The sequence below is a fragment of the Antedon mediterranea genome, chromosome 2 (genome assembly GCF_964355755.1).
Source record: "Antedon mediterranea chromosome 2, ecAntMedi1.1, whole genome shotgun sequence".
Lineage (NCBI taxonomy): Eukaryota > Metazoa > Echinodermata > Crinoidea > Comatulida > Antedonidae > Antedon > Antedon mediterranea.
In genome coordinates this window covers 8208072-8336259 of record NC_092671.1, presented here as the reverse complement: position 1 = coordinate 8336259, position 128188 = coordinate 8208072, and the positions used below count along the sequence as shown (strand labels likewise).

Genomic DNA, 128188 nt, shown 5'->3' with positions numbered 1-128188 from the left:
TGTTGTTGTGTTTACTCATTCGTCATTGATTCTAAACTATCCATCCCTCTAAAGTATAAAGCTCTGTCTACACTATCAAACTAGTTTGACAAAAAAAAGTGATATGACATCATCATGTCCATTATTATGAGCACAGCACATTTTTTTTTCACATAACATTTGATAGTGTAGACAGAGCTTTATGATACTAAAATATTTTCAAAAGCTCCTTCCCCATTCTTTTTAAAAACTGTACGCCGAACAAAGATAAGCATAATATTGCTTATAGGCTAATATAATTCGTTACTATTTCACCCGTTTAAACATTATAAAAAATAGTATAATCGGTTTATTTCATACGCGCTAACAATACGGTAACATTCATCATAGGAAATCCAAGAAATTGTAGAGAGGTCCGGGCACCTTTGAATTTTTAAAATTACTTCTTTAGAGAATTCTCCAATCGTAATATTCATCCACATTCATATTTACAAAATCACGCACTCACACATAAATGAACGAATCATTCATCGCATTCAATATTAACCTTGAAACATCAATTTGAATTTTCTTTTCAGCATCACTAATTTTTAAAGAAACATAAATTTTGTTTTCAAGAATTTCATTACTGTGAATGTATTGCACTTTTTTTAAAGGCATTTTTCCAAATTTGGTGAGCTGTTTCCAATTGAGCCCGAGGCCTCTGTCCATTACGTGTTACGAATCATCCATTTGCCATTTGATGGTGTGGTATTAGTGTTTAGCCTAGCATAGCTCTCTGTTGAGGCCTACCAATAAGATGACATAACAGCAATTTATTTTATACGGTATTTAGTTTACATGAAGATCAATAATTTAAATTACCAATGAATTGAAAAAGAGGCATTTACCCGTATACATTCTATACTTATATTTAACATTCTATATAGTTTCTTTCCTTTAAATGATGAATCTTGCAAAGGTAAATGAATGTACTATTTAATCAATGTAAACATGTTTGTTAAATGCATATCATGCATTGTTATTAGTAAATAGCACTGGCTAGAAAAGGTCGAGATGTGTTACTAGCCATGTACGAAAACCAAAAAGGTCCATAGTGGAATTAAATTTAAATATGTTATTTGATTTTATTCTTTGAATGAATATCAGAGATATTATCCTTATAAATGAACAAAGGAGCGCAACGAATTAATCCTAATAAAATATATAAATATAAAAATGAAGCTACCGGATAAAAAGGACACATGTTACAGAGCTCATAAATTACCGATTAAATGAATAATATTCTTGATATCAAATATACAATTGAATTTCAATTTCCAATATGGTTTTCATTATTCTAATGCTTAGGCTATAATAAGATATGTTGTCTAGACTAAACACCTGTGAGGGTCACTAAATAAGGTTAATTCTCTATTGTCTTCTGAAAGGTTTTAAACAACGGGAGAAGAAGCGTCATTGTTTTGTCTTATCGTGCGTCTGTGATAAATAAAAAAGTTATAAGTAGGTCTATACTTATGCTACCACGGCGGCCAAATAAAGCGCACATGTTTAAATAGGCACGGAAGTAGTACGGCTAATATCACAGGACTATATAGCAATGGATTTTAAATAAATAGCAAATAAATATGTAAAATTTCACTCTTATTCACTTCAGATAAACGTTATCTGAACAAGGGAAGAGTGAAATTTAACTCTTTCCTGACTGAACAAAGTTCAAGTATACAATCCATAATGATGTTGTGCCTTTCAAATGATTTAAAATAACATTAATTAATACCCATTTTGAAATAAATGTTATGATTCGTAACTGAAAAAGCGATATTTTAATACTTAAATATTATGTTATTATACGGTTTGATATAGAAAGCTAAACACAACTTTGCTCGTAATCTTAGGCTAGCTTCAAGGGAAGCATGTAGAATCACTGCACGGCGTTCGGTGACAGGACGAGTAAACAAAGTCGGCATTTGACGGTTTCAAAACTCCCTAGCACACAAACAGGTGTTAATTCAATGATAATTTTTACTGTTTATGAAATATATTCCTTCCTTTCGACATTTTAACTTTCGTATCGCTAGATTATTAATAAAGGTCTGGAAAGTGAAATATTAATATTGTTAGGCTAAACACGACACGTGTAATAGACAATCACGATATTAATAATAATGATATGCTTTACTATGAAAATAATAATAATAACGTTAATGAAATATACCAATAGTAATATTAATATTGATAATAAACACACACAATGTAGGAATCGGTATGTATATACATAATTAGTTGTTTGCAGCAGAAATATAGGCTCATACATTCAAAACCTATACTGATTCGAACCTATAGGCCTATCACCTACACTATTTTTGTATCCATATCCTATTAAACATGTATGATTTTTAATGCTGTCATAACAAACCCTCAACATTTTCATCTAGTCAAATAATATTAATGGTTATTCCAAAAATGTAAAACATCTCTCGTTCAGCTATATCATGGTTATTGGTCATTTAATAAGCTATTTGTATGATGTGATTGAATGAAATTATTCTAATAAAACAAGCATAGCCTTAATAAATTACATATTTTCTTTAGTAGAAATATACCGTTAGTACCAAAGAGAAATATATTATCATAATACATAATTATTTTAGTATAATTCATCAATATATCATGTCTGTGTACAAAAATCCTACTATAAAAATGAATAAATTAAATAATATTCAGAATGAAATAGGAATTAATTTATCAGTACCGTATTAAAATACGGTACTGATAATTTAATAAGTAAGATATCAATCAATATATTTGTCCAATAAATAAACAATCTAATGTTATTAAATCTTGTTTGCCCGTTAACTATAATGCGACTTAACTTCTTAAGTCTCTAAGTTAAGCACGGTAGATGCCCGGAAACGCAACAACGATGACTATGCTGGGTCTTAATCATCATCTTTAATCATGATTTAATTATACATTATACATTCTTTAAAAAAAAATCAAATCAAAAAATTACCTTACATAGAAAAGTACATTTAAATAAATATATATAATCATTACTAGTCTATCAGTCGTGTGCTGCGCCATACTCAACCACCGAAACCATCGTAATAAAAAGTTTACCCATGAAAAGAGGGCGTTCTATCCGATGGTTCCGGATTCATAAACATTACAATTAAAATAAAGGACATAATAAATGTCACATAATATCTATATGTTAATAATGCCAAGGTTTAACAAACGTCGCTTTCTTTGATTTTTCTCAAGCTAATAAACACTAACAAGTGTTTGTAATTTTACGAGTTGGTGACTAAATTTGATCTTGAATAATTAGCAATAATAAAAAGTGAGATTTAAGCTTGGAATTAGGTTCCATATTTATTAGATCAACCCAAGTCATTATTTTTAAGCAATTTTGATCTGTCTTTCTGTTTTCATGGACCAACTGTTTTTTTATAGTAAAATGAAGACCATGACTTGGAGAAAGTTGTTTATGGTGATAATAATTTACTACACCCAGTTCGCACTTTCTCTGGTGCGGGCTTCCTTTACTCTTAAGCCTAAATCATGTCTGAAGAACACGTACGAACTTATAGAAATGCTACACGGAAATAATGATCTTTCACCGCGTGACGGCGGAACACTGTAAGTCGTAATCCAAACTTACCCTGCGCCAATAGGTTATTTATCTTTGGGTGTTATTGCGTGCGATGCAAATTTTTAAAACCAGAATAAAATCCCATTGTTACGTTGAAAGATTGAGTTTTTATTGAACATGATTTGAGGAGGTGATGTGTTGATGATTCAAATATTTAATTATCATTTCAGGATGATTAAAACTTGATGAATAAGCATTTTTAAAGCAATTTCTGGCGCCAACTATCAGTCAATGAAGCAATCGGAAATAAAAAGTTGTCAAAATTCACACTCTTTTTGTAAATTAATAATTAATCATTAGCAGGAATATGTTTCAGCGTTTTTTTTTATAAAATTATTATTGTTTTTATTCGGTTTGTTTGATACATTAGGCCTATACGGTCAAGACAAGGCGCACGGTTTAATTGAACACATAACATTGTGTCGATAAATAACAATAGGCCTATATCTACAATTTCAATAGCAGTATCAAATACAAGATTTTAAAAAGTAATAGGCCTAATAGTGTAAAAGTATACTAATAATTCATAATAAATTGTTTGTGACTAAATATATAATGTATTAGAACAAAATCAATTAATATTATAACTGATCTAAATATAACAATATTTATTAATAAAACAATAAAATGATATATATCGTATTAGATAAAATAATTGGAATTATACTTTATTTTCGGTGTTTTTATCGATACAAAACAGACCGTAATTTTTTGTTTTCCTAAGCCCTTAAAAACATAATACAAGTTAATAGCTAAGACACGGAAGGCTTTAGTGTTGTTTTTGTTGTTGTTGTCGAACTTAATCAATTATGTGCTATATCCTAAATATAACAATATTTATTAATAAATCAATAAAAGAACAGATATTCGTATTGAATAAAATAATTGGAATTATACTTAATTGTCAGTGTTTTTATCGATACCACCAACTTTATATGTTTTTCCTAAGCCCTTAAAAACATCATGCAAGTTGATAGCTAAGAAACGGAAGGCTTCAGTGTTGTTTTAAGCTATCAACTCAGTGGCTCGATCAAGAGAGAGGATTACTGTATAGATGACTAATTTTCAGCTGTAGGAATCTTCACATTGTCGATAACTTTTTAGTAGGCCTTTAACATCAACTTCATTAGTTGTACAATTTGTGTTTTGTTAACTCATCGTCGCCATTGTAATGGTTCTGAGTTTAAGAGCAAAAATGTGATCAGTTATGGCCTTCATAATCATCATATATCTATTTCATCAATATTGTCTAAGGCTGATTCACACTCGAATTCGGTCTAAAGCACTATCTACACTTATCAAACTAGTTCGACAAAAAAGCGTGAGATGGCCAAATATGGCAGTGATATGACATCATCATGTCCATATATGTGATATTCACACGTTATATATTTACGAAATGCAGACTTAAAGGTGGATTCAAACGATGACAAAATCATGTTCGGTACGAAATTCTGTCGAAAATAGTATTAATTATTAGGCCGACAGATTTATTTTAGCTCCCTAATTCTAGAAACGCGACGTTTAAATATTTAAATAACGTTGCCAATGTAAAAATAAAAATGTTGACGCTGTTTTCGTTGTTTTTTTTATAACGTATTAGAAGATGTATATGTTTATCTTCTTAAATAAGTACAGCTAAACTAAACAAGGCCATATAGATGGCTGCAGTCGCGTGCTTAAGTTAGTGTTTACCGACCGACCGACAAACCGACCAACCGACCGACCAACCGACCGACATAGTGAGCTGTGTTCAATTTGTTTCATATAAAATGTGCTATGAAAATTGTTTTGTAAAATCATAAGGAAATGTTTATGTTAATAATAAAAAAAATACTAAGTACAACACTGCATGTTCTGCCTAACAATTTTAGTAAATTATTATGTAATCATAGTAAAGATAATTGTCATGTACCTTTAGCTGTGACAGTATAACGTAAAAGCTACAGAAAGTATTCCGACCTACAACATCACCGTTAGTCGTATACAACCGACCTACAATTCAGATCTATAATGTATGATTCATTTACAGTACTATTGTCAATACATCTTGTTCAATTAAAAAAACACATTGATTTCCATTTGTTAAAGACAAGTTAAGGAATATTCCGGAATTGGTTATTACACGCTTAATCGAACATTGAAATTCATGTCATTGGGAAATCTCAGGTACGGGGATGGAGTCTATCTGTCACGTGTCACCGTAATGAGACACGACGATTAAAACCTGTGTAACACTTAAGCATTTTATTCGATTTTAATGTGATGTACTTAGGTAGTTGGTTAAATATAAATCAACAGCATCTTGCGTACTTACAATCCAATCATATGGATGTTAAGTTTCTATCATCGTAGGCACCTGCGATAAGGGGTATTTCCTTCATATTCAGCGCCCTACATCCTCACTGACATTAACACGATCGGCGGCTTTGATTGAGGGTGGTGCGATATAGGCCAAAAACCCGGTCCAACGCCCCTGTTTCGTCTCCACATGGCATGCATTTTAATAGGCTAGGATAGATTGAAAGTCCTGATACTTGATTCAGTAACATAAGCAAGGAATATAATTTGGAACATGCTTGTTGTTTATGTTATTTTAATGAAGTTGCATTAAATCAGGTAATTTATTTGTACATCTTGTTCGTCTGGGAAATGTTTTAAATTGCGGTTGCTGAATAGCAGGATTTTAAGTTTCAGATAACCTACATTTCATCGTTTATCTTGTCTTATTTACACACACAAAAATCTTTTTGTCGCTGATTCTGAATGATGCGATGGTTCTGGGATAAGATGCCATACTATATTATAATAAATGTGCACACTAACAGTGTCACGTAACAGTAAAACACTGTTCGTTGTTTGTCCATAAACTATATTATTTCGAATAGAACTTGAACATTTAATTTTTTACATTTTCTTTGAATAAAAGGTTAAATAAATAATAGGGCCTAATTAGTAAGATTTAGACCCTTAAATGATGCGATGGTTCTGGGATTATCCTAAAAGATGATACCGTACGAAATACAATAAATGCAGCACACTAACGCGAGAGTACCAGTAAAAAATGTTCTTTATTTGTAATAAACTTTAGTATTTCGAATATATTATTATTTAATATTTTCAATTTTCTTAGATTAAAAGGTTAAATAAGTAATAATTAGTAAGATTTAGACCCACGGTTATAAATTGTATAAAAACGAGACGAGCCCTCACTGAAGAACTATTCCAAAGCATCAATATCTAAATTAATTCAGATTAGGCCTACCCTACTTGACATGAGGACCACTACTTACCCCTCTGTAATAGTGGCATAAGTAACAACTTTTCCTATCTTTGAATTCGAAAGTATTTAACGGTAATACCCGGTATTCACTTACCTTTATTTATTGAAGTTTATGTAGCCAATTTTTTATGTACGTTTTAAAGTCTTTGCGGTTGGTAAGTGTGTGTACGAGAAATGAAATGGGGGTATTCTATGCTACAATGTACACATGCCTAACCCGATAATAAACTCTGACCGAATATTACATAGTAGAATATAGTATAGTGGTATGAATAGTTCTAGGATTATGAATATTTCCTTTGCCCTGTAATTAAAGTTTAAAACTTCACGTGTATTGATTATTTAAGCCCTGGATTCATCCTCCTATACCAAAACAAACGTAGGCATATTCATCGTATTTATATCTATACGTGACAATAAAGTGACTAGTAGAAGCAAGTATTGTTAATTAAAACCAAATCCATCTGAGATAGGCTTAAGTTTAATCACAAACATGATTATAACGTCTTGGCATCAATCAAAATTATGTTCTACGATCTCTCACTAAAAACCTTTTCTGTTAAATTCTGAAGAAAGAAATTGCTTTTGAAAATATTGTGGTATAGAACTATAATATCTGAGATCTTTGATAATACACTATAATTGACTTTATCAAAACTGTTTTAGTTCACATGGTTACTGGTCGTAAGCTTAAGCCCCATCAAGTTAGACCTGGCAGATCGACGGGAAACCTCGCGTCACTCCGCCTCATCGCGTGCAAACTTATGTGTCTGGCAAGAAACTGGGGCACGTAATATTAATACAGGTATGCAGGTTAATTTTCATAGTTGAGCAGGTGTATTTTAGCAATTCAAGCACCGTGCTTGAGTTCCTTCGGGGCCTAATATTGGAAAGCTTTCCGATCCACTGGGATGCCTGCCCTCATTCGTTTCTCCCTTAGCGATTTTTTTTGTCTGAAAACGATGATGGCCCTAAATGTATTGTATTTTATTGGCCTTAAGCGTATACATTAGGAAAATACTGTTTGAGATGAGTGTGGCTGCGTAATTTATTCCAATTTGTACGAGCCAGGCCTATAAGTATACGTTTGGTGTTTAAAGCGCTGATATGACGGTGCATGCTGTATGAAAAAAGGTAGTAGGCCTAACCTTAGATCGATATCAGGTTTTTTTTTTTGGGTGAAATACTAGACGGAAAATAAAAATTGTCGATGACAAAAAGAAGGGTTAATCTATCACAATACATAAATATAATCGGTTTAAGTTTGGTTCTGACTTGCGTACGCGCAATGCTTGTTGACTTCACAAGAGACACTTCGGATGATCCATCGTGCCGTGATTGGTCAAATTAGGTTACTAGTTGCGTTAACGTCGCTTAAGCTTAAGCGTGGTTCCCACTACAGACGAAACGCAAGGACGTACGCGCAACGCAAGCGGGTTGACCAATGTCAAGCCACTGTTCGAATAATCCATCGCTTGTGATTGGTCAAATCACTTACGTTGCGTTACGTCCTTTGGGATGCAACGCAAGGACGTTGACCAATCACAAGCGACGGATTATTCGAAATGTCGCTTGTCATTGGTTAACAGGCTTGCGTTGCGTTTACGTTCTTGCGTTACGTTCTAGTGTGACCAAGCTTTAAGCTTGAACGTTAAATGTTTTATCTAGGTCGGTTAGTTTGAATTGCGCATCTGTAATTTCACTGTCATCAAATTAGCCTATGTTACTGTCTGGTTGCTTCAAAACAAGATAAAAGAAAAATGCAGTACATGCAGACAACTTGTATCTGTGTTATTAATGACTGGCTGAATAAACATTGAATATGGTATCTGTATTATACTAACCGAGGTAATTTCGTTTAAATATACTTGTCAATTGTAATTAACATGTGTTATCTTATTACAATATATAGGCTAATAAGTGAAAATCGTGAGATGTTAAACGCTGATACTTTGTGCGGTTAGCACAACTGATCGCTAGCGACGTCTTCCCGTCAACCAGTATACGCCGGTAATCAACGCTTCGATGCAAATTAGTAATTTCTATGTAAACATCTGTAAGAGTCAAAACCATTAATATAATCTTATAAACGCCTTTAAGTAGGCCAATAAAAATAACCAAAACAAATTGTTACACAAATCTGAGAAAGACTAATTCCCGTGTCGTTACCACAGCTTCCCCTTCTCCAGTACGCGCATATACTTTACACTCCGTCAGTCAATTTGGCAACAAATTGGTTTTGTTAGAAAATGTATATTTTTATTAGAACATTGATTCTACATGCCTGGCATTAATGTATGAATAGATTTAAAAACATCGGGTTTTGATTATAATCAATTTCATTCAAACGTGTGATAGTGTATGACACACGTTCGAAGAAACCCAGCGTGACTTAGCGCTTTCGTTGTCGAGATATAGGCACAGAGCCGAGTGCACAGGAGTAACCTCTCTGGGCCTAGGCCTACTACCTTTGTGGCCACTTTATTTGCTTTGGGTTTGGCTCTGTATAATGATTTTCATCTATATCCTTTCCATATACAAGAAGTTTTTTTAAAATATATAATTTAAAACAGCTTATGATGATATTGATCAAACTATCTAATTTGAAACTGCAGTATGTAGTCCAAAAGCTAAGCTAATGTTTAAGAATTATATATTCAATAGAGGCCTACCAGTATTAAATTATCTGGTTGAAATTTCATTAACATTATTCATGTGATACCCTACAGCAACACGCAATAAACGTGCAACGTGTTTGAACCGAATAATCGAGCTTAACCAGTTTTTTTGGGTGTTATGGAACAAGTTTTCTCGACCTTTACAATCTTGGTTGTGGACTAAAGGTCTTCATAAGTGAAGGAAGTTTCTCAGCAATAATATACTTATACATCAATGTAGTGGTATATCAAACGAATTTTCTTTTTACACTTAATTCGCTTCGTTGATGTACGTTTCCCCTTTTCTTTACAGCTACTTCAATTTATGTTTCCATTCGATTACCAGTATTGAAATGCGATAAGCATAAATAATTTCCGATAATGTAATGTATCATATTTTTGTTGGTGAAAGATTCAAAATACAAATTGCGTAAGATTGATTGATTTCGAGTTTGAAATGAATATTGGTTTAGGTGGATGTAATACACAACTTGAAATACGTCCAAATAATTTTTGTTTTAGTTATATATATACATATACATATAAATATTTATCATTGAACACCAAGATGATTATTGAGTTCCCGTATTTAAAAATGTGATACCCTGGGGAAAGCTCCCTGAGAGTGTATAGGAAGTAACCTGCCACGGTGATCTGTCATTTTCCTTACTGAGTACTTTTATCAGGTTTTTTATACGAGTGTTCCCCTGTGAGGGACACTAAGTTTACGCGCGCGTAAATATATTGATTATTATTAACAACTTTTGAACACGAGCGTTATACTGTTATGTTTCATCAACGTTTCTCTGTTTTGTTTAATTCTGAGACACCAAATTTACGCGCCCGTACTAAGTGCATACTATTAGTATCAACCTTTGAACGCCGCGTATTTTGTGTCCCACCGCGGTTGTCTGACTCATGCCAAACGCAATGCAGTGCCGTATCTTTAAGTTAAGAGATTGATTCGCAGGAAGCAACTTCATGTCATTTATTATTAATATTCCTATTTACACGTATTTATTTCCTCGACTTAGAAGCAGGCAATATTGTAAATAATACTTATTTCGTTATAACTATATTAGATTTTAAACAAAGTTGAATTGAACGCTTTAAATAGGAAATGCCCAACTTGTTGTCAGTGATGATTGGGGACAGAGCTTGTGGATACGTTGTCGCACGTATCTCTCACAGCTCTGTTTCCGATCATGGTAAATGTTACTTTTAATTCGATTGTATAATTACAGATTTGAGGAAGAATGAAAACAGTTTTATATTAAGGGTTACACAGTCTTTGTTTTAGAATATCTTGATTTGACTGTTAGTAGGCATATTATTCCGGGTAGCTTCACGAGCTTCGATTAGAGGTGTACACTTATGCATCCATGGTTAGACCTGTTAAGCTATGCCGATGATATAGTACCTAACTTAGTTGTCTTGAAAGCAAAATATCTCACCACCGGACTACATTTCACACGATCATAAGTTTAATCTTTGATATATCTCGATAGATTGATTGACCTAAGTTCAAATGGTATAATTTGAAAACATTATGGCCTATATAATAATAAAGAAACTGAAATCGTTTAATGCATATATTTTTATTTAAAATTATGTTTAACTTGTAAAGAAGGATGCGTCTTATATAAAGAGACATCCAGAGACAGGTGAATACACTGCTTTCCGATAAGGGGGAGATTTGACCCGAACACCCATCAAAAGTAGATAAACGTCTATTTTGTTCAAAATTTAATAAGGAAAGTAGAATAAAGATCCTTGACCACTTCATTATTCTATTGTGGGTTCGTAATTAAATCGTCGTGTGAAAACGGCGGCAAACCAACAGTTTTTGACGTGACATTTTTCATGACATTTATTGCATATGACAAATGATAAAAATCAGAGTAAGGTATAGCTTACTATTAATTATTGAAAATCACTATTATTTAAGTGGTAATGATCAATATATTTGAGTTTTCATTATGACAGTATGTCTCTGGAAACTTATTCATTCATTATTGTATTTGTGTAGGCATAGACTTATGTATTGTTATCGAAAATTACTCATAATCATTTTCATTTAAAATTTTAAAAATAGAATACAAATTGATGCAATGTATACTTTTGAATGACGACCGATAAAACAAAAATAATAGATAATGTTTGAATTGGAAGTTCTATCATTTTATTTGATAGAGTTTTATAATGCTCCATTTAAACAATACATAGGCCTAGTTGGTAGAATGATTTAAGGTTGAGGAGTTACTAAAGTGACAACAAACAAACCATGACGTCATAAAACTTGGAGAGTTACAGTACCGTAAGGTACCATTTCCTAGCCACTCAAAACTCATGAGTTTCATTCTTCAAATTGAGGAAGATATAATATAAAAATATTTAAGGCCTAGACAAAGCAAAATTAAAAGTCAAGGTTATTCAGTCAACAGGACCATTAACCATGTCCAACAGGCCCGACATCACAAACATCCGATATTATTCCCAGGCGTTTTGCCTACAATATTGGTTAGTCAGTTGTTCAACGGTTCCTCCCCTAATCAGAGCATTGATTAACTTCATTACCTTGGATAATTAACACCTCTGCTGTTCATATTAATTCGAATTAGTTTGACTAAATTGAGATGTTTTTTGGCAATGGTCTCGAATTTACACCTTAGAATACAATCGAGCCCTGGCGGTTGATAATAATATTGTGCCGATTCATTGTATCCGTTCGTGTAACCTATCAAATTAGGAGGTTTCATTGTATAAATTAACGAAATTTAGATAATATATCTGGTATTATAGATAGATATTGTAGATACTGTACTTTTTTTTTTATAGATAACATACGGTAACTACACCAAATTTAAATACTTTGCTTACGTACGTTAGGCCTATTACATGTTATACTAATGCAATCACTGTTTGCTTTTTTTTTATCCACATTGAGACCTGGGTACGGTGTTACGAAATCAACTGCTTGTTACTTTTCTGGTAGTTTCCGTCTAATTGTTAAATGAAGGAATCAACAGAAAAAGACGGAACTATTGATATTTTTTTTTAATGAGCATTCGAAATATCTCATTGCATAATCTCTATTGTTTATCTCATTGTGCACTCAGGAGAAAAGAAATGTGTTTGTGGAAAGAGCATTTTAAGGATACACATAGCTTCACTCGACGCAATTACGCTCCTAATTTCCTAAAAAAGATCTATCTCAATTTGTGTTCCATAAGTTCTGTATGACGTGTTAATGATCGAGGTGCCGATGGAATTGTAATGCCTACATGGGTTTTAGACTCATGGACAAACAACTGAGTTAGACGGAAATCATGGAATATGGTCGGGCAGAAATATGATTAATAATTAGCCCAGTCTGACCCTGTTTATCCCAGTGATACATGCAAGGTCTCAAAGCTGGGCTAAGAAAATGGTGACTCAGTGTATGTCATATTATGGTCAAGGGTTGTATTGTATACCGTTGATCATTTTTCAAGTCACGAAATCAAATTGTCAATTTTAAAACCATTATGTGCAATTTGTCAAAAAATATGTAAAGACTAATCCAAACTGCCAATCATAGATTTCCAATGTAATTCTTTACCTTTGGCGAAGTTAACAAAAATCCTAAAAATAAGAATCAAACAGAGCTTAGAAAAATGATAAAATGATTTATTTAGGCTACCTACATCTTTCTTTTATTAACGTATATTCATTTACCATATAGAATATGATTTTTATATGAATAGGTAATAACACAACCACGGAGAAATAAGTTAGAAAGTAATTTCTCCATGGTACAACCAATGATAGAGAGCTAAAACGTATTCGATTGTAATTGGTTGTTGATGTGCCAATCCGTGCGGAGCGGTATTACGTTACCTAGCATTAACGCGCGTCATTATAACGAATCACAACGCAGTATTTCTGATAATGATTCTGATTGGCTAAATGTTACGAACTATGTTATTTTACAAAGGATGTACCAGTAACCTAAATTATAATTTGAATTATACAAGCCAGGAATTACTTTTTGTTTGTCTTGGCATTAATAAGATTTTAGGCACAGATTATCGTCATCATAATTGATAACGATATGTAATTTAAGACAATTTTCAATACATTTATAAGGTTTGATGTATTTTTAAAGTTAGCTGACAAGGAGGAACAAATGACAAGGTGTTGGGAACAGTTCGCAGCTCACTTGGAATAAAACGTTTAAAGCCAGATTATGTTGACAATATCAAGCGAACATGAACAAAAAAAAATCAATGTATTTAATCATCTTAATTTTCATTTCTAAGGTGGACTTAAATTCATTTAATCAATCATGTAATTTGCAGATGATGGTGTAGACTAGCCCCAAGTCTGTATTTATTGTCTTTTTTATTTTAGTCCACTCGTCGACGTTTCGATTTTTGTCTAATACGTATGAAACGCCAAAATATTTATCATTTTACTAATATTAAGTAAAAACTACTTTCCAAACATTGTCAAATATATATTTATTTCGAGATGGAACTATTAATACGTTTGCTCAAGTATCCAAAAATAGCTCTCTGTAAGTAAAAATATTTACCAATCTCCATTTTTTATTTTACAGGTGAAAACGCACTATGCAACATATTCGGTTGTGAATTTGCATTTATCGTGATATATGTGTCTTCCCCGTTTCATTTTAAACCATATTTCGTGATATATATTAATGCTATGATTCCTAGCGTCTATTTTACTCTTAAATAATGCTGCTAATATCCTTTTTGAATTAGCCTAACTTTGATTGTGAAACTTGACGAAAAAAACTAATTTACCCAAAGGATTTGTGACTTGTGTTCGGAGCTGTTTCCAATCAAAGTGGTGGGTTTATTTCCTATTGGTCAGAACAGTAAACATTCTCATAATTAACATGGACTTAATCTGGTGTACGTAAATAATCAATGTTTAACGGAAGTGTTTTCGCATGTTCGTGACATGAGGTTAATATCTTTATTAGCGTATATTAACATTTACATATTATTTTTTTTCTTTACTGGTAAAATTCTTTTCCATAATTAGACTATTTTGATCTTGTTCTTAGAATTCGTTTCACATCTATGGATTTACATAATTATTTTCTTATGTGTTGAAACAAGGCGATCTAACAACCTTGGTTGAAATGTGACATATTGTGATTTTTACTGTCTCCGTTTCATTATTTTTACTGTAATAATAATTAATTGTTTTCATCATTTAAATCATATTATTAATATTACGTAAATAGGGGTACCGTATTTAGTCATAATGTTAAAACAATTGATCATTCGCCTTCTTAATAGAAGTGTCCTCCTCTGAATATCTGAATGGGGGTTTCCTAAAGGACGTGTTCTATTGCACTTCTATTCAATAATGTTGTGTATAAAATTGACATTATTTCCTATAAAAAAGGAGAATGTTAATTTACATAACAGGGCAAGTCAATCGATGTGACCAGGAAAGAATCCATGATCATGGGTGATTGGTTTTCTTTTCTTTCTTTTTCTTTCTTTCAGTTCCCACCCTTACTCTATTTCTTCAAAATTACGTCACACATAGCCTTATTATTTAAGCTTTGGTAAAAAGTGTTTTGGTTTCGATGTCTGTCTTGTTATCGATCTAGGTCAATGATGTCGGTCAAGACCTATTTTCCCGCCCAAAATGTTACAATCTATCACTATTTAAAATGTTACCGCTTTTATGAAAGACCTTATCGCTCAACGACGACTAGACGGACAATCCGCAATTTCCTAAGCTCTTTGATTTGTCTTAATTAATTCGATCAAGTTTTCACACTTTCGCTGAGCCCATACCATCTTTTCCTAAATTCCTTATTTTGCCTTCATTATTCGACTATTGAAGTTTTAAAGTTTAAATCAAATTAAATAAACGTCGGTAAGTTATTGTTAAACTCTAATCTTTCTCTCTGGCACAGATGGACTGTATCTTCAGTTAGGCGTGGCCTTAACGGCAATTATAAAGTTTGTGACGTGTAAACTTACGTCATGGGCGTGGGGGTCCTGATTAAGTACTCTATTTTCTCACCCAGTTTTATCAAATTTATATATCCTAAATTATATTCTGTACTAAACACATTTTGGCTATTTTTAAGGCTAGTTCTCACCATTTACAGTCACAGTGAACTTTTTTTATCACATTTAAAATATAAATAAACTAGGTGGATACTTTTTGTTTTTCTTTTATATTTTATTTTTGTTGTAAATATGTTTACTGAACCACTTTGGAAATCAGTACATTTGTATTGAAAGTGTATTTCAGTCTAAAGAATGAACAAATAATAAATAAATAAATAAATACTACCGTACCATACTACTACTATACTAAGATGGAGAGAAACCGACAAATGGGTGGGTGTGACGGTTAGCACATTTCTTTATTTTGTTTGTTTGACTTAATACTCTAAGTCATAAACGTTAGACCCTAACATTTTTCTCTAAAAACGAGAATCATTCGATTAAAAAAAAATATTTAAAGAATGACAAATTAATTAGATCACACAAAAAACTACCCTAAAATAATTATATTCAACATGTTAAGTTACTTACGGACTGTAGCCTACTTATTGCTCATCGGAATGGTTTTGGTGCCAGTGGTATGCATATTGACTAATGTAGGCCTACCACAACTTCCAATATGTCGTCGTTCTCCATCATATCCCATACTTTGGCGTGTTTAAAGGATTTTAACAGTATCAGTGTTTATACGTTATGATAGGCGTATTAATTAGGTCAAATGCTTAAATTTAATGCAAAAAAGACACAATTCTCATCTCCAGTACTTACGGGATATTTTTACTTGTACCGATGTCACAAAAAGGGTTAATTGGGTCTAATTTTAATAGCGCGCGACCGTCGACATATATTATGTTATTGATTTCGGTTCCTTTGTGACGAATCTGTGCTAAAATAACAGTTTTAAAATCTTAACAACACGTAGGCCTAACATTAACAGACAGGGGGAGAAGAACTAAATTCGTCTGCGACACCGACCTCCGCCGAACCCAATCCCCACCCTGTCTATTCAAGTTGTTTTTGTTACCGATATTAACCAACACCGTAATATTATATATTATATTAGGTCTATTATTAATGACTGTATTGTCATTTTCCGTTAGGAAGCCTTTCTACGACTAGGCCTATTATCTAACAACCGGCTTCGGACAAATTGACCATCAAATTGTCCTTCTCAATGATGGAAATTCCTCTCAAATATCTGGCCTAAACATATGTTATATTTTATTTGTCGAACACCCCCGTTGAGGTGAAGTCCATGCAGGAAAATACAGTGCTTGCAATGTAAACGATATAATCACGTCTCATTAAAACGTACAATTCGGAGGGGTTCACGCCTTGACACATCCGCTGTAAAATGTGTGGTTGTGGTCCCTAGTCGCTAGAAAGACAGCCTAAACATCCTCTATAAGTTTCAACTACCTTCCCGTTTGTTATTTATTTATTCCCGTCGTAAAATTATTAAATTAATTAAAAATATTATAGCAATAAACATTTGAGTAGTTTATAAGCATTTATGGACCTAACTAAAATCCCATCTAAAATGTCGACGAATACATTTTAATTTGACAAAAATTGTAGTAGCCCCAGGAATTCTGAATTAGTTTGTTGTTGTTTATAAACTTTATTTTAACTATTTTTGCTGAAGAAATGATGTATGTATTCATTCTTGGTCGAACTAAGGCATTTAAAGAAATTAAAATGATAGAAATTGATAGAAATTGACAAGCAAACCTAACCTCTGTAAGCACTGCTAGAACTAATATCTGAGTTAGTCTGTTCTTATCATCAGGATTGGTTTTTATATTCAATATTACTTTCTTCTTCTTCTTCTTCCAATTTAGTGCAAACTTCAGACTTGAAGACTATAGCACTTTGGTGGGATGTGGTGCGAGTGAGTTAGTTTTCATAAAGAACCCCTTAAATGATTTAAAAGTTGGTGCCTTTACAGTTGATTCTGCTGGATGTTCCAATCTCTTGACGTTCTGGGAAAGAAGGACATCCGATGATAGTCCCGACTTGAGCGTAGAATATTATTTTTTAATTTTGTAGCAAAATATAATAACTATACAATAGTTATAACTGATAAAAACAAATTATATTAATGTCATGAACTAATGTTTGCTTTTGAAAATGTTCTCTTGTTTTTCTTCCCAAGGCTCATATTTGGAAGACGCCCTCTAACGGCACAATAACAACTCCACGTAGCAAGAACCAACATGGATGCGCCCATTCAGGTAAAATCGGTGATAAAAAATCGTATAAAATAACACATTACATCACATCTCATAAACTAAGGCATAACTATTTCCACTTTTAAATTTTATATCTACTATCTATATATTTCGTTATAGCTTACTATGTAATTTCTTTTGCAAAACTGGTCTTTTCTGCTCCAGGCCTGTAATCTCTCAGTTTATCTGATTAAACTCGCCGTGCAAATGTCGTTACGGTAACCCTAAATGTGGCCACGTAAGGGTATGATTTGGCCTAGGATTTTTCTGATGTTGTCTTTAAACGTTTTCATAGTTTAAAGGGTTATGCTATTTTTCTCTCTGTTATTGATGTCTTGTATTTGTTACCATAGCCAATAATGGCTTATCTACAGGGTATGTGTATATTTTTATGAGAATTTGGAATAATTAATAATTTAAAGTAAATTCAATCAAGACTATCCACAATCCGGTATCTTAGACCACTAGGGCTACTATAAGTTACCTATACTGACATTGTAGCTATCTAGACTAGGCCTAGCTAGACCAGATGTATCTGTTTAGTTAGCCTACATAAAGGGCCTGCTGTATTATTATATAAAGGAGATTAAAATCTACTGGCACCTTGGACTGAAACATAGTCCATACTATGCCCTGTATATAATATATATAACTATAAAACTATTATTATTTAGCATAGAAATACATAATAAATGTATAATTTCAATATCGTTTAAATTCATAGGTTGTGAAAAACTTCTAATTGCTTTTGACTAAAGATGTAAAATTGATTATAAATTGTCTTACTTCATCAAATTAACAATCAATTCGTGGTGTTTTCAAACTCTAAACTAGGATTTTAAATGTCAAGTTAGTTGAGACCATTCTCAATGACTTCCTTTTCCTGCTCAACTTCTTTACTAGATTGGGATATTTTTAAAATGCATTTAGGCTGATAAAATTGCGTACTTAATGTTGGATTAGAATTAGTAGGTACAGTATAATATTATAATCAAAATACTTTGTTTGATTCAAATCTAATGCTTGGTTCCCACTCGAGACACAACACAAGGACACAACGTAAGTGAGTTTCCCAATCACAAGCGATGGATTATTCAAACTGTCGCTTGTCATTGGTCAACACATTTGCGCTGTGTTTACGTCTTGTGGGAACCAAGCATTAAAGGTTCATTCTGCAAGTTTTATTCAGTGCAAAAAATTTTCAGCAAAAAAATGTAAGTTAAGTAAAGTGTGTGTATAGCTGCATCAAGCCTCTTGTAATGTGTACACTGGACTAATAATTAAACTGGGTAATTGAGCTTAAAGAACTACCTTATTTCTCATTCAAAGGAGTTTAAATTAGTATAAGTATTGAAAAAGGTACATCTTTAAACATATTGGTCATCATGCACACTTCCCCTCAGACAATCACCAATAGTTCCCACCAAACTTTGACCTGTAACATTGAATGCACTTTTCTGCGGGTCATTTTCTTTAACGAGAATGTCCTGTATTAGCAGTTGCTATGTATTACTTGCTTAAATCAATTTCATGTGACGGAACGGACTTCAATTTTTTGATGATTTCTCTTCGTGTCCAAATAATGTGTCAACAAGGAAATTGATTGCATGTATAGAAGGTCTTCAATTTTTGAAGATTAAGTTTTATTGTTTTTGTTGATGTAAATTGCATGTTCAAACTGACCTTGAGTAATTAAATAATTATATTGGTGTGAATTAAGTCAAAACTAAATGTGATATGTGCTTTGTCATTACCAAGAAGGTTGTTTTAAATGCTTTATAATTGTCTTTATTTTGCATCATTGATTTTTATTATTAAAGATATAAATTCCCACCATTTTAAAAATGTATCGTAGAAAAATGCGTTGTCATCTTATTTTTAATTCTTTCAATAAAGTTGGCAATTTTCTGCACTGTACTTTGTATGACACAAGGTACAGTGTTGAAAAATAATTGTATTAATAATACAGTTGTAGTTGTAGTTACCTAATAATTCGTCATCAATTGTACAAGTCCCAGTTTTTTAAAATATTAATTTTTGGTGCGCCAATACCGACTGCCGTGGGTCCGTAGAGGACCTAATTCTTTGCACTTTACTTCGTATGACATGAGGTACTGTGTTGAAAATGAATTGTATTGTTTAATAGTTACATACTAACTCGTTATCAATTGTTTTTAAAAATATTAATATCAATCAGTTTTTAAAAATATTAATTTTCGGTGCTCCAGTACTGACTGCCGTGTGTCCATAGAGGGCCTAATTTAAATTTCCTGTTAAGCTTCAATAGATTATAATTACATTTTATTGTACATAGTTAACATATTTTTAAGAAATTTAATCAAATATACTATAATATTGTGTGAATGTGTGTATTTTCATCATGGACATCCAATAGTGTTGTTCTTATGGATTCCCACTGTTCATTACTGTATGTACAGTCAGAAGCAATAGGGCGCTTCAGCTGGGCCGCTTACTCTGACATAGTACTTCCATAATAACAGTGACACGGTCTTCTTACCGGATGATATTTTAATTGCAATCTCCTTTAACCTACTATATTCAATAAATTAATGCTAAAAAGGTATTTAATACATTCTAACTTTGATAAATCATGCATTAAATTGTAAAATAGCGTAAAGACAAAAGGATGGCTCGTCAATTACGACCTTGAGTGAAGTCTAGACATGCATTTCTGGAATTAAGTTTTAAAAATGGTTTAGATTAAAATCGCTTCTGTCACCTTTCAAAAAGATTTCAGTAGACTTCCTAGGATACCTTCTGTTCCATGACGTAGTAATGTTCTCCATATTTGTTTTTTCTTTAACTTATTCTATTTTATATGAAAAAACTCCAACAAACTTATACTGTACAGTAAAGTAATTGTTTTGTTGTAACATCATAGAGCAGTGCTCATTTGAATTAATTTTGCAAGACCCAGCCCATCCCCTAAATTATATTTTTGAAGTTCTGCATAGCAGTAGTCGTACATAAATGCGTACATAAATTCCGCATAAACTATAAATTATATTTAGAAATATTTGGAATAATAATATTTCCACTAATAAATGAATGTAAGGTTTAAATTGAATACAAATTTACTATCAGTTTTAATTATGAGCATCTAGCAAAGTGTGAAAACAAAGTTTACTCATGAAGAATAATAATAGACACACCAAATATGTTATAAATTGGTCTCCACGTTTGACATTTTAGACTTTCCCACGAGACAACCGTCCAAAGCTTTCTCCGTTACTTCCTTTTGTAAATTTTAATCTAAATTATTTCGCTTCCTTTATTAAATATTTTAGTGCAAAAAACACCTTTCAATTAACATTCACTAAATCGTCAAAATGTTTCTGTAATTTTTTTTTAATTGAAGATTTTTGTCGCCAGATTTTGCTTCAAACATTTTAGTGTCGATGTATGAAAGTCTATGTTTATGGCAAAGAGTTAATTTACTAGTTATAATACCTCATTGGATGTGAAGATAAGCGTACAGTATGTCTCTAGTGTAAAATTAGTTTTTTAGTTGGCGGTTTTTAGTTTACTGCCTTAGGCTGGCAGAAGTTTATTCTTCAACATCCTTTTAAAACTTAGGTTTTTTTGGCCTGTTATGTTTATTGGTTGAAAATCATAAATTGGCTTTTTGGCCAGAATTTATGTTGAATGGTTTGCCTACAGTATATGAAGACAATTTAGACAGTACATGCACATAGAATGTACTAGTATTCCTATGTTCAAAAGATGAGGATTGTAAATTTTGGGTGCCTCAGTGCAAAATATTAGGTTCTGTGAGCTGCTGTGTTCCACAGAGATCGTAGATTCATTGTCCTATCATGTCATCTTCAATCAAGTTTAAGTACAATATTGACATTTTTGGACTCTTGGGTAACATTGTATTTTCCTTTAGAGCATTAAAGTAGTTCTGATTTAGCCCTTTTGGGTAGCATGTTTTCATGGCCAAGAGCATGAATCTCACACTGCTGAAATAGTGCTGGTCTGTTTGATTTCTGCTAATGTGTCAATAAGCCTTGTACAGTACACTGTGGTGTGACATTTTCAATCACACTATATTTGCTTTCCTCTATCCAATATCAGTTTTATCTGAAAGGAAATGTTCAAAATTGTCCAAATCCAGGAAAAGTTTGAAAAAATTTGCTGTCTCACGTTCAGGAAACATTAATTCTGGTCTGGTAGATGGTCAGCAATTTCCTTGGGGTATATACAATTTTAGAATGTCAAGGATTTTTGAAGAAAACGTCCCCATGCCTTGTAATCCCCCAGGGGTATGTCCTCCTATCCTGTGCCTTATTGCCATAGTAACGCAGGTTTTGTTTGATTTAATTTTCACCTGTTAAACAATAGAGAAAGTATCTTTTGTTTTTTGGCAACAACACATTGAAAATTCTTTTGTTTAAAATAATTAACCCTAAGCCTTAAGTTTTTTGTCCAGGTTCTAAAAATATTTTTTTACAGACAAGTTTACAAACACAACAAATATTGAGTATTGATTTTAAAGTTATACTGTATACAGTATTATTAATTTTGATACAATAGTTATTACTTAAGGCGATGCAATTTTTGCAACGCATGAGATTTTAAAGCCTGGTTTATAACAAAACCTTAAAAAAAATTATAAAACAAAAATACCAAACCAAATAAATATAAAATTGTATGGAAAAAACATCAACCCAAAGTAAATTTGTAAGTTATCAAAAGAATAATTTTTAAATGTTAAATAAAACTAAAATATTTCCAATATACCTATTTGGCTATTCATTATACTGTACTGTGCGTTTACGAAGCTTGTAGATGAGAACTACAGTATATGGACACAAATTGATTAAAAAATTGACACCATAGCATGGTTTTAGAAAAGAAAGTTTTAAGTTCTTTTTTGTCTTTGGCGCCAACTTGACTCAATATTACAAAGTGATTGACAATTTGCCATAAATTTAAACTCCCTTTTTACTTTTTTTTTCTAAGAATAGTTAATAAATACCATATGTTTTAACAACATTTTAAAAAATTCTGAATACAGCAGCCGTACCCTAAATGCTAAAATATTCAAAACCATTCTGTACATTCTGAAAAGTGTTTGTAAAGTATCAACTTTAAAATAGTTAATAAATACCATATAACATTTTTTAAATTATGTTTTGTCAGTTAGTAGTTGAGTCAAGTGTAGGTGGTGTCTTTTCTATAAACATCAGTACAATATTGTCTTGTTTAAGCTGTGTCTACACTATTACACTTTATGTGACAAAAAAATGTGATGTGCCCATATATGGACATGATGATGTCATATCACCACCATATTGGGCATATCACTACCATATTTGGGCACATCACTACCATATTTGGGCACATCACTACCATATTTGGGCATATCACACTAGTTTGATAGTGTAGACAGACCTTTAGAATGTGTTTATTTAACCAGGGTTACTTTAAACGGCACTTTTAAAAAATCTTTTAAATAAAACTTTTCTATTATTAATTAATGAAATGTTAAACAGTATTATTAGTTTTTACAATTTCAAGTAACAAAATGTACTGTAGGAGTGCAAGAATACGTACTACTTTCTATAGAGGGTGCTATTTTTGTAAAATGTTGTACAGTATGTCCAACTATACTGTAGTATTTTTAAAGTACAGTAATATAAAGTTGATAATTTGAGCTGTGGTTTGATGATCTCATCTTCCTTCTTTCACTATGCTTCCTTTTGTTTCTCTCCCTCACAGTTTACTTCCTTTGTTTGCAATATCATATTTTTAATTTTTAAACATTTACAGAAATTATACAATGCAATATAAAACTTTCAATTCCAAAATACAACATTTTTTAGAATTAATATATTATTATGTATTTATTACACTGCACTATATTTAAAAATAAAAGTGTATATTTTCAAATGAAAATTATTGAAGAATACAGCATTTTATTTTTAAAATAAAAGGTTATTTTTGACATGACATGAAATAAAATTGTCATCATAAAATTAGATCATCATCAAAGTTTCATTTTCAACATGAATTTAGTAAAATTCATTGAGAAACTAAGTTAATGTCACTTTAATGAACCCATCATTGGTATGTCACCTATCACTTTTTGATGATTCAATTCCCTTATTGATACATTTTTTATCTGTTTTGTTCACTTTATGTTTTTTTGACAGGATCCTGCGTTGTTTGTAAGCAGTTTTCACATTTTTTTTCTCCCGATTTAGTTTGCTTGCATCTTACTCCCTACCAAGCTACCTTCCTTGCATGATTTGAATGATACTTTTATATATGAATCACATTTTTATTTAGTTTTGCATTAATAATAGTTAATTTCTTTTTTCACACACCATCTTCTTATTCCAAAGTCACACCACATCCCTCCTTCATTCCTTCATCTACAGTTTATCCCTTCCTCCATATACCATCCTTTCCTCCATATACCATCCTTCCTCCATATACCATCCTTTCCTCCATATACCATCCTTTCCTCCATATATCATTCTTTCCTCCATATACCATCCTTCCTCCATATACCATCCTTTCCTCCATATACCATCCTTTCCTCCATATACCATCCTTTCCTCCATATACCATCCTTTCCTCCACATTCCACATTTGGTAGTAGTCACTCTCATACTGTAGGCCTACATTTAAAAGTAACACATCCAAATGCCAACTTCAAGTCAATGGCTACCAGATGTCTCTGTGAGACGGTTATTTGAACCAGTACCAGTACCAGTCCCTTCATTCTAATCTTTATATTCTTTTCCTTCTGCCACATTTACTACTTTCCACCATATTCCGTTTTCTTTGTATATTGCATGGACAAATGTTTTTTGTTTAATATTTTGAAATAAATAAATATTATTACAATGATCAGTAGCACTAATATTTAATTAACGTCCTTTAATACCACCACAATTTAATGAATTGATATAAACTTTAAAACATACTAATTAATGATTGTTACTGTAGTTGGTTTACTATTTTAATGCTAATTAATAAATCACACAATTTTTTAAAAAAGTGTTTGAAAGTAATCCATAATTTTTTGCATTGAAAAAAACCTAATTTTCTAGGGTATTATCTACTTCAACATGGGCATGATAGAAATCTCCATGTGAGTGGCATGGCCTATCCCATTGCAATGCATGCCGGAAGCGCTAACTTGTAATCCAGGATTCTTACGGCACTTTAGTGAGAATGTTGTAATAGTTGGGTGACCATACCAATTAGATACACTCCGACACCTGCTGTGTGTAAACTTGTGTGTTGCCTTTTGATTGACAAAATATCATGAGTCAGTAATTTTCAATCGCATTTTCGATCTTGTTTTTTCCAAGTTTTCACAGTTTTTAGTTCTTGAAAAGTTCAAAAACATAATCTTATTTATGATTTAGGTATAGGCCTATTTCCTTTTAAAATGATTTATGAAGTATATTTAAATAGTAAAATTTATGCTATAAAAATAAATTATATTTCCATGTTTCATTATAGAATTTAAAATTTAAGAACACCTGATTTTATTTATTTTTTTTAATACTATTGTGTCTGGACTGTCTGGAATAAATATCTAGTAAATAAAATGATACAATCATTTTACCACAGTTCTTTACAAAATGTGTATGAAAATAAGTAATTTTTGAATCACAAATTTAAAAAAAAACATCTTACAACTTTCCCATTTTGTATTCTTTTAACATTCAAATTCAATTCAACTTTGTTTATTTATCTATCAAATACATAGGACCATCCTCTTCTCTCTGGAAAAAGGCAAAAAGAAAAAATAATAAAGTTTAAAGTATGCTATGTAAATGTGTACATTAAAGATTGTAAAAAAGACAATACTTTTCATACTTTGTCCTATTAAGCCTTGTCTACACTATCAAACTTTGTGACAAAAAAAATGTGATGTGCCTACTGTATATATGGACATGATGATGTCATACCACTACCATATTTGGGCACAACACACTTTTTTTGTCAAACTAGTTTGATAGTGTAGACAGAGCTTTACTAAAGGCATGCAACATTGAAATAGACTGTTTTAAATCTAATCATAATGATAATAAAAATGTTCTAACTTTGATTGCATGAATGAATGCAAATATGATATAATATTAGTGTATTTAATAAACTGTATGATGTACAGTATGTATTTGCATTATTACAGTATTAAAAGCATTATGAATGATACAATAAAGTTTATCTTTTGTTTGTCATTTTTTATGCAAAAAATTAGTATTTTGCTTTTATGTAATTGTTCTTATTTTTCTTCCTTTTATTTTTAGGAAGCCTCAATGTACACTATAAAAGCAATTGCTATATTGGACAACGATGGTGAACGGCTAGTAGCGAAGGTGGCCACAACAACTAAAAACCATCAGTTTGACTTTTTAAACATTAATAAATACTATTAAAATATATTTAAAATTGAAAATAATATTTAGAATAAATCCTATTATTATACGGAGTAAAAATTTACCGTATAAGAATTTTTGGTTTTTTAATGATCTGTCAAACTGTTTATCAAACTTTATGTGACAAAAAAAAATGTGATGTGCCCATATATGGACATGATGATGTCATATCACTACCATTATTTGGGTAGATACTTTTTGTCAAACTAGTTTGATAGTGTAGACAGAGCTTAGATCTGTGACATAGCTGGCGTGTTCTGGTTTTTGACCATAAGGTTGAAAGTTTGGATCCCACACTGTCACTTCTCCTGGGTCCTAGAGTAAGATAGTTTATACATTTATGTATTTTAATTGAATTATTATTTATTTATCATCTTTTTTGATAATGTTTTTTAGTATTATGATGATAGCTTCCCAACAACTAAAGAACAGAAAGCCTTTGAAAAGAACCTTTTCAACAAGACACATCGTGCAAATGGTAAGAAAAAAAGTGATTAATTTTCACTAGTTTTTTAATTTATTGCTTCTTCAAGAAGATTCCGAGAAGAGTAAACTTGTTCTGATTATACCATCTGTCCAGCTTGAAAGATAAACTAGTAAAGAATCAAGGTAAATCAGACTTTTTGACTATTACATGAATCCCAAAGTTTTGCCAAGGCAGAATTTATAAAACAATTAGAAACAAAGTGTCTATACAATGAAAATACACAATTGAACAAAGTATATAAGCAGTAGCTGCTGGGTGCTTGTCTTCCAATCCCAAGGTCCTGGGTGCTCCTTTACCTACTGCACTACATGTAAGGGGTGTACTCCACTCTGTAATGCTCTGTCTACACTATCAAACTTTATGTGACAACAAAAATAAGATGGGCCCATATATGGACATGATGACCATTTTTAGGAATATCACTACCATATTTGGGCACATCATACTTTTTTGTCAATCTACAGTTCAATGATAGTTTAGACAGAGCTTTAGTCTGTTATAAGAGATGATATTGATATAGTTTATCCATCCAGTAATTGGCAACGTACTTGAAATATAAATAATATTAGTGAACTGTAGCTGCCTATCATCATTTCTAGTGTACATAAGAGTTTTGACAATTTGACAAGATATTCTGATAGAATTATCATCATTAAATTTGTGTTTAACTTGTGAGCTAAACCAGGATTGTTTGTCAACAGGCTGAGCTGGCTAATAAGTAGAAATTATTTGAAAATCTTTTCGAGGAGACACTGATAAAATTGTGTTATTTCTATTTTTGAACAATTTTTTTCAACAATTATAAAAAAAAAATGTGCTAATTTGTTGAGATAGTCCAGATTATCTTTGTGTATAGGTTTAGCTTCTGAGTTTGGCTTTGGGAATCTTGGCACCATGTCTATTAGGAAGGCCATTCTAAAATCAACTGCCCCCCCCCCCTCTTCTTTTTTTTTGTCAAATTCAGTTTTTATACATTAATCTGATTGTCAAACATGGCCATAAATCTGATATATATTTTATTGAAAAAGTTTTTTGTGCAAACATTTTAAATGTTATTTTCCGATAGATATAAAACATACAAACAAAAATTAGAAAAAAAAATAGGGTTAAAAAAATCCCCAGAATCATCGAAACGTAACTGCATAAAAATGTATTTTGGTCTGAAAGATGATGATAATAATGATCGACAGATATATGTGTTAAGTCCTTAACTTAGTAAAGCATGCATGTCATTTATGTTACCCTTTCTGATCAACCTGTTGCATTTTATCATGTGTTACTTCATGTTACTTTTTGCTGATATCCGTGTTGGTTGTAAAAATCGTTTTGTATGGTTAACAAGTTTTATCAGATCGTATTCACTGTAAAGTTGTTTTAGTGGGTGTATGATATTATTAAAATACATTTTGATACTAATTTCCTTTTCCATTTTGTGATTGTATGTTTATAATATAGCTAACTATCTGTCATATACATGAGTACATTTATATTTAAGTTACAGATGGCATTTTCAATGGGATTCAGAAAATGTACAATGAATTGCTTTATAAATTCTGAGTTTGGCATAGAGACGCACCATGGACCCTTTTCTGTCATTACAATTCATTTGTTTCTAGATATTTTCAGTTACATACATTATTCTGTTATTTAGTTGCTGTAAATTTGCCTGAACCTGATTGGTCAGATTATAAACTATCTATTTGTTTTTCTGGTATTTTAAGGCATTTTCAGTTTTAAGGATCTAATAAATTATGACAGTGTACTAATATGAAAGGAAACAAATAATCAAATATGTTTGGATTTACCCTCTCAGATCGGTGAATCTTTTACTAATCATATATTGATTTCTTGATGTTTGTTTTTTCTGGTGTTGTTGACCTAGAGATTGTGGTTTTGCCGTAACAGGACGTCTGGGATGGTTTTGTTTACAGGTTTTGATTAGGATAATTTTCATTTTCCCAAATAGGATGTTAAGGGATTTTAGCAGCATTTTCTATTTTAATTTGCAACTGTCATACTATTTAATGGTATTAGAGTCAATCTTCCGCCCTTATTGTTAAATATAAAGCCTTTGTATGAGCTATGACAATCAAGTGTGTATAAAACAATTGAAATTAAGGTATTGATCTGGTTATCATGTATCCTGGTGCATTATAAACTTATGTATTTAAATGGGAAATCCCACATTTATTTACTGAACATGTATCTTTACATGTCTGTGAATCATAGGCCTGTTGTAGAGAACGCATAAAGATTAACTATATTTAGCAAGAATATCCAACCTCTTACTTAAAAGTATATCTTATATATTATTTTCCTCAACAAAGGTACAATCTAGTAACAAACAGTAATTTACATAAAATTATAAAAGGTAGATTTTAACATTAACCTTCATATTTAGAAACAAGCTTTAAATTTCTTGATGTAACTTGTGTCAATTGATATTTTATTACAACGTTTTTACGTTTGAATGGTTGTCAAAACTGTCATTTATTTACCCCCTACAATGTACCTTCTGGCTGTTATCTCTATTTTTAATATACCCCCTCCTCCTCTTATCAAACAGTCAATCAATCAACGAAAGAATTATATCCCAAAATTAAAGGTTTTTGTATACCCTAACAGTTGTGTACTATGACTTGCGAGATTTCCCGACATTAATTGGTAAAACGGTTACGCCTCGAGGTTCGTGCAGTATCTAGATCCACTGAGCTAAAGAACATCACTTCATGTGGTATCAGCCGCATAAAATATTCGTCATCACAAACATTGTGCATGTTGCATATACATTGTATCACACACATTTGAGTCACAATTGCGAAAATCGTTGCCCGAAGTCTACAACAGGGGGTATTTCTATTGGAGGTCAGATATACCTTGTTTGTTTTCCGTTTACAAGCTTGGCCGTACGTTTGATATCTGCCTGTGACTGCTCATTTTATTGGCGATTACTGCAAGTGTCAGGGTTTTTGAAGCAGCATAGTAATAATGCAAATGTGCCAAAAATCAAGAAGTAATTATTATATTAATATATCAAGGTCAGTTGATCCCGAATAATTTAACTATACCTGCTCTACTCAAACTACAACTGCTTCAGTGTAATGTGGAACTTCATTAAAACAGTATCAATTTCCTGCATAATTCTCTTGATTCAGAGCCTAGCTTTTTAAAAGAATTAGACACCATAACAACAGAAAGTCATTTCTCCATTTTCTTTGGTGGGATGCAGTCTCATATATGTTGATAAAATCATGAAGTAAAGAGTCTTTAAATAAAATCCACATATCACCGGGTAGTGGTGCAAACCTTACCATTTTTAAAATAACTAAACCATCTGATACTTGGAAGTGAAGATTATCAAACTTAAAGATAAAAATATCTTCATTTGTTAGTTTCCTACAGTATGCAAACAGGGAGGTATAAAAATATTGATATGTTTATATTCCATTGCATATTAGATAACAATAAAGCGTCAGTTTTTCTATTAATCACTTTTTTAACTATCTTGACTTCATCAAAATAATTATCAAATGCCAGTCTAGGCCATTTGAATTTTGCTGCCTTTTATCCTTTCATACCTTAGTTATACTATTTATGATGCATGAAAAGAACTTCACAAAAGCAAACTTTAAGTTTGTTTGTGTTACAATTGAAGGATTGCTTGCTAAACGAACACATGACAATTTAGTACTAAGTATGTTTGAATATTGTACATGGCTCGTAATACGCATGCACATGAAACTACATTATAATAATTGTCGGTAGGGTGCATGATGCAGCGTTTTCGTTGATTTTGTGTTTGAGTTCAAAGCATGAATCATTGTCGTAGAGTGTGCGTTTTGAACATCACAAAGGATTAATTATAAATTGGAAAAAATGCATTTTTAGACAAGAAGACTTAAATTGTGGTTTGTTCGCTGGTGGTCCCTATGAATCACAATATAATTGTTTTTTAATAACCGGTGTTTTTCTTTTTTTTAAAAACAATTTAATGACATCTAGATCGATCAAATTCTTATGCCCATTGTTTCAAAACTAAGTCTTGTTACAGTACTTGACTTTGGTACTATGTCTAGGGCAGTTTTAGGCAAAGTTTTGATATGAGACAAGCATGATAATCAATAGCTATATAGTCTCGTATTTCAGCTATTTGTGAATTTTCTGTGCTTGCCTGGAGACTCAGTAACTACAGAAAATTCCGGGTCCTGGCTTGATTTTAATTTAATTTAGTACATATAGTTCATAACTGTATATAGTTTTTTTTAAATTTTGTGGTGAAATGACCAGTAACACCCTTACTTGACCCCTGATTTGGTTTCATTTAGATCATAGAGGCTCAATATCTGTTTTGCCTTGCACCTGTTATGCCAATAAACCTTCGACTAATCGATTCCTTCGCTTTAAAATCAAACAAACATGGTGGCTCACCTTATAACTATTAGTTAGAAATTACGGGCCATTTTGATTAATTGATGAAAAACAAAAACTGTGAACGTCATTGCGGATTGGGTTACAATAATCTTCTTTTTTTCGAAGATATTGATGGACATTTTGCTGCGGTTATGGCCGCAACCTTAGTAGTAGACCTCGTGAATTGACCGGTCACATTTTCTTTTGTTGAATACAATTCTATTTGACAGACCGAACAATGTAAAACAGATAACAGTAATCAAACTCGAAAACATGTTGATGGTTTTCCATTGAAATCAAGTGTTAAAAATCACATCAGCCAATCAGATCACTTTATCAAATGCTTAATGTGGTACACACGCTTTCACTGTCGTGTTTGTCGTAGAAATAGAGATAGATGGTACGGAGTACAGCCTCATGTTTATTACTCATACTCCCCAAAGAGGTGTTCTTTCATACCTGAACGAGTTTACGAGAGGGGGGAAATGAGAATAAACTGTAGTGGTAACTCTCCTGGGGCGTTAAGGAAAATACTACCATAGGAAATTGTTGGGGTTACTAGGAGATATCCAATTTAACTTGGAAGTTAACTTATGTTTTTTATTTGCATGTCAAAGCTTCTGTCAAAATTTATAGAAGGATAATTTTGATAGGTAATTAAAAACAAGGAAAGCATTTGAACTCTAACCTTAAGGTTATACAGATATCAGTAATCTTTATTCTCTCAATATTCAATTAAAAAACTTTTTCTATTTTGTCGCCTAATATAGCTTTCACCTATTATCTCTGTAGTGATAACCTGTTAGCTTTTTGTATTTTTTTGTCTAAGTTCTGCACGGTTAAGGTAGAAAACCTGGGTAAAATTATGTATTACAATATTTAGTACAAAACAAATATTAGATAATCACTATAAAATTGACAATTCAATCAAATCTTATATCCCCGTATTTGCTCATATTACAAAAGCAATAGTATTCAAGAACATGATAATTCAAGTTAATTAAAAGGATGTCAGGAACTTGACGTATTTAGCGCCTAAGCTTAAAGCGCGCCAACTTCCAAACAACTTAACATCCCCTTGTTTTCTTGGCCAATAAAAACTCTTTTGACCTAATTTTATGGACCTAGAATAATCTAATGAATACAGGTTCTTCCTGACGACTGTACTCGGATCGTCCTATTACTCAATAGATTCTTCCGCCGTTAAAGCAGATCTCAGCGTGATTGATGAATAAGCAAAAATATTTTTACCTGATTTTTTTGTAATGAAAATATTTAAAAAATACTTTCATATACTAGTCTATTCATACCATAATAATTGATAGCATATATTTTGTTAAAGTCTTTTATTTTTTTTAACAGCGTAATGTTTGGCATAAACATTGCTGTTTGGGTTTCATATCTGTCAAATTTTTCCAGTGAGCATTTTTTTCTGACAAAACAAGATTTAATTTAGCTTCAATTGTGTGTTTTTAATTTGCATGTTAATCCATGTAGCAATATTAGTTTTAATAAAAGTACGACCAATTTACCTATAAAAATAAATAAATATAAAAAAGACATGTTCAACTAAAAATGTACTTGTTTACTGAAATTGATCATTTCCTGAACATTTCTCATGTGTTGTATTTAATTTGTTGTAAATTTAAATTTGACATTGTTTTTGATACACATTGAGTTAGTATATATTCTTTTTAAAAATAAATTATATATAATAATAATAAAAAATGAATATAAATTATAATATAACAATTATACATTTTGAACAGTTGAAATTTAATTTTGAACTTGTCATAAAAGCTCTAAACTAGATGACAATGAAAACAAGTTGTCACCAACGTAAGTGACAATTAGTAGCTGGTTACTTCCTCTGGCTGTATTTTGCACTGTGTTTAATAGCATCGTCATATTTCGTGGACTTGTGTAGGGGGAAATGAGATAGTTGTGTTATATTCTGATAAGATCTAACGTTTGATGTAAATTTAACAAATTGCTTGTTCAAGACTTAGTCGTCTGGTTATTCAGCCATACAAATTAACCAATCAGAATTTCCATACCTTTAATTATCAATTCTTGTTTAGCTGGTATATCATAGCATTAGAGATTTTCATAGGAAACTTAGATTTCTGGTTGTAAAAGTGAACCAATCAGAATCATTTTACTTTCAGTTAATAGCTGAAATGTGATTGGTCAATGGAGATTTCAATGTGAGAATCAATGTCACTAAATCTTAACCAATCAGAATAAATTAATTATATCAGTGTTTTGTTGGTAATATTACCACAGAATTATAATTCTTTAAATTCAATTGCCTCTTAATATGAAAAGTATTATCTGACCTTCACAATGATTTGCATGTTGCTAAATTAAATAATTTAAAAGTTACTAATTAAGTTAATTAGCCTGGAACCAATCAATAAAGTGACATAAAACTGCCCATTCATTATCACCATTGATGATCAAATTGATGTTTGAATGGTCATCAGTGATATTCTATTTAGAATATTTGTGTAGTACATGAATTCTATTTTAAAGTAAATGTATGTACCGTACTGATGCGGGTATAAGCCCATACTCGGGTATAAGCCCACCCCCGACTTTTGACTAATTTTCATGAAAAATGAGGCACTCGGGTATAAGCCCACCCATTAATTCGAAGATCTACAGTGTGTGTCGTAATACATTATTTTGTATTTGGCGACGTCCATACACCGAATACACCTACCTTTGATCATAACCAAGCTAGGCTAATATACGCTAGGCCATATGAGGCCTAGCGGTCCTGTTTTGTTTACACTCCATAGCAGTCGAAGATCGCTTCACATACGACGCTACAAGTCGCCAAAACGGCAAACCACTATTTGGTATCGGCTGCCATAAACAAGCTTATTAAATTTCTTTGGTACATTTCTATTTAACGAACATTGTATACTTGCTTTTCTGCTTGATAAATTCTTGTTCAATTGATGTTTAAAATAAGATATTCTACGATAAATTACACGAACTATAAGCTTAATTTTCCGACACTCTACACCTCGTGTATTTAGAGGCAACGTCGTACACGTGAGGGCGCTCGCTCGCATGGTGGAATACACAGTGTACATGTGCTGTTTTTGACAATCTGCATTTTTGGATCCTCGGGTATAAGCCCACCCCCCAAGCTTGACGTGATTTCATGTTCAAGGGGGGTGGGCTTATACCCGCGTCAGTACGGTACTTATATCCGTACCTGTTTAATTTATTAATAAATACAAATATAATTAATGTCAACCTGTGTTTTAATACTTGTACCGTAACCCTTTTAAAAAACATGTTGATGCAATGGTTAAAACCCTGTTATTATCTGTAGGATTACTTATTAATTTTAAGGAATTTTGAAGAATGTGTATATATTTTAAAAAACTGTTGATTCATTTTTAAATATTATTTTAATAATTCAATTGTTTTAATTGATGAAATATGTAATCAGATGTTGCCTTTTTTCTACATAGTCATTTTAAATTGGAACCCCATGGTTTTAATAATATTGAATTTAAAATGCATTGGTTGTTGAAATCATCAAAGACCACAAATAATTGTCAAAAGAAGTACTCTGTCTTTATCTAAATTATTAATAATTTTTTAATTCATAAATATTAATAACAAATTTTATAGATATTTCTACATTGTCATTGGAAGCATATGGTCTTGTACTATTGATTTAGAATAACTACTATTACGATAAAAAAAATGCTCATTTATCATAAACAATTATTATTTATTTATGGCAAATAAATTTGTGTTTTATATTTTTACTTTTCTTTATTAATTATATTCTCTTTAAATGGTGCATCATTATGGATACCAGAAATACTCTCTCCCAACAACTTCCAAACATTTCTGGTTTCCCAACTACATTTCATATACATTTATTCATTTTTTAAACATGCAAAATGAGATATAATTTTAATGAGTCATTCAATATTAAATTATTTTCCTATGCTATTTAGTATTTTATTATACTCAGATACTGTAAAGTTAAATTTAACGAACATTTATATGCAAAAATAAAGTGTATTAAAAATCGCTGTTCAATCAAATTATCAGAAAACCTAAAGTTAAAGCCCCACATCATTGGGTATTACATTTCATAGTTTTTCCTACATACATTTTCCTATAATTTTATTAGGTTGTTGAGTAATCGTGAAGCAATGCAAAATAAACTAGACATGAAACTCGTCACTTTGACGAGTTAGTTATCCGCACGACAAACGCCACGTGCACGTCATACTCGTTGGAATTTTGCACACAGAAAAAGATAATGGCATTATGACCTGATCTGATCTGAAGAATATGATATGTTGTTAGTGCTGAATTCTGTCAATTTTGTATCATAGTATCAGTATAAACAGTATAATCTGTATACATATTACATACAGTGTAGAATAGGTGAAATTACGGGACCCGTCATTTATACCATTTTTTAACATGGCGACGGTATCAAAATGAAACACTAAAATAACAATTTCGGAAGGATATTATCTCAGCAACAACATATTAACCTGTAGAAGAAATTTGGATACGTGAAATATAGATGCGCGCTCTTTTAAATGTGATGAACTATGACGCAAAATATAAAAATACAACTTTTTTTATTCAACTGGCCATATGATGACGTCACTACATCTGATTGGCAAAATGTTTACATGAATTCGTATCTACAATCCAATAGCTTCCAGAAAACGTTTTAATCGTGATTATCACATTTTATTCTTACGAGCTATAACAGATTAACATTTACTGTAAAGATGAAATTAATGACCCACGTAATTAAAATTTTTAGGCATGATGACGTCATCAAAATTAAAATATGTTTAACTCATGCGAAAGATAGTTGATTGACCTAGACAATGTTAAAATCTCGGTGAAAATGGAAGATGGATAAGCGTAATGCGCTCCATTGAATGTGATGAGCAATAACTAAAGAGACAAAAATCCTATATTTTACATTTGTGTGGCCATATGATGACGTCACAACATCCGTGAAGAAAAAATTCTGCATGAATTCATATCTACAACATAACTGCTTTCATATTAAATTAAAAAAATCAGGGGTAACGGTTGATCCTGAGGAGCTATAATAGATTCAAAATAGGCATAATTTTGACAATATTTTGTAACTTTTGCAACTACAACGCACGCAAATGGTCTAAATCAACGTGTACGTATGACGTCATTTTAATTTGAAATGATGTTAATCTTTTTAAAAATGACTAGGAAAGGCTGGAAAATCACAATTTAATAGAAAAAAACATGATTTTCATGCTGCGTGCGCACTGCACGTGTAAAATTGTTCGCGTGCGCGGGAAATTTTGACATGCGCAAAATGTCATGAATGGCGTAAAAAGTTGATTAGAAATTAATTTTGCGCATTTTAAAATTTTAAATGCACGTGCGCGCGTAACTTCTTGTAAAACATGCCATTTTTAATCAACAGAAAGATTGCCCTTGATATGACTTAAATTTTCAGAAATTGTAAAAAAAAAAATTATGCTTGGTTTTTAATCTAAGATCAATCATAAAAAATCATAAAATCGCGCGTAAGTCACATTGCGCAACTCTGACGTCATTCAAAATAGGAGGTGCACAACTTCACATAAATGCCCATGTTTTGACAAAGTTATGAAATGTTATGTTTACCCATTTCAGAGAAACGCGTCTCACAAAAAGGAAGGAAAGAAAGAAGAATAATACAGAAAAATATTGATCCAATACAATCACAAGGAGTTATCCGCTACTAAGCGGATAACTAATTAACTTAAATAGGTGTTAATGTATCGACTAGATTCAACCTTATCTAGCAGTTTAAGGTGTGAAATTAACAAATCGCCATAGCAACAAACACGGCTGATAATAAACAGATTAGGTTTTGACTGGGTTAAACGCAACTATCTCATGTTGTAGGTTGTTGATTAAGGGAATGTCATCACTGTGGATTCATTATATAAACAGGATTAAATTTAAAACAGCCAAACTAAATTACCAAAGAGGAAATTTAATGATTTTTAGTGAGATTGAATTTTATAATGTGGCAGACTAGAGTATGGTTTATTTTCAGGTCAACATTTTACATAGACTTAACAAGATTAATAACGTATTTGCCAGGGTATAGTGAGTTCATATTCAAAAGTTTTATCATCTTTAATGCTACAATTATGTAATGTAAGGGATTTGACCAAAATTCAATGGATTTTTTAAACTGTTGCTTGTCAGTGGTCAACTTGCGTTGCGTGTACGTCCTTGCGTTCCGTCCACGTCCTTGTGTTCCGTCCAAGCTTAAGAATGAACAAATTTAAAGTTTTCCGTAACTGAAAAGATACTGCATTATGCATGTGGTAAGGATAGGGTAACTACATCCAGTTGCGATTGGTTGGATGTGAACATAATCGCTCACAATTCATCTTTAAACTTTTAATAGTGTCGCATACACAGTATAGATATCCTCAACTAGTCGTAATGATGTGACCGCTCGCACTTGGATTTCTTCAATTTCGTTAAGTTGTGTGAAAGAGTGTTAAGAGAAATGTAGGAACTATTTTAATATGCCACTTATGTATGGACCCGCCAAATATGTCATAAGTACGTACCATTGAAATGTGTATTTGGCAATTTCTGCAGCAAGTAGCACGTTAGTTGATATTTTGTTTGTAATGGAATTTCAGAAAGGGACTTAAAGCTTAGTCATATTATACTATAATAAATAAAAAGAAAGTGAAAACATTTTTTAGCCCATTGAGATTCATGATTTTTAGGTTACATGATTTTTTAACCTTGACCTACACCCGATAATCTCAACTCTAACATTTTTCACACTTTTTATGTTGAAATAAATAATATGACGATATGTATAAATAAACAAACGAATCCTTTAGGATTGTCTCATAAATTTCCTCAATTCCATTTTCTCTTAAAGAATTTTATTTAATGTTAAAAATCAAGGTTGAGGAATCTGCTTGTTTCGTAAAGTACATGTGAGTTACACAAAAGTACATTAGCATCATGAAATGATTTCCCGCTTTGAAATTAGTACTAATTTTCAATTGTTTCATTTACTGAAGAGGTGAGAATTTGAAGTCTCTACAGGATGTATACTTAATTAGGTTTTGTGTCATACATCAAAACTTCATTATACAATTAATATATTGTACAGTATTTTAATATTTGTTGTAAAATATAGATTTAATGTGTATGCTGTATTACTCGAAAGCGGGTACTTAATGTTGTTTAGGCTGAGAGTTTTCTCTAAAGCTAAGTCTTTCAGATGACTGCTTGGGTGGGTTTGAGTCCCACCTGAAAACAGCAACACATTTTTCTGAAGTATTCTCAAATATATCGAGTCTTTGGTACAAATTACATCAGATTTGGGCAAAACATTTTTCCAAAAACAACTAAACGTCATCTATTATTTTACGCAAAGCAAATTTAAACTTAATTTGGTATTGATTATTAATAGCCAATACTATAGACCATGAATTACATGAAATGATATTCTTTAATAGCATTACCTAACCTGCCATACATCATGTTAATTATGTGAAAAACGTACAATGCGTTCCGTAGATGCTGCGACATGAGTCTAGGAAGTCGGACTTTGATAAGGATATAACATTTCACACATAACCTGTTAATTGTTGTTCTAATAATGAAATAAAATCTCATAGGCATTGTAACATGTATCTGCCACAAGGTGGCATGTTGTAATTACCTTTCCCAGGTGGCATGTATGCAAATTAACTTAATTAATTGTACATGTTATGCATGATTTGCATATTTAAGATTGCGAGCAAAAACAAAGAACAGGTCAATTTCTTTAGCTACAGTTTTATTTATTATACATGATTTGATAATATAAAAAAGTTACATAAAGATTTGACATGTATGCAAATGAGCTTAATTAATTATGCATGTGACATTGTAATGTATGATAGGAAAGATAATGTGCTGAAACAAAAACATACTTTAGGATAGTCATGTATAGATGAATAACAGGAATTTTTTTTTACAATATGAACTAAACTTTTAATACAAGTTTTGCATGTATCCAGGAGTTCATACATGATTAAAATATTGATAGTATGCAAAATAGGTGATGTGCATACACTAATTATCTTTCTATATATTTTGCAAAATCACTTTTCAAAGTATTTAAACAATATTTTTTTAGATTAAAATTATTTAATTGATAAAATCTTGAAGACCATTGAAATAACAAGATGCAAAGTCACTGTTAATTTTGCTATTTTTTTTCAATAATTAGGTCAGTTGAAGTAACTAATTAAAAATTGAGGTCATTGTATAAAATATATTATGATTAATATATTTATTGAACTATTCCTGTAGGAGTTGCAAACTCATTTGTTGATTTAACAAAATTAGTATTTGTTGATAGACGAATTAATTGTCATTTTTAATTTTATAGAATTTAGGTAGAAAAACGAACTTTAAAATTTTCTAAAAGTATCATTGAAATTTATTTTATTTTAACAATTTACATTTTATGTTGTTCGCTTTTATCAAGTAAAGCTTTGTTTCTCATCACACCTTAATGTCTCCTGCAATTTTATTTAAAAATATTTATTACAATTTTAGTTTAAACGAGGAAAATACACTACAACATGTGCATTTATTGTGCGTTTATAAATAGGATAAATCAAATTAAATTTGAAAATTACATGTCATTGCAAATGATAAGATGTATAGTATTATAGTCATTTAAAAGTATAATATTTAGGTGTTTTAATTGCATGTTTCATGAGTCAATAGAAGTGTTTTTTCATTAAACAAGGTTTAATTGCATCCTCTATAACATGCCCTCTGACCACAAATTTAAGCTCGGCTTTACTTTTTGACAACAAAATTTATGTTCATGTAATTTCTTAAAAGTTGTTCTTACAATATAAATAGAAGTAGTATATGTTTCACTTTATCCTTCCCCCTCCTAGTTTGTTTGGAGCAGCCGTGAATCACAGTGTTAGTTTCTTCCCCCCAGGTGCTGTGATCTGAAGTTCGGGTCGATCTGACCTTTTTCTCCTGCACGCAATGACAAATCATTTTTTCTAATTTGTTCGCATTAACTTTCGGCTTAATCCTTCAGCAACCACTGTTGGCCGCTGTTGAGTTGACACGCGTCACAGCAGTGCTATTCAAATTACTTTGGACAAGGCTAGGCTTATTGATTGTTCGTGGAGCTGTTATATCGATGATTCGCTGTCAGTATAATTATGCGTGACACTGACAATAGTCATCCAATGGGTACTTCACACCTATATGTCATAGCACTGTTACAAATGCCCGTTAACTCCTCAATATGCTAATTATTATTCGCTTAGTTTTTACAAAATTCTTTTAAATTAAAACATCAAAATTTGAGAGTCCCTCCCTGTTATATGATTCTTGTTAGTATCTTTCATTTTGTGTTCATTCGTGCGTGTCATGACCGGAACCTATGCAAAATAACAAGGTCTGTTATATTTTAAACTATGTATTGTATAAACTTCAAATATGTGCTGATGTACTGAGACGTAGGCTGGTTGCTCTCTGGGGGGAGGGGGAGATGGGAAAGGGGTAGTGCGAAAATTGTTTATGCAGAACAAAACTAAAGTAAAATGCCAACCTTCAATATAGGATATGTTAATGATTAATGATGTGTAGATACTTAAATATTACTTAGTCCTGATCTGCTGGCGAGCTGTATTAATTATTTACTTGCTAATTGATGAGACAGGGAAGGGTCAAGGGCATATTCTAATACACAATTCAGTTTTTCTTGTTAATTCTTGCATTCTCACTGAATTAATGCTTCAAGTTGAAATTGTCAGCATATTAGATTGATCATGCTTTTAAGTACTTCTAAGTTTCTTTAATTAATATCATAGTACAGTAACTATGAACTACTGTATGTGCTTGCCAGTACTTATTTATATTATTTAATACATTAATTATGGTGGATACATAATTCAACGTTTTCCTATTAGATCCTAAGCTTTGATAGGCTGATGGAATGTGATGATTTTGTTGGTCTTGGTAGAAGTAAATAAATCAAATTGGATTAATTTTTTATGTTAAATTTATTAGGGAAGTTGTGGATCTGAACTGCACCCCTTTTACTGTCCTAATAGTCCTGGATAATAGAAACCTGCGTAAAACGATATTTGACGGACACTTTTATTTTTACTTATGCCAGTGGACCTGGGGCGCCAGGTTAGCCTTGCTTTTAAATTAGTTTCACAAGTTTATAAAATAGAAAGCATAAAAGAGGAACAAAAATTGTGTTAGTTTTCTCAAGTTTGCTTAATTTAATAATATTGAAAGTTCACAGCTTCTAAAACTCAACAACTTGTTCTAAAAAAGACGTTGAACTGAACAACGTGCACACACGTGTTGACTTTGATGCGTATGTGATTGGCAGTTGCGTGTAAAGACATGGACAAGTTGTCTAGTGATATCAAAATATCTTATTCAATGTCTCTAATTGTTAGAGGTCTCGTTTTCTAATGATGAACATCTATTTTATAACACATTTTGGAAATCCAAAGTTTAGATTTAGAAAGGTTATTATTGTATTATCCTCTTGTGTAATAGCAAACTGGTTTTGATCGACATATAGAGCAGAATAGTGAAAACAAGGACCTCGAAGATTGGCATAGGTTCAAGAAACTAATGTCCAATGAAGGGAATCCCCATGAGAAGCATTGATGCTAATCGGGAAAAGAAATGTAATCATTTTGTTTTAGTTCTTATGTCTTCATTATTTTGAGGATTGTGGTTCAGAATTGTTCTATATACGGTAACCATATTATACAGTAGTGCATTTTACTACCAAAAGGCCAAACCATACATTGTACAAAAATACTGCCAGGAATAATATAATCGTCTTCAATTTCTGTTTTTATTTTAAATTTAAAGATTTTTTTTTATGTCTTTATTATTTTGAGGATTGTTGTTTAGAATTGTTCTATATACGATAACCACATTAGGAATAATATAATTGTCTTCAATTTCTGTTTTTATTTTAAATTTAAAGATTTTTTTTTATGTCTTTATTATTTTGAGGATTGTTGTTCAGAATTGTTCTATATACGATAACCACATTATACAGTAGTGCATTTTACTACCAAAAGGCCAAACCATACATTGTACAAAAATACTGCCAGGAATAATATAATCGTCTTCAATTTCTGTTTTTATTTTAAATTTAAAGATTTTTTTTTATGTCTTTATTATTTTGAGGATTGTTGTTCAGAATTGTTCTATATACGATAACCATATTATACAGTAGTGCATTTTACTACCAAAAGGCCAAACCATACATTGTACAAAAATACTGCCAGGAATAATATAATCGTCTTCAATTTCTGTTTTTATTTTAAATTTAAAGATTTTTTTTATCAGCGCAATTAAAAAAATAAAATAAAGAAATAAATCCAAACAACCAAAACTAAACCCAAAACCAGCTGTGAATACTGCCACCACACCAACTAGTTCCGTGATAATCAACATGATGATTGTGTCAACGATAAAGATGAAAAATTGTCAGCCTTACCTTCTATTCAACACCACGATAGTATGAGAATTTGTTACATGGTTGCTGTTAGTCTATTGCTATTGAACAATAGATACTTGCATACAATTAGCATAGCAGTCACAGACACGTATGTTTCTACATTTTTTAATAGGTGGTGATTGGTTCAAATATTTTTTTCATGTGAGGTATTTTGAAACAGTTCTGCAGTTTATCAAGAAAATGACAAAAATAAAATTCAATAAGTAGAAATAAGTGAATGATTTTTGGAACAAGTTTTTGTACAATTTAGGTAACAACTTCCTCCGTACATTATCAAGGACAGAATATCAATAAACCTGTTACACATGTTTAAGATTATTTTCCAAATTGTTCAAGAAACCCCTACAATAGTCTTTCATCGCAATTGCCAAGATGGATATAGTAAAGATAAGCAACATTGGCCACGTTACTAGTCCCTATTTGAGAACTGATGTTTATCTATAAGAGTAGTCTCTTCATCTTGTTGTAGTTACAGCTAAGATTACAACCAAAAAGCTGATTGACAAGAGTCTCTGTATAGTGTAAGGTCTCCAAGAAGTTTTGATCATTTTGTTCCTCTGTGGATTTCCAATTATCATGGGAATGTGAAATGAATGCATGGTAGAATGTGCGATTCATTTTCAGGTGATGAAATAATGAGCACATTATCTATTATTGAGGGCGGTAGACTTGTCTTGTAAATGATATTGTCACCATTTTCTTGAGGTTATGTGTTAATTTTTAGTCGCGTGGACGCGACTCTATAGTTCACTATGTCGGTCGGTCGGTCTGTCTGTCTGTCGGTCCGGTATCACTATGCGTTTTATCGCTTTCTGACCTTATCTTGATATCAGTTTAATCTAGTCAATTTTTCACAGTATATTCCTTATGGCCAGGAATCGATGTGGTTATGTTTTCATGGTGCGCAATAAAAAATTACGCGGTCTACGCACGATTTAACGAAATCACGTTTATAATCATATCTTCACAACCATGAATCACAATTAAATAAAATTTGGTACTCATCAATTTCAGGGCATAAATCATCATATGGCAATACAATTACGTGCGTAGCGCATGTAACGCATGCCTACCCGCGCTTACAATTTTCAAAATTTATTTTCGATGAAATAAGAGTACGTTTCAGGCAATTTTAAGCATTTACAAAATTGCCATGAGTGCGCAGATTTTTGCGCGCGCACTGCGCGTCAAATGTTATTGCGCACTCTTTTTGCCCGATTTCTGTTTTCTTGACTTACTTTTCAACTCGAAATTATGTTATACGAGCACGTCAAAAGTGACAGGCTACGCACGTGTAAATTTAAAAAATATAAATGTTTTTAAACATTTCAACATTTTTAAACATGTCTGTCGGTCTGTCGGTCCGGTATCACTATGCATTGTAGCACACGACTTAATGGCTGTTGGCCTTGTTAGTTTGAGTTTTAAATCACATTTTCAGTACCAATAGATTCATAAATATTTATTTAAGGAAATCAGTTTTTGAGTAAACCAGCTAATTATGGTAAAAACAAATATTTGCATGCTATTTACAATTCCCTATTTTCATCAAAAACAGTTTAAATCATTTAACATTTAGTTTTAGAATAACAAACTTTTTAACTTTTGTTTTGTGTAGGGAAAATGTATATATATCTATCGTCGTGTTTTTTTTTCGTGCATAGTATAAACAGGCCTAGTAGGTAGTAGTGTTAGTATAGGTGCATGCATATTTTAAATTTGAGACAAGCCAAAATCAAAATCTCCAAACTCCAGCACCATCACCAGTACATCCTATCATCGCTTCAGTAAAAAAAAAAAAACCAATGACATCTCATAAACTGTCAAACTATAGTATTAATGAAAGTTTTTTTTTTCTGTTATATAGGTAATAAATGTTTCCTTGAAATTTAAAACCAATTTTGCTGGAATATGTTATGAATTAACCTATCTGTCAATATCTGTCATCATCACTATTAGGGCTGAGGTTGATCTAAATCAAATTGTGCCAATTATACTATGTAAATTATATATTAAAAAATGTCATATAATAGAGGGTACAGCTTGCCAATAAGGAGGTATATTAATTTCATTTTGATCATAGATCATCATCATAATCATCATATAATGTTAGGCATATGACTTAATATTTAGGGACATTTTTTTGATATAAAACAACCTTTTTGCAGGGTATTTTGTAAATTGGAAGTTATTCTTTGGTCTGGTGGAAAACTAATCAAGATTATAAATGCTCTTATATATCAAACAATGCCCTCTATTGGTTAAAATATGAAGATGCTGGCATGAGAAAGTGTCTTGAATGTACCGCCGTTTAGGGATATGAGTAAATGTTTTTTTTTTTATGTTGTAATACTTATTAACAGCAGGTTGCATTGTTTTACAAGTCAATCAGTGTTAAAACTGATTAAATTATGAACATAGTCACTTTGTGTAACAAAAACATTGTATTTAGATCATTCTGGTCATTGGCATTTAATGATTATGTTTTGGGTTATTTTTATAATTAAAACCTTAAAAGTGTAGGTTGTGTGCCATTTTTATAATGCGCTTATAAAATAGATAATGGTGATTTTATTATGAAGATTCCATTTCTATTATATTCCTGTAGCCAATCGTTATCATTCAATGAAGCTCTTGGCAGTTACACCTTCTAACCACACCCAGGTCCCAAGACCCATAAAAGCAAAAATGGGGAAAAAAATATTTGGTACTGAAATATGTATCTGTATGTATCTTTTATCTACCATGAAACCAGGGAGTTGTAACTCCCTGATGAAACTATATTCATTTATTCATCATATATTCTGATTTGTATTTAACATAAGCAAAGAGTCTTAAAGAAATTTAGTAAAAGTTGTAACTGTAGTAAATCATTCATCAAATTAATTTGCATTAGTCATGACTGTCCAATGATTTTATTCGTGATGATAGATCTTGTTTAAAAAATGAATATAGCATTGTGTTGTACCTAGGTCAAGGTTGACTCCAAATATATAGTGTATTTTAATTCTTTTTGTCAGGTTATTATTTTCTGTTTTTCGACACAAGTTTCGCTAGGTCAGTAAGTACAGTATTTAGGCTCCATTTATGAGGATGATAATGTCCATTTGTTTAGAGCCTTTCTAACAATCATTTCTCATTGAGCTATGGACTTAGATCTTACACTTTTCAACTACATCCTTCTCCGTCTCCACTAAGGGTCATGTCAATGCTGCTAATGCTTGTTGGTTCATGAATTAGTAAACCAAGGTAGACCGGTCAGGAAGTATTTAGGCTCCATTTATGAAGATGATAATGTCCATTTGTTTAGAGCCTTTCTAACGATCATTTCTCATTGAGCTATGGACTTAGATCTTACACTTCTCAACTACATCCTTCTCCGTCTCCACTAAGGGTCATGTCAATGCTGCTAATGCTTTCTTGTTGGTTCATGAATTAGTAAACCAAGGTAGACCGGTCAGGAAGTATTTAGGCTCCATTTATGAGGATGATGTCCATTTGTTTAGAGCCTTTCTAACGATCATTTCTCATTGAGCTATGGACTTAGATCTTACACTTTTCAACTACATCCTTCTCCGTCTCCACTAAGGGTCATGTCAATGCTGCTAATGCTTTCTTGTTGGTTCATGAATTAGTAAATCGGAGTAGACCGGTCAGGAAGTATTTAGGCTCCATTTATGAGGATGATGTCCTTTTGTGTAGCACCTTTCTAACGATCATTTCTCATTGAGCTATGGACTTGGATCTTACACTTTTCAACTACATCCTTCTCCGTCTCCACTAAGGGTCATGTCAATGCTGCTAATGCTTTCTTGTTGATTCATGAATTAGTAAACCGGGGTAGACCCCTATTCATCCCTAGCATTTTGTTTAAATTAGATATACGGTTTATAGTATTTATATGCATTAATGATTAGTTTGTAGTCCGTGGAATTAAACCAACCATTTTTAGGACTGCGTATACTGTATGCAGTTAGTAATAACCAATAGGATTAGGAAACATTCCTGAGAATATGTTACTCTCAAAATCTCTACACAATTTGAGATTCCACTCTTCTTTCTTTATAGGAAGAACAGTGTAGTAATTAATTTTCCAAAAAAACTGTATTCAATTCAAAGAAAACTGTTAAGGTTTTTTATTTTCAGTCGCCAAAAAAATCTTGTCTTAGCTAAATGATACAGTAACAGAATATACAGTGACAGATATCTGAATTTTTTTTTAATGTAGGTCTAAGTACATTTTTTACTAACTGTTATGGTTTTAAATTTACTATCTATTGACATACTTATATATCATCATCCTCCATAATGTTGTCGCAAGATAAATATACGTCTAGAGTCCAGCTGTGAGGATATGAATTGTTGGCATTCTGAAGTATGTTACTTTTCAAAGAATATAAATATTTAATCTTTTTAAGTGCTTAGATACTTGAAGTCAGTTCGTTGAATACGTCTATACATGACCTATCTGTTATTGTCTTTGTCTGCCAGTTGTTTGGTTAATTAGATCTTTGAGGATGAATGACAACAATATTGAATATCATATTTAGGCTTAGGGCCTGTTCAGACCTACGGAGTTATGGTTTCGTATTGTACGCGGCGTACAAGTCCATAGGTCTGAACCAGGAAAAGATTAGTGGAAGCCACCTCGTACGACACTGATATTTCGTACGCTACGAAAGCTCAAGGTATGAGTTTAGTGGACGTCGCTTACAATACGAAAGTCACGCATCGATGAATATGACCTAGGTTAGATATCTAGCCAATCAAATTACAATATTCGCCACATCACATCGTGACATGCGCTCCTCATCGTATAGCCAAGCTGATCTATTTGTTGTGATCGGTGAACGTGCGAAAAAAATCATACCTTTTGTTTTTACACTATACAGTATTATTATTATTAATATTATTATATTAATTATTTTAAAATGTCATCGAAGCGTGCGCATTGGCGAGAAACCGAAGTAAAATACCTTATTTCATTGTGGGGAAGCCCTGAGTTCAGAGATCGGTTGGAAGTGAAAAACTGGCGTAAAAGCACCGGCAACAAGATGTCTGTGTTCAACGACATGGCGGACACGTTTAGCAGATGGGCCATCCTCATAAAGAAGGATTTAATATCCAAACGAAATTGAAGGGGTCGTCGTATAAAGCGGCGAAAGACCGAGTAAATAAATCTGGAGCCGCGGTGCAAGTATGGGATTTGAACATTTTTCTGCCATAAATGATATTTTAGGTCATAGACCAAATATAAACCCAAACCCCAAAACGATCGGCTGGTTGGTATGCCTGACAACCAATCGATAATGCCGAGCCCAAGTGTTCGGTCTAGGCCTGTAACTCCAAAACCAACCACTACTAGGCCTACTTTTAATAACAACGAAGGTAGGTCTATGCGTGCGTTAGAGTTTGGTTAATCGCCAGCGAGTGACATCATATTCGTTTGTAACGCAACTTCGTTGCAATGAATCTGAACACTTTGCTCTTACGACGCTCATTAAAATATGACCTTGGCTGTGATACGAAAGCATAACTCCGTAGGTCTGAACATACCCTTAGTTATTCACTCAAATCTGGTACGTGCCCACCAAAGTGACTTGACTTCCTTCACTTCTCCTGAATTCAGTTGTCTTTTTTTTCAGTCTGAGGTTTTTTTCCCAGTCTTCTTAGGTAAAAGAAACTTAAACAATTCTGACAAAATTAACTCTGCATACAGTAGAGAGCATAGTCTTCCCCAAAACAGTCTTTAAAATCTCTCTTTATCTTTTTCCAGTATACAAATTGTATTTCTTCCTCCAGAGTTTTCACAAATGTACCAGACATAACAGTCATTTGGTTTTGTTAGTTAAGTTAATCAATTGCGACAGGTATTGTCGTTTTTTAGTTTAAATTCTCAATAGTGTATTTAACCTTGTGGAATGTTCCCCATGCTTACACAATTCCACTAACTTGTGTAAACTGTGACATATTTCTTTGATGTTTACGTTTTTCTATTACACAGATGTAGAACTTTTTCAAGATATAATAGGTGAATTTGAGTTTCATCTTTGTTCTTTATTGTATTGTACATAATGTTGATGGCCATGCTGTCAATCATAACAGCCATAAAAAGCTTCACTTAAAAAAATATTTATTTAGCACATTATGAATCACAATATTTAATTCTTGTCCTTAATCATAATCAACTTTATGAAATCTAGATGATACATATGCACATGAAGATATTACGGTTAATGGGGCGATTAGACTTTCCTGGCAACAGGTCTGACTACAGCTGTCTGTCTTACAGCAGTCCCTTGTGCCAGGGAGCAAGCTATGGTTCCCCCCACAGGAGACAAGGGCCTAGGCCTAGTTCAACAGTTCATATGTTTTCATTGATAGCGTAATACCTCCGTTGGGATAGTGCGTGTGTATCGCACTTATCCGTTTCAAGTTTATAAGTAGCTGTGGAAGATCATGCTGTGCTGAGCGGTAACTTGTGGATTGTTTATTTGCAACAAATCTATAACATTACAATAGATACAAGATTCTGTAGTGTTTAGTAGGGTGGTGTTGGGAAGGTTGTTAAGCAAACCAAATGCCCCCATCAGCCCACAATGCGTATGATTCATCGCACATGTCCTTTTCATGCTGTGTCCAGTGGTGACTTGTTTATTTGCCATTCTGAATTTATAACATGTACTGTACAAGATTATGTAGTATTAGTAGTAGTGTATGATTAGGGTGGTTGTCAAACAAAGCTAAACCCCTTTAAGAACAGTACATAATAAGCATGAATCATAGAGATCATAGTTTAACTATAGTAGAGGTGACAGCAGACAATGAAATACCAACCACATCACAAAAAAACCAGTTTAAGAAAACCAAAACATCATCTTGAGACAGCAGACAATGAAGGACCACCCGCATCACAAAAAAACCTTTAAAATGTTAATTTTAATTAAATATCTCTGTTTTGCAAACACAACTTGTATTTCAATTCAATTCACTTTTATTTCAGAACAAAGTGCATATCATAACACATAACAATATTCTAATAAATAAATTTAAGTAAGTAAAAAATCTATACCACATGTCGCACATAATAATGCCGTCGGAAAACCGTCGGTTTTCAACTGGAGTGAAAAAGCATTATATGGCTATACTGATATAAATTAACATACGTAAAAGTATACATGAAATTATGTATACAGAAGTTCAATCCATTTTCTGGGCAACTTTGAATTTTTTAGAATTCGAGAAAAAACACATGTTATTAAAGTATTACAGCTAATTTTTTCAATTTTTGTTTTGAAACAAAAAATTCTGACCATTGTCAGAAAGAGCAGTGAAGGTATTGAACCAGAGCCCCACAGTTTACCGTGAGGCACAGTGACCATGCTATTCTACTTCTGCTGACTTTATCTACTGTATTTCCCTCATGTAAGAATCAACAGAATTCCATCTCGCCTTGTCTCTCTCTCCATCCTCTTCTTTTCTCACTCCAATTCTTCACAGCAGGGAGTTGTTCACAGCATATACAGACTTAAATATATCCACAGACCCCTTGCATTTTCAATGTAAGCATTGCCTTTTTAAAATTTATAGTCCATTTGGTTTTCCAAGAATAATACATTTCAAACGACCATAACAGGTTGTTTTGATTTGAAATATAAAATTTTAGATTTAACGTAATGAATTCTTGGAAATCTTTAGACCTAAAGATATATAGTGTTTATAAAAGTATAAACTGATAGACTTAACAGATGTTTATAGCCTTTCAGTTTATTGGTAATTAATCCATCCATCAATCAATCAATTATTGATATCACTTTTATCATCAAGTATCACCTAGTATCTCTAGTGGATCAATCAATTCAATGATTACACTTTTTCTTTTAACGTACGATATATTTTTAAACTCAAGAATTTTAGAACTGTTAGTGTTATGTCACAAAATAATTGTTTGGGCTGCTTCCAAATCATGCATTTATTTTCAAATAAAAAATTATTTATAATACAAATCATGAAACATATAAGATTAAAGTGTAAACTACCGTCAGACTGTTAATATCACAATAATATTTGTTTGTATTCAATAATTTTTGTAGAAGAATATTTTACTAGTAGTAATTATACTGTATTTTTTAACTGCTGTAATAGTAATGAGTGGAAAAAAGTTGTATTACTAACAACCCAGATTCACCTCTCTCCCCAACACTGTATTATGACAATATATCACAGAATCAGCCTATGATACGGTACAGTACTGTGAATCGGCACACAAGATTCAACCACTGTATCATACTGAATATTAGACATCATATACATGTAGTAAATTTGATTTTATTTTCTGTTTTTTTTCTTGTAGTTATTATAAACTTATCGTCAATCACAGACTGTATAGTCTACCCCAATCCTTTTTAAGTAATGCTAAGCTTATGTAATTTGTGTTGATCTTATCATTGTACACTGTCTACTATCTTTCCATCCGTCACAGTTTTTGCTCCCACAAATTATAACACTAACTTGTGGTAAAACATATTGCATGCATGGCTGATTCATGTTACGCCATCGGCATATCTTGGTCTTGAACACTCTGGTGGGTGGTATGTCTAGCAATTTACTACTGTAAATAAATAACGTTTTTAGAGTTTTCTGCTATTTATTTATTTATTTATTTACTATTTGGATGGAAATTGTAAATGCAGTATGTGTGTTTAATTCTAGTCTAAGTTCTAGATCGAGATTCAGCTTAATAATGGTTAAAAGATAATAAATAGAAATTTTAAGAAATTATTTTGAAATATACTGTACAATCAAGTGAAAAACATTGGCTACTCTTCAAATGCATCTATCTTTTAAATGCATTCACTTTTTAATTTTTTTAAAAATATTATACATACATACATACATATGGGATCCTCCTCTTCTACGTCGTAGAACTGGAGTGGAAAACCTATTCAGCACCAAATACCCTACTAAATGCGTAAACAATATTTCTGGGTTGTATTAAGCCACAATCTCAGTAGCAGTAGTTCCTCTTTAAGTTCTGTCTACACTATCAAAGTAGTTTGACAACAACAATTTTGATGTGCCAAAATATGGCAGTGAAAAGCCCAACTATGATTGTGATATGACATCATGTCTATATGGGCACATCACACTTATTTTCACATAAAGTTTGATTTATGGAATTTCAAAAAAGTAATCATTCTAAACATATTTCCGTTAATATTTATTACTCAATCAGTTATTAATATGTATATGTTTTATAGGTCATTACATCTTATTCAATTATGCAAATATCCTTTAATATATTTAAAATTGAATGTATTGGTTTTGACTATTTGAATATTTTATTTCAATATGATTATTATTAATTGTATCTATGTTACAGAATATAATTTTAGTTATGTAATCATAGTGATTTGTTGCACTGTGGCTTGGTGGTTGACATGCTTGCTTTACAAATACATGAATCATTGGTTCAAATTCTGGCTCAGTCACCATTATTACATGGCTCAATGAAACATTGTGTCATTTAATTAAAATGAATAATGATATACTGTACATGGTAATGTATTTATGTTATTCTTTTATTCTTGAAGCTGAGATTATCATGTTAGAAGGTATGACATGTGTCTACCGTAGCAACGTGGACTTGTATTTCTATGTCATTGGTGGGTCATCCGACAATGAGCTCCTATTGGTTAGTGTACTAAACTGCTTGTATGACAGCGTTAGTCAAATACTCAGGTAAGTGGAACTAAGTATTTATGATGATAAATGTCAGCTTTAAACTTCTAATCTTCTTACTCTTTTTACCCCTAAATTTTCAAAGTAAAAAAAAAACGAAGACGAAAGACAGTTGGTGGTTAACATTTGTGCATCCTTCCTATGGTCTATGTTTCAATCCTTTTTTTAAAATAGTGTAACTTTTTTCAATGTTAATGTTATGTGTTTGTCTGCAGAGAAACAATAAAAACAAAAAATCCTGACTTAGTGCCAGGGTTTAAACTCGCCATTGTTTCTACTCTGCTCCCTTACCTCAAATAAGACTAAGAATGATATAGTTCTACCCATCCTGTAATTGTAACTTGGTATTATATCATATGCCAGTTTAAAGTCGCAACCATGCTCAAACCATGGACCTATAAATTAGAGGTCTAACTTATATAGGTCCATGCTCAAACCAAAACTCTAAAACGAAATTCCTCTGAATCTGTTTTTTATTCATTGTTTAGTAAAAAATAAACATTATTAAATTACAAATGTTTCATACGTCAATATTTAAATTACAAAAAATTTCAGAAAAAAATAATTTATTATTTTATTGAATTGACCTTTCCAATATTGCCTGTCATTCATATTTTTTGTGATGATTTAAAGGTCATTTTTTATGATGATTTATTATTAATAATCATTTTAATTCATTCAGAAATATATGACTCAGGGGAATCTTTTAAAATTGTATCAGAGACCGACATCTCAATGAAATTATAAATAGAATTATACAATCAATTTTTGTCTATAAAGTTTAACTACATTTTTTTACTTCAATTTTTCAATCAAGCAAATTAACTGATTAACAAATTAATTTATCAAAATCAAATATGTAATACATAAATTGGTATTATCAATATTTGTAGTTTATTAATAATAATTAGATAATTATAATAATCTATTTAATGAATTATAGTGTAAAAAGATAATGTTTATGATATGGATACTGTATGTATGGATTATGAAAATGTTGCAAATTAATATTTATTATAATACAGGAAAAATGAAAAAATGTATATATATATTTCTCATTTGCACAGATTTTCTCATCTTTATCGTTTCAAATTAATTAATTAAATTTCAGTATATCACCGGGCTGTTTAAAATTTATTCTGTGCCTGTGATGTTTATATATATATTTATATAAATTTAATTAATATTCAGTAAAGCCTAAATTTCCATTAAACTTTTTATTGAAATCCTGAAAAAAAAATGAATACTAAGTACATTAATAAATTTGGTAGTAATCTCTTTATTAAATTATTTTTTCCTTTAGCTTATATTACAAATTTTAGTGTACAGTAATGTACTACAATATACACTGATTCAAATAAGACTCTTAATATGTCTCCAATAATATATGGAAGTTGATACTGACAGAGTGATTTTTAATGGTGTGAATAGGCGCCCCCTAGTGGCCACGCTTCAAGTTTTTGGGGGAAATATGAATGAACATTGTATCGGTTGCTTTCGGTCTTCTGATCGGTCAAACGCTGCACATGAGCCAATCACAACATGCTATTCTGTCTTTAATTTTACATCATTTCCTTAAGTGAAATCGATGTTTTAGGAGAAGTTAACATATGATTTTATTGTTAGTTAAAGTTTGTACTTCTATTTGTTTGTTTAAATTTAATTTTAAACTAACAGTAAAATTTTTCACCACTTTCAAACATTCCTATAAACATAAAATTTACCATATAACATTTAAATAAAGCATTCATTTAAAATGTAAAAAAAAACATTTAAATCATTACATTTTATTTTACAGTTTCAATTACTATTATAGTATAGTGTTATAAATTAAATTGAATTTTTATGTTGTATTTTTACAATATTTTAGTAATACTAAAGTAATAGTTTTCCATTTTTTAACAATAATAGTTATTATTGTGGAAACAAATATGCATAACATTGACCGAGTAGTTTCAAAATATTCTGACTTACATCACTCAATAATCTATTTGGAAACACTTTACGTCAGTTAAGGACTTTCTATTATCAAGGCATTCTAAACAAAAGACCTTTCTAAGAACGGGCCGCAGTAAAAATGCACCTGACTGACTGACTCACTTAGAGTTGTTAAACATCTAAATACTTGCAATTAATAGGTTTTCTAAATTGAAATCATACCCTTAAAGTGATTCATGATACAGCTGTATCTTGTTGCACACATCTGCGGCGTTGGGCCGGGTTGTCATGGCAACTCATCCATCAACTGAATTGGAGGAAGTTTGTTATGGCAACCTTTCTCTGGTGACCAGGCTCTGAAGTATCTCCAATGTTTTTTCGTATTCTCACTGCTTGTTACTGGTAATGAGATATACATGGCTGCGAAATATGACAGCAATCGAGTTAACATTTACTTAACAATTAAAACCTGATTAAAATTTGCATATAAGATTGTGAAACTCTGTTGGTCAGTCTTGTTTTCACAGAATTAAATTAAGTTAAAACATGATCATTGTGTTGAAGTACATTGTACAGATCAGTAAGCCAGTGTGATTTTGTAGTTTCATAATATTACACTGAGTGTTATAGCTAGTTACCGGTACTTCATAAGTTTATATACATTATTATTTATGAATATTTTATTTTTAGCAAATATTGTTACTTTTGCCTGGAAATGTAACTTTAAGTAAATGAACATTAAAAGATTAGTTTTTTGATTTTTTAGATTTAATAATTTAGTTTATTATTATTATTATTATTGATAAACTATAGATAAAATATTAGACATACACTAGTCTGAAGAACTACTGCATAAACACTGTATGGTAGATGAGTATGCAATACAGTATGTCAAAGTTCAAAAGGTCATTAATGTTATAAAAGGTCACTAAACCTGTATCATCCACCAGGACCTATTGGTTAATGCTCTTGTTTCAACTTCCTCTGGAGGGCATCATCCCACTGTAATGCTTGTTTACTTCCCTTTGAGGCTTTTCATAGGAAGGCTTGACACAGGCAATCTAGAACAGACGCCTCAGGGGGACTAGGTGTTGACAACTAAGATTTTCCTAAACATGGTGTTGAGTAGAGCCGCTTATAAAATTTGACATACAAAACCATGTAATAACGATGTTGATAACATAGTCATTTTACATTTTTGTTTCCAATTTACTAACCTTGTTGACTGGCAAAAAGCAAGGAAGAATTGGTCACATGAAACCTATAATATGCAAACATTATGTACCACTCTGTGATGGGTTAAGGCACCATGTACCAAGTTCAGTTAGGAAATTCTTGTTTGAATTTGTAATTTATTATACTGGGTAACCTCTTCAGTCAAAGACTGGTCTCTAGTGATCAGTGGCTGTGTGTGTACTAGTACACCGGGGTACCCCCCCCCCCCCTCCCACACCCCCCCCCCCCCCCCACTCATCTCAAAGATGTACTAGGTTCTTTAAAGTGCCCATGAGCTAAAATATTTATGTTATGTTATTTATTTATGTTTTGTCTGTTAGTAGCAATCACTTAACTTGTTAGTTTGGAGATTTGAAATACAATTCATGTTTTAAAATGATTTAAGATTCTAAAGTTGACTTCTAGTTATAATAACAAAGCTTTTTCAATAATTATAGTGCTGTCCCATATTTTAATCTATTATTATTCTATAATCTATAATAATCATTATATATTTTATTGCTATTTTTTTTTTAGTGAATTTATAATAATAAAATATGTCCAGCAATTGAAATTTTTGTGCTTTCAATATTTCATTTACGTTTTCCTTTGCCACCTCTCTTGCAACTTCTTGAATCGCTATTGGGTGATAATATTTTTATCTGGGTCACAATTATAAAAAGGTCACACGATTACGTATCATGGGATGTTATTATTTTTCTGCAATATGTAAAAGTTGTAATACTAAATTTGTTTGTTAGTTCTTAAGCAAAAATGCTAGACGATTACCACTTGTGTGTTTTTTTATATTTCTGTTGATTGAACATGACAGAAGCTGTACGAGAGATAGTGCTGACATTACTGCGAGTATATATGCACAATAAAGGAAGTGAAATAGAGCTAGACAGATAAACTGACTTCAATAAGATACATAGACCATAGATTATCCAAGGCTAAGAGCCAAGCTGATGACAGACTTTTCAAAGGCTTTAATAATAAAGAATTTCCAGATTTAGGCTTAGCATAGTTTTTAAAAGCAATAAATTACAAAATTGATTTGAAATGAGTGTGTTAATTATCATGCAGTTATGGGTGGTAAAAAACATATTTTTTAATAAACATAGTATTACTAAAAAAAAAAAAAAACATTTTACACATTTAATCAGATATATCTTGGGCCCCATGCTAGAAGCATACAGTACAGGTACAGGTACAGTAAGCTGTTTCAAAGGAATCCAATACTTAAAACAGTATAAACTAAACACGTTTAAGACAAATAATCTGAGCTATTAAATACAGTATGTGTTGGTTTTAGGGCTAATGGTCATATTGATAGGAATTAATCATCAAAAAAAAAGAAAATATAAAATACTTATATAGCCGACAGAATATAAAAAGCGAAACTATGATATCATAGACATTAAGACATGATTGCCGTGAAGTTAATTGCATTCCATTGACTAATTCCGTAAGTGTTTTGAGGAAATTCATCATTTCTGGATAGAATATCAAAAGAGATTATGAACATTAAAAAACATGAAAGTAAATTATATTCTACTCTGTATCTTCCCAGATTCACTAATCTTGGTTTCCATGTTATGTTGGAAATTTCCTAGCAAAAATTAATTTGAAAGCTTAATATATAATAATAATAATAATATAAATAAAAAATTTTCATATTTTAATTTGTGTACTGGGTAATACAGTTTCAGGTGTCTTCAATTTTGTTGAAAGAACATATTTTAATGTTATAATAGAATTTTTTTAAATATACTGTACTTTTAAATACTGTATAAACATTTTATTGGATTCCTTTTCATTAAATTCTGTTTAAGATTTGATTGTAAATCCTGATACATTTTGGATGTGCAGGTTTACTTTTAGAAAGCACATTCATGATCGTTTTCATTAGCTTCTTTAATGCTATCTGTTCTTTGAAATTAATATTAAATTTAAATCCCCATACAGATTATTATATTAATATTTCTGATATCCTTTTTCTACACTTCAAATTTTCCTTTATAGTTTCTGTTACTCCATAATTTAATTTAATTTGTAACATCTTATCTCAATTCATGTTATGTTTTTCTAATTTATTAATTGGGTTTTAGTCATATGTCTCTTTCAATTACAGAAGAGAAATAAAATGCCATTTTCATTACGTTTACTTTTAATGTTTTTCAGAATTATCTGAGAATATTATTAAATTTGGAACTATGTCTTACTTTATTCTATAATCAGAATGTCCAGAGGGGTTTCTGTTCTAATTTTTATTTTCAAATACATGATGCGCTGACTCTAAAGTTTGGCAAATGTGGTTAAATAAATCTGTTTAGGAAAAAAGTATTTTTTGTAAACGTCATTTATGGATTTTCAGACCTTATGGGATACATACACATCCTTTAAAAATTGTTTCATTCAAATATGTGAATGAATCTAGAAATGTTTTAGTTTTATTGTCGTTTTAGTATTATTGTCGGTTTTGTTCACTGGCGCACCAAATTTGTTTACTATAAGTTTCTCACTTTAAAAAAAAATTCGATTGTTAGAATGATAAATAAGTAGAATTCCTACAAAGTGTCCCTTAACAGGGGTTTGCCTTATTTTCAGCACTCCTGATTTGGGACATTCTAAAGGAACACTTTCCTAATGATGAATGAGGTCGCAATATATGCTTTAAAACTATGGCCAACCTCTATTCAGTGGACGCCCCTTTTTTTAGGGAACACTTTGTTGGGTCCTGAAGAGGTTCCCTTGGGTTGTAATACAGCCATAAAATGATAATACTAATATTAGCATCAGTACCTTAAAGTCACCTGTGGAATACCATGTAAATGTTTCGGTATGTGACAGTGAATTTAACCAATGATGAAAGTTTTTCAAGGTAGTCCACCTGTTAACCAGAAATTAACCAATCACAGACCCGCTTGAATTAGACACCTGACTGACTTGACACCTGTATAGTTATCAATTCGTGGCAGATAATCTTATTAATTAGCTTGTTAATTACCGATGCAAATTACATTTCCAACACCTGCCTTTATTTCATATATTTTTGTGGTAAGATAAAGCCGCACATCTCCTAAACAAAATATTTAAATGTTATGCATAAAACTGAATTTTCATATTAATTGTTTTCAGTAATATCTGGAGGGATGCCTGTTAACAACTTTTGTGGTACTTGGAAAATATTAATAGAAATACATTATTAAATCTCTTCAGATTTAAAATTTATAAATGTTTAACCTATTTTATAATTATAGTCCAGGAGCTTGTGTCATTTTGTAGGCGTTTGATGTTAATTTTTGGCACCAACAAGAAAATCTTTGGTTCCATTTTTTTTCGACCATGGCAAGTGGCCACCATTATGATTTTCAAGATGACGGACTAACCTCTTAAAAATTGGTCATGTGTGGTATCTTCAGAAAGAAAATCGTCCACCGATAATTTAATTTCATTGCACTTATATCCAAAAATGTTTAGCTATAGAGATAATGGACATTTAAATGTGTTAAAATATTAGATACATCAAAAACAAAACAACAAAAACAGAGTAGAGTTAAGTAGGAAGTTAAATTGACAGTTTTACAAAGCCATCTTGCGTATCAAGTACACAATTCGATTTAATTCTTAACCGTTTGGTAATTTTTTTATGTATCAAATATGAGAATTATTACTTAATACTGTACTCATCTTTGGCTGTAAACAGGAACACTTATGATTTATTGAATAATCACTATCTGTTTTTATCTATGACCTTAGCATTTAAAGAAATTGAAAGTAATTGAGACATCACAAATCATAAGAGATAACCTTAATAACTAATGTATAAAAAAATGCACAGCTGGATTTCATCTTTGTCCCATGATGTACGGTAACTTTCGTTCTTTGTAGTTCTCTTCCATTTATCTGTCTGTTCTATCAACGTCATACTTTAATTCTGTTTGAATTTGGTGGCAGATTTTTCCATGGTCCAAGGTTTTTAAATATGATTTGTTAATAAAAAAATGTTAGATGGACTTCTTGTGATATCATCCCATGAATTACATAAATTGCATAAAAATGTTAATTGTTTCCGAGGTTTTGTCATTAAATTCAAAACTCTAACTAATTGTGTAATAAGACCATTTTGGACATGAATCGTTTTGTGTATGCCCCTGAGTCTTCACCTGCAACTTTGCCATATGAGAGTAAATATATGACATGCCTACCTATTTTAAGTGAGTCCTTACATTTTCTTTATCTCATTGTTTTAAAGCTCTTTTCTTCTGTTCAGTTCAGTATTAGTTTTATATTTGGTATTAAATTCAAAAGATTTTATCCTACTTCTTAAACGTTTTGTTGTAAAAATCACTCATATGTCATCAACATGATTTGTGTTTGCTTTTCATCAATGTCATATTGCAAGCATTTGTAATTTCTTCAGTTTGTGTTGGAGTAATATAGTTTGTCTTAAGGTAAGGTAAATGTAGACAGCATAGTATGTACTTGTTGGTGTTAAAACTACTGAAGAAGGCAAGGGTTTTCTTTATTTTTATACTCTGTTCATTTTCTAAATTAAGAAATTCATAAAGAAAAGCAGACGTTTTCTTGAAAACGTAATACATCAGCCAAGAAGTGAAGATTCACTCGTTTCTTCCTGTGATGAGGCTAATCAAGTGGGGGTAAAACGAAAATGAAATATTTCGGGGAAAATTACTGTCAAACAGCTGTAGAGATGATGTTTGCGTTGGTAGGAAATCGATGACATTAGAGGGAGAAAATTATTTAGAAGATGATACTTTTTGTTTGGATAAATTTCAAAATTTCACTTTTAAGTTCATCTGCTGCAGAGATCACATGATGATGTTTGTTACTGATGCATGACGTCAGTTTCGTGCTGATTGAACAGCTTCACTTTGTGCATGTGGCTCGAAACAGTGAATCTCTATTTGTACTGTAGGTCCCTCCTCCCGTCCATACCAGACATAAATGTTGTATTGAAACCATCGGGATTGTATCTAGTTTAAGATGATATATTCTATAATTTTAAAGATTGTATAATACCAATCACACTAGGCTAAGAGAAACACAAGTCTCCTATCTAAGTGAATACAATTACGTAATATTTAAGGGAAATATCTCACTTAAGTGTGATTGGTGAATATGGCCACTGAACTGTACCTCATCATTTAACCTCCATAATTTGAGACCAAATTATACTTTGTTGTATTTTCTAAGAATATTATTCATTTCATCAAAACATTACATTAAAAAAACTGAAATAGCGCACTCAAGAGTGCAAAGAGTCATAATAAATGAATTGAATTGAATTACAGTGGTAAAATAAAGGTTAGAAAAAATATGACATGATTTTACCAAGAGGTATATATCACAGAAAACATTTAAAAAATAACCCAAACAACATTTCAATATGAGTCAGAATATTAATAATATTCGATATAGAAACCAATGTGAATAATTCCATCATGTATGTGCTTTGCCAAGACAGGAACTTAAATAGATAGTTTTTAATCTTTCCGACACATAAACTACAGAACACCCGCATATAAACAAACATGCATACTATTCCCCGTAGCTTATACGAAGCTCATCATTCATTTAGCGGGACTTTCACTTCGTCTGGCTCCAGTGGTACAACATGGAACCGTAGGTTAACGCTGCTTGTCCACGGAGATTGTTACAACAACTGTTCATAAAACCGCATGGTTATTCTGAGTGTTCCACTTTTCCTAATCAGTTTTCGTACTTCAGATTTCTCTTCCTAGGAAAAAAAAAATGATTTGTTTATTGCCAATTCCATTTGTGAGCTTGTTTCATCTCTATTGCGACATGATTATCTGTAAAACCAGATCTATTGTGTTCCCTAATAGAAGTCATTTGAATTATTATATTCTTACAAAAAAAGTTTATAGTGTTTGAAACAATAAATTACTCTTTGATATAAAATTTAATTGCATACTTAAAAACAAACTGTTTACATATTTAGATATTTATTTTAAGTTAATGAAGAATATAATTTGTAAAATTATGTATTACTGTATATCTCCGGAAGAAAGAGAATATTTTAAATAAATAGAATAGGCCATTTTAATGTCACATAATATTTTAGTTATTCACTTTGAACAAAAATTGGATTAAAACAAATTTTGGTATATATTTTCATGTGACGCAATAGAGGTACAGTGCAAGTTTTAAAAGGTTATATCATTTTTCTGTTAAAGACCCCAACTTTCAGTATTGACCGTTGGATGTAATCCAGAGTTAAAATGATCGTATCTTTCCATTTTGTATCTGTTAGCTCATCTCTCAAAACGGACAACGTTTCACAGGTTGTCTGACAGACACTTGTCAATGTGCGATGTTAAACGGAATATTTCAAAGACGTCAGTCGTTATGACTCGTACGATTGCGTGCCTATCAAACCGATATTTATACAAACACTTTCTGAATTGAATTTTTCCTCATTGTGAAAAAAATTTAATGTTATGTTAAAGATATATTGTCCCCCTATAAAATGATTTTTTTAGATTTGTTTGTTGAATATGCCATTTTAATGTCACATAATAGTTATTCACTTTGACCAATAACTGGATCCAAAAAAATATATATTTTCCTGAAAAAAATGTAATTTTAAGCAGAAACTACCTAAAATGTCTGTCAGACAATGGTTGGTTAAAATTAACCGTTTCTTTTCTCTTAATTTTTAAGTGAAATAATTATTTTGTTGATTTGTTTTTTCTACAGAAGTGAATAACTTTATTAAAAAAGGCCTATTCAAAGTCTGATTTTTTAAATCTTTATTTTTCAGGTTTTTGGGAGGACAGTACATCTTTAAAATTTACCACTTTTGCTTTGATTTTTCTAAGCCTACTATTCTAGCATGTCTAGGCCCTTGATCCATTCTAAGCAGGCATATCCATTTGTACTAATGGGATGTTTTGAGGTATAAGAGGCTAGACATATCCTTCAACTTGGGACTTTTATTTACTTTTTGAAATCAAACTAAGAAGACTTTTCAAGTGTTTCCTTATTTATAAGTTCCTGCTTTTTTGTTTCTTTTTGTCTGGTAGGAAATTATTCAAAACTACATGTTGTTGATTGATTGATTTCTGTCAATTAAAATTGTATAATAATAATATTGTTCAAATTCTTAATCAATAATTCATACATCGATCAATCAAGAATATGATTTTACAATATTTAATTCAGTATCAGAAATAGCAATTTGTGCATTATTGAATTTTATTTTGAATATTCTTCCAACATATTTCAAAGAACATTTTCTACTGGGGTCTATTGTTTGAATTAAAAAAATGATATCTTAATATTGTACAAAATATAGAATGGGAGAAAATTTTACTTGGAAAATATGATGTCAAAATTAATGAAATATTTTCCATTTTAACTTTCTGTGTTTATAAAAAAAAAGTCAAACACAGACTAGGACTTGTTAAAAAATGTCCATGGTTAATGTTCACTGCGGAGTTAGAAGATATAATCAATTGTGAGTTTTTAATAAATAAAGAAAAGGCAAAAAAAATGTGGTCAGATATGGACCGTAACAATTTAGCAAGGTATAAAATTAACGTTTATAAAATTGATATTTAGGTAAAGTAAAATATAACTTTTTTCTTTCTTTTTTTTTTTTTTTTTTTTTTTTTTTTTTTTGATTGCCTGAAAGAGATAAAAAGAGTTATAAAATTAAGAATTCTGTGGTAAATTATACGTACATTGTTAAGGATTGAAAAACGTGTAAGTGTAAAGAGTGTATAACATAGAGGAAATATTGTATTGTATCATTACATTACTCATGTGCTCAATGTACTCATTGTAAACGAACATTTTATTGATGAAGAAATAAAAGTGGGTCGATCCTACATAAGACAAAAAAAAAAAAATATAGAACAAAATGATAATTCCATAGCAGTCTTCAATAAGGTGATTTTATTTACTAAGAAGTTGCCTTCTGAAAAAGGGGAGTTACATACCACAGTTTTTTCTTATTATCTCCTCTCCTTTTCTAATCTAAATATTTGTTTAGGAATTTAATAAATATTCATTAAAAACACAAACACAAGCATGACACTTGTGTTTTTTTTAAACGGTCAGTCATGATTCAGCTAAAAAAAAAATCTTTTCAGAATGCCCCTTTTCCTGATGGTCATCTAAATAAGTCCACTTAAAATAAACTCTCTAAACCTGTTCAAATTATTATGTTTTCGTTATCATAGAACACCATCATGCGCTGATACTAGACAAGTAATACATGCTGACCATCTTCCAATTAAAATTAAGCAGGTGTTTAGACAGAAAATCTACAATTTTTATCGTTGTTTTTTTTTCTTGTGTGTGCTTATCATTTGTAAACACGAGTGATGGCATCAATCAAGTCAATCAATCAAAGTGCATTCTTCATTGGAGGTTCTGGCAACCCCCTGCCATACGATGTGTTAACTTGTTAGGATCGCTTTCTGGTTTTTATTGAGTGATCTCAAAAGGACAAGAGCCCCAAAGTAGTTCCACAAACAAGTGATGACAATTGTGACAGTACTTTCTTTCAAAAAGGTTGTAAATCACTTATTTTAATAATTATATTACAAAATCTACATCCGGGCCAATTCCGAAGTGCAAGTGCATTTTACAATGGCACACAAAGAGTAATTGCTAAAAAAAAAAAGAATAGTGTCACTGTACAATAGTCCTATTTGATATCTGAATATGGAATGTACAGTATGTGCTGCTATTTAAGCTGTCTAATAATATAGAAAAGAAAAGAAAAGAATTATACCAAATATGAATTGTATATTATAATTATTATTACAATAATTATTCTACATTTTTATATAGCAACAAGATATTAATTATTGTTTTAAATAGGTATCATATTCTATCATTAAGATAAGTTTTAATAGTTCTAATCTTGCCTTTTTTATACTTATTGATAATCAAAATTAATTTAATTGCATAATTACAAAACGAGAAATTATTTACAGATATCATAGGATGAGTAATTTATAATAATTATGGTTGGTTTCGGTATCGCACTAACCTTTGCTCATATTCGACTTTGACATTATTATTGGAACAAAACATGAAAAAGGAAGTCCGAATTACAGAATGAAACATATCCCAAGATGCTGGAAAGGTGGATAAGGTGTTTGCTACGAAAGTGAATTAACACATAATACAAGTAAAAGATATACCTTGGGTCCAACTACCTCCCAATTGGCATTACATGTAATGTAACATCCTTCAGTTAGGATAGTTAGCTGTTGACAAATACTTCCCAGGTTGTTTGTCGCAATATAAACATTGTCAAATATTATTAAAAGATCACTTGTTGAAATGATGCTTGTGAATTGTTGAAAGTTGCGTAGTTGTTAATTGTAAACTTTCGTAATATTTTCTATCTTATGTTATATAATAGCACTAAGCCAAAAATTGTACTGTTTCTCCTTAAAAACGAATAAACAAAACTTGCGCTGTTTGAAGAAGAGCATCTTTTCCCTTTTCCCTTTAGCCATTCTCTTATGTGAAGAAAAGAAAGAACAAATTGATCGTTTTCATCAAGATTTCAGTTAAAATTATGCAGTTTATTATCTATTAATTTAAAGTTGGTGGAAATTAAATTTTAAAAAAGCTTTGCTAAAGTGTATACATTATAACTCTCTGTTTTTCTTTGCTTACTGGGACATCAATTATAAGCTTGTCATTCTCCATTTTTCTTCACTGACCGTGGTTAATCCCACTTCCTGTGTCCACTACTCTGGTCATCTTTGATACATAGCTGGTGAGGATGGAAATGAATTTGCACTATTCTGTTGATACTCCTTTTTCCTTTTTATTTTGAGCTAATCATTAAAGTTCATTTCAATTTTATACTTTACAACAAGTTGTACAAGTTTTTAGGAGTTAACACTAATTGGTTAAGTAGGTGAATTAATTTATACATTTGTTTGAACTTGTTTGATTGATTTCTGTACTTTTTATACAGCACTGTGGTGTTTCATTACTCAGCAGTACTTGTTGTAGGATTAGGCAGCCAAAAGTGACACACATTCCTCTTTTCATTGGGTATTCTTTTTCAAATAAAATGGAATTATATTTATAATTATAATCGTACTGTAAATATATTTATTGTGATTAACAATTAGGCTTGTTGATTATTAATTGTTTTGTTCTATTTCTTCTATATCTTCCTTATATTTTATTCTTTACTTTTTTTTATGGCAGCATTTCCATAATAGTGTTCCTCACAAGTTTTTAAAATAAAATAATTTATTAGAATCACAATTGTATTTATTTATTATTTATTTATTTATGCTTAATAATAATAGTATAGTAAAAGTTTATACAAAACTAAAATGAGCTAAATAATGATAGGTGTAGGCATTTTTGGCAAATTTATGGTTTAAATAATAATAATAATAATAATTAATTTTCTTTTATACCTCATCATGTGCTAAGTGGTTCGAACCAGTTATCAATTTAATTGTTTTTGAACAAGTTGAATTTGATTTTAATCATCATTTGACTTATTCTCGTATGACCAATCTAACCATGATTTTTTGAAAATTAAGCAGTCACTCTGGTATCACTTTGTAATTGGACACTCAGTTACTTATTGGTACAAACCCAACGATTTCAATAACTTTTAATTCAATCAATTGATAGTCGATTTGTTGACCCAGATTTTTCCTCTGAAAAAAAGCTTTGTCATTCACTTATTTTCTCCATTCATTCTGGTAACGCATAGGGGTACAACTACTTATTTTTGGCACTGGGTCAAAAGGATATGCCAAAAAGTTGACTTTTGGACTTTTTTGACCTTCGTCTGTCTCATGTACATGAGTCTTTAATATAGTGTTATTAATTAGATTGTAAAATTATGGTTATTTTGGTAATGATGGTTATTATATACTGTCACGACCATCATTATCATCATCGCTGTCATTATACTTATTACTAGTACGTCACCAATACAAATTTCACTATTTGTCCTTTTTTATCATCATTGTAATCATCATTCTGTAAATGGTCTAAAAATATTTTTTATCTTTGTTATTTATTAATTATAATTTATTTATTTTATAATTATTATGATCAGTTGCCATCATAATAGTTTGAATTATTGTCTTCTTCTTCTTAAAGAATTTTTTTTTAATAATTAAAGCAAATATTGTTCCCCTAAAACATGTAAAAAATGGATTAATAAAAATTAAACATTTTGTAGTTTTATTACTTTTTCAAAAAAAACAAAAAAAAAAACAAGACAAAATAAACTGTAAGAATTTTTAAAAATTATTACACAATATTAAAAAAAAAAAGAAGCATATTCAACACATTTTTCCCCAGTTTTTAGGGGGAACTATATAGGCTAACAGATAGCCTCATGTAATGACGTACAGTATACAATAAGTTTCGCCAATTTAACTGTTAAAAGTAAAACTCAATTCTCAAGATCAAGACAAACATATAAAAAATGTGTAATACAAGTAAAACTAATTTGTTTATAATGTCCAGAGACAGGAAAGAAAAAATCAAAAGGGAAGGATCATCATAAATAAAGGATATATGTTCTGTTTAACGCTGCCGTGCCTTGTGTACATACACTTCCCCAGAAGTGGGTTGGGGAGGATTATGAAAGTCTGAGGTGGTCATTCACCGAATCTTATTGCAATCAAATTAAAAGATTTATCTATTAATTAATGCCAGAAAGTGAAATAGGCAGACACATACTCATCGCAAAGAGTTTGTAAGAAGCCAGAGTTTTTATTGAATCATCTTCGTTTGGTACATACCATCAAAGTGATAGTTTGAAAAGAAATGACGGATAGAATATTTTTTTTAATAAAACATTTCAGAAGCAATGAAGAAACAGAGAAATTATTTTTCAAGCACAAACTCACCAATTAAAGGGTGGAAACTATTTTATAATTTATCATGCTTATAATATAAACAAAGTCTCATTTGATGCTTAGGGAGTGGAGTTGAAAGAGTTACAAGCCTGGCACTAGGTCAAGTTTGAACTCCGAACCTTCGGATCGCAAGGCAAGCACGTTAACTACCAAGCTACAGTTCCACTGTTGTAAAGTTTAGTACAGTACTTCTCTCTTTCATGTACATTAATATGAAATTCATAGTGGCAGCTTTAAGTTAAATTAAGGAACTATCAAACATTTAAAATATAAATTACTGTTTATCTTTTTTTTTACTTTTTTGGCAATCAAATTTCAAATAATGGTGGTAGTAATATCACATTCACATGGTTTGCCAAAATTTATAAAAATTCTAAAAAATATTTTATTATTGTGTTATGCACAGTATTAATTTAATATCATATAATATATTTTGTAAAGCATGAAAACCACCAGAGACTGGAAGAAATAATTTACTTGAAGGAAACTCTGTTATCAATATTTGTCAAAAGTGATTAGAAGTTAAATTTGCCTAAGGCGTAATGTAAATTGCTGAGGCTAAAGGTGGCTGAAGGGAAATGCTAGCACAATGTTTTTGTACGGCCTGGATAATGTCCAGTGATGTCTCTCAATATGTCCAGTTTTTTTTAGATGCCATCTCAGATTCTGAGTCATGTGGAGATTATATTGATAACTATGAGTAATGTTGAAAGTTTGGACAGTGTATAGTCTGAATGGGGGTTTATTCTTAATACTGGTTTAATCAGATTTTGTCTGATGTTTAGCAACATAATTTCTCTTTGTTTAGTTCTTATTTTCTACTTATTATTAGTGAAACCCAGATTTCTATAAGAACTCATTCGAATTAAGAACTTTTCAAAATTGGTGAATATGACCTAGTATTTTGGGGAAAACTAAAATCGACATCATTTACAATTTGTTGAAATGATCAGGCAATCTATTTTTAACAATAGACTCACTGATACAATTATACTTTACAACTAAACTATTATAGACATGTCAATTTTTTTTTTCTTGGTAGATAATACCGTAATATGAAATTATTAACTAAAAACATAAAATTATGTTTGATAAAACATATGATTAGCATATTTCGGATATGATTTACACAGTGTATGATCTAAACCTTGTAAAACAAGCTATTAATGTCTCTTTGCATTTATTTGAAGTCCATATGCTTTGTCCATCAAACTTATAAACTTTAAATTGTTCTTTGGAGGAAATTGTAAGCATGTGACTGGACACGTCCCTGCTTTTTATAATGCACTCAAAAGTGTCAGTTAAAGGGGGAAAAAAGACCAACTCGTTTATTATCTAAATCTGTTTCGTCAAAGTTTGTTTGTAATTGTGTTTATTTTTAGAAATAAATTTCATAAAACGTATCTATGAATGTATATACATTTATTTTTCTGTTATAATAAATGATCATGTAACGAGGTCCAGTTGGAAATTCTCCAAGGCATGCATTGGTTGATAGGAAACCATCCCCATATGGGCTGTCTGTCAGTTACGTAGGGAATTGTTTGAACCCAGTTCATTGATATGATTCAAATGTACATCCATTATAATAGTAACATGGCTAGATTTAGTACTTGCCTGGCAATTGTTCTATATCGTTCTTGCCTGATATAGAAGTTCCAGTTGTAGTGAAACCCTCTTCCCCCTCAAAAAACTAAAACCATCTTTCATATTCAAAGATGGTTATGCCTATACTGGAATGTTTTCTCATCTGGCGTTACATTGCGGTTGAGCATATTCTGTATTGAAATGTAAAAATTACAAATATATACCCTATAAAATTGATGTCACTTTTGATTTCTATCATTTTATATAAGTATTAATTATGTGCACGCTAGCCTTTTAATAATTTTATAAAACCACACTTAAATATATCGTTGATTGTTGAAGTATTTAAAATTCTCATAACAATTTTGTAAAAAGATATACATAATACAAATTTTATATTTTATATTTCAGAAAAAATGTGGAAAAGAAAGCATTATTTGAACATTTAGATTCAGTATTCCTTGCAGTTGATGAGATTGTTGATGGAGGGTAAGTTTGGAAACTCTTTTTATATAAAAAAAAAAGTGTTAATGTATATTGTAAACGAAATGTATCAAATGACAAATGTCAATGAGTAAAGCTTCTACTGTATGGCATGGTCAGTTCATACATGGACAAAAAATAACTTTGGTTTTGACACTACAGAGGGCAGCAAACATATTTCAGACACTTAAAATTACGTCGTCTTTTACTTTTTTATTGGGTGTTGTTTTGTCACTGTATCCTCTTCCTCATCATAGTCTGCCGTCAAGTTATCTGACATTTTTTTTATGGTGACAACTTCCTTCATTGGCCGTGCATTTATTACTAATTTCCATTCCCCTGTGAAGATAAACAAAATGACGTATAACATGAAGTAATCCTGATTAGCTTTCTTGGCTCCTAGTATTTGCAATTGCCGCATGTTATGTTACATTTTTTCTTTCTTTTCTTATTAACGGAAGTGAATGAATTAATTATGTCCCAATTTGAATGTGACAAAAATCTTTATGTGACAAAAATCTTTATGTGACAAAAATTCTTTTTTTTTTAGGATAAGAATAAAATTGTAATAATAAATTGTATATGGAAATTGTAGGAATAGTTTAAATGATGAAAATCTAAGGACATACACTAATGATAATAAAAAATATTTGCTAAAATATGCATTCTCTGTTTGTACATTTTATAAATATTACATATTACATACAGTTATACAAATTTGTATTACTTAACTCATCCATACAAATGAGATATCAAAATGATTGGAATAGGTTAAATAATAATATATGTATTTGAATGTTATGCCATATTGGATCCAATTTCCTACTTAAGGCCAATTTACACCGATGAGCAGTAATGGAGCAGTTACAGTAAACGGAACACAAAAATATAGAATCTAACAAACAACGCAAGTTCAATATTGGGATATCGAAACGTGGCAGGCTGAAGGCGCTTGACCTTTGACAAGATCGCCTAAATGTTTTAGTATATATTAATTTTACAATACTTAGTATAGTATTTTCTGGTACAGCTGCTCTATAATCTCTTTGCTTTTCTTCCTTATCCCTATATTTTTAAAATTTATACTAACAAATATCTTTTTATTAATATTATCATAATTAAGAATATTATATCAGAAATTGATTAAATAATATTTATCGCATAATATACAATATACGATAATTTAATTAATTGATATAAAAAATCATTATACCCAACTACTATCTCCATTTCCTTATGCAGAACATCATTAGAATAAAAGAACAAATCAAACATCCACATATAATCAAACATTGTATACTCTATCTCTAACAATTTGTTCAATCTTCTATCGACTAAAGCCGAAGTATAGTCGTTATCTCGGGACCGTTCTATGGTTACCACCAGGTAGGCTTACTTCATCAAGGCTTCTATGAATGGATGTACTGGATGGGAGCAGAAAAACTAGTAGACCATACCCAGTACCGTTTTGATTACGATCAATCGGGAAATTACTTCACGACATTTTTGCTATTGCTTCTATACAACAAGAGATATCAATTGCAATTGTACTAGGAATGTTTTAAACTACATTTGAAATCTGCCATAAAGCAGATCCTTACTATACTAATAATTCACTACTTATGAAAAAACACAAGGAATGATAATGATTTTTCAAAAAAATGAGATAAAAACAGATAGATATGTAGTTGTAGCAAAATAATTGACCTGCTATAATTTCGATTAATATTCAAATTATTCAGCAGTTTCCTCGATGTTAAACACATAGCGTACAGTTGCTTCATTCATTACGTGTAGATTTTGATTTAATCAAATAATTTTTCTAGCCTCTGGTCAAATAAGGACAGTTGTGCTGCCAGCAAAAGTGACAAGCTTGTTAGCGGTTGAGGTCATTTCTGACAGTTGGTCATCTTGATTTTTATCAATTTTTTGATATAAATAAAATAAAAATGTTTACTTGTTTCATTTCACTTGTAACATTTATATTTTATCTTGCATGATATTAAACTGTTTCATTCAGTTTTATATTTTATATAAAGTAATTTAAACTGTGTAAGTTTTTCGTTTCATTATAAGATGACTCACATTAGTGTAGGGTTAGCTTCTGTTAACCTTACATCATAATCTTGGGATGCAAAAATAAACAATTTTCTTTGGGGACATTTTACATGCATACATAATGCAAAGTTAAACATAGAACATACTTTACACTTCGTTTAGGGTCAGATACTTTTAACCTTCATTATCCAGAAAAGCAGACAATTTAGTTTATACATTTGAATATTAATTTTAGAAATTCTTAAAATTTCTTCTGTTTATACATTATAGTAAAGTGTGCACATCTGGCTTCTGTGCATTCATGGGGATCTTTCGGAAAAGTAGGTGGTTACACGGGTGCCCATCTCAACCCTCTTTACAGATGGATGAATTTGGTTTTAGCTCAACACAACAAAACTTTCTATATGTTTTTAATATCTATTCCACTGCTGCTCTTTGAGATAGTTTCATATACTGTAATATAAGATAATTATGTTTTATTATTTTATTCATGTATTATTTATCATTTGTTGTAATTGTAAAATTAACAATTTTGTTATTTATAAATAGGCCTACTGTAAATTAAAATATTTAGATATTTAACTCTGATATTCGGATGTATAACTTGTGTATAATTTATGGTTTTATTTCTTTATTTTCTTCTTTATTCTTTAATAAACTGTTGAAGTCAAATATAAATATTGACTCATGAAGGATTTAATACAAGTATGTATTCATGTTCTTGCATTACTGCAAAATAAAGAAACAACATTTAAAACTAAATGTAGGCTAAAGAGATGAACCTGCAGAAGTGTGACAATTCAGGCAGGAATTACCTCACAAGGTCGTGCACATTAGCCGAAACTTGACGGACATTCAAAGCAGGCTTAGAACATTTGTCGTTTAATTGCATTGGATCCTGCCGATATAAACCCCTCGATGTGTGGGTGAATCCAAGTTATTACGTTTGCGAAACATGCTGCATGACAGCTTCGTATCATGATCGGGTGCGAGGATTAGACGAATGTCATAATCCTTAATACATTCATGTCGTACAGCTGGAAAAGCTTGTCAAAGGGTGACAAGATGTGCTGGAGCGATTAAACCGCGTTGTGCAGTTTAGGATTTGAATCTGACATGTTCATGCTGTTTGCGATATTTTACCGGATTAAGACCGACATCCATGGTTTATATATGATTTAGCCAATCAAGATTTTCAGAGTTCATCTGATATTTCGGGGCGGTTTGTTATTTTAGCTGAGCTCACAACACCGCCCCTATGACAACTAGCACGATTTGAGTTCGTAACAGGTCATAGTCATTAAAATGTCAAATGTTTTTCAAGTTTCATTTTTTCAAATATATCTTTTTTTTCAAATTTTGCTTTCACTTTTCAACTTGTATTTGGAAAGGAAAAAATGTATAATGATGAATCAAAATAGTCTGACAATTGCATAAATTCTTGCTTGTTAGTTTAACAGTTTGTGTAATGAAATTTAGACCTACAGTAGCGGAGAGCAATATAAGACAGATGATTTTAGATTTGACCCACCTATAGTGTGTTTGGTATATCTTGCTAGAATTGAAGTTGATTTATAATTTGGAAAATAAAAACTACGACAAAAAAAAAAAATTTAAAAAAAATTACTGTACATGAATATTACATTATTTATAATAATTTTTTTATTTTTTTTATTTTATAGAATTTTGATGGAATGTGATTCTAATACCGTTATTTCAAGAATAGCATTAAGAGGGGACGAAGTACCAATATCTGAACAGAACTTTGCACAGGTAATTGCCTACTTAATTGCATACTGTTATAAATATACTCTAGCTGTACAGCAGCATCTCACTTGTGGATGGAACACCATGTTATGTTTGTGTCTTAGGTCCTCTGTACAATCTGTTTTCTGATCATCTAATGTTCCTTCCAAAGTTCCAATAATGTATTCAAGGAATTTTCTATTGTTTTTCCGGTCTTGTGTCTAAACTAACATTGTTGTGTTGTGTGCCACTGTATCAAATGCCATTCTTCCAAGACAAAGCAATTACATAACTATTCTACATTAAGATGTAAACCCTCACATTATGCCCGACATCACACATCATCATCTTTTCTAAGTCAATTTTCTCCCTCCCCCTAAAGGGTTACTGACTGTCACTCAGTCCAGGCTGCTACACCACTTCTTCTTGTCTTGCACATCATATTCATCCAAAAATGGTTTTTAAGCTTTCTTTCTTTACCATATTTGTCCACATCATTGTTGGCTGTCCTCTTAAGTCTTACTCCAACTTCTGATGCCAAACTCTCTTTAGAGGTTCATCTTTTCTTAGAAGTTCCTGCATGTTCATCATCAGTCCAGGCTGCTACACCACTTCTTGCACATCATATTCTTCCAAACCAATGTTTCTGAGAACTTTCTCTCTTTACCATACATTTCATCTCTGGCTGTCCTCTTAGTCTTCTACCTCTAACTTACTCTCGTTACTGGTGGTTCATCTTTTTGTCCCATCAGTTTTAAACTACTACTTTTACCATCTAATCAAAATCATCATAATAATCATTAATGGCTCTAACAATAGTACAAGCACTTGTTTCGTTTCTTCTCCATAAGTACACTTTCATATAATAATTAACCTTCAATTATATCGATCGTTCTCCATAATTTCACAACAATCTAAAGAGGCATAAAGTGTAAGATTACATTCTTGTGAAAAAAGAAAAATAATTTCTCTTGAAATACTTTCTTGATCTTTGTCAAAGTCTTTTGAGATTAGTTAGAAAGTGAAACTGTCTGTTGTTTCATGTGATAAAGTACATGTATTGATCATGATAGTAATGTTGCTGCAGTAGGCTGTACTTCAATTTGCACATTTTCATTTTATTTGTTTGTGTTTCATAAAAAAAAACAATAAAGAAATAAAAATAATAAAAGATTATACCAGTAGATAAATTTTGAAAAAATAAGTTAAAAATGATGAGCAGATAAATGTACATCTTCTGAGCATAATAATGAATAACAAAAAGGCAAATGATGAAAGAATAAATTAAACTAGCAAGTCAAAGGACATGAAACAACGACCAAGATTTAGTAAAGTGATCTTTAATTTTCTTGAAGAATGCGTAGCGGGTGACAAGCACTTGAAATTAAGGGGTTACATTTTTATACATGAGTGGCCCATAATACTGTGTTGAAAGTAGTTGGATGGGAATTTAAATGTCATTTCTAGTTCTAGTGTCATATTTATGAATGGTTTTATTGAGGGCAAACATGGTAGAATAAAGTGGGTAGCCGAAAAAAACATGATTATGATAAGAATACTATTTGTATTATGCAATGAGGATACTGATTGAACTGATTTCTATTTAGAAAAAAAATGGTGATCCTGTGATTAGTATCACTTAAGACAAAAAATGTCACTACCATATTTGGGCATATCAAACTGATTTGATAGTGTAGACAGTGCTTTAAAATGTGAAGCAGTATGTTTGAATGATGTGTTTGTATTCTGTATTTTACCAAGATAATTTCATAACATTTATAACTTCTTCTTCTTCTTAAAATATTCATCCAGCCTTAAGCTGTTGGCACCCACACGACAAGCTTTTTGTAGCTTTAACAACAGTAACTATAAACACCATACTTTTTCATGAAAATTACAATACATTTTAATACATTTTCCCTGTTGTTACAGCAAGAAGCGGTATAGTTATTAGACTATTTAAACGTATTTAGTTTTTAATCTACATCGGAAATGTTTTCATTTAGAAATATAATAGGTTAAATTGTATTTCATAGTTGTTTGTCTCTGTGTAACATTAGTAATTAAAAGCTTTATTAAATTAATCTCTATTAATATGGAAGGAAATATTAAAACTGTTAATTCCTGTGTCCTTGTTATTAAAAAAAATGTTTTTTATGCACCCCTAGTTTTATACCACATTATTTTAAAGTACATTATTCTCTTATGCATCTATTAAATGAATTGCAATTGTCATTTTTATGAACATATATTATCGAAAAATTGGGTTATCGTAAAAAAAAAACCAATAATGTGTCCACAAACAACATAGTTTTCGGTGTCATTTATAGTTCACAGAATGACATGGACAAAATGTGATATTAATAAATTTGCATGATGAGTAATTCGTGAACAAGGCTAGAGTAGGGTTTGCGAGAGTTCTGTTGACGTTTTTCGTGCCCTGTTAAATCTCTCATTATCACATCGCAATACTTGACACCTTCTTTGTAAATGTACAAGACGCTCTGGAGGATATTTCACACATTTTGCTTCCTGCTTTTAATTAAAACTGTCAGCACCTTTGTTCAAATCAATCCAACTAATTACCGTGACCCTAGCCGAAAAAACATAAAGAGTCGTGATTCGAAAGATTGCTAGTCGTTCGGTTCAGTTGGGAACATGCAAATGTTCAATCTCATGGTCAACATTTTACTGAGAGCTTATCTTTCATTTCGTAGATTAAACGATAAATATTATTGGCGGCACTGAATATGGTTCGCGTGTTGAACAACAGCAGCTGTGCGTTTCTGTGTTGAGTGTAGTTGGTGTTCATCTTAATGAGATCAAATTTGGTGCCCAATTGAAATTAGTCTAGTTTATTTTATCAGTTTACTATTGAGACTATTTAAAAAATGTTTCAAATCACACATATTTTACATACAGAATAGAAAATAATATACCATACAATATAATTTATACTTATAACTTACTGTACAGAAAATAGGGAACAAAGAGTTAGGTCCATAAATAACTGCATTTGTAGAAAATACTTTATTATATTATTTAAGCTATTTTAAATTATTTAACGAAAGTTTGTTAATTAACCCAAAATGTAAACAAAAAAACACTACACTGCCGCTACAATCAATTTGATATAACCCCACCCTCCAATCCCTTCCTTTCTCGTTGTTTTTAATTCATCTGCCAAATGACAAATATTGTATCAAACTTGTATAAATTCTATTGTTCTATAACCACATCTTTGAAACTGACCACATATTTTATTACATCTTGGTTATCAATAGGGTGTACAGAAAGAAAGTACATGCAAGTAATTTGACCAATCACAGCTAACAGTTTGATGATCTGTATCTGTATATCCTTGTGTTGCACTCACCCTATTTTAAACCAAGCTTTAATTAAAGGAGAATATTTAATAGTGTCACATTGGCTATTATCGATGCACAATTAAACAACTGTTTACTGTGGTAGGGAGAAAGAAACACTTGTTTGATGTTCCATTCCCGACACATGTTGGAACAATCATGTGATTGAATTATCACTTTCACGGTTGCGTGCAATTGATGTGTTATTACTATTATAATAGACATGTTTTATACCAAATGTCAGTGATTCACACGCAAAAAAATAGGAGATTATTTAAATATTTGTAACTTATACTGTACTTGGCCTAATTATAAATGTATCTGTTGGATGGTTTGTGTTTTTTGGTGACGGAGAATTTTGATATTAATGAACAAGTGTGAAGTGCTTATCAACATGCCGTGTGTTTAATTGTTGTTGAAATCTGCAATTACTTTTAGAAGTAACTGGGCCAATCACAATCTGATTGCCAGTTGAAAACCTTTATTTTACCCTGTCAGTGTCGCGATATATTGGTCAATTGTTTAGCAATATTATTTATATACTGTATATTCAATACGCGTCATCATCATTAGACATATTGAGCTCTACTATATTGTGCCATGCAATAGCTTACTGTATATTAATTAACCTAACATTATAAGGTTCAATTTATTTTTTGTCTCCATTTCTATTACATACAGATGTAGCATTAATTTGCCATTGTCTTTTGACACCCACGATTGTCTGACTGCATGACACTTGCTTCTTGATAACATGTTCACCTGTGCGATATAATGTTCATCAATATCCTTTAGGATTGTGGCTATCCATTGGGAATAGGAGTTGTCTGAAAAATAGCGCTATCCAACATGTATTTGAAGATGTTCCACATACATCGGCCGACCCACTGTGTTATTTTGATGCTTCGGTATATAGGTCCGCACACAATTTAGTAATTTCCATGCAAAATGTTGACATGAAATTTACTACTAATGTTCTTAAGTGGCTTCCCAAAGTATACACTGCTAAATTTATTCCAGAGCCAATAAACATACATAATGTATATGAAAAAAATAAAATTATTTTTCGAAAAGAATAAATGAATGAAAATATTAATTTGATTCAACACACAGGGTTTGTCAGCAAAGCTGCAAGTAAGTAATATCTGGTGAACACTTCAATTGATTTATTTTCTATACTCTGGTAATAGTTTGTCCCATAAATGCCCCAATATTCGGTTTATACTTCTTTTTGGCATGTTCGGTTGTGGTCTTTATTCTTTTGTTTCTTCCTCCATTTTTTTCTACTGTAATATAATAATTTTTTTTAATTTTTAGATGAACCAATTCCATTTACCTTTCACAGTTTCTAATTCAACTTTGTTGAACTTTTATTCTATCATAATTGTAACCTTCTGAGCTACTTTTTTTTTACATAATTAATATTGACTTTCACATCTTTTATATTAGTATGTTTGTAATATTGTACACTCACAGATTTCTAAACTGCACTATGGCACGTGTACGCGTATACACCTGTAAAGTAACACAGACTATGATGACTCATGTACAACTCCCTCTTCTTTGTGTGATGTTGTTTTAGTTTTGTTTCTATAAAAGCAATTAGTAAACAATGTATCAAGTTTTTAAATTATTTTTTTTTATCTAACTATACAATTACTTCTATTAAAACTATAGTAAGATACACAATAATATTTGTCTATCTTATGTTACTATTTTGATGAGTGATAAACTATTGTGTTTTACCTCTCTGCTACCTGATTGTGTAACATGTCCGAGATGATTGAGGTTTAAAAAAAGTTACTGCATGAATGGCGTTATTGGCCCTATAGTTGCACTGCACTTTAAATGCAGATACAGGAGAAAGGTTTGGCACTATGTTTGGCATATAGATATCCTTTTATACGTGTCATACAGTTTGTTTCTATTTCTAATTATGAGAAGACCGATGTTGGGTGAAAGATTTGACAGATTACAAATTGACCATACTTAAAATTAAAGCTGTCTACACTATCAAACTAGTTTGACAAAAAAAATGTGATGTGCCCAAATGGTAGTGATATACCCAAACATGGTATTGATATGACATCATCATGTCCATATATGGTCACATCATATTTCTTTCTGAATTAAAGTTTGATAGTGTAGACAGAGCTTTAGCAATGTTTGTCTATTTTAGTTTTTGTAAAGCAGCTTTCTTTTTGTCCATCAGTTTTTCTGGTGCAAGGTGTGTTACCATGATGCACAAACTCTTAATGGTTTTTTAAATAGTGAATAGAGTGTATCAAATATCTTAATTCAAATTTGATTTTTTCTAGCAGAAGATCTAGCAATTCTAAAATGTTTTTAAAGAAGCATTTCACTATAGCCATACATTATGAAGCGCGCTATGGGAATATGCAATAGCAACACAGTTGCTATCGTCGTGTCATACAATGATACTGACAAGAATTATATGAGGATGTGTATAAAACATACTAACAGATGCACTAACAGATGTCTATTAGAAAATGTCTCTTTTTAGACGTTAGAGGAATCTTCATTCACAGTTATAAGTACTTCTGTATTCTGTTCTTTATCATGACTTCTGTCAAATTATTTATGCAATTGGAAATTGATATGTTAATCTTCTTTGGTTTCTGAAATTTTATGTTTTATATTTCGATTCTGATTTCATTATCATAATGTATGATCCACTTGCCTCTAGTTAGTTTCTTTTTTTAAAGTTAGATTTATGATTTTAAAAACTAATGGCAGTATTATATCAGTAAAATTGATGACATAATTTTCTGTTTAAATGCGTTTTATTCAAACTTGAGAATGAATCTAAAACCCGTTTAAACACTGCATAAATTGTTACCAATTTTAACAAGTTGTATAACATATTTTGATCTCCTGATTTGCTACACATTTTTGATAGATTCATAGCGAACACGAGTAATCTTGAAAGAAGGTATAGTTGGGGATGCTATTTGATTATTTTTTTTAGCATAATGTACTGTTGTGATAAGGATAGTCAGTTAAATACATGCCAACCATCTTGTAACTAGAACAAGCCGTTTGCGGGTGTGTTTTTTCCCCAAGACTTCACATGTGTCCCCTTGGCCACAAAATTGCCTTGCAAACCTGATTACAACTTATTAAAGGGTTTTGCAAATTTGACTCTGTATAATATGACAAAATCTGAATGAAATATCTTTCTTTATTAACTACATAGTTTTCTTCATGATTTAAAGTAAATCTATAATTAAATTATTATTTAATCTTTGAAAAACATTTAAAAAATTCACCTCAACCTCTGCGAGTTATTATTGAAAATGTATGTTATGTAAGACCGATTTATTCCCTTATATGGTAGATTCACAAATACTCACAAAACCTCAATACCGACATTGTAGGAAATTTACGGATATAAAGTCTTATTTTATCCTTCATGAAAAACTAAAATTTCATGGCCACAACAGTGTGAACAAATACTTGAAACTTGAAATCAGTAATTAATTTTTATATACAAAGACAAGATAGTAGTTTGATGGTGTGGACAGAGGTTTAAAACACTCTGGTCACGCGATTTGATCGAGTGGTTTATTATGAAATTTAGGAAATCCTTGGATTTGAGAATTCAAGTGCATGGTCTCAAAGATCTTATTCATTTTTACCACTGTTAAATATGTGCAATATAATTTCTGAATTTGTATATTGAGGGATATAATATAAGTGGAAGGTGGTCTATAAATGATTTAAGGTGAAGGTCTTCACCTAATCTATTGGTATCTTTTCCATGAAAATGTCACTGTAGTGTGTGATAGCGTGATATATCGTAATACAGTTTAACAGGGAGTTGGCTTTAGAGATCATACATTGTAGTATTGGTGGCAGCACACAAGTTTATTAACAGACTTTACTTTTTATTTAATTGCTCCAGAACTCTAGTTTTCATCTTCTTCACTCCATGTAAACAAGTTTATTTGGGTTTTCGAGTTTCAGGTATTCAATATAGTACACAATTGCAGCTCCATGTTTCTTTCAGTGAGTATACAAAAAGTGAGACAAAACCAAAAATGGTGTTTGAAGTTTGGCTTTATCCTGTGTCCAGAAGATGTAATTATTTTAGTTAATTTCCATCAGAGAGCAGACTCTACTTTTAAAACGAGTTTATTTAGGTTTTCGAATTTTCAGGTATTCAATATACTACACAATTACAGCTCCATATTTCTTTCTGTCCAGAAGATGTAGTTATTTTAGTTAATTTTCATCAGGGAGCCAAGTTGATTTGTTAGTTGTTTGCCCGATTCTGAAGTATTTTCATATGTTAGTATTTATAATATTAAGAACAATTTGGGCAGAGTAATGCCAACATCTGTCCATTATTTTAGTTAAATCATTGCATTTATTTGTTTGTCAAATTACTGAATCAAAAAAAGGGATGAACAATAGTAGACATTGCGTTTGCAAAGTTGAAGTGCCTTACAATCAACCACCTTTTTATAAAGTTATTATTATAGCCCATCTCCAATGGGAATTGAAGAGGGCAAGAACTAGGAACATCTTGGTATCAACAATGACAGTTCATGTACATCTTTCCTGGTTGATAAATCCAAAACATGTTTAAATAGAGTTGGAAGCAAGTCTGTATCAGCCACGGCCACCAACATAATAATGCATCCCTGCTGTCTAATAACTGGTTATTATTAATAGTATAAAATTACATAAATATATGAACAGATTTAGTTTCCCAGTTATCATTATCAAACTTTAATACATATTCAACAAATAATACTAAACAATTGTTGTGGTTAATGCTGATGTAGTGTTGACATAATTAAATGTTTTTTTTTATCCCAGGCTCACTGTCAAGTGTTATTTAGCGCCGTTAGCCCATGTTGTAACAGATAAAACATGTTGGTTTAGTGTGATAATCGTCATCGTATTTAGTTACTCTACTCAAATCTTTGGGGGCTAGAAAGTCTAATGTCCAAGGGGACAGTGGTGAACCAACGGTCACAAATGAGTAATATAGACACAACCCATAGGAAACATAAGCCAGGGCTAAAACAGTGTAACAATAAGGTCGTTGACATTTGGACGGATGTATAATTAAAGCATAATGTTCTATCAATTATGACCGATACATTATATCACAACTTTTACGTATTGTTAAACCTAATTTATTTATTTTTTCTTTATTGATTTTATTTTGTTGTTAATCCTCTGAAAACTTTAAATTTTGTTTGTCTCTTCAGGTTTTCCAAAGTGCTAAAGATCAGCTGAAGTGGTCATTATTAAAGTAACAAGAACAGATGTTTCTATGGCAACACCGAAAATAACTATGTAGCAATGATTCTATAAATAGGATTAAAGCAAGTTTTGATATTTACTGTACTAATATTTCATTTAATATTTAAATGCTTACAAAAACCTGAAGAAAAACATATTTTAAAGAATTATCTCAAATTTGTTGGTTGAAGGCATTGGGAAAAAAGAAATGAATTTATTTATTATTATTGAATGAATGAAACAATTGGCAACAGTAGAGATTATCACCCTCCTGTAGTGTCCAATTAGATTCAATTTGAATTCACAGTAAAGTATAACAAATTGGTTCACAAACATGTTGTCAATTGAAACTATAAATATAAAAAAAAAGTTTAAAAAATAATTATGGATGTATTATATTCATACTTAATGTACTTTCCTTTAATACAATTTTGTTATCAATAATATCTGAAAAATAATAGTATAAAGAGAGTATAAAAATCGCCTACTGTTCATAAATATCTTTTTAAATAAGACCATAAATGAAGACCATTGTTTATTATCTATTGTTTATAGCCTAATTGATGTACACTAATGTTTTCCTCGAGTTCCATTTCTTGTATTGAAATATGTTTAATAAACAAACATTTATTTGTACGCTTATATGTACGTGAAGATGTACGATAGAACCCGCATATATGTACCTTTAATGTTTCATTAAACTTTACTTTAAGTAGTTGAATGTATTATAATATGTATTCCTGATCTTATTATTCATAGTTATTATTTGCTGACGTTTAATCTTGAATATTTTTTTAGTTTTGGCCAATAATTTAAATCTGGTAGTTTTTGTAAGCATCAAATATATGAAGAATATTGTAAGAGAGCATATTATTAAACATGGTTTAAACAGGGAGGTATTATACCTTTTTATCTTACTTATTATCTTACTTAAGCTTGGTTCCCATTAAAGTCGCATGGACGTAGACGCAACGCAAGCAAGTTCAAATAATCCATTACTTGTGATTGGTTAGCGTCGCGCTTACGTGATTGAGGGTAAAGCGTGGTTCCCACTAGCGACGCAACACAAGGACGTAACGCAACGCAAGTGAATTGACCAATCACAAGCGATGGCTTATTTGCTTGTGATTGCTAACTGTTTATAACTTAGCTTGTCATTGGTTAAAACGCTTGCGTTGCGTTTACGTCCTTGCGTTACGTTCTAGTGGACACCAAGCTTTAAACGTGGTTTCCACTAGCGACGCAAAGGACGTAACGCAACGCAAGTGAATTGACCAATAACAAGTGATTAAGCCATGGGAACCACGCTTTACTGTCTATAACTTCGCTTGTCATTGGTTAAAACGCTTGCGTTGCTTTTACGTCCTTGCGTTACGTTCTAGTGGGAACCAAGCTTTAGTTATGTCCTTGCGTGTCTTGATTTGTGGTTTAGCTTTATAGGGCATACTATCAATTAAGATTCTGCGTTTTAATGTAGGCCTATAAGGAAGATAACTGTATTATATCGATAATACCATTAGTAACTCTATAATACAAAACACTTCTTACTCAATTGTTTATTTCTCTAGTATAAGTAATGTTCCTTCGTATATTAACCATCGAAAAAGTATGTAGAGATCTAATCATTTTTTTTTGTTATTTCATAATACCTACCATAAAAATAAATTCAGCATAGGCCTACAATACGTTTCTATTTTCAGTTTCATTTGTTAATAACTATTGTAAAAAACGCTAATTCTTGATTCCCACTAGAGACGCAACACAAGGACGTAACGCAATGTAAGTGAGTTGACGGATTATTCGAACTGTCGCTTGTCATTGGTCGACACGCTTGCGTTGCGTTTACGTCCTTGCGTTGCATCTTAAGCTTGGTTCCCACTAGAACGTAACGCAAGGACGTAAACGCAACGCAAGCGTTTTAACCAATGACAAGCGAAGTTATAGACAGTTAGCAATCACAAGCGAATAAGCCATCGCTTGTGATTGGTCAATTCATTTGCGTTGCGTTACGTCCTTGTGTTGCGTCGCTAGTGGGAACCACGCTTTAGTGTGAACCAAGCTTTATAACGTAATGATGTGACGTCTTTTCTGTGACTTCAACCTCTTATTTTCTATTCTTAATTCTTTAATATTCTTAATTCTTTAATTTTTATTTTCATTTAATTTACTAAAGGTTCAAGTTATTGCTACAGTGAGGATTGATAAAGACTTTCATTCCGAGACAAAAATTCCCACCGTCTAAGTATTTTACTAGGTAAAATGTTATCTGCTTTTAACATGCAATCAATCTATTTTTGGAACATCTAATACAATTAGGGGATTGTTACATTAACCAAAAAACGACGTCATGATTATAAGACAAAAACTTAATTATATAAATTACCAGTACTGTACAGTAAATGAATTGATTGCAATGATGCTTAAAGATACGTTCACACTTTGCCCGGATTAGGTCTGGTGGCTACGTACGTTACGTTTTCCAATTATTATAAGACAAAAACGTAATTATATAAAATGTACTAGTAAGTACTGTATAAATGAATTGATTGGAATGATGCTTAAAGATACGTTCACACTGGGCCTGGATTCGGTCTGGTGGCTACGTACGTTACGTTTCCCAATCAAGTTATTTTGTACGGAATCCAGAAGGTTTAGTGTGAACTGTTGTACAGTATTCTTAAACAATATACACCTATTTTGTACACGATTTGTTATACGCGGCCACCGAACTGAATGCAGCTGTCGACAAGATATTGTGATCGGATCACCTTCAATCAATCAATCAATCAGATTTATATAGCACCAATATCCATAATAATGTTCAAAGGCGCTTGACAAAGGAAATGCCTCTGTGTAAAAATGGGTTTTTAGTCGTGTTTTGAAAGTGTTGATGTTTTCAGATGTCTTTATGTCGATTGGCAGTTTATTCCACAAAATGGGTGCTGCACAGGAAAATGCACGATGGCCATATGTCTGAAGTTTCCATTTAGGAACGTAACATGAAGGAGAAGTTTTATTAGATAAATATTCGTTAAAAAACATATATCATCAAATACTGAAGCAGAGGGATATTTTTAGAAATACACTGTGATACCAGTAGTTGTCTTGTGCCCTTTCGGTCCAGCCAACTTATTGATAAATATGACAACGCTGAAATTGTTTCGAAAACGTCGCTTCTTTGATAATTTACGGTATCGTAGTTGGCATATTATTATTATTATTATTAAAAACTTCAACCGAAAATGTATGTATGTGCCATTTAGTGCACTGAAAAGGGGAATCAATTCCAGCAGGCCAACCGTTCGTCATTCCTGGTCTTGTCTCGGCGCCCAGCCTAATCTCTCTTTTCCACCACCATCAACTTGTTAAAGAAAGTATCACGTTTTTATATTCTTAATTATGACTCACACACGTGTGTAGAAAGTGTATGCTTTTAAAAAAAATTGCAGCTATTTTCATAGAAATTCGGGTCATAAACCTTTGTGGAAATAAGTTCAAATCGATCTCATCAAAATCTAAAGTTCTGTCTACATGACTATCAAACTTTATGACAAAAAAATGTGATGTGTCCATGTATATGGACATGATTATGTCATATCACTACCATATTTGGGCATATCACTACTATGTATGCACTTTTTTGATAGTGTAGACAGAGCTTAACTTTGACTTTACTTTATTGGTCATTTTCGCCGTTGGCATCGGTTTATTAGTCCAATTTATCATCTTAAAAAATGTTGGTCTATAATGAAGATGTTCTTTTCTTTTCAATGCTAGATTTTGTCGAAAAATAAACTCAAATAATACCTTAGTACATTGAAAAAGTCTTCATTACACACCTAAATCTTTAAAGAACGTCGTCTAAGTTAAAAAACGATATTAATTGCTAAAGTAATCGTATAATATCTATCACATGGAATACCGTATAAAGTTTATATCAATATTTCGACGTAGCCACTGTCTAGATTATGCAAACAACATAACATGTATGAAACATTATTACTTCTCTTCTTAACCAACGCCTCTTATACGTATGCACAATATGAAAGTATGAAATAAAAAAAAAAAAAATAAAAAAATACTAGGCCTCCTTATGAACAACGAAAACTATTCGTGACGGAAAAGCGGCGTCTTTATTCTGTTTTCGCAACTTATCTGAAATTGGCGGACGACCGCTTCCTTTCAGAAAGAAATTAGAAGCACGGACAATGTTTTCTTAATTAAAAAGAAGACAGTGTGTATATTCTCTTGACGCTAACATGTCTACCTATCTGTTGATTCCTTTTGTTTTATCATAAAAGAAAAAATGTTTTACTTCCGTATCTCACTTAAAATGTAATAGTTAATACGGCAGTGACTTCAATTGCAGGCCTATATTAACGATTATGATCACTGTGCGGAGGATAAATCATTATTTTTAAAAATGTACGAATACGAATAGGCTAGGCCTAGTTAGTAAGTACCTTACATCTCTCGTATTGGTTGTCTCGTACGTTCGGAAACAAATATCGAATTGTCCATTATTGACGCATACTTTTAATATATATATAGTTCCGGTGTATAGGCCTATCTTTCATTTGACAATAACAGGCCATCCAATGTGTGCGCTCTGCGCATATTTGTTGTATCGCGCGCGTTAGAGATAATCTCTTACGTACTCCGGATCTATAGCAGCTTTTTGTACGTGTGTACGTACCTCTCTCTCTACGTACGACGTGTAAATAATCAATGTGTGTGGCGCGCGCGGTTGATTGATTTTTTTTGTGGTATGATGCTGATAGTTTATGAAAAAATGCGTACATGGTTAATTATCACTTTTATTATCGGGTTATTAAATATGCGTGGAACTATTGGAGGTTAGTATATTTTGTCAATATTTTTTGATATAGGCCTAGGCCTAGAACTGTAAAAGAGAACTAGCCTAGGTTTGCCTAGGCCTAGGCTAGGCTAGGCCCATGGCATGTCTTGGCGTATATACGCCGTGGATACCATCAACTTTGAAGTCACCAACTCCTTGACATTTTTGTAGTTATGGACGCCACCCAACAAGTAGGCTTTGCTTACTTACATACCGCCCTCTGTAGGCTTAAACAAGTTTTTCCAGTCATGAAAACAAAAACAAACACATCATATGTCACACGTGGATGGGCATTGACAAGGTTTTCCAACGTAGGCTAGCCTAGTGTAGTAGGCTACTACTAGCTAGGCTAGGCCAAGGCCTTAGTCTGGTTAGTTATCCATAGCGTAGGCCCTAGCCTAGTCCTAGCTAGGCCAAACAAAAATTAAATTTAAGCTAAGCCTAGGCCTAGCCTAGGGGGGGCCTAGGCCTATACTTTAATACAATAATAGATTACAGACAGGTAGGTAGTAGGGGCGCTACTGCAGTTTCGCACCACACCGTTATATCTTCGATTTCTCACCTAAATTTTTCTTTTTCACACTCACAACATAATATTATGTAACATGTTTATACGATTCGACCACTTACGAAGTAATTTTTTTTAAATAACAATACTTTTCAAAACATTTTCAACAATACTGAACTCGATGTCAACACACTGCGAAATGTTCGCCATCTTATATTTATCACTTAATTGCCAGAATGTATGCTTCATTTTCCCCAAAAAATGTAGAAACTATAGAGGCCAGTGTTATAAAATCCGATTACACATATATAGGCCTAGGCCTATTTAGTTTTGAAAGGCAAGAAATATTTTCAGCTGGCGAAAGAGAGGTTTAATTAATATTTCATTATTAATATTAGTATTATTATTCATTAATAGGTCCTATCAATGTTTTATGTACAGACTCATCGTCGCCGTTTTGATATGTACAGCTAGCTGGTTCTTTATAAAAACCACTCTTTGCAGTTTAAAAATAAAACATACATTGATTTCTGGCAATTTTCTGATTCTAAAATGGCCACAGTTCGATCGAGGTATTCGCGGAAATGGAGCTGTTTTGAAAGGCATTTTTTATTGTGATAAAGGTAAATATAACGGTGGCTAAATCATGGAAACATGTTACATAATGGCCTGAAATTGTATGATGTGGGTGTGAGAAAAAAATTAAGTGATAAATCGAAGATTTAACAGTGTGGTGCGAAACTGCAGTAGCGCCGGTAGTAGGTCTAAGAAATAGCTTGTCCTAATAAAAACCTCTCTTTCTAAATAAAATATAAATAGGCCTAGTTAGGGCCTAGCCTAGTGTATACTTTTAGCCTAGCCTAGGTTACATATATTTTACTACTACTAGTCTAGGTCTACCCGCTGGGCGCGCTTGTATGAAACTACTACTCCTACCTACTACTGGCACAGCAAGGCTAGGCCTCATCCTCATCTAGTAGTAGTAGGCCTAGTAGACTACCCTGTAGTCTAGTAGTACTACTACTACTAGGCTAGTAGTTCTAGTACAGATCAGAGTAGACTGTTTTAGTAACACTAACATACTAATGGAAGGAGGACCTGCTACACAGTCGACGTAGCCTAGAGGTTAGGCCTAGCCATTTAATAGACTTAATATAATAGTGGGTGTAATATGATGATAATAGTAGGCCTAGTATTATAGGAAGTATCATGTTGAATAGAATAACATCTAGCTATGCCTACTCTAACTTCTTTTTTTTTTAACTTTCTAAATGATGATTTGCTTGGTTGTTTGGACATGCTTATGGATGGGGTCGTACTATGACTTGTCGTTATATACACTTTTCTTTATTAGCTATCAAAGTATCTGCTGATCATTGTGACCAGTACATAAACAACACTTCAACATGTCACCTGACCAAGAAGATTGGTGCAAAGGCTGTTCTAAAGATCAACGTTAATGGCGAGCATGAAGCAAGTGATATTAAGTGGTTTCGTCGTGTAAAGATTCGTGAGAAGACATCAAACTTACTGCTAGATCTTGAAGATAAAGGGAAGCTGCCGCGTAACATGTTCCTGTCATATGACCGCCAAACCCTTGAAGTTATCAAGATCCGCAACTATGATACAGCAAGCAACAGCTTTAAGGTAGAGGTGAAGTCAAGGCAGCACTACATTAATTTCATCATTGATGTCATCCCTATTGGTAAATTTATTATATTTAAATCTATTCATTCTTTCAGGCTGTTTGTAACGGCGATTGCATGTGGCGTAGCGTGTTGGGCGTTGGTCATAAGATCGTGGGTTCGAATCCAATGCTCGTCACATTGTTTGTATCCTTGGGCAAGACAATTTACTTACATTTGCCTCTCTCTGGCCAGATGTACAAATGGTTACCTGGTAAGGTCAATACACAAACTTTGCGCTCATTACTAGCTGCATTATGGAAGTATGTTTCCATACGTGTTTGATCCAAAAATGGCCAGGGTAATAATATGTACAGCGCATAGTGGTTTCACAACATTAGCGCTTTATTAATCTAGCATATTATTATTATTATTGTTTACATGACTATTATAAGCAGGTTATATTTTAGTATTCCACTATGTAAATTGATCTGCATATGCTGTAATCTCCACTCTAGGCATACACAAGACAATTATATTCCATTGAAGTACAATATTTCAATATTTCCTTACTTATCACTTGCATTTCTGAATCATACATAAAGTAGTCCCAGAAACATGCTACCATTTTTTCATACCCTAGATCAATTACAGTTAATAACTCATGAAATCATAAACAATCACTTAATGATTGAAAAAAAAAAAAACGATGACTAACTGATGATGATGTTTCCTGCTCCGGCCTTGAACATGGCCAAACTGACTAACCCAGACCTCCTAGTCCATTATACGCTTCACAGCTTTTTACTAGTGGAAGGATGCTATGCTAATTTCCTGACCAATTAACAACTGGTCTTACTGTATGTCTTAATTGGAAGGGTGGTGCTTCCTTTAAAGTTTAAAATACATATATGCATTTTATTTTTACTGAGTCTATTAAGTTTTAAACAGTTTATTTTAGGCTTAGTTATGTTATGGTTTCTTAATAACTGACGCTAACAGTTAATTTAAATACATACTCTTTTAGTGCAGTGGTGTAGTGGCTATAAGTGCTCACTGGCTAAACCTTAGGGCCCAGAACTTAAGGGGCCCCAAAGCATGAGCAGCCCAATGAAATGACCTTAGCTGAATTACCATTGGAGGGCCCCTTATTAGTGCTGAACCAGGAGCTTTTCACCCTCTGTTAACTATTATTTTAGTGTAATGAAAAGAAAAAACAATAAGAATAAAAAAGAACCATTTAAATATTATTTGCTATATTATATTACCCATGCTTATTAGTAGAACCACTATTATAGGGACACCAGGGTGTCTTCTCTCTCGTGTTCATCATGTGTTTCAACATTTATTGTCCCTCCTTTTAGTTCACATAAAGTGACTTACTAGTGGTGTCCACCCCCCCTCCCCCTTTAACTGTATCTTTACATGTACCACTGAATAGAGGTGTTCCAAAGAAGGTGCTCACTCTTAACTGTATATTATTATAATTATTAATGTACTTTCTTTGCATAAAGAAAATGGATATCAATTGACACTCCTGTTTGTGAGTCATAAAACTTGTCGTAGAAACAGTTATACAACTGAGCCTAGACATGTTCATGTACAGTAGTAAAAAAAACCTCTGCATTGGTCATCTCCCTTGTGTTACTGTAACATTTGACATGGATGTGTTTTAATATTCAAAGGATATACTTTGTGTCAAAGGAAGCAATTAGTCTCTATATTGAGACTAACTAATAGCCATCAACTAGTATAAGATTTGATTGAATATGATGTAGTAATATTAAATAGTAAAATAAGTATTGGTGTATTAGGTTTTTTTTTTTTATCATATTAGAAATTGGCCCGAAATTACTTGGAGCGTCAGTAGTGATAAACATTAATGATTATATCCAGCTACCAAAGTATGCATCACTCATAGATTGGTATATAGAGGGCGCACATTCCAATCTTCCTAATAATGCCGAACTTGAAGACGATGGAAAGAAACTTGTAATACAACGTATTGAAAACAAAGATTATCAAATGTATGTTTGTATCATATACAGTGATAAGAATTATTTTCTTGCAAAACGACGATTCCGTTTATTACGAGGTACGTTCAACATTTGTTTCTTTTGTTTCATCAATTGTCTTATTTTTATATTTGAAAAAAGTATAATACTGTAGAAAAACTAAAAATATTACTTTTTACTGAATTACTTTTATGAAATCGACCAAAAACCGTGGAAAATGGCTTAGTACCCCATATGACTAAGAATGTCTTGAGGTTTAGGATATTATGGTACAACCGTCTTCATTCGTTTTATTAAAAGGAATAGTGTTGTCCGCCGCAAACCTCACTTTTGTACTTTGTCTTGCAAACAACATCAATTTTTGTCCTATCATTCAATTCAATTGCTTTCAAATACAAATTATTTAGTATATTTAGTATAATTGTTGGAACAGTATTCTCTCTGGAACATTGCTTTAAAGATTGTTAAATCGTCAATAAATCTGATTCTAAAATAATTAATTCAATAATTTATCTCTTATTTATAACCATTGAGCTAAAATTAAAATTTCATTTGTCTTTTATGTCGTAAACGAACTGAACACTTTATCACCAATCTTTATTAAAAGCATACGACGGTCTTAATGTCAGCTACTAAAATACAAATTTAGACGTCAAAATGTATCATGATTAAATGAAATAAATGGGTCATTGATGTTCTATACCCTCTGTAAAGGGGTAACTCCCGATTATCCTTCTGCAATCAAAATGACTCATCGTTTAAGAAAGGTTGTGGCCCTATTTCAAACACCGTCCCTGTAAAGTTCTCCCATTGGACAAACCTTAGCTGTCACTCAAAATCATTTTCAATTTACTTCAGGTAAGTGAAAAAAATATGAATTAATTGGAATAAACATTGTATTGCTTGTATCATAATTGGAATCATACAATGGGGAAATCAAGCTGTAATAGCTAAGAAAAACATTACTTTTTTTATTCCTAGTAGACACTTGATACATTTAACCTATATTGAGTTTTTATTTCAGGTGTATGTAAAGTTTGTTAATTTTTGAAAGTCATACTTAAGCCTCCAAATTGTTAATTGGTTTTCTGACTTTAGTAAATCTTTGTGTTTAAAAAAAAAATTAACAATGTTGCTTAGACCTACAAGAACACTTTTTTAAACGATGTTTTATCCTGCAAAATTATTTGCAAGCAATTCTCTTATTAGGCCTAGTACATGACCAAACCAAAGTATACTGTATTGCTTATCATACAGTACTTACTGTACTGTATGATATTCATGTTTGTTTGTGGACTGTACAATTAAAATTCGTTGTGATAGTCCTAGGACTAACCTTTTTTTAGATTTCACTATCAGTTTCTAATGAATACAAAGGCCTTTGCATATTTTCAATTTAATAATGTAGTGTATGTTTATTTTAGCTCAGGAATTGACCAAAGACCCTCCAACATACCCAAGTACCGTTTATAGACCACTGGGAAACTCGATCAAATTTAAGGTTAAAGTTCATGGAGCATCAACATCTTCACTTGTGTGGTAGGTACTTATTTATACATTGTTTTCAAGATTCCAGTGCATGCCAGATACGGATCCCTTAAAGATTCTCTCCTTGTCTGGCGATGGTCATTTCCCTAGCTAAACATTTAAAAAAAATTGAGTATGTGCATGTGCCAATAACTATTTATAACATTTACTATCAAGGGCTAATCTAAGTCATCCTGTAAATGTCACCTCAATGTACAGCTAGTAAAATAAAATAACATTTCCAGACAAATTCATTTATCTTTTGCAGGTACAAAGATCAGAATGTGGTGAGTTCACGTCATGGCGCCCTCTTGAGTGATGACAAGCAGCAGATGTCGATTCCGAAAATACAACAAGGGTTGTTTGGAACGTACACATGTGCCCTGCAAGGCAAAGATAAAAAATCATCAATAAATATTAATTTCACCTTAAAAAAGCCAGGTAATGTATACATTGCGCCTAATTTGTAGTTTGTAAGGTTATGGCTATTATGTAATTTTGTTTTTAGTATTGATGATTTTTTTATGCGCTTAAGGGCACTGAATCAATATCTATTATATATTTGTTTTATTGTGAATGTTATACATTGTTGTATTATAATAGTATTACAGATTATGTTCTGTTAGTGTACTAATATTGATGACAATTCCTAAATACACAAAATTTATTGTAGTATTCAATTCATGACAACCATAGATAAATGTGATAAATTACACACAAGACACATTATTTTTATATGACATTATTTTAACAATAACGGAATATCATAAAATGGGAATCCTAAAGTGACAAGTTGTGTGAGTTGTGGCTTGGTGGTTATGATGCTTGGCTACCACTCCAGGGTCCTGGGTTCAAGTCCTGTCACATGTCAGGATTTTTTCTAAGGAGTAAATTACAACTCCACTCCCAAAGACTTGTAATAAGACTTTGTTTATGTAGAGCATCTTGTGTTTGTCTAGTGAACCTCTGAGGGTCCCTAATGATCAGCAATTGCTGGATGGATCACCCTCATTAAATATGGTAAAACAAGGGCAGCTGGTAGAAGATAAATCGGACATTTTTAAAGTAGTGATTTTACATTGGACATTATTTTAGAATGTGTAAAAACTTTTTAGATAAATAATGCAATTTTAATATGCATATAGTTTGGTACTACAGTATATGTTTTAAATTGCATGTGTTGCTCTAGGACCATAATAGAATTTCATGTAAATGTTCTTTATATGTTTTAATTTTAGTCATACCAGTTGCAGAAAAACTATCTCACCATTGGAATTTGAATGTACTTAGATCGATTAAAGATGGGGTCAAAGTACTAGACTTGGTGACAGGAAGTGCTAGCCCAGGGCAAGTAAATGCTGGTTGTATCGAAACTAAGAAAGGCATATCCGAAGAGGCTATATCTATGAATATGAAGAATGAAAACTGTAATGGTAATTATTAAAAATAAGTTTGTGAAGTATTGTTTGTTATTGTGTCGCATTTGTTGGTTTTTAACCATGTCTATTATTTAATACAACCTTAAAATAAAAAAAACCAAATAAGTTTCCATAGTATATAATTAAACAATTCACAATCATAAAATACCTTTGTATGCTTTTGATCTAAAAAGGTATTAACAACTTTTACAGCATAAAAAACTCATACAAATATATACGGAAATGTGATATTGGAGTCTTATAAATGTCTGTACAGTACTTCTATTATGTCCTAAATTCATTTAAAAAGTTGAATAAACATATATGTAGCATATGCAAGGGAAATCAGACATTCGAAATTAAAAACAAACCACTGGAACAATTTCAATTTAAGCATAAAACGTAATAGGTTTTATGATACATAAATCATACATAATTTACACAATCTTTTTAACCAACATACCACACAAAATGTTAACATTTATTTTAGAAATTTAAATAGAAAACACCAAGGTAATGTAAATAAATACTGTTTCAGTTATCATTCTCTGTAAAAATCAAACAAATTTAATTTTTCAGCCTTTTATTGTTTTTGGCTGTCTCTACAAATCTATACATGCGACTTATGTCCATTTTTGCTTGCATGTGCCACAAATATCAACGTTTTGGAACCATCATGGACATTCTCAAAAACAAATGAGTAAAATTAACAACTAATACAGTAGGACTGATATGATTTCTTAGATGTTTTCCAATGATACCTTTGTGTAATACATGTTTGTTTTATCTGTAGGAAAACTTGAACTTTTAGATAGCAAAAGCATTGAAGAGTGTGTTATAGATCCTCAAGTTTGTCATGATGGTTTTAGTTTATCAATCTGGTTAAAAATAAAAATGATTCCGTTGATAAGGTAGTGTAAACATAGTATAAATAGATTAAGTAATTGTATCAAAAGTTTGATAAAATACTTGTAACTTATCCTCCAATCGTGACTCCTGTTTGAGTCTATATTTGCTATCCAGATAAACCTGCTAGTGAAGATCTAATGACCACCCTTTACCTTCAATTTTGCCACAATTACACATAGAAGTGTTGTTTTTTTACACTAGAATTTAGTTACACAATATTCAAAAATTATTATAACTTATATCATTCAGTTCTACTGACGTGTTGTGTACTCGACCTTATGGACTATGCATTACCTGTACAGGAGAAAAACAGCAAAAGGATCTCCTGAAATGTATGGCAGACATCACATCGGGTGACCAGAAATGGAAACTTATCTTCAATCTTCAGAGTAGTCATTGGCAGTTCTTGGTCATTACATGGAGTCCAATTAGCGAATGCCGTGTGTTCGTCAACGGAGAAGTGAAAGGATCAACACTTGGGCAAAGTCTTGCAAAGTAATTTAGTTTTCTAGATGAAATATTTGTGGATATGATAAAGTAATCTGGGTACAGCTCTGTCTACACTATCAAACTTTATGTGACAAAAAATGTGATGTGCCCATATGGACATGATGATGTCATTTCACTACCATATTTGGACATATCAACACCATATTTGGGCACATCAGAATTATTTTGATAGTGTAGACAGCTTTAAAAAACGTTCTCTGTGACCGAGTTGTTTGATTAGACGATGTTTCTGGAATTTAACGAAATCTTTTCCTGCTTTCTCTTTTATGAAAACCTTCCATATTAAGCTCTGTCTACACTATCAACTAGTTTGAAGTGTGATGTGTCAAAATATGGTAGTGGTATGCCCAGATAAGGTAGTGATATGACATCACCATGTCCATATGTGGGCACAACATTTTTTTGTTACATACAGTTTGATAGTGTAGACAGAGCTTTAGACTAAAGCTCAGTCTACACTTAGTTGGTGCCCAAATATGGCCATGGTGATGTCATATCACTACCTTATCTGGGCATACCACTACCATATGATATGATGTCATCATGTCCATATAATGGCCACATTACATTTTTTGGTCACATATAGTTTGATAGTGTAGACAGAGCTTTAATATATTCATGAAGAAATGTACTGCATATCTTATCAATTTCTAGTATACAAGACTGTATTTAGACTTAAACCAACCATTTTATTATTAGAATTACATTTTGTTTGCATTTGTAGACCATCTCCAGAAACACAATCATCATTTGTGTTAGGAATGGCTGATATACGAATTCAAGCCGAATCATCTGAGTTACATGGTCTGGTAGATGAGCTCCTCATATGGAATCAGGTGGTTCTAAGTCCGAAGCAAGTAGCAACTATGTTTGTACAGTTTCATGGTAAGTAGGAACATAGATATATTTATCCAGATAATTATTAGAAAGGAGTAGACATTCGTATTTATATACATTGGTTGAAAAATAATTTATATTATGTTTTATCACTATTTAGGCGTGCTAGAGTTGACTGTATAACACCGATTGAACTTCAATTATTTCAAAATGTTATTTGTTTTATAAAACATAGTTGTATTGTAGAGTAAACTTTTAGTCAAATAATCTTCTGCTTTCATGTTCAATCGAATTTTGCCACAAGAACAGAGCAGTTATAGGCGGAACAATCTACAGGAGTTTCTTGTTGTGCAATATTCAGGCTTACTGCATTGCAATTATTTACAAAAAGTTTACCGTGCAATAGTACCTTCAATCGAAATAATGCATGGCGTGTGATACAAAATGATCAATCAAATGACAAGGATACAATTAGGTGTGTTATAATATTAATTAAGTACATAGAAGAAAATAGGAGATCTGTCAAGTTAAAGTTTTCAAGAAAAACAATAGCTAGTTTCTTTAAAACTATAGTAAAATAAGGAACACATACAATTTAATACTCTTCATTAGCCAATGTTTTTTAAACAACTTTGATGGATAGCACAAGTTTATGCCCTTAGTACTTCCATGTCTTTACTCTTGTATGTTCAAGGTGGAATTGCCATTGATGAATTAGAGGAAGGGGCAGTCTGAAGCAAGACCTTTTGATTCATTAAAGCAAGGGGCGCTCAGTACAGTGAATTAGTACTTAAACTAACTTCCTATAATTAAACTGTAATTTAAGACGTAGGTATGGAAATTAATCAAGACGCTGTTTTATCAAGTTAAGGAAGCTACCTGACATTTAATTTAATATTGTATAAGTACCAATGCATCAAATAAAGGCAAATTACTTCATCATTATAAATGAGATGATATAAAGGTATATACCTGTAGAAGATATGGCAGTATACTTTAAAAAAATTTCAAATTGATTTATTATGGAAGTAAAATGTTTAAATTAAAGACTTGCACTCCTTCATTTATTTTATCAGAAAAGAACAAATACATAACAAAACAAAAGAAAATAGTTCAAAATCCAAAAAGCGAAATAAATCACTCTCAAGTGGTGCACCAGAATGGAGATTCTTAATAAAAAAATTAAAATCCATGAAATAGTTAAAATCTAAATACCTGTAAACAAATCTAGGAATAAAAGGCACACTTTCAAATTGACTGAAATGCAGAGGCTTTTTTTAATATAAAAACTGATACATTTATAATCACAATCAAACATTTACCTGCAAACTGTGTACTATTGCTTTTATCTAATCATTTTTTTTCATTATCTTAATCCAAAAGCAACCAAGTTGTCCAAAACAGGAAAATCTACTGAAAAAGAAAACTTATTTGGTAGAAATAAATATAAAAGTAACTTTCTAAGAGTTTTTATTAACATTTATTTTATCTTGTAGGCATAGACAAACCAGAAATCAACAAAGTTGTTTATAACCACACTGTTGATATGGGTGAAAACCTGAAACTGACTTGCCCCTTTGATCTACCCCCTGTGTTCCGATCACAACTACGCTGGATTTCAGGTAGCAGAGAGCTTGATGAGTACACAGGTAGACAGACCATCATTGTACCTGTTGACCGGCCTAAGGTGTTCACCTGCCAGTATTTTAATGGGTTCGATTTAGTTCCTTCTGACAAGTTTTTTTTAAATGTCAACGGTAATTTTTAAATGTTATTTTCATCTTATTAATCTAAAATTATACCCCTTTCACAATCGACCAAGCAAAGCTCTGAATTTTACATACACCGGAGGTTGTGTATGTTGTGCTCCATGGTTTGAGTAGGTTAAGCTTTGTCTACACTATCAAGCTAGTTTGACAACAAAAATGCCCAAATATGGTAAGTGATATGCCCAAATATGGTAGTGATATGACATCATCAATATGGGCACATCACATTTTTTTGTCACATAAAGTTTGATAGTGTAGACAGAGCTTTGTAATTGATTCGCCATTTTGTGGAGACATGTAAGTTCAGAAAAGTGACTGCAATTACTGGAAGTCAATTTTTTATTTAAAATTATTTAATTCTATTTAACACTATATCTGTGCCAAGGTTTGAAATTGTACACTAATGTTTTCATAGTTTTCTCAAATCTATTCATGGTGCTTTATTTTAATTTTCCATCAGGTTACAAGTCAATTACAAATGATGGCTCTAAACACGAAGCAAATATGTCAAATGATGCGGAACCAGCTAAAGATGAAGATGCTCACCACCAGAAGATTCTGAAGGATCTTGACCAGAGCAGTAAAGGTGATACAGACTTCAAAGGTGTGTTTTAATGTATTTATATCTAAAGCATAGGAGGTGTTGTATCATGTAAAACAAATTACTGTATAAATAACAACACTATTTAGCCAGCCACATATCACAAGGACCAGTGTACAGTGTTGTTCCTAAATTCTCTACTTGTACAACCAAATATTTGGTTCACATTATCGGCTGTTATAATATGAATATACACAAGCATATGAACCACATGTAATTATTTTATTTACCATTTCTATTGACCAGTTGTATGTGAAGGATAATTTTTTTTAAAATCTAAAGCTGTAATGATGAGTAATATAACTATATCTGTGTGTCTCTCTTTTGTCCTTCAATTCAAACATATTCATTTTGCCCTTACGTTCTAATACAGTATATCTCTATTAAGCAGTACAGTACTTATACTTATTATTATAAACACTACTTCTTATATTGAATTTGATAGAATATCCATGTCTCAGCTATCCTTGTAAACATGGAGGCACCTGTGCGCACAAACAACATACTTTTAAGTTAAATGGTACAAAGAAGACGGCATATACTTATAAATGTCACTGTACAGACAACTACAGGGGGATTAATTGTGAACAAGGTATGTGGTATCTATATTCTGATGTAATGGAATGCTTACAAACAGTGTTGTGATAGCTTCACATTTCACCAACCAAAATAATTTCAGAATATGGAAACGATGAAAGTATATATGCACAGACAATGACAAATACATTCGTTTTGTCTTTTGCATCATGTAGCCCTTTCACATCACCTAGCAAAATTTATACACAGGTCATGAGCTGTTCTTTGTATGGTGTGTGCCCCAGTGTGTATTCACTATTGAGTTTGTAAAGCTCTGTCTACACTATCAAACTTTATGTGACAAAACATTTAATGTTCCCATATATGGACACGATGATATCTTATCACTACCATATTTAGGCACATCGCACTTTTTTTTAAAAACTAGTTTGACAGTGTAGACAAAGCTATATTCTGTTCAGATAAGTAGGCTCTTTTAATCACATTTCAATTCTTTAAATATGTATTTTTAATGGGTTATACATAATTAAATGCAAGTATATTATAGTGAGCAATTATTGACCTCTTGTTGATCATTTTATCTTTTTACGTAAACAAATTTTGAACTTTTCTTTTTTAAATTATAAATGCCACATTAATAACCTTTTGATTAAAAAAAATCAATCGATAATATTTCTACAGTTGTTTTGATATTTGTCATTATACTTGTTATTTTAAACTGAACAATAGACTATTAGCTTTCTATACAAACAGTTGACTAATATGTTTACTAATTTCTTTTCTTTATGTTTTTCTTAGAGTCAACATCTTGTGACGCATATCCTTGCACTAATGGTAAATGCCTGGATGATGGAACGGAAGCTGGATATCGCTGCCTCTGTTACTATGGATACCAAGGAGAAACTTGTTCAGAAGGTTTATTAATACATTTAGATTTTTAAAATGATTAAAATGAATATATTATTAAAAAAGGATAAAAATGAACTGTAATTTAATTACATAATTTGATTTTTTTGTTGTTGGGTAAGTTATGCATGGAATACATCAAAAGTAAATACATGAATTAGTCTAGGAAGTCTGTCTTTAGTTTATTTTTAACATGAGTACCCTTTATTCTAATTTAGATGTCAATGAATGTATTGATGTCAATGATTGTAGTCCCCATGCTGATTGCTTAAATAATCAAGGTTCCTACTCATGTAAATGTCACAATGGCTATGAGGGTGATGGAAAACACTGCATTGGTAAGATCACATACCTTTATAAGATTTTAGATATATACTATATAATTCCCACAAAAGGTAGTAAGATTACATTCAGCTGATTTTGATTCCAGAAGATGGCAGTTGTAAACAACTGTAAAGTTGAAGAATTCTGAACTTTTACATACTTCCTTTTTTAGATATGGTGTACCAGAAACCTTACTTTAAGTAGAAATATACCATAAGTTTAAACATAACAAAAACTTGTAGGCTAAAAACACAACAATTAAAACTTACTGTTTTCACTATCAACATTATAATGTATAGATGTTCTTGAATATTATTTCTTATAAAAGTGCTGGAATTTAGTTCTGAATAATCACACAGTTTACTCTTGTTCACTCATGTACCAGCATAGGCCAAATTTATAATTTCAATTCTTATGTAAAAACATCATTTACATCTACTCATTCAATACACTACTTCTTTTACTTGTCTATAATGCATTTCTTGTTAAATTGAATAGAATTATCATTTATCAATGTTTGTGTTTTTAAGCTATTGCTGTGGATGTGGCCTTAATAGATTCGCATATATGTACCAGTGTTTTAAAGGAAAGCAAACTGTGCATCATTGAATCGGACCAGATGCGTAGTTGTGACATCACATTTGCTGTGAACATTAGCGGTATTTATAAACTGAAGGATGTGGTGTGGAGTAAACACTGGGCTGAATTGAATACAAATGGACCAAATGCAGTTGGGGTAAACTACTTGCAGTTGTAGAGACTGTTTGGTCTTATATATATTATTATTATTTATAGAGGGTGACCCTAAACAGCGTATGCTGACAATCAAAGGGCCCCCTTGATAAGTTATGATAAGTGTCTGTGTGTGACAGTGACTGTGTGTATACTAGTACACCGGAGTAACCCACTACTCGTCTTGAAAGGTGTACTAGGTTCTTTAAAGTGCACATGAGCCACTGACACTGGACCTACGGTTTATAGTCGTTATGCGAAAAGACTCGTTTTACCACCAGGACCATGGAGCAAGTGAGGCTTAAACCCTTGCCGATGTATGGCAAGGTATTAAATTTCCACTGTCCTAACTTGACCAGTCACTCGCATGATTTATGGCTTAAAATTGATTTTCCAATGCAAATTAACAGAAATGATGTAAACTCAAGCTCTTGTATCAAAATCAACTGAAATACGCATGCTTACCACCTTCCAGGTGAAATGTGCAATCAGCATCTTTGGGTTGCTAGTAGTATTCAATAAGTATACACTTTGATTATCTTTAAAATTGATTTTATTTATTTCTTTTTTTTCCAGTATAAAGCAGAACCAACTAAATTCATGGTTTCAGAGAATGGAACTCGCAAAGGCATCAAGTGTTGGGAGAGTGATTTTGCTGAGAATTTTTACAAAGTTGAAGTACGCAATGGCCACATTCCACCTCCTTACTACATGTTTAAGTTGGTGCATCGTTCCATTGGTAGGAGATTCTAACTAACTCTGTTTTTGTAATTGTTTTATTTTTTTCCCTAACAAGTCACTTACACTTTCTTATATAAGTGTGTTTATGTGTGAAGGAATGCAGTCAGAAAAGGCTATGGGGTAGGTGTTCAAATGTTAAGTCCAGGAGAAGGAATAACCCAGAGTTTTCTAGAGTGAGTTCTGTGTTGAAATTAGGCTGGATGAATGGCTTCAAAGTACCCCCACCTCCACCCAGTACAATTACATCTATGCCCTTCATAATACAGTAATTACTATTTTATATTCTTAATTGCAGAACTTGGTCCCAAGATACCTGGTACACCATTTGAGTTGTCTGTTTATTACTATGGTGTTTTTCCTGATAAGTCCTGGTCAGGCAAATGGGTGAACCCATCGACTGGCAACTACACTGTTTTAGTTCCACCACGATTAACCTATGAATACCGTGTAGAGAAGTTACCATCAAGCAGCCTAGGATTTCTGATTTATTATGGCTATGACAAAGATGGATATCAAGTGGCTACAAGGCTGTTTCATGACCAACCAGGTAAACTATGTTGTTAGGGACATTCAGCATCATGACAGAAAAGTGCTGGAGGATGAAAATTCACACTAAGCCCTGCATATTTTCACACAAGGGTCACTTTATCAATAAAATTTAAATAAATAAAGCACAGCGATGTTACAAACTTCAAGATTACTCCTGAAAAATATGTACTGTAGTTCTCTTAAATTCCATGATAAAATTATATAATGTCTTAAAAGTTTTGTTCAAGGGTTATGGTACACTAGATACAGGGAAAATTTTTCATTCTACGATGAATACAGAAGCTCTGTTTTGATTATAAGTTTTGTTCTTCTCTAGCAAGACCTTATATTCTCATCGCTTTCATTCACAAAATAAGATGTTGCATTGGTTTTGCCCAAAAATCCGCATTTAAAGTTTGTGATTTCTTGAATTTTTTTTTCTAGATGTGGATGAGTGCTTGGAGTCAACTGATACATGTTTAGCCGAGATGTCAGAATGTCAAAATCTACCTGGATCTTATAAGTGTGTATGTCACAAAGGATACAAGAAGACTGGAAGTAATTGTCTTGGTAAATTGTACACATACATTGAATTTGATGCTTAGAATGGCATCAGCTCTGCTTACAGTATATCATATTGTCACGTACAGTTTCTTAATTGGTGACCTTAATATCTCCTCTTTTTTTGGACAGTGAAAATTCTTTTTGAAATTACCCTTTTACTTTTCAAAGTTTCCCCTTGATAATGGTTGGCCATAGTTATTGTGAATAGTGGTTGTAGTGAAAGTAATAAAAGTCAAGTAGTCTTGTTTACCTGTGTAAGGTTTTAATTAACTATAAATGTGAGCAGTATATAGGCTTAACTATCGTGAACAACGATGTTTACACCCTTGAGTATCGGGTGCCAAACATGTCACAACATTGTCTGTTACTACAGTGTTATTCAAAAAAAGTTTTGAATCAATATTTAAATAATAACAATTTGATTTGTGTATCTTTCAAATCAGTGAATATGACAATGCATATCATCACACTTATCTCAAAATTACCAGAATCTCTATTCATTACCTGGAATAATAAATAATCAAACTTCATATCCACTTTACCAGTCGTTAAACTGCTTTTATGGTGTAGACTAAAGTAATTAAGTACAATGCTATCCAAGTGGTGTATTTTATTATTTGTGTATATGTTGGCACCATGTAATTTATTACAGTATGCATTTATTATGTCGATGACCGATTAAAGTCCTTTATCTGACAAACTAATAGAAATAATAAATAAAGTTGAAAGTACCTAATACACAGTGAGCAATAAAGATATAAATTACGCGCTAAAAAAAAACAGAGGGCATGCTATTTAACATTTCATCACATATTGAAAATACTGTAAAAATAAAACTTTGTGACGACACCTTTGTTTAGATGTTTGCGTGGTCTGTTTATTGAAAAACAAACAAAAAACAGAGTTATCAGTGTTTCAATATACAAATAAATTAAGTGTGGTACCGAAGGTGATATAATACTGTATGTATCCAATCTACGTACAAACAAATATAATTGCACTATTGGCTTGGCTATAAGCTCACCCTGGGATATAAATTAACCTCATAAAATTGTAATTAAATGAATAATGATGTGGAGTTTTGCTCCCTGGGTGTAAAAATCAGTAATATAATGTCGCTTTTATTTTGGTTTTTATTTTTAGATATTGACGAATGCATAGAAAATAATAACTGCAACGAAAATGCACAGTGTACTAATACCGATGGCGCGTACACTTGTACATGTTTAGAAGGATTTCATGGGGATGGTGCACAGTGCAACGAAATTGACTGTCCGCTGCTTGGTCAGTTTGACAATGGTCAAATACTTGGGCTTTCACATTCCTTTGGGTCAACTGTTTTGTTCCGCTGTTACATAGGATACCGACTCGATGGGTCACCCAAATTGAAGTGTAAGGAGACAGGAATGTGGAATTCACTTAAACCAATGTGTATAGGTTAGTTAAAATTTTATTTTAGGAAAAATTCTTATTCTTTATTGCCAATCAACAACAACAACAACAACAAACAAACAACTACAAAGTGGCAGGAGTAGCACATAAAGATAAAATGTAGCATTTCAATAAAAATATCAGAAAATATCCACACAAAAAAAATCATTCATAAAAATACAAAAACCAGCAAAAACACAAATCATGTTTTTGGGTATTTTTTAAACAATTAAAATAAATAAATTACTGTTTTTAAAAAACCTGAAAATAAGTAAAATATCAAAGTGTATGAACACATTTTGTTGCTAAAGTGAGAGCTAAGATAGGATCAGGTTCAATTTTAGAATCATCTCTTTTAAAGTACATTTTGTTACATCCCGATTCGATCAATACCCAATTAAAATTGTGATGTTAAGTGAACATTTCCTATTGTTTATAATTGTTTATATTCTGATTAAATATATTTGTATCAATAAAACAAAATCCCATCACCATTGAGGCAGAATTTGATAACCATCAAATTACTTTAGATAAAGAATAATTGCTTTCCAAATAATTATGTAAATAATGTTCATAAATGTTGGGATAAATTTCACATAAGTTTGATCAATTTCCTTTAATTCACAAATATTTGTTGGTGTACCTTTTGATTGAATCACCAAAATAAATTTAATTGTTGTTTTTGCAGTATAAAGCCAATCATTTTTATTATTCTTTTTACACAAACAACTACAATAATTATCATACATTATGTTTACAAAAAATTTTGAATTTCACAAAACATTAATGTATTGTACATCGAATAATATGCTTTTTTATTTGTAGTATTGTATTATGTGTTGTTCTTCTTTACAAAGAGTAATTATAATAACGGTTCTCAAAATATAGATTGTACAGTACTAGTAAAAGTTTTCTAGAATTCAATTTCTAGGCTCAAATTGGTAACACAGATTTTTTTTTTACAATGAGAAATTTATTTTCAATTTCACTTTGATATTTTTATTGTTTTCGTTTTGTAATTTTTCTTAAAAAGTGAAACAATACTCTGAAAGGTTGATGAAATAGCTAACCTTGTAGACACAAGTCTTTTTGTTAAGCTTAATGATACCATTCAATTTAATGATTGATGTTTTTTAATTATTTAGCAAATTTGTGTTTAATTTGATTGTGACTAGAGGCGCTTGTTAAACATGTATCCAATGGCTTGTACATTGATACATTTCTTTTCTGATCTTTCTTTCACCTTAGATATTAACGAATGTGAGGTGACTAACTACTGCGACAGTAACGCAATTTGTCATAATGAGCCTGGCGATTATCGATGCGAATGTAAAAGGGGTTACGAAGGTGACGGAATGAGATGCATAGGTGAATTTTTTAAACAAAGTCTTTGTTCTGATCTTGTTTACCCAAGACATTCTCCTAAATTTCTTCTAAAATTCTCTTAAAATGAATTTTAGATGAATCTATTTGTAAAACACATTAAAAATTTAAAATAAAGTAAAAAGATACAGTATGAATAAATATTATAATACAGTGTGGGGGCTTAGTGGTTTACCTGCTTACCTACCGCATGGTTCAAATCCTGGTGCCAGCTCAATTGATCCAGAACAGGACCATTATATGAACTTCATAACTTTAGAAAGTAGTTTAGTACTTATCTCAGTAAGTTGCAATTAAATTCAATGTGCTGAATACAAAAAGATATACAAAGATGAATTAGGACTGCAGATTAATGTATGTAATATGTAATGTAATATTATTCACCTAAACTTACTTACATTATCTGCAGAAGGCATTTGTGTATCACAACCAAAACAAGTTACATTCCTAACTTCATTTCTCATTGAAAACATGTGGTGTACCACAAACCAGACTATACTACAAAATATTAAATAAACGATTGTAATTTTATCATATTCACATTATGACAGATGAAAATGAAATTGTAGGAATGATGACTTATGGTTGAAGGTTGTACAGATAAGATTAAAATGATAATGAAAACACAAAACACACCTTGCAGAAACGGATTCAGACTTTTACTGTCCATTTGTTAACCATCACTATTTAAAAAAATAAATATACAGACATTGATGAATGTGCGTCTTCAAATCCTTGTCATGAGCATGCTGTTTGTGTGAACAGAGATGGTGGCTTTGGCTGTACCTGCTTCCACCAGTCATTGGGTAGTCCGTCAAGCGATTGCTCAGGTATGTCGGAAATCAAACAAGTTGTCCTATAAATGTGTTTTTTTTAAGTTGGATACCAATGGCTTTGATAGCATACTGCAAGCCAAACATGTAAAATGTCTTTGTTCAGAAGTATTAATTAGATAAATTAATATTGGTCAGATGTTTGCCCTACTCTACGTACATATTGAGGACAATTTGCAAGTAATTCTTAATTGGGACTTGAACCTGGTGTTCATACCCCTAGACCACAAGCTTGCACTGATAGCTAGGTTAAATTATGAAAAAACGTCTGACCAATTAACATTGTATTTAGAAATTGTTTCTTTTTAAACTATATATTTATTTTAATTTAGCTAATACTTTTATTTCAGTTCATTCAATTTTACGAACAGACACAAATATAAAAAAAAAGAAAAACAATATTAACTGAATGAACTGAGAATAACCCAAGAAAGTTTAATAAAAAACTTTTTTATATATAGGTTCATCTGGATATAGTACAGAATATTTGAATTCTTTTGAAGGTGGCACTTTAATGCCACCTGTACTGCCAAAGTATCAACAATCAGATATCACAAACCTGGCAGAAATACTTCCTTTTATGGAGTATGAAAACTTCAACAAGTCTATGAAATTATCTGGTCCGGCACCCGGGCAAGTTTCTGAACAAAGTTTCCACAAAGGCGGTAAGAATGAATTTTATTTTGTTTACAATAGGTATGTTTACATTACGGTGTAGCTAGTTCTGCATCGAAATCCAAAAATAAATAAAAAAATATAATAGAAAAAAAAATAAGAAGAAAAAAAATTAAAATTTGTTGTTTTTTTTACTTATTTTACTTATAAACAGATAGTAACAAAGGCTGAAAAGCCTAAAAAGAATCATTTTAATTAAAATTAGTAAACAATTTTGCTTTGCAATATTTACTTTACTTGTTTTATTGAATTATTCAGTATACAGATTTTGTTCATATACGCAAATGCCATGGAAAGAAAAAATGAAAATGTAAATATATACATTCTAATTCATTGATTTCTTTCAAAGAAATGGTGGCATTATAATTATTAAACATATTGACATAGATACACTTATTAGTTTCTTTATCAGTGTAAACAGAATTTAAATGTCCCGACATTGATATTAACCATTTTAAATAATTGATGGATTGGGTGCACAAATATGCACAATTTACCAATTCACCGCATACAAAACTGTTAGATGTTATTTTGTTACAAATATTACTACCTAATTTGTCCTATTAAAATGCTTGTAGAACTTACTACGTTAAAACCCATTGGGTAATTTTTCTACAAAGTGGGAACAAAAAATAACCACTTTTGATTTCCGTATTTTGAATTATTTATGTGTAATTTTGTTTGATGGATGCTTGGTGTTTAGTTATTTGACAGAAATGACGGATCTACCGATGTTAATGCTTTTGTTGTGTTTACATACCATGCTAATGAAAATGCTATTGCTAATGGCATGCTTTTTTATCCAATTTTCATATACATTTTTTTACTATCTGTTATTCCATTCATTTTGATACTGTATTAAAATCCTAACACTTTGGTCTTAAAGTGTATAGAGAAAAGCCTTCAATAGTTAAAACTTAATATTCGATTTTACAATTAATATATGGATGTCATATTCTTGAGAAATTATTCTGCACTCTGTTTAATGTGAAAACAATTAAGTATGGTTGTTATAATGATTTCCATTAAATCTGTTGGACACCTGGAGGTGACCTTATTTTGAATATTGTACTCGAGTCCTTTTTTGTGCATCATATGAGTAAAAAATACAGCACAATGAAAGTAAAATCAAGTCTTAAAGTCATTCCTTCTCAAATGACAGTACATTTTCACCTTCAATTTATGAACATTATACACAAATGTAAAGAATTTTCATTATCATTATTTTGATTTTTGTATTATTTTCATTCTCCTCACCATACTTATAATTTTAGGGGAAAAAAAGAGAGAAAAAAATAACTAATGACCACTTTTTACACAAATAAAGTAGGACATACAACTAGATAGTTTTCTTTTGCGCTTCTTTTAAAAGCAATCATGTGTTAAACTATTGCCGGTATTCCGTCTCTAGCGGTGTCAGTGTACATTATAATGGTCAATGGTCTATAAAGGATATTAAGACAGTATTGATTTAGTTATTATGTAACTTATTGTGCGATGGCTCCGCGGCATACAAGATATTTCCCTCTTATTATTGACATAAGTACCATACAGTAAGTATGACTTTGACATACACAACTACTACAGAATTTACACTTAAATATGAATTTCAAGTTTATATTTTATTTTTTGTATTAATTTTTATTATAATAAACTTTTGATTGTTATACATTTTTGTACTTTATTTAATTATGCTTTATTATCCAAATCAACTATATCCATCCACAAACGCCCAGTCCATTAAATGATTGTTATTCCTTTGGATACAATGCAAAATTTAAAAACAAAAAAGAAAACTTACAAGGAATTTTAGAATGGTATTGTTTAATTCATTTACAAGAGAGAATTAATAGCAAAGATAGATGACATTTAAAGTGTTGGATCTTAATTTAAATTTTAAGCTTGCACCTGTGAAATTGGTTTCATCAAGAAGATAACTCTCAAGGCTAGGACTTTCTTTTAGTTTGGAATAATCTTCAAGGGATGACTTTTGGTTTATATTATTTAACCAATCCAAAGTGTATGCTATGGTTTTAACAGAGAATGAATTAAAAGTATAATTTTCAGTATCAAAAACTTGTTCAAACATATTTAAGTCTTGGCATTTATCTAAAGTTTCTTTACATAAAGCTAAAAAGTTGTATTTTAAAGAATCAAAATCACTGTTGAGTTGAAACATGCAATTGATTTTAAAGAATAAGAAACTGAAGAAATAACTGGCTTTGGAAGACTGTAGAAAATTAATATTTCAGCATTAAACATTTTTAGGACACCTCTATTCAGAAGACATACGCTTTCCTGTGAAATATGAAAATATAGTCTTTAACACTTTGAACAACCTTATTTTATAGGGATAAGGTGTCCTCTTAATTCGGGTTATACTGTAGTTGGTGAACAGAAATAATTTATAGATATGGCACCTTAAAGGTGATTTTATTTGAGACAATTTTATACACATTGTTAATGTATACTAATTTTGAAGTATAAATAATGATGAGAATGGAATAATGGAAAGAAGTCCAAAGGAAGTAGAAATAGGAAGAAATGTAGTTGATTTATTATCTAGCATTTTGTCATTAACTAATCCATACATTTTTTTTTTAGAATAAGTGATAAGAGATGAGAAAAAGATTAAATTATTTAACCAACATCTGCCAAATTGTTGTGAAAATCTGTGAAGTAATTAAAAATCATTTAATTCTACAGGACGTCTGTTAGTAACCTACTTCTAGTTGCTACCAATTATTATAATGGAGAGCTTTTTTAACTTGTTTAAAATCTTAACTCCATTCCTTCACTTATTGCAATGTTTCGTGGATGGGCAGTATGTACGCAGCTAAACCAGTGGAGACCAGTAGACAATTGAACTAGAAAAGTTAAACAAAAATTTCCTTCAGGCAGTGAATCTGTTACAGTTATCTTCATTGCTTTCAAATTGAACAATGAAGGTCTTAATTCTTACTGAATAAATGTAGATCTTGATGTAAAATGTTCTTTAAGATGTATTCCATGCTTAAAACATTTATAACATTTAATTTACAACCCTTTCATTTTTAATCAAAACTTTATAACTGAAATAAAAAAATTATTGCATTGAAAACAAATGTTTAAACTATGATGGATAATTCAAATATTGTTAGCATTCTAAGGCTTAACACTACAGTTCTTTATCTTTTGTAAATCAGTATCTTTTTACTAAATAACCTTTTATGGTAGTTCACATTCAAATTTAAATTTAACCATAAATCTTTTAATGAATCATTTTATTTACCCTGTTTTATTTGATAATAATTATTTTTTATTTTTACACAAACTTCAATGGTGTATAACTTTTGTTCTATCAGGAAGTATCATATTTATGTGTAACTCGTAAACAAGACTTTCATAAGATATATTTTTTTATATTTGAACAATGATATGGGACCATGCCAAGAAATACGAGCGTACTTATCACAATTTAGCAGATGTTCGTTAAATAGTTTAATCATTTTCTTGTCTCTTTTCACTTATTTTAAACTTCTTTCTTTTCATGTGTTTTTACATTTTTTCTTCAACATTTAAGTACATTAAAGAAAGTAAAATTCAAAGCAACCCAGTTGGACACTAAATGTCTGTTGCAGAATTAATTAGCCATTCAATCTGTAGCAGTTATTTGCCCTTCATTGTTAATGAATGATGAGTTAAAATGATCTATTGCCAGTTTTCTTTTCACAACAATAGAACATCCTGAGGCCTTTATAAATATTGAACAATATATATGATGGGATACATCTATATTAATTGGTTTGTAAGATGAAAGAGGAATGATTGTGAGAGATGTTTTACTGTGTTTTATTTCGATAAGTTCAACATAATACATTGGTTTACAAACTACTTAGTTGTATTTGTCTCCTTTAAAGGATGAGGAATTCTTTGTGAATAACAATAGTTTCTAATACCCTTAGGTTGGGTATGGTTACAGTTGTAATAGATTAATAAACTCTATTTCAAAATTCCAGAGAAAATAATTAGGAGAGGGCAAAGATACATGCATTGCTTAACCTTACCTGAAAATAATATATAACTATTAAATTAGAATTAAAATAAAAACATTTTTTAAAAAGGCCATACATATTATATCACGCCATATATTACTGTTAAAGGGGATTATATATTTTTAATTTTTCCTATTTTATATTTAATTTCATACACATCCAACAGAAACTTGCAAATTACAGGATGGATAAACTTCTTTATAATTGATTATGCTTATAAACTAAGTTTTAGGCTTAGGGAGTGGAGTTAAAAGAATCGTGAGTTACAACCCGCACTAGTTCAGGATTGAACCCTTGGGCCTTACTATTCGAAGGCAAGCACATTAACCACCAAGCTAAGCACGACTACATTTATTTTGATATAACACAGGATATTATTTTAATTTTTACCATTTCAGATCATGTGATGGCACTAGAAGGAAGTTCATACGACATTCCATGTATCCCATCATCTATCATGAACAGCATGGTAATGATCGATCCAGAGTTTATGTGGATCCGAGATAACGGTGCAAAGTTGGATCAGAATCATTACCGACCGTCCGAGAATGGAAACCTGCATTTCTTTGAAGTAGCTGTGGAAGATTCTGGGCCATTTGTATGTCGTGTCAGCTATTCCGAAATAACTGGTGGTGGTTACAAAGAGAGGTCATATAAGCATCTGTTAACAGGTTGTTAATTTTATCACTGAAATTCTACTATTATTCCATCTTTATCATTAATTATTCTAATTACTAATGTTGCAGTTATTTTTATTAAATCAAATTGAAGATGCCTTCTTCTGTTGGTAGACAGAACAAGATTCTACTGTAAGAACTACAAAAATTTGGTTGAAAATTCTAAGGGCTTACACCACATTATTCACACGGCACTTCCATTAAGGGAAATGTAGAGCTTTAGTGACCATAATTTTAGTGCAATCAATTTTCTCATTACCAGAAGGGGAAACTTTCTCAAAAACCACAATGGTAGTGTACATTGTGAGATTTGACTGTAGTAGACAAAGAAGCCTTTAGGGTGGATGATGCCTGTACTCTCATTTTAACCTCCCTGTCTTGGTAGTGAAAGGATCTGCATACAGTAGTATTATCATATTTTGAATATATCTCAACCATGTGTACTGTGATCATCTTGTAGTGAACAACTATTTGACTCATGGTGTGGGGAAGATAGTGAATAGTATGTGTGCCGAACAATTCTATCTTCTCTCTCCATTTATTAGTGTATGCAACAGCTACTCCTCTATGTGACATTTCTGTGACATATTTTACTGAATCTTGCGAACATGCTACAAACTATCAACACCGCAACTCGTTTTTAAGTTCTCTGGCAAAGAAAGTCTGTCTGAAGGTTGGCTGCACTGTAATGAAGTTTGATATGGAATGTCATCGTGTGCAAGAACTTATTGGAGCAAATGTCAACAGTGTATTTCAGTTAGAGTACTTGTTTACACTAGAAATTGTCATCCATGAGTTTTTCCCATGCAATGCTACATGTGTTGTTGGCCAGCTTCAGTCATATGTTGCAAAGGTATGTAAGCTTTTAATTTAAAAAAAACACACATTTTGATAAAAAAAACTTATATATAAATACAAACAAATACTGTATTTCTAACGTACAGTATGTCAAAGATTTCATAGTTTTTGTTTGTTTTTAACATTTTTTTTAAACATAATAATTAACTTTGTTTTCTGGACACATTCAACAAGTGCATAATTAATAGAAATTTTACGATTTACGAAGACATAAGAACAAGTTTAGGTCATGTCAATAGATGTTTCTTCAGTCGCACTTGGAAACCACCAGAACTGTACCTCCACGCTTCCCTGCATGCACACAGTGAATTAACATGAAAGTTGTTTGTCAGTCTTCTATGAATTTATTACCATTTATTTTTACATTCTGTAAATAAAAAAAATATAAATGGTTGATTAGTCTTTGCATTTGATTGTTACATTCGTTTTTTTTATAGGTAATTAGTCTTTATGCTTGGCGACATTATTCTACTTATAATCTCGATTCATTCAAGCATTTGTTTTTGTTTCAAGACTCCCCCTTATTGATCATTTCTTAGTAGATTATTACAAGTAATGTATTTGTTTTTTAAAAATAAAGTTTTTTCATCATGTAAATGCCACCCGACAAATTAAACAAACTGAATTTAGCAGTTCAAGGACGAAACTGAAAAAACCACGTCAGACACTCAGTTTGTGGGATGCGATCGGGAGAATCAGAAAAAGAAAAACTGAGCGTAATGGATGATCGATGAGTTTGAATATTGAGCGTTGCCATGTAATAAGACGAAAAGGGCTGTCATTTCCAAGGCAATTTTGTGAGCAGACAGAGAGTAGGCTATAGCGTCAGATATTCCGTTTACTTGAAAGGGTGAAGGGGGAGGATGGGTGATTCTAATTTGCTGCATTAGTTGATTACAAAGTTGAATTTATAAGCATAAAGCCATACATAATGATCTTTTACAGACTAGTATCAGATGTATTTTTTTTCAAATTGTTATTGTGTTAATTATGTAAAAACATTATTATCATGTTTTTCTTTGTTTATCTTTCTTAATTAAAACAAATATGTAAATATCATTGCAATTTAATTTCTTTTTTTCTAGAATCTTTTCTTAACTTATTAAAATACAAACGTTTATTGAATACTATTACTAGCATTATATTACCATTTGATTGTGTGAAAGTAAGTTTTAATGGAAGTGTACTTATATAAATTTATATAATAGGAACGAATGAAATGGAAATTCAATTTAGAGAAAGAGCTTGTTAACAAATTGTTTTTTTTAAACTTTTATTTTTAAGGTATTACGTTCACTGGATGAATTTGTTCAGCATGAAGAGATGAAAGCTAAACGAAACCAAATTTACAAGATCATGAGTAACAGTTGGACGCATTCTGTTCGTTTCGTTTGCCGTGAAGGTTACGCAAGACATGAATACATATGCGGTAGGGTTGTTTAAACAGTCTAGGCATGTTGTGTCTGATGGAGTAGCCGGCTTTCAAAGCGATGGGTTCCCGGATGTAGAACTTGGCTTGAATTTATTTGATTTGTTTTTAAATGATATAGGACTTTGTATGTAATAGTTAAGGTTATAGGATATTTAATGTGTTAACTTAAACATCGGTCTTAACTTTATTCAAAACCTCGGGCGACTGGCCAAAATAAAATGATTGATCAGATATGCTACCGAATATGCTCGTCTTCAACATGAATATTTCATCGTAGCATGTCTATTTGCTAATATCGTCTAACTGAATTTAAAACATACGCGTCTGATATCACACAACCTTTTATAGCCCAGTTATTTTAACACATCTCTGATCTGATTCATTAGCATTTTATACTTTTGTTGTATGATAGTTTTGGTCAAATGTTGCCTCACTTTTATGCCCTGATCTAAATCTGTCTGTAGTTAAACACGCACTCATTCGTTTATCTGTTTCAGATGCATGTCCGCCGGGTTCATCAAGTAACGGAGAAGTTTGTCGCCCTTGTAGACAAGGGTATTATCAGAGTAACTATACGTCGCCTTACTGCAAAGCCTGCCCTCATCAACAAATAACTAAGAATAAGGGTACTACAAGTCTTGAGCAGTGTTATGGTGAGTATAACGAATATAAATAAGGTGATTTTATGCTGATTAGATTTCATTTGAAGTAATTTGAAAAATCCCTTAAACTACTAAGTCACAACATTATGATAATGACAAAAAAAAAACACATTTAAAAAAAAGATGTTACAGGATAAGCCATCATAAAGCTTTATATACAAGTTGTAATATTCCAGTCTTGAATAAAGATGATTTTACATAATACCTCTCTATTTTTTATATTATTCAGAAAAATATTTAATATTTTGTTCCATGTTAAATATATGAAAAATATATAAAAAATTAGGTGTTTCCCAAGAAAAAAAATTATAATTCTTAAATTTTGCAATATTTTTACCCTTTTTTGGTTCAATATGGAAGTTCAGGTTCAGTTCAGTTTAGGAGTCAACACATTTTGTATGAATGAAATGAAATTGCATTTGACAAAATCTCATAAAAGTATTTCCATGCATGCTATGTGAAACTGCAGAAGATTTTTCTGATTCTTTGCTAAATGTTCCACATACAGTATGTGTCTTGTATTATTGAGATGTCTGATTATGTACAGATTATTGATCAAGCTAATTAGTGACATTCTTGAAGTGTATATACTACTATATTGTTTATTTCCTTCCAGTCGAGAAGCTTGGAGAAAAGATTGTTGGTGGAATAATAGGAGGCATTGTAACTTTAGCATGTATTCTAGCTGTTATTATTTACAGGCAAGTGAAAAATGTATCGTTTTGGTTAGTTGGGCTCCGACCTGTTTTAGTGTCAATACTTTCGCTTGAACAAAGCAGCACTACTACCAAATTAGAGTTAGTAACACTTCTATCCTGAAAACCCTTGTGCTAAAACAGAGAAATGATGGTACAGTAGATTAAATGAAAATGAAGTATAGTGTCATTATACAGTACAACCCATTTGGGGCCCAACAAGGTGTCCCTTAATAGGAGTGTTCCTTGATTAAGTATTGGTTTTTGTTTTAAAAATATATTGGCCCTTGTTTGTTTCACAGTAAAAAGTCCCTGAGTAAGGTATCCCAAAGAAGCGCTTTCTACTGTATTTATAATGATCAATCAGTTATTCAATTTAGTATACCTGAACTGTACTATTCGGTGCTACCTGTTCTATTTCAGTTCACAACTACTTAATAGCTACAAGACAATATGAACTAATATGTTTGCTTATATAATTTTGATTCTAATAATATACTGTTTATATTTGATTTATTGTTTGTATTCAGAGTTGTTGTGAAGCATTGCAAGGGGTCACCACAAGACATTGCATTTCGCCGTCTATCTGAAGCTGTTGAAGACACCGTGGAGATTGCAAGAGACAAAATAAAAAATAGGGCTGAAGATCTTGCCTTCAGAGCTGAGATAGCCAAATCAGAGTATGCTGATAAGAAGTTAAAGAAAAACACACGCAGAAATGTTAAATCACGCGCATTGGTGAAACGAAAGTCAAAACGGCCATCATCAAGTGAAGATACAGATGACAGACTATCAAAGACTCCAAGTAATGAGTCTTTACCCACGGATTCTGAGAGTTATGAAAGTAGCCAAGGAAGTGAACACGGAAGTCACAAAGGAAATCATAAAGAAGGTAACAATGTAACTCAAGTAGGAAGTCACCAAGGAAGTCACAATGTAAGTCACCAAGGAAGTCACAATGTGAGTCACCAAGGAAGTCGCAATGTAAGTCACCAAGGAAGTTGCAATGTAAGTCTCCAAGGAAGTCACAATGTCCATTTTCCAGGAAGTTCAAAAACATCTCAAATTCAACATTCATCCCAACAGCATCAAGAATTGGGCAATAAGCAAAACAGAAGTTTTTCTAGACTACCAGGTAACCCGTTGGAGCAAACATGGTCACAGTACAGTGGTCACAATGCTCCTCAAGATACATACATAAACCCTGAACAGCAACATCATTTTGAGAAAGAACCATTATTGTATGAAAGCTATACAAACAGGACAAAAGCTATGTTAGAAGATGGTAATTTTGAATATTCAGATGAAAAACATGAGAACAGTTATCATTTGGATGCAAGTCCTTATAATACACCAACAGTTGTCAACAATGCGAGTTTGCAGAACCTCAGAAGGAGCTCAGGTAGTCGCCAGAGATTGGCAGAAATTGATCCAGATACTGAAGGCTCACATTTACCAAAGCAAGAAAAGACAAATCAAATAAATATTACTCAGCCATTAAGTAATAGAATACCGTTAGCCCCGCCACCTCCTCCATTGTTAAGTGGCTTACCTAATGTTGAAAGTGATGCATTTGGTTTTCCTCCCCCACCACCTAACTTTTGATGTCACCGCATACCTTTTAGATAAATAATATATCGATTCAATAGTCTTATTAATTTTCATAAAATGTGTTTGCACTATTTGAATAGGTATTATTCAACTTCTGTCGAAATACTCATGGAGGTTTTATATATCAGCCTTACCGTTGGGGAAATAGGAATATTTGACTTATGTCGAGATACTCCATCTCATGGTAGTTTGAAAGCTCAACCGTTCCGTCGTTGGAAACATTTGGTAAAACCGTCTGTCAAGATTATTTTCCATTTTGTTTCTACGCGTCCCCAAAGGTGTTCTACTACAGGAAATCATAAAAATGCCCCATCTGTCGAACAACTACTGAAAGTGTATATTTATTCAATTACTTTTTTGTGTCAAGATGTTTTTAAGAAAGTATATTTAGTTTGATGTTTTAAACATTTTACCGATTTTTTCGTCGTAGAAAAACGATGTATATGTGGCGCTTTAATTATAAGTTGACATCGTCTTTAAATCGTGATGCGGACAATTCATTTTACCATATTATCACTAATGAAAAAGTTTCTACTTCGTTCAAGTCGCTTCTCCATTAATTACTCCTGTTTATTTTCATATACGTGCTTATAGGTCTTTGTTACGCGGCAACGTTTCGCGGTCGTGCGTGGCAGTGCCCAGTAACTCCACGCAAAATAATCAATTCTCGACTTTAACACAAACAATGCGGCGATGAACGAGTTGCGTAAGACAGCGTAGCGGAAAATCTAGTGTAACGAGCCTTTCTTAATGTGATCGCTTGTTTACATCAGGCTGCGAATATGATCGATTGCTCGGCTAATATCTGGCTCAGTTTGTACGATTTGTTTGGGAGATTTTATACGATTGTTTGTGTTTTGTCGTGATGTGTAATTGGCCATATTACAAATTCGTTGTTGAGTCACCGAATAGTGTATCAGACCCCTTAACTGTATACAGCTACATTTGTAAGATGTGCATTATACTATACAGTTACTCTATACGAACACTAATTAGTCTCATCCTAAATGCTGTGTTATTGTTTATTTCGGCGTTTTATAATTACCACTGACGTAAGAGCAATGACACTTGTGGGCGTTGGAGTAAGGAGTATTTCTTTAGTCATAAACACTGCATTATTACTTGTTACTATAATAAATACAACTGTACTTGTACACACTTTTATAGTAGTTAGGTTATTTAAAATATGTAGTTAAACATACAGTTTATGGACAAATAAGAATAAAATAAGAAACACACGCATATTGTTGACATTAAAATTTACCGGAGGTTTGTGTGCGTGCGTTTCAACTCCATGCTACCGTGCGGTTTCGGTGAAGAATAGGAAATTAAACAATACTGTTACTGATTGTCAATTTATTTTATAATAAAAAAATTAAATGTTCATTTAATAAATTGTTCAATTTGTAACGTGCAATATATATAGTGTGTAGAGTTTATATTGATTGAGGTAACTTTATTTAATGCAATTAAATATGTAACAATCAATACAATGCTGTGATATATTTTTTTGTTCTAGATTTATATTTTTCATAGTGAAACATACAAGAACCAGTCTTAGAATTCCAAAGCCATTAATAGATTTGGGAAACTTCGGCATATCTCTGTGTTGCAATCGGTACCGCATCAAGCTTCGGAATACTTTTGAGTTGCATTTGGTACCGCGCATAATCAAGTTTCGACATACTTTTATGGTGCAACCGGTACCGCATCAAGCTCCGGAATATTTTCGAGTTACACTTCGGTACCGAGCATCATCAATAGGAACCGATACCGCATCAAGCTTCGGAAAACTTGAGTTACATCCAGCGCATCTTCGGCAAATGTGATACGTTCGGTATCGTTACTTTGTTGGTATTCATGATTTGACGTTGACAATACTTTTCCGCGTACGCACAAACATGTCTAATTTGATCTTGTGAGCAAAAATATTTTATCTAAAAACTGTGACATGTCTATTTTCCTTGATTTCGACGTGATTATCCTATAAAGCCGTGTAAAAATAGATATACGACATCTAATAAATATAACGCTCGTATATTTCTACAGTTGTTTGTTTAAAATAGAGTACGGCTGTGTTTGTAAATGTTAGGCATCAAAGTTAGTACCAGTTAAGTGGCCGATGAGAGGTGGGAAGTATATTTTCCATTATTAATTGATTTAGTGTTACTTGCTGATTTGTTTCTGATTCATGGTTTTGGTCTATCCTATTCCGCTGTATTATTAAATTAGATGGCAACATGTTATATCTGTATATTTCACATTGTAATGTATAGGCCTATTATGTCGGTCTTATAATTAAATTTAATTAATTAATTAAACAACTTAAATTATTCTGTTTGATGGAATATCTCTATAAATGATGTATGATCATTATTTAATGTATGTGTAATTAATTTAAATCAAAATTGTAAAAGTTATATTCTTTTGTGCAGAATAAACACATTACAGCTACGACGTGTTTGATCGAATAGGCCACAAGTCGTCTTTAAGTATTGAATATAAAGATGTCACCTATGAATATAATTCAATTAAGTATATGAATTGTAAGTAAAACTAAATACAAGATGGAGATTATTAACACTATCGTATTTTATAATGATGCATGGCCGTTTTGATGACATATACCTCCAGTTTATTTTATTGTAATGTCAGCAGCGGCGTGTGAAGTCGTCCACATTAGTAACTAACCATTATACAGTGTTTCGCACAATTGTCATAATAATTATAGGATAGGCTAAGTATTGACAAACGCAGATAGGTAATTGATCGTGAAGGATCATCCATCACCCGTGTGTATGAAATGAGGTAAAACATTAAAAATGAAAACAAAAGAACATCCCGAAGGAGCCTAATTTGCTAAATTGGTTTAGAATAACTAAACCAAACAACGATTATTCTCTCAATAAGACTTGCTATAATGTACAGATGTATGCATGTATGTATGTGTATACACATGTAAAAAAAGCCTTTATTGTTGAAATTTCAACTCCATTTGATGCATTTGTGGAGACCTGTTACGAGACAAAATTTAGAAAGTACATGCAATTATGCGGTGGACACGGCATTCAAATGCAAAGTAATAGTCATGGTTATTGTTGGCTCGTTAGGTAGTGTACACCGTAGGGTTGTACCTGGTCCGAAGTTGGGATTTAGCCAGAAACAGAGCAGATCGATTGCAAAATATATGAGTATAAGCACATGCATTGGTTCGAATTTTGTATGGCAAAAACGAGTAAAGTGCTTATAACATCTCGCATTCACTAATTTGGTGCACATTATTTGTAACTACAAAAACCGCATTTTATGATTAATATTTGTATATTGTAATAGGTGGAATGTTACTAATAAAAGTTTAAATATGTGAATTGTCGTAATGATTCGACTGTTCTTGGAACAAGGGTTTACGACTGTTCCTTTTACGACCGTTTCTTTTAAAACCAAGCAGAGACTATAGTGTTTTCACAAATATTTTTAAAATACTGTATTTTAACGAATTTCAATAATTTTAACATATGAAAACAAAAACATTCACTTCACTTAGAAAGAAAATTAATAAACAAGCATGGACTATTATAAGGGCTAGTGTTGCCCGAAAGCGCTGCTAACTTTTCTGGCTGTTTTACTTTATCGTTTTGATTTAGCTTTTCGCTTCTTTTTTTTGTATCTTCATTGAGATCCAGCCACTGATACCCACATTGTCATTTTTTCAGCATTTTGCCTTTGGATTTATAATATAATATATATATATATATATAAGAATGAACAAGTATAGGGGTCTGACCATGTTGCCCACTACCACATAATAGAAATTGGCTCTGGTGTGCTGCAAGGAAAGGAAAAGACGCGTATAAATAGCGGAAAAGAAACGTCGTAAACCGGCCGGCAGATCTACACCTCAGTTTAATGTCAAGAGGTTACAACAATGACAGGGATTCACACTTTACTTGTCTAATCACTTGCTAGATTGATTGATCGACGTGAAAAAGATACTAATGAAAAAAACCCGTTGTTGATCTGGATTTATGAATTGAAATCTACTAACTGCGCGCTTTTTAAACATTGCAATTAGCCTAATTGCGCAAAAAGAAAATGTAAAACATAAAAATAGAGTACAGTGTATTATATATATATATAGGCGTACCAAGGACGTATTTAATAATTTTTATATTTAGCTAAACATCTATTAAAAGATAGATTATGGTGCATTTGGTAATTAAGTTGTCAGCGCATTGTACAAGAGTGATTTGTCATTTTGAATAGTGTATTGCAAGGAAAGTCTTCAAAATAAACCAAAACAAACTCAACGAACTTTATGTGAATGAGTTGCAACAGCATCCGTTTTAAAAAGACATGGTTTGTGAAAAAATAATATTTCAAAGAAGAAATAGAAAATAAAAATGTATTTAAGATTTCAACCCGCTGAGTCTTCTATAAGATGAGTACGCTGTGTGGTAGAATCGAGATAATTATTTCTGAAACTTAGTTTAATTGCGGGTAGGCAGATTTCAATCAGAAATGCTTTTGGGCCCTCTTGCTAATTCATCTCTACAGTATTTTATCAGACGGTCCGACCAATATTTTTTATTCTGGTTTTGAATTAATTTAAAAGTTTGGGAGTCGGATACATTTTTATGCAAAGAGTGATTGTTCTTAAAAAGAATAGGCCTACGTTTTCTAGCGTTTGTTTCTGTATTTGTAGCTAATGACTCCTCAGTCATATCGCTATTATTTTTAGGCAGCCCATACATTTAATCAATACAGTAGGTTTGTAAAATGGTGTGTATTATGTCAAATAATTAAGTTCTTTATTATTTCTACTGAACATTTTCAAAGGTAGGCCTACTATGGCTAGTTTGTTTCTTGTTAATACTGACATACATTCTCTACGTTATTGTATAAAGAAGTAACACGACAAGACACACTATCGACACTGAACCGGGAAAATAAGTAGGCCTTGTACGACAGCAATTGTTAACCAGTTGTAGAAATTCAGCCGTCATTTCCTGCGATGTCGACCCTCCATACCAAGTCAGCAGACAGCCAGGCGAGAGGTGAACTGTACCATGAGTGGACTTCAACAAAAGCGTACAGCCAGAACAAAGAGAGTACAGTCTACAGGAAAAGGGGAAAAGCAAGTCGTCATTATGGACAGAAACTAACTATAGCAATATTAATCACGAGTATTTAAAACTCTAATGAAAGAATATCGAGGACAGTTAGGTAATCAATCAGGCAGAGATGACATAAAACGTTAAATGACTACGATCTGGAATACTTACAAAGTGCATCGCTCATTTCACTTGACGAAGTCGAGCGATATTGTAGTAAGCTTACGCGCCGTGAAACGCACCAAACTCGTGATTAATTGTTAAAAAAATCTTTTTTTCGTGCAATGTTACGGCTAACATAATAACCCGAAGACTAACCAAAGACCCGAGAGTGCAAAATTTAAGACACAATAGATTGCAACGAATTATATGCATCAAATAGTTGAAAATTGTTTATTTCAATATTTATGCATTTATAACTTACTTAATTCCGGAACATACCCGACCTTTTATGTCTAGATTGCTCCATAATTTCCTATCTGCCATTGTGACAGCCAGTCCTTCTCTCTGCATACATGATATATAATTGTCCTTCAAAACGTGAAAAACAAGTATTAATCAAATCAAACTTCGATCGAATAGGCCATTTAAGTTTAAATTAATTATACTTCTGTCTGTAGAAAAAAAAACGGATCAAAAATAAAGATTTCATCGGAAAGACAATGGGCTACTTTTGATTTACTACTGTATGCTTGTCTTTCTTTTCAGTTAAATAATTTGTTAATAGTTATTTAAGAATTATTATAACATGGTTATACCGCTTACATAGTTGTAGGTGAATTATAATATTTATGTTAAGCAAAATAATTCCAAATCCACGTGATGGTATTATTGCCAAGATCAATACTGTAAATATTGTAAATACTGTTCAGTTTGTTAACTTTTAAGCGTAAGCGGCTTCCTGTATTTAAAATGTATCTCCACTTTCTGCTGCCAATGAAAGTTCAGAAATATGGTATGTCGTGCAGCCGAACCAGGGCCCTGTTTAGTTAGAAGCACCTGCACAACAACGGAATGTATGCAAATTAGGACTGCTAACTACTGTAGTACAGCATTGTAATCGCGTTAAGGAACCATTCCCTAATTCAGTAGCCTATAATGGATTTAAATATTTTGAAATTGGACAACTTAAATCAATTGTAATCGCGTTAAAAGAATCGTTTTTGAAATATATGGATTATAAGGCCCTACTACGAACGTATTAAGAAGGTAAGGAAACTACATTTTAATATATCTGCCCTTCTTGTTATCCGTGAAAATGCTCTGCCGTGTACGTAGCCTACGTACACGGCACTCTGTCGGCACAGCACTGGCTGTCATTTCCGGATCTATCCTACGTGCAACGTGGAGGAACTCCTCCGAGTAGGTATCCTACTAGCTCGTCAATACTTTCATATTAACTAATGTCGGGACTAATGTATAATACAACGTAAGTTTCTATCAGCATTTACAACTTAATATGTTAGGCCTTCCTTCAATCAAGGACCAGGCTTTGAAATGTCAGTCAAGGGTAAAATGGTAATTCAAGAGTTTTTTTGTTGATTGTTTTGACAATTCTGAAACACACAGTGCTGCGTTTACTATTTTTCACTAACTGTGTGGTGGAGTTTATCAAACTTAAATTGGTGGAGGATGGTTGCAATATATAATTATGTAAAACAAATTGTGTATTATAGTAAAGGCCAAGATTTAGACAGTTTATATCAGCCATAAACGAATGTATTTACATATTATACAAATAACGCCGAATATAACAAAGGTGTTTCATTCCTTGGGTTGAAACGTATGCCATAAATGACAACAAATCGATATATAAACAGCATTGTATCTACTCAATAGAATGCCAAATAAAATCTGATCTAACAATTCTACATCTCATTCTTCTCTTTCATCTGCTCTATTGATTTACGTCATCAAATCTTGATTTTTGTTTTCATTTTTTGTGTCGTTCTCCGGCTCTTATAGGCTAAACAAAAATCTTTGTTAATTTAAAAACGATTTCGTTGCTTAACACATAGTGACTCCGAACTTCGTGGATAACATCCCTACCAAAATGGCGGTTTTGATTAATTTTTTTATTGCTACACCCTTTTTGACAAGGCAACTGAAAAGTGTTTATAATAATAATTAATACGAATTTTGATCTGGTTGAATGACAAACAGATTGGGACTCTACTACTGCTTTAACTGAACTAACGAAATTTGTAATCTAATGAATCTAAAAAAAGATTACAATAATAAATAGAAAATGGGCTAATATTAAAACCGTCACAGATAACATCAGTACAAAAACAAACGATTTTTGCATTTCATGTTTTGGTAATTTCTTTACCCTTTTCAACTAGGCATTCCCTCATGTGTACTTTAATTTAAATTGTTTGGTTTTTGTTTCTTGCTTTTGTTTTGTTTCGTTGGATATAATAATAGGCGATTACTATGACGATAGGGTGTGGATACATGTTCGACCAAGTCGTGTGTGCGATTGCACAAAGTGAGCAAAAATGAATTTGGGGAAGTTAGGTGTTATTGAATATTGTTTTCACGCTATTGTAGGAACGTTTTCCGTAAATCACGGGTGTAGAAAGATGCCGTTTTCATTAACGAAATTAAATATGTTGTTTAAACAGGCAAAATAACGAACGAAAAAAAAAACCATTTTCCTAAAATCTATGTTTTCTTTTCAGTATTTACTCCGCTTATTGAATTAGCTTTGCATCTTTGAAAAATCAAGTTACGCAAAGTAACAATGCTGTTTTACTTATAGTATATGCCCACTAGTGAGTCAGTGTCTTAGATTAGTAAGGGAGTGTGGTCTATCGATTTTGTTACAGTAATTTCCAAATGCTATAGGCGTTAGTTAAATGCCAATATTATCCTATTCTTTTTCCTGTTTGCGTTGAATACATATTTGTTAAGAATTTATGAAAGACTTGGCGCCGATGCGTGTTCTTCTTTGCCTCCCAAAACCAAATGTTTCTTGTGGTCCTGTCATAACTTGGGTCACTGAGTACAAAGTTTACACTTTAGGAACATTTTTGTTGTAGGACTATTTCGAAATCGACGACGCCTTGTTTCTCGACTCAAGAGGCTCGGCCTCACTGTCTGCTCAGACAGGTGGTTCTCAATCGCTATGCCAGTCAATAGAATGTTCGATTAAAAAGCGATTTTTCTGCGTAGGAAGCGCAATTACCGGCTTTATAAAAAAATTCGAAACTACAGCTGAAGAAAAAGCGAAATCAATGATACAAGAAATGGGTCTAAACGGCACGGCATACACGCGGTGAGATCAATGCGCGTCTTCGTACTGAATCGTCTTTCAATCTGTATTTCCATTGACCTATTTCTTGCTATTGTTGATTTACCGTCTCTCTGCCTTGGTTATATAATAAACGATTTTCGTTCTTTTTGTATATTTCCGTTACATTTTCAAGACGTGCTAGATTTGTTATTAAAAGAACCAGATTTTGGAATGACTTTTCCAACGTGTGCAAAATAATGGAAACGCGCATGCACATTATCCTACTCTTATTGTTCTATTTATAGATTTTCACACAAACCGTAAGTTTGTTGTGATATGTTCAGAAAGACATACATTTTTTTATAAAAATGGAACAAAAAATTTGAAAGAATGTTAAAGTGGACACTTTCGAAACCCATGTCCCCTTAATGGAGATATCATTTTTTATTTAAACGGAACAAAAAAATGGAGAGAATTTTACAATATTAGTATGGGTGTCCTCTGAAAGCGGTTGATAGTGGTAAAACATTATATAGTGCCTGTCATTCATTCAAGTGTCCTCTCATTTCTTAATATTTCCAAAGGATGGTTTTTACTGCAAAATGAATCCTTTCTTTAATGATTTGTGCGTGAACATGATACAAGCTTTATCGACAATAAACAATAAGACAATACTGGTTATGTGTTTATGTTTATGAGCTTTTAGATTGGATGTTTATAACTAAATAATATTTGAATACGGCGGCCATTTTGACTGGTCCCCTTACTGTTGGTATCACTTCGTTGAAGATATAGTATAGTAGGCCTACCTCTATATGATATTATGAGAGGATTACAACAACAAGTAAAATAACGTATTATAATATAAACATTAATATCTAAAATATGTCACTTACAATGGCTCTCCAATGTTAATAAGTTGTGTATATAGAAACAGGTGTTTTATGCAATTTAGATAAAAGAAGAAAAAAAGTATAATATTTTTGAAAATGGCATTCACTCTTGCTCGTTTTCTTTTAATAATGAAGGCCTATATATTATTCAATTTATCTAGTTTGTAATTTTTTAACAATATCACAATATTTTAACATCGTCTGTTCTTAAATTTACGTTTAGACATGTGTATTTACACGGATAAGTAGGTGTTAAAGGCCAATTACTGAATTACAAACTTACTTACTTATTTAGCTGTACATGAAAGGGTCCTAAAGCTTGAGAACGCAACGGTAGGACGTAAGCCGCAACGCAAACGAATTGACCAATCACAAGGAACGGTTCGCATAATCCATCGCTTGAATTGGTCATTTTGCTTGCGTTGCGGCTTACGTCCTTGCGTTGCGTTCTAGTGGGAACCAAGCTTTAGTTGAACACACGCAAGCGATAGTTTGAATAATCCATTGCTTTTGATATATTAATTAGTCAATTCGTATTTGGTTGCGACTTACGTATTTGCGTTGCGTCTTAGTTGGGAACCAACCTTTATTGTTAATTGTAATGTTTTTATAATATGTATTATTTTCTATTATTTTACTTGGGCTAGTGCCCTATATACTATTGAATAAATTAATGATGAATATATGATGTAGGCACAGTATACAAACAGTTATAAAAACCAAAATAAATGCAATAATTATTCATTAAATTGTCAGAACGAAGTATAAAATATATGTAAAAAAAGTAGAACATGGTATACACGTGTTTTAAATATTTACTATACAGGCGCGTCGTGTATTATGCAGCAGAAACTGCTGAAGCCGCGTTAACAACAATCAATACAATAATTTAATAAAATAAAAATAAATTAATTCAATAATATATTTTCATAAAAATTAGTACAAAAAATGTAGAAGTGATTATTTTATTCTTCGATATAATGTATCAGAAAGCAAGTTAACAATCACTGCAAAAAATGAGGACAAAGTCTACACGTGTTTAGCCTGTGGACACGCTCCGAACACTTCAGTTGTAATATCGTCTCTTTTGAGTTATTACTGTACTAATTATTTTGTTAACGTGCGCTGGGCTTGCTTCCTAACGTATCTGCGGCATTTAGCATTCGGTATCCCAATTTAATGCGTCGATGTAACGAACTAAACGTCAAACTCAATTATTTTCTTGTAACCGCGAACGTCTATTTGTCTATTTTTCAGAAAAGAGTCATTTTGTAATAAAATATGTTGATCTTATAAAATACAGTATTAAAATATATATATATATATACAGTTAATCACGTTTTTGTTTGATATATCGTTGCAAATCACGATGAATAAAATCCGAGAATTGTAGATATATTAGTTTTGTTATAAGTTGGGGTCTGTTCATGTGATTAAAAAAGGTATTAGCATTTTGAATTTTGTGGTTTTTGTACTTATTCATAATTTTACAATCATCACTACATGCCTACCAAAATGGTATATTATTAACAAACCCTATTCATCCTATCTCCAGTCATCGTAAGCATTGCCTTGATCATCCGGCAGTCATTCAATCATAATCATTCAATCATCATAATCATCATCATCCAATCATCA

At 31.7% G+C, this 128188-nt stretch overlaps 2 protein-coding genes across 3 annotated transcripts; both read left to right on the top strand.

Annotated features, from left to right (window-relative positions):
- The first annotated feature begins 17817 nt into the window (after positions 1-17817).
- On the top strand, positions 17818-83793 carry LOC140040267 (coatomer subunit zeta-1-like). 2 transcript variants are annotated; one of them, XM_072086060.1, is made up of 8 exons: positions 17818-17855; positions 24032-24046; positions 26150-26218; positions 26675-26756; positions 52371-52518; positions 69591-69668; positions 73403-73493; positions 82075-83793. In XM_072086060.1, the coding sequence occupies exons 1-8, from the start codon at positions 17838-17840 to the stop codon at positions 82120-82122; spliced, it is 549 nt and encodes a 182-aa protein (XP_071942161.1). In that variant the 5' UTR covers positions 17818-17837; the 3' UTR covers positions 82123-83793. The 2 variants fall into 2 exon arrangements, with proteins under 2 accessions (XP_071942161.1, XP_071942162.1); XM_072086061.1 differs by lacking the exon at positions 24032-24046.
- Positions 83794-88651: 4858 nt separating this feature from the next.
- Positions 88652-118795, top strand: LOC140040266 (uncharacterized). The gene is made up of 27 exons (XM_072086059.1): positions 88652-89179; positions 90937-91194; positions 92539-92653; positions 92910-93082; positions 93880-94074; positions 94853-94970; positions 95218-95463; positions 96203-96363; positions 97812-98072; positions 98545-98688; positions 99131-99277; positions 100021-100137; positions 100347-100466; positions 100983-101188; positions 101761-101923; positions 102221-102472; positions 102898-103023; positions 104161-104454; positions 105697-105816; positions 106539-106661; positions 107126-107329; positions 111772-112044; positions 112596-112903; positions 114193-114337; positions 114838-114993; positions 115619-115703; positions 116228-118795. Exons 1-27 carry the CDS (start codon positions 88795-88797, stop codon positions 117300-117302), a joined length of 5970 nt encoding a protein of 1989 aa, XP_071942160.1. The 5' UTR covers positions 88652-88794; the 3' UTR covers positions 117303-118795.
- Positions 118796-128188: the final 9393 nt, after the last annotated feature.

Coding starts and splice junctions, on each gene's coding strand:
- LOC140040267 (XM_072086060.1), top strand. Junction 26,219..26,674: donor GTGAACGGCTAGTAGCGAAG/GTGGCCACAACA, acceptor AATGTTTTTTAG/TATTATGATGATAGCTTCCC. Junction 73,494..82,074: donor CTGAACAGAACTTTGCACAG/GTAATTGCCTAC, acceptor TTGTCTCTTCAG/GTTTTCCAAAGTGCTAAAGA.
- LOC140040266 (XM_072086059.1), top strand. CDS start 88,795: ATGACTTGTCGTTATATACACTTTTCTTTATTAGCTATCAAAGTATCT. Junction 99,278..100,020: donor GGGGATTAATTGTGAACAAG/GTATGTGGTATC, acceptor TGTTTTTCTTAG/AGTCAACATCTTGTGACGCA. Junction 102,473..102,897: donor GCTGTTTCATGACCAACCAG/GTAAACTATGTT, acceptor TTTTTTTTCTAG/ATGTGGATGAGTGCTTGGAG.